The 135070-nt window shown below is 44.7% G+C and overlaps 6 protein-coding genes and 1 long non-coding RNA gene across 10 annotated transcripts; 3 read left to right on the top strand and 4 right to left on the bottom strand.

The window, feature by feature from the left end:
- Positions 1-6988: 6988 nt before the first annotated feature.
- On the bottom strand, positions 6989-20581 carry OVGP1 (oviductal glycoprotein 1). The gene is given in 13 exon segments (XM_032360753.1): positions 6989-7249; positions 7252-7296; positions 7299-7826; positions 8819-8954; positions 12574-12690; positions 14268-14453; positions 14549-14657; positions 16352-16476; positions 16979-17144; positions 17366-17422; positions 18348-18552; positions 18952-18981; positions 19584-20581. Coding segments are annotated over 13 exon segments (1833 nt in total). The 5' UTR covers positions 19609-20581; the 3' UTR covers positions 6989-7145.
- A 4545-nt stretch (positions 20582-25126) lies between these two features.
- On the bottom strand, positions 25127-32921 carry WDR77 (WD repeat domain 77). 2 transcript variants are annotated; one of them, XM_032360757.1, is made up of 11 exons: positions 32613-32921; positions 32175-32360; positions 31016-31157; positions 30675-30724; positions 28275-28345; positions 28078-28132; positions 27528-27599; positions 26865-26973; positions 26262-26330; positions 25529-25604; positions 25127-25473 (listed from the first exon to the last, which is right to left on the bottom strand). In XM_032360757.1, exons 1-11 carry the CDS (start codon positions 32725-32727, stop codon positions 25321-25323), a joined length of 1098 nt encoding a protein of 365 aa, XP_032216648.1. In that variant the 5' UTR covers positions 32728-32921; the 3' UTR covers positions 25127-25320. The 2 variants fall into 2 exon arrangements, with proteins under 2 accessions (XP_032216648.1, XP_032216647.1); XM_032360756.1 differs by having other exon boundaries at positions 25127-25604; positions 32613-32914.
- Positions 32922-32963: 42 nt separating this feature from the next.
- On the top strand, positions 32964-46663 carry ATP5PB (ATP synthase peripheral stalk-membrane subunit b). The gene is made up of 7 exons (XM_032360759.1): positions 32964-33129; positions 33409-33445; positions 36974-37119; positions 39049-39212; positions 39612-39737; positions 45115-45294; positions 46343-46663. Exons 1-7 carry the CDS (start codon positions 33090-33092, stop codon positions 46418-46420), a joined length of 771 nt encoding a protein of 256 aa, XP_032216650.1. The 5' UTR covers positions 32964-33089; the 3' UTR covers positions 46421-46663.
- Positions 46664-60321: 13658 nt separating this feature from the next.
- C10H1orf162 (chromosome 10 C1orf162 homolog) lies at positions 60322-65173 on the top strand. Its single transcript, XM_032360764.1, has 7 exons — positions 60322-60430; positions 62389-62464; positions 63259-63325; positions 63812-63906; positions 64180-64247; positions 64654-64758; positions 64867-65173. The coding sequence occupies exons 2-7, from the start codon at positions 62428-62430 to the stop codon at positions 64927-64929; spliced, it is 435 nt and encodes a 144-aa protein (XP_032216655.1). The 5' UTR covers positions 60322-60430; positions 62389-62427; the 3' UTR covers positions 64930-65173.
- A 4113-nt stretch (positions 65174-69286) lies between these two features.
- TMIGD3 (transmembrane and immunoglobulin domain containing 3) lies at positions 69287-134809 on the bottom strand. Of its 3 annotated transcripts, none has more exons than XM_032360763.1 (7): positions 134757-134809; positions 75464-75618; positions 73591-73938; positions 72023-72089; positions 71400-71500; positions 70828-70889; positions 69287-69415 (listed from the first exon to the last, which is right to left on the bottom strand). In XM_032360763.1, the coding sequence occupies exons 2-7, from the start codon at positions 75501-75503 to the stop codon at positions 69404-69406; spliced, it is 630 nt and encodes a 209-aa protein (XP_032216654.1). In that variant the 5' UTR covers positions 75504-75618; positions 134757-134809; the 3' UTR covers positions 69287-69403. The 3 variants fall into 3 exon arrangements, with proteins under 3 accessions (XP_032216654.1, XP_032216653.1, XP_032216651.1); XM_032360762.1 differs by lacking the exon at positions 134757-134809 and adding an exon at positions 125384-125466; XM_032360760.1 differs by lacking the exons at positions 75464-75618; positions 134757-134809 and adding an exon at positions 75075-75165.
- On the bottom strand, positions 81048-84389 carry ADORA3 (adenosine A3 receptor). Its single transcript, XM_032360758.1, has 2 exons — positions 83674-84389; positions 81048-82163 (listed from the first exon to the last, which is right to left on the bottom strand). The coding sequence occupies exons 1-2, from the start codon at positions 84021-84023 to the stop codon at positions 81557-81559; spliced, it is 957 nt and encodes a 318-aa protein (XP_032216649.1). The 5' UTR covers positions 84024-84389; the 3' UTR covers positions 81048-81556.
- On the top strand, positions 81209-91177 carry LOC116600632. Its single transcript, XR_004289735.1, has 2 exons — positions 81209-81298; positions 87451-91177. It is a non-coding gene; the product is annotated as an uncharacterized LOC116600632 (long non-coding RNA).
- Positions 134810-135070: the final 261 nt, after the last annotated feature.

The following is a 135070-nucleotide window of genomic DNA, read 5'->3' as shown; positions in this document are numbered from 1 at the left end:
GATTACCCATATACTCTGAAGAGTTTTAATCAGGAAAGGATGCTGTATTTTGTCAAATGTTTTTCCTGCATCAACTGAGAGGACCATATGGTTCTTCTCTTTTCTCTTAATAATTTGTTCTATCAGATTGATTGATTTGCAAATGTTGAACCACCCTCACATTCCAGGGATAAATTCTACCTTGTTGTGTTGGATAATCTTTTTAATGTACTGTTGGATTCTATTAGCTAGTATCTTATTGAGAATCTTGGCATCCATATTCATCAGGGATATTGATCTGAAGTTCTCCTCTTTGATGGGGTCTTTGCCCGGTTTTGGGATCAAGGTAATGCTGGCCTCATAGAAAGAGTCTGGAAGTTTTCCTTCTCCTTCTATTTTTTAAATTTAATTTAATTTAATTATTTGACAGATAGAGATCACAAGTATGCACAGAGACAGACAGAGAAAGAGAGGAGGAAGCAGGCTCCCTGCTGAGCAGAGAGCCCGATGTGGGGCTCCATCCCAGGACCATGAGATCACAACCTGAGCCAAAGGCAGAGGCTTAACCCACTGAGCCACCCAGGCACCCCTCCTTCTATTTTTTGAAACAGCTTCAGAAGAATAAATATTATTTCTTCTTTGAATGTTTGATAGAATTTCCCAGCGAATCCATCAGGTCCTAGACTCTTGTTTTTTGATCACTGCTTCAATCTCGTTACTAGTTATTGGTCTAGTTAGGTTGTCAATTTCTTCTTGTTTAAGTCTTAGAAGTTTATAGTTTTCAAGAATTCATCCATTTCTTCTAGGTTGCTTAACTTATTTGCATATAGCTGTTGACCATAATTTCTGATGATTATTTCTATTTCCTTGGTGTTAGTCATGATCTCTCCCCCTTTCATTCATAATTTTATTACTTTGGGTCCTTTCTCTTTTCTTTTGGAAAAATCTAGCCAGTGTTTATTGATCTTATTAATTCTTTCAGAGAGCCAGCTTCTAGTTTCATTGATGTGTTCTACTCTATTTCTGGTTTCTAATTCATTGATCTCTGCTCTAATCTTAATTATTTCCCTTCTTGTGCATGGGTTAGGCTTAATTTATTGTTGATTCCCTAGTTCTTCAAGGTGTAAAGAGAGTTTGTGTATTCAGAATTGTTCTTTTCTTTTTCTTTTTCTTTTTCTTTTTTTTTTTTTTTTTTTGAGTGAGTGAGTGAGTCTTGGATGGCTATGTATTTCCCCCTTAAAATCACCTTTGCTATATCCCGTAGGTTTTTGGACTGATGTGTTTTTGTTCTTATTGGTTTTCATGAATTGTTTAAGATCTTCTTTGATTTCCTGGTTGACCCAAACACTCTTGAGCAGGATGGTCTTCAGTTTCCCAGAGTCTGAGTTTCTTCCAAACTTTTTCTTGTAATTGAGTTGCAGTTTTAAAGTACTGTGGTCTGAGAATATGTGGGGAATTATCTCAGGCTTTTGGTATTGGTTGAGACCCAATTTGTGACCCAGCATGTGGTCTATTCTGGAGAAAGTTCCATGTGCCCTTGAGAAGAATGAGCCTTCTGTTGTTCTAGGGTAGAATGTTCTGTATATATCTATGAGGTCCATGTGGTCCAGTGTGTCATTCAAAGCTCTTGATTCATTGTTGATTTTCTGATTAGATGATCTGCCTATTGCTGAGAGTGGAGTGTTAACTTCCCCTACAATTAACGTATTATTATCAGTATGTCACTTTATTTTGATAACTGTTGGCTTATGAAGTTGTCTGCTCCCATGTTGGGGGCATAGATACTTGGAATTGTTAGATCTTCTTGTTGGATATATCCTTTAAGAATGATATGGTGTGGGACGCCTGGGTGGCTCAGTTGGTTAAGCGGCTGCCTTCGGCTCAGGTCATGATCCCAGCGTCCTGGGATCAAGTCCCACATCGGGCTCCTTGCTCGGCAGGGAGCCTGCTTCTCCCTCTGCCTCTGCCTGCCTCTCTGTCTGCCTGTGCTTGCTCGCTCTCTCTCCCTCTATCACTGGCAAATAAATAAATAAATAATCTTTAAAAAAAAATGAATGATATGGTGCCCTTCTGTATCTCTGACTACAGCCTTTAGCTTAAAATCTATTTTTTCTCATATGAAAATTGCTACCCCAGCCTTCTTTTGCAGTCCATTGGCATGAAAGACGGTTCTTCATCCCTTCACTTTCAGCCTATCTTTCAGTTCAAAATGAGTTTCTTATAGACAGCATATGGACGGGTTCTGTCTTTTTATCCAATCTGCAGCCCTGTGCTATTTTGTGGGAGTATTTAGGTCATTCACATTGAGAGTGATTTTATAAAAGATATGCTGCCTGTGAGGTCCTTGTTTCTATAGATTGTCTCTGTATATTTCTTTTTCTATATCACTCTGGGTCTTTCTCATTTTATAGAACCCCCCCTTAATATTTCTTAGTGGTGACATTTTCTTTCAGCTTTTGCTGGTCTTGGAAGCCCTTTATTCTTGGCTGCATGTTCTTCTCATTTAGTACTCTGAATATGTCTTGCCAGCCCTTTCTGGCTTGCCAGGTTTCTGTGGACAGGTCTGATGTTATTCTGTTCCTCCCTCTGTACATAAGGAACCTCTTCCCCCAGTTGCCCGTAAGATATTTTCCCTGGCTTTAAGATTCACGAGTTTCATTATTACATGCCTGGGGGTCTGTCTGCTCTTTTTGATCTTGGAGGTATTCTCTCTGCCTCTAGAACATAAATACTTGTTTCATCCCCCAGATTAGGGAAGTTCTCAGCTAGGATTTGCTTAAATATATCTCTGGTCCTCTCTCTCTCTCTCTCTCTCTCTGTACCCCCTCAGGGATTCCAGTAATTCTGACATTGGAACATTTCATGGCATCATTTATGTCTCTAATTCTGTTTTCATGGACTCTAAGCTGTTTGTTCCAGGCCTACTCCCAATCCTTATTTTCTATCAATTTGTCTTCTAGATCACTAATTCATTCTTCTGTCTCTTACTCTAGCTGTCAGAGTATCTAGATTTGATTGGATCTCATTGATTTTAAGTTCTGCCAGATCAGCTCTCACTTCTGCCCTTAAAGAATCTATGTTGCCATTAATGGTTTTCTTCAACCTAACTACTGTCTGCATAACCGTTACCCTGAAGTCTATTTCTGACTTCTTGCTTATATCCATATCCATTAGATATCCATTCCTCTTCTGTGGAAGAGGTCACAGTCTCTGAAGTTTTCCTGTGTTGGGGGTTCCTCCTCCTAGTCATTCTGGTGAGATGTGGTTGAGGGAATGTACAGATTCCAAACTATTGACCACAACCCAAGCAAGATGCACCTGTTTTATAGGGACCTTAGGGTTGTCAACCTCTTGTTCTGACTTCTAGGGGAGGGGCCTGTCATGCTGTTACTCAGGCAACCTTATTTGGTCAGAGTTGCCTTGCCCCCTGCGGGGCAGGGCGGGGGGGGGGGGGGTGGACTCAGTGAAAACTGGTTTGGGGGGCTTTGGTTCTCTGGTGGCTTTCCCTGGTGGCTCTCTGTGTCTTTTTAGAGAGTCAGAGCAGAAGTGACTGTATCCAGCCTCTGTCTCAGAACAGAGAGATCACAGTCTGTTCTCCAGAAAGTCCTCCAGACCACACTGACTCCACTTTTGTCTGTACTGCTGAAAACCACAGCCTCCTGGGTTGTGCACCCCATAGCAGCACTCTTAGCCCTCACTTCCAGGTCCAGGCACGTCTCTGCCCTTTATGCTTCTAAAACTGCCAGCAACCCCCAGTTCACATGCATGCCCCCATAGCTCTAGGTTTCAGTTTGGGGGGCTTCCCTTAAGACCTTTCCCCATGGCTATCAGTCTGCAAGTCTGTGCCTGAGGTGCAGCGTGGGATGCTTTTGAGCTCCTGTGTTATCTCACCTTCCTGATATCTGATATCTTCTGATATCTGTCTGCAGAATCTGCTCCCCACTTCATACCTCAAAACCAGCCACCGGAGGTATTCTGTTGGTATAGAACCTGATATATCTTCTTACATCTCAGGCTGATTTCATGGGTACTCAGAATGGTCTGGTAGCTATCCAGCCCAATTCAGGGGACTGGTTGAAATAGGGTCCCCTATTCTCCACTATCTTGGCTCCCTCCCCCCGACCCACATCTTATAAATTTTTCCACAGTATTTAACTTTTGTTCCATCAAACTATTTATTATTAAGCCTCATACTGATGGAGCACACCATGAAGCATCTGGATCAAACTCTTAGAGCACAGTAGTAGGTGGCTACACTGACATGACTTGATGGTGAGGTGGACCTCGTATGCCATGTTAAGTAACATGGACTTTATTCCTTAAGCAATAAGGAGCCATTAATTTGTTTTAATCAAGGAAATAAAACACTTAATGCTTTTTATATATCCTTTACTAATTTCTAGATTGTAGCCTTCTAGAAGCATGTGGTGAAAGAAGCCAGTTTACAAAATGACTCCCTACATAAAGTTGTAGCGGGCACGAGAGAAGTTACTGGAACTTTGTCATGAATCTACCTTGAAGCCTTTGAGCTATGCACAAACCCAAAGAGTTTCCAATTTCACATGCATGCTCTAATATTTCTTTATAGAAAGAAATTATTAGAGGGAAACTAGAAGATCTACAGAAGATATGCTTATATCCACAACTCCCACATATCCACCTTGGACCAGACACATATTTCATTTAACCATTGTAACAACCCAAGAAGCTGATTTAACTTCCCCGTGATCACATAGTGAACCAAAGGCAGATCTGGGACTTCAAGTCCCATTTGCCTCAACTCAACCCGTATCTCAGCATAGCCTCCTCCTCTAAGCCTGGGGTCCTCGTGTTCTCTCTGCCTCAATGTGCACAAAAATATCAGCTTTAACGATAATGACAGAGATTTACATGCGACTTAGTTTTCTGTAGAAAGGGATTCTAACATGTTCTTCCACTCCTAGTTGTCCACTGCCTGCCTAGACAATGTAACCCTGCATGCTGCTGCCTCCTGGTGGCAACATTCCTAACTTCACAGAAGCAGAAACAGAAACCTTTCATGGCACTCTTCAAAAGTCTAATGAAAAAGTGACGAAAGCTCCTAACATCAAGTCCACAGCTCACTTTCCTGTGTGGAGATGACTGGTACCTGATCATTAGCTGCGCCCACTGAGCCTGTGTCCTGCCCCCTTGTCCACCCACCTACAATCTGCCAACCATTCCTGGGACTTGTCCAGCACACATCTGCGTCTCTGACCTCTTATCAATCCCTTAACACCGCAGGCTCTCTTACTGCACTTACCAAGTCTTCTCTGCAGCAAGACATTAGTACATAAGCTCTCTGAGTCGGCTTCCTCAGCACGAGATGCCATGCCTGTGAAGCATAGAGTAACCACTCCTTTCTATCAGAAACAAATCGTGGACTACTTGTCTTCTCTGGGTTTAAAGTCTTATAGAAGCCTGGGTTCTGAAATATCACCCACTGCTGAGAAGAGTGCCTTCCACCCAAAATCATCACTCAAAATTATCTACCAGGAGAGGGAAGAGGGTAGCAAGATACACAGTCTTCCATCCCCACTTATTCAAGGGGTGCTCAGGGACCTTCTCTTCAAGGTAGTTGGTGTATTAGGATGTCATTGCTCTAGCCCTTTCCATTGGTGAAAGCAGGAAATACATTTTTGTATACACATATTTCCTTATCAATCTCTATATGAACTAATCCATAAATATTTTAAAATCATGATTTCCTGCTGATATATCTGAATCCAACACCCCAGGGTTCATTCTTACCTTTCCTTTTTTCCTATCTGTAACTATTTCTCTGACTGTGAGAAACATGGCTCTTCTTACCCACAGTATGTTTCCTTCTGTGTTTAATTCTGGAATACACATAAGGCAGTTTCAGAACTGCTAACTTATATACCTATAAACAGCAAATCTTCCAGAGTACTGTATTTGTTCATAGTTCCTTTTGTCTTTAGCTTTTCAGTAGAGGCAAATGCTATTTTCCAAAGTTACTAAGGTTAGTTCTTTCCTTCCTTAATTCCTTCAATGTGATTATGTTGTTCTTGTGTTTTTAATACAGTTAAATACATTTGTTACTCTTTGTATTTCAATTTGGGGTTGATTTTATTTACTTTTGTGGATCATGTGAAGCATTTTCGTGGTTCTAAATTCAGAATTACACAAATACGAGTACTCAGGTAAGTATCAATCCACCCTTCCCCGGTAACCTGTCCCTAGTCTCCCATTCTTTCCACTCTATCTCCACTCAACTCCTACAGGTACCAAACTCATTGTTTCCCGTTTATCCTTTCTGTATTACTTGGGCACAAATGAGCAGACACATGTATTTTCTGTCCCCTTTTTTCTTACATGAAAGGTAGGATACTGTAGATGTTCTTTTGTGCTTTTGTTCTCTTGACAATGTTATAGCTGCTGTTTAAGTGATGTGCTTAGATGACAACACCAGAAGTGTGATTGTAAATATAGAAGAAAAGAGAGCCAGAGAAGAGACTTGGTACTCCCCAGCATTAAGCAATCCGGGATGAGAGGAGAAATCAGCAAAGAACACTGTGAAGAAATGACCAGTCAGGTAAAAACAAAAGCTGGAAGTACAGTGAAGAAAGTATCAAGGAGGACAAAGTGACCAAGTGTGTCAATGCTGCTGCTGTCTCAAGGAAAGTCGGAACAGAGATTTGGTCACTGCAATGAGCAGCATGTGTATCACCAGGGACATTGGCAAGAGTAGTTCTAATATATTCATGGGAGCAGATGTTATACTGGAGTCAAAAAGAGGATTATGGGAAACTGTGCTGGGAGAGATCCTGTCTCTGACCACCCATGAGGGGAGTAGTTGTGCAAGGCAGAGAGGGAAACACATAATCCACATTGAAAAAAACTGGCACTGACTAGACACAAATTTCCTCTTTCCAAAAAAAAAGCTGTAGGGGAAAGTGAACTTGAAAGGCAGAAGCTGACAATTGCATTGTACAGGTCATTTCAAGAAAAGAACTCCAGAAAACTCAGATGGATTCTTGTGTTTCCAGTTTATTCAACAGAAAAGAGATGATCTCACTGATATTGGGGTCTGCCCATACCCATGAAGGGTTTATGAATGTCTGGGTAAAAGCAGCTCCCTACAAGAAAAGACAAGGGCTTTTCCCAGCTTCTGCCTTCAACAGAGCCTAGGCTCCTTGACCCACAGCAGAATTTTCTGGGTTTTCTTTTTTTAGAGAGGGATCACTTGTTGGAAGGGTCATAAGATTGACAGAGGAATTGTTTCCGTAATGGGAATACAGGGATTGTCAAAAGCAAGAGGAATGTGTCCTGGGGCTAGATGACAGGACCAGAGGATGACCTCCTGTTTTCAGCTTCCATGTGAGGAACAACATAATCCAACAGGGGATCAGTGTCCACCTCAGAAATCAAACTCTCTTCTCTAAGGGTCTTGGTCTGCCTATCAGGAATGACTGTCATCTTTCCAGAGGGGATAGTCATCATCTCAGAGTCTATAGCCCTCTTTCCACGGGGCATGGTTCTTCCAGAGGTCCAAAAATAATTAGGAATCATAGTCGTCTCTCCATTGGTCATGGTTTCTTCAAAGGTCTCAATCTTCCCTTCCAGAGTTACAGTGAAATTTCCAAAGGACTCAGTTTCCCTTGTAGGGGTCACAGTCCCACCTCTGTTTCTTGTAGTCATATTTTGAAACTTTCCATGGTTATTAGCGGCCAGAGACTTTCCTCCTGGGAATGAAATCCTCATATCAGCGGTCCAAGCTTTGGTTATAGCTGGCCTTTCAGGGCCAGTTCTTGGAGAAGTCATAGCAGTTGAGAACCAAAATTTTGGTGAAGGAGTTGAGCTGGACTCTAGAGAAAATCATCAGAACAGGATGAGACTCCTACTGCTTCCTTCCCATCCTATTAAGTACTGGCAGGACTACAACAGAAGTACATGCTCCCAAAATCCAGAGTTGAAGGATTTTATAATATACCCACTTGAGGGCATAGATAAAATCCCACCATATGGAATACCTGCTCCTTGACTTCATCACGTTAACGTGACCCCAGACACACATGGGGACTCAGCACATTTACTAGATTTCTGGTGAATGACCCTAGGGAGCCTGCCAGTCTTCTATGCTTAAGGCCTCACCTCACTCTGACCTCTCTGATTGTGAATTCAACAAGACCTTGCTGCCCCAAGTCCTAATAACAGAAACCTCTTGTGTCCCCCATTGTAGGAGGCACCAGGAACAATGTCAAGGGGCAAGGAGCCACTCTAGGCAGCATTTTGTAAAGAACTGGGTTGGAGTCCTATCTTTGGCCCTGACTAGCAGGGCCACTAGTTAGCCTGACTAGTTAGCTTTCTGAGCCCCAGTTTCTTGGTGTATAAAATGATGGGTATAAACCAACTCAAAGAATGTTTCAGCTCTAGCATGCCAGGTTCCATCTCCTAAACACTGGGGCAGTCTCTACTATCAATGAGATGTCAAAAGAAATCTGACTTTCTTTTCTGGCCCTTGTCCCATGAAAACAGGAGGAGGCAAGAGAGAAATAAACTAGCATATGTTGAACACTAACTATGAGCCCGTAGTTTTCATTCTTCATTTCTTTTCATTCTTGTAATAATGTCGTGAGTATAAGGATCATTCCTGTTTTACAGATAGGGAAACCAAAGCTCAGAGGGGTCACTTGGAGCACACCTCTAAACCAAGAAAATGGACTGGCCTGACATCAGAACTTATTCTCTTCCTTTGAAGTCATGCTGCCTCACCAAAGCCTTCAGATCTAACAGAAGGGACCCAACCAGAGCCTAGTTACACAACTTCTAACCCCAGTTCCAGGCAATAGCTACTCACCATTCTGCACCAGGAGACTATTCAACTTGCTGACAAGGGGGAAAGGGCCAGTGCCACAGAAAGCACCCTTGGTGTCATCCAGGTCCAACGTCCACACCATAGCTCCCCCAAAATTCTCTTTCTTTATGAACATTGCCTGAAAAAGTAGTAGTCAATCAACCTGCTATGCTGGGCAACCACCCGACTGGGTACAATGGCTAAACATTGAAGACAGACCCTCAGGAAACACCACAGGAGCAAGAGAGTCAGTGTTTGAATCCAGCCTCTAACCACTTCCTAGCTGAGGGATCTTGAAAAGGTCACACAAACCTTAGTGCCTTTGGGCACCAGGGTGGCTCAGTCGGTTAAGCGACTGCCTACAGCTCAGGTCATAATCCCAGGGTCCTGGGATCAAGCCCCACATCAGGCTCCCTGCTCAGAGGGGAGTCTGTTTCTCCCTCTCCCTCCATCCCTCCCCTCTGCTTATGCACTCTCTCTGTCTCTCTCTCATACTCTCTCTCTCTCTCTCTCAAATAAATAAATATTTAAAAACAGCAACAACAACAACAAAAAACCTTATGTGTCTCAGTTGACTCATTTGTGAAAAAGGATAGTAAAATTTCCAACATGTTTAGGGGCCAAAGAATTCCTACAAGTACACACTATAGCAAGGATGGAGCTCAAAGACATTATACTGAGTGAAAGAAGCCATCACGAAAGAACAACTACTGTATGACTCCACTCACAGAGGGTCCTCGGAGTTGTCACTTGCATATAAACAGAAAGCAGAGTAGGGATTACCAGCGGCTGAAAAGATGAGAAAGTTCTGGAGATGTTAGGTGGTGATAGTTACACAATAATCTGAATGCGCTTAGTGGTACTGAACTGGATGCCTAAAAATGGGTTAAATGGCAAATTTTATGTCATGCATATTTTGCCACAATTTTAAAAATAGATTTTAAAAAAAGAGTTCCTACCTGTAAAATATTTGGAGCAATACCTTGCACCAAGTAAATGTTCATAAATATTTAAAACTGTTTCTCCAAGATCCCATGGCTAATCAACATTATCATCATTCTAAATAGATGTTGCTATATTATTTTAGAATCACTTCCATGTAGCTTATCTCACAATGATGCTATAAAGAAGAGAGAAACTACCTTCACAGATAAGAAAATAAAGGCTTTTGTCCATGATTTCTAAAACCTCAGCTATAACTAGAGGGCAGGGTTTAGACTCCAATCCGGGTCCTATTACTTCTTTGCTTGTGTTCTCTATCAGGGTTGATGGAAAAGACAGACTCCATCACCTCTGCATAGCTGCATGACTTGGCCAAATCACTTTGGCCTCCTTTCTGGGATTTGCTTTCCCCAAATGTAGAATAAGAAGGAGGAGGGACCCAATTAGAGCTCAGCTGAAACTGTGAAGACTCCGAGTTTTTATCCTGCTTACAAATGAACAAATTAGCCTGCCAGCTTTATGTGTACATGTGCACGCACAGGATCTCTGGATCAGAGAACAGACCAGTGATGCTCGCTGCAACAGAACAGTTGGAAGAGCACCTAGACCTTGGTCCTCGTGCACCAGTTGCCCAGAGAATAACATGGCAAAGGCCAGATAGTCACGTCCACATGCAGGAAGGTGTCAGCACAGGCTCCTGAACTCATGAGCTCATCGAGGACAGCCAGCAAATCAGACTGTCATCCGGAGAGAGGGAGAGCCTCACTGGAACGTAGACAAGCCCTCTCTGAGGAGGGGACCTCTACATCTGGGACCGTAGCAAAGGCTCTGAGGGAGAGGGAGAGGCAGCTTCCTATTTTCATTAGAGCTCGTCTGCTTCCTTTGCTCAGAGGGCCCAGACCGTGCAGGAACACTGAGAAATCCAGGGATAATTCTCTCCCGATGATGATCTCTCAGGTTTCTTTCAGCTCTGGGATCCTGGGATGAAATCCCTTAATCAGCCTCACACAGGGTTCTGCCCCCCTCTAGTTTTGCAAGGCATGGTAACAGCCCCTCAAAGCAAGGACACCATCCTGGCTGGCCTGGGTCCTCCCCCAGCATACATAGTTCAATTCCTTCTCCCGTGTCCTGCGGATCATATTCTTGTTTCCATCCAACTGGGTAATTCCACTGAGTCATTGAATTTTTCTGTGTGTGTCTTCTGGTCCCAAACCAGAGTAAGATCCTGGAGGCTGAAAGCCATGCTCTCTACCTCTCTCCCTGTAGCAGGCTTCACCCAGTGATAGGCACAGGGGAGCTTATGGTGGATCTTCATGAATGCTGCCCTTCTCTGATGCTTTCTACCCCAAACTTCCCCCAAAGAACAGCTGACACCAGTTACTTCTACATCACCCATAATAGAGGAGACTAGAACTTCTTTTTTTTTTTAAATTTCTTTTCAGCATAACAGTATTCATTGTTTTTGCACCACACCCAATGCTCCATGCAATCCGTGCCCTCTCCAATACCCACCACCTGGTTCCCCCAACCTCCCACACCCCGCCCCTTCAAGACCCTCAGGTTGTTTTTCAGAGTCCATAGTCTCTCATGGTTCACCTCCCCTTCCAATTTCCCTCAACTCCCTTCTCTCCATCTCCCCATGTCCTCCATGTTATTTGTTATGCTCCACAAATAAGTGAAACCATATGATAACTGACTCTCTCTGCTTGACTTATTTCACTCAGCATAATCTCTTCCAGAGACTGGAACGTCTAATAAACCCTGATATCCAGGCAGTTGCCAAGTCCTGATCATTTCTTATTCAAAAATTACCTCCTCTTCCAACCACCTGGTCCACGCCCTCACTATCTTCCCTGCACACCTCTGCATTCCCCAGTGCTTTCAGAATGCCAGAATCCCATGGGGATATACTAAGAACAGTTTCCAAATTCTTTTTAAGACCTGCTAAATACTCAGGGATGGAACCAAGAATTTCTATATTTGTCAAGTCTCAGATGATTCCAAAGCACGGGCAGGTTTGGAAATCACCAAAGGCATGTCATCTCTGTTGTAATTCACTATGGAAACCCACCGGGCTCACTTCCATTCAACATCCCTTGCATGGGGCGAGGGGGTGATCAGAGTTAGGTTCTAAAGGCTTCAAACTTACAGGTCATATGCCTGGTCAGAAACCTGATTTCGTCTTAAAATACCTGCAAGAAGTGGGCCAAACACCTTCACCAGGATTCAAGTCCCTCTATAAACGGGCCTGCACTTCACCACCTTCTCTTACACTTAACAAAAATTCTCTGCCCCCCCCAAATTCTTTGAACCTACTTTGAATGAGCTTTCAGTACCCACTGAACCTCTCCCCATCTCCTTATTTCCCCCTGCTGCTCACCTGTCAGGAGGCCCTCCCAGACTCTTCTACCCCACATATCAGTGCTACTCATGCAACGCTTAGCATGGTCTACCTTGTGTTGCTGTTTGTCTGTTATGAAATTATCTGGTCCAAACAGAAAAGAAGAAACTGTTGCCAAAAATCTGTGTAAACCGAAAGAAGTCATTTCTCCCCTCAAAACCAAAATTCTTTCTCTTCAAAAGGAGAGGGTTGAATAGACGGGATTAGGAAACCCCAGGTTGGTCAGGTACCTGAGACTCACCTGATCCAGCCACCCTCACCTTTTTATCCTCCAACCAGTACATGCACACACGCATGCGTGTACATGTGTGCACATGAGCGCGCGCACACACACACACACACATTGTACAGATAAGAGTCTCATGGGAGCCAGAAGAAAACTATATGCCGGAACAAGAAAGGACCAAGGTCTTACCTTGTGACTGAAGCTGATGGCATCATCATAGCCAACCCACTCCTTCCCCTTGTAGGCGTAGGGGACATGCTGAAAATCAATCCAGTGCTTTGTCGCTCTCTGGAGAAAGGAGCAAACCTGCCCAGAGGATCACCAGGTTAGTTCTGGGAAGAGCCATGGGGAGAAATGCCAGCAGGCATGCTGCTCTTTTCCCAGTGGTGAAGAAACCACGGGCCCCTCCCCAGGGAGTATGAAGAGGCGGACCAAAGAGGTAGCAGGAAGCCACTCACAGAGGACCTTATCTTTCCCAAACAAATTCCTACTAGAACATGTTCCTTTCTCTAATGTCCATGATGGAAAGAGAGACAGAACCAAGGAATGGCTAACATCCTTAGAAACCAAATCAGGTCTTGGCTAAATAACGTCAATACTAATACAAACAGTAACCTATCCCACCTGACCAAACCCGGATCTCTTCCAAAGAGTTACCATAAACAATTTCTCTTCATTTATCATAAACAATTTCTCTTCATTAGAAATCAGCCTGAAGGGCCCAGTCTCGGTAGTTATCACACTAGCTTGTGAACCTCCAATAAATTTAAAGTTCTCAAAGGTAGGGAGAACTGGGTAATTACAATCACTCGACCATCCGAGTGACTACTAGGTGCCCGGGCTTGTACTGGAAACCCTACGCCACAAATAAGTCGAAGTGTTCCAGTCCGTTGTAGAAGCTCATGTCCCAGGTTTTTTTTCTTTCCTTTCTTCCTCTCTTTGTTTCTTTAAAGGTTCCGTCAACATCTTTTTGGCTGTAATGTTGTTCAAGAATATTATTTCCACTATGCTATCACTTGTAGGAAAACCTTCACTGGCTTAGCAGGAAAACCTCTCCAGCCAGCCAGCAGAGAGCAAAGACTGGGGAGACCCTGTGCCTTCACTCCTACCTAAGGCACCCACATACACCATGTGCCCCAGCACCTGCTGTCCTCTGCCTGGGAGGCCCTTTCCTCTTGTCATTCCTGCCCATCAGGATTCTTCCTGTGCTCCAAAGCTCTGCTCCATGAGACCTTTCCAGATCCCTAAGCCACACCCCCTGTTTCTCTTATTATCCTCCCTCATATTCATATCCCCTTGGGTCCATGTCTCTTCCTTCCACTCAGTAGAAAGCTTTGTTGAGACAGAGAATAAGGGAATGGAACTGGGGGAAGAAGAAAGAATCTGTAGGAAGGAAAGTCTTGAATTGCTTCTAAAGAATCCAGTAGTGGGAGGGAAGGGAATCAGGGAGTGAAGATGAAACAAGATTGGCCAGGAGAGCTTAGTGATTGAAGCTGGGGAGGGGTAGGTGGGAGTTGGGGGGGGGGGGGGTTACACTATTCTTTTACTTTTGCAAATGTTTGAAATTATATATATTTCAGATATTATTTTTATTTAGGCCAGATAGTCATAAGTCAGGATTGACTTGCGTAACAGTTAAGATTCTTTCAAGGGCCACCCCCTGCACTTGGACTTGACTGAGCCCCCTTATCCCCTACAAGGGACTCAAATACCTTCCCCTGAAGAAAAAAGAAGTATCTCTGATAGTGGATTTCTCCTGCACTGGTAAACCACTTGTTTGTCCTGTCTCCAGTCCTCACCCTTGCCTCTGCCCTGCTGACCTTGCTCTTGTCCTGTTAGAGGTTGGAGAAGCCCTAACAGATAGACGTCCCTATTTCTGTCACCTCATAATAAGCCAGGAAGCCAGATTGCTTGGTGTACTTTCCTGGAGACGCAGGTCCCACGGCTTCAGCCTGCAGTCCATTCTTAGAGGCTTTAAGGAGGCAAAAGGTACGCCCATAGGTGGGGAAGCCCATGAGGAGCTTTTCTGGGGGTGCCCCCAGCTTTCGCCAGTAATTCATGGCATACGCCTGCAGGTAGATAGAACACAAACCCCTCAGTGTTACTGAGGGCCGATGCCCCGGGCTCAGGGCAGGCATCTGGGCCCCTTGAGGTCTTTCCTTACCGAAGAGCTGGGGTCTCCAGACAGAGAGTACAGGGGGCTGTTGTGCCCTGTGAGCTTTTCCCAGCCTCCATGAAAGTCATAAGACAAGACATTGATGAAATCCAGGAGTCTGTGGAGGCCGAGAGGAGGAGATAAGCAGATTGGGCTAATGAGATTTTCAAGTCAGATCAGCCATGGGACTAGCCAGCTAACTGTGCCCTGGCCACCCAAGCTGCCCTCCCATCTCAGCCCAGGCTGCCCGCCCTTCTGTGTCATCTACTTGAGATGAGCTGCTGCGGCAAACTGCTGGTCAGGGACAGCCATGCCTCAGAACCTGGGCCATCCCGAGGGCTTCCAGGGAAGTAGGCAGGAGTCGGACATGAAAACACATTTGTGGGGCGCCTGGGTGGTTCAGTTGGTTAAGCATCTGCCTTCGGCTCAGGTCATGATCCCACGGTCCTGGGATCGAGTCCTGTGTTGGGCTCCCCACTCAGGGGGTAGACTGTTTCCACTCCCTCTGCCCCTCCTCCCATGCTCATGCTCACACTCGCTCACTCTCTCAAATAAAAAAATAAAATCTTTTTAAAATTTTTCAGAAGGAAACACACTCGTGCCTGACGCAAGTACTAACAGGTTGTGTAAATGTCATGAGGAAGGCAGTACTGCCCACAGCAGCTAAAGAGCATCTGTCCTTCCACCATTCGAGGCGCCAAGGAAACCAAGACTTCCAGAACACTTTCAGAATGAACAAGTGTCAGTAAGCACTTACCAGGTCACAGGGGTAAAGGTGTACAAGGATTCCATCATTTAATTTTAACCTGGTCAATGGCCTCAGTGTCACAGTGGTCTCCATTTAGAGATGGTGAGACTCTGACAGGCTCACTAACTTGCTGCGGTCACCCAGCTGCCTGAGGGTCATTCTCCCTCAATCCTGCCGGCTACCCACACCACTGCTGACAAACTCTATGCCGCACGGGGTCTCTCCCCCTGGCCCCCACACTGAAACCCAGCTCTCTGGTGTCATCACATACAGAAACACCCCATCCTCTCTTTCCTTCTGCACGGGCCTCAGCTCCTCCTCTGTAAATCCTCCATTCTTAAGGTTTGAGAAATTAGCCCAGAGCTGGCATGTCCAGAAAGAGTGAGTTCTGAGTGACGCCTGGTGGTTCATGGGTTAAGTTACTGCCTTCCACTTGGGTCATGATCCCAGGGTCCAGGGATTAAACCCAGGGTCAGGCTCCCTGCTCAGCGGGGAGTTTGCTTCTCTCTCTCTGCCTGCCACTCCCCCTGCTGCTCTCTAGCTCTCCTGACAAATAAGTAAAATCTTTAAAAAAGAAAAAAGTCAGTTATGAGCTATTCTTTGCTCTGCTTTGTAACTTGCACAAAGACGGGTGCTAGGAAAGCTGGGCCTGGCTGGGCTTTCCTATTTTTGTATTTGTGGCGGTGGGTGATTTTTCATTTGCCTCTGATGCCAGCCATGGGCGGCAGAGCGTATGTCTACAGCTGTCCCCTGAGACGGCAGAGGCCGGGCCCATGGGAGGCTTGCCTGTGAGACCCAGGAAAAGGCTTTGCGGAACGCACTACCCAAGAGGACGTGATGGTTGGGACTGATTCTACACCCCACCTCTGATCTCCTAAAGAAAGCCCGGGCCATGTGGAGCTGAGCTAACCTTTGTCCCCACCCATGTCCCTCAGCTGGATGCCCCCTCCCCCACCAGCACCTGTGCGAGAACTCAGGGGCAGTGCGGGGGCGGTGCGGCGGTTGTGAGCGTGAGCTGCCTCCTTGCCTCCCACGTCCTGCCCCGCCAGGCAGCACGCACTCACCCTCCTAGAGCGCGCACGTCATAAGCCGTCCGGATGGTCTGTGGGTCCCCAGAGACGGCGGCAGAGAGCAGCAGCCTGGGACGCGCCGTGAGTATCGCCTCCTGCCGGAAGGCAGACAGGAGCTCCTACCAAGAAAGACGCGGACGCGGCGTCCGCACCGTCAGGAAAAGAAAGTATCAGCCAGGAAAACTATTTACAGAGCCCCTCAGAGCCAGGCTCTGAGGACACAGAGGGGGAGCCAGACACGGGCCCTTCCCCCAGGCTCGCGAGGGAGGTGGCCTCGAGCCACCATGATAGCTGACTTAATAGAGGGAGGGGTAGAAGCGTGGCCGGCAGGGTCAGGAGCACGGGCTGCAGACTGTCTGCCTGAGGGAGACCCGGCCGCTGCCGAAAGGAGGCGTCTCTTGGGCTGGCCTGCTGCAGTAGGACCTGGCTGTGACCAAGAGGAAGAGCCACAAGACTCCTGCTCCTTCGCCTGACACTTATAAGATGATGGTAGTAAAAGAACGTTCTATCACCATTCTCCTGCCCTTGCCCCTGGCCTTGTGCTCCTCCTGCGCCATGAGCCCAGATATGATAAAAATAGAATCACTGCTGGATCCTGGAGCCCGCCGGACTTGGCCTTACTTCAATTAAGAGGAGGAAAGTCCACCGGTCACTCTTGGGGCTGCCTCTCAGTCCAGGGTACAGGAAGAAGAGGTCCAGACCGTCAAACTTATGTCTCCTCAGGAGGGATATAACCGAACCAATAAACCTTCCCCGGTTGGATAATGTGGACAGCATAGTGGTGAACCTGCAGGAGACCCGTGGTGAGGCGGGGAAGGAGGGCTTTCTGCAGAACCGCAACCTCCACAAAGCCCTTTGGTTCTTGCCCCGCGGAGGGCACACAGCTGTGGCTGGAGGAAAGGAAGGCGGGTCCACCCTTCTTAGAAGCCCCTCCCAGCACGGGGCGGGGCGGGGCTAAATACCTGCGTTGGAGGAATTCAAACAGCAGGGAGGGGGCTGCAGTCTCACCTGGTAGTGCCGAAATTCCACCCACCAATGGATAGCAGTGTTCTCAGCTCCCCGTTCCTGTGATGGGGGATAAATGGAGGTAACCTGGGACCCCACTGCAGTGGGTCCCTGGGGAACAGTGCAAAGTAGAGGGGGAGGGTGGAGAAGTGAAAGAGGAAGGCAGGTGGAGGGAGGAAGAGGAGAGCAGAGCAAAGCACAGGGAAGAAAAGGAAGGAAAAGAGGGGAGAACAATCAAACCAGGGGTCATCACAACCCAGGTTCCCCCCAGGCTTGTCCAAAGTCCACAAAACTCCCCCTCATCCCCAGGATGCTCCCACATAAAGAAGAAGAAAGAAGTAATCTGAAATGTTTCTTTTCCATTTTCTTAGGTGACAAGTACTTATTGAGCAATTACTATGCGCGGTTGAAGGCTTTAGGTGCTTGACTGAGATACGACAGAGAGTGAGACAGACAAGCTCCCTGCTCTCAGGGAGCCTGTGATCAAGTGACAAGGATTTTTACCTTGGCTGTCTATAATCATTCACACAGAGACAGACCTCCTCTTGGACAGGGAGAGAACCCAGGAGTTGTGGGGAGGAATAGTTAAGCAAGCACTTAATGAGCACCAGCTGTGTCCAAGGCACTCCCCCAGCCACTGGTATACAAACATATTGGAGACCCTGCTCCTTGCCTTGGGGGGATGGGGCTTATTGGCTGGGGGGTGCAGGTGACAAATGGTAATAAAGACCCTAGCATTTGTGATGGGCAGGCTCTCCTTGAAGCACTCCAGCAGCATGAGTACATGAACTCCGCCCCACTGGCTTGAAGGGTGAGTTGGGGGTTACCAGGCAGAGGCAACAAAGGCCTCACAAGGGCAAGGAGGAAAGAATGAGCTTGGGGTGTTATTCAACAGGGAGTTCTCAGGCGGGGATGCTCCCAAGGCCCACTTGAGAGGAGGCTAGGACCTCCTGAAAAAATGATCCCCACATGCCAATGAACACACCTCTGCTTGAGTTTGTTGAACTCTGCATACGTAGTTTTCTCATCCTGGGGATCCTTAGCAACAATCTGATTGTTGTTCATTGAGGCAAAGGCAAATATCAGGTGCGTGCAGAGAAAGGGGTCCAGGTCCTGGGGCAAGACGGAGGCAGGGCTGGCGCGACCCTGTGCCCAGCTAGTGAAATAACACACCAGTTTGTAGGCAGCGCCTGGCAAGGGAGGACATGTGTTAGCTGGCAGAGACCAAGGGAGGGTATGGAGCTTGGCTTCCGCTGACCGCTGTGACCACAGCCCGGGAGGCCTGGCCACCAGAATACCCCGACCCCCATGCAAACACAGCCCAAAGCAACCCTGAGGTCTGCCCCCACCCCCACCCCTACTGCTGAGGCCCCAGGGGGAAAAGAGTGCTTTATGCAGTCCTGATCAGAATGGATCCTCATCCTGGCACACAGAGCAACACAAATGGCCAGGACTGAAAATCCTCCACTGAACTGTAGCAGATCAATGATCTGGGACACAGGAACCAGGACAGGGAGGGTCTGCAGGGGACACTCCACACAGAGAACTTCTCAGCCGGAGAAGCTCTGGAGATGACGCAATGTCCTTACCATCGTGCTGTTTCAGCACAAGAACCAGGCCTGCAGGAAACAAAGGATGGAATCACACTCAAATTCCCATGCTCTCCCCAAGTGACATGCCCCAGCCCCACTCCGGTCCTCCAGGGCACCCACGGACTGGGGCCCATAGCCAGACACTGATACACACATGGAGACACGCTGCGTTCACTGGCTTCCTCTTCTCTAAGTTGAGCCTTTGTTGCCAGATCTATCGAAGCTCCTATTCACCCCAACAAACACCACATCGATTCACACATGCTGATTAGCATGGGGACAACGATGACTTAGAAGTCCCAGCAAAAGCTCTAGGCCAGTGATTCTCCCCCTGGCTGTAAGTATAAAATGTAGTAATGTTCTGGCTCCTCCTCTAGAGATTCTGGTATCACTGGTCCAACGTGGAACGGGGCGTAAAGATACTTAATGGGTAGCTGGATTGGAGAACCACTGCTCCGATCACTCCTGCCTGGGCCCTTCCAGCCCTTCACTGTGTCCCATCCCACCTCCATCTAACCCAACCCCGAGCCCCTGGCTGCTCCTCAGGCACTCGAGAGGTGACAAACGTAGGAAGCCTGGTATCTCCTGGACTGAGTAATATTGTGGGGGCTGGGACCTGCCACACTCACCAATCCACAGCAACAGTCTGCCCATCTCAGAGGTCTGAGAGCTGTGAGCTTAGGGCTCGAGCCCCTTTATAAGAGCTCTGGGACAGTGCTGGCATAGCCCAGCTGCACACACACACAAAGCCAGGGGCAGTGATTAATGGGCTGCTGCCCGAGACACAGTGACCCCGCACCTCCCATCCTCCCTCTCCAGTGGAGCTGTAGCTCTCAGAGCTTGCAAAGTGATAGCTCGGTCTGACACTGGCATGCAGTGGGTGTCTGCCAAGGGCCATGGCGAGGTCAGGGCAGTGCTCAGCCCTGTTCCTGGGATTTTCCCCCCAGGGATTGAGTATGAGGAGGAGTAAACACTGTATGGAGGCAGTAATCCCAGTGTTATCAGGTTATTGGTTAGGGTAGCAATGTAATGAAAAGTTGAAAAGTCCCAGCTTTGGACCCAGGCAGGCCAAGGTTTAAATCTCAGTGTTATCAGTTAGAAGTTTATAATCGTGGGTGTTATTTCCATCTTTGGGCTTCAGCTTCCACGCTTGTAAGATGGAAGAAATAGTCCATACTCACCTCATAAGGTTTTATAGGAATTAAAAAGATAATGTATGAAAAACTGTTAGCTCAGGACTTTGCATGTAATAAGGGCTCAGTGAATGGTAGATGTCACTAAGGATGCTGAAAGAGTTGCGCCCACACCCCCACAGAGTGAGGTTCTCAAACTCACACTGACACCCGCCAGGCAGGTGACACAAATGCCTGGGTGAAGTGGACACAATATAATAGCCCTCTCCACTTTATTATAACAACAAGAGTTCAAGCCCAATGATACACACGAAATAACATGAAACCCCTTGGTCAGGAGACAACAGAGATTGGTATCAACAGGGACAGCACTCCAAGTAGCCACTAATGGTGGCCATGTAATGAAATAGATCCCATGTTGGAAGATCCCTCAATTTCTTTCCTCCTTCCTTCCTTCTGTTGTCAGAGAGAGAGAGAGAGAGAGCACACAAGCAGGGAGAATGGCAGGCAGAGGGAGAAGGAGGCTCCCCGCTGACTGAGGAGCCCAATGTGGGACTTGATCCCAGGACTCTGGGATCATGACCTGAGCCCAAGGCAGACGTTCTACTGAGTTACCCAGGCATCCTAACCTCTCAATTCCTTAAGAAAAGACAAAAATCTGAATCTTTGTGTGAGTGAACAATGTTTGATCCAGTATATAAGCCAATGCTGAGAACTTAAGGAACATAAGGAATATAATTCTGGATACCTGAGAATCAATGTTTAAAAATACAACAACAATATGAGAGATAAACAATATAGATCTGTAGCCAGATGCTTTTATGATATATCGGTCTTCTCTTCCTGCTACAGAGATCCTCTGTCAGGGTCTAAAGCTCAATCGTGGAAGACTAGATTAGATACCCATCTTCTCAGAAACCGATAGTTCACCTGGTCCACATGTCACTGAGGTACTAACCAGATGTCAATATAATAAATGACACAGGGGCCTGCTTCCCTTCCTCTCTCTGCCTGCCTCTCTGTCTACTTGTAATCTCTGTCAAATAAATAAATAAAATCTTTTTTAAAAATGACACAGGGTAACACAAGTATTAGTCGTTGAATTTGAATCCCATCCAGTATGAAGAAATCAGAATCTTAAACCTTGAGTCAGAAGATTGCTTGGGTATCATGGAACAAAAACCTTAAATGGTATAGAATGTTTAGGCAAAGGGTATTTCTGTAAAACTCCAGGCAAGCCTGATGGAATAACACACCTTAAAGAGACTGTGTCTCCATTTGTTCATCCATCCTTGTCTTCCTTTAAATATTCAGCAAATATTCATTGAACATGCACCAGGCCCTGCTAGGCACTTTGGGTACAATGGTGAGCCTGACACCGTTTCTGCTCTCACGGAGCTTCTAGTCTAGTAAACAGACTGATCACACCCCCAAAAGTTAGTGTTAGATCTCCATCTTAAAGAATTATTTGTCTCTCCCATCTCTCTTGGATAGGGGGAAAGGGGAAAACACGAGTTTTGTTGCTAAACACACTTGAGATCCAGTTCTTACCCTGCACCATCACTGGGGCCACTTGCATGCTCAATGCCATACTCCATTCCTTGGCCTGAGTGACCTGAATCAGGAGATAATTAAGCTTCCTGAGAGCAACACTGGATCAGGCCAGGCAACAACTTGAACCACTGGTTACGTTACCACTGGTGTGGTTTCTAATGCTGATGACCATGTTCTTCTTTCCCAATTCCTAGCCTGAGTCACCTAATTCTTGTTAAGAGGTCTGTGTATTCATTTCTCTTCCTATTCTGTAAACTATAGACACTACAGTTGTTCCTCAGGCCTGGATGCTGACTCAGTCTTGCCACCTGGGGCCCTTGCTGGTTATCTTTCAAGTCCCCCCTTGAAGTGAATGCCTGCCTGTCTCTACTTCTAAGCCTCTCCTCAGGCCCCTTCTGTCCCCCAGATTCCATATCACTTAGATTTCCCACGAGATTTGTGCCCTTCCATCCTGACTTCTGCCAGAAGCACTAGTTCTGAAAGCTGTCTCCTGGACAGAGCTAAATTTGCCTGCCAGTCTGGATCATCTTCATCTGTACTTGGGTCAGTACTCCGGGATCCTATTCTGCTGCAGTGGGTAAGGCTGGATCTCAGACCTAACTGTCCCATGCCTTATGATGACTGAGGATGAAAAGAACACTGCAGTGAAACAATGGACACCCATGAGTGACCTCTGCTTCGTTCAGCAATGACCATGCCAAGGATGGCAACTGTAACCCTCATGTGTATAGCAGCAGATGATGAATAGTAAATACTGAATGAGGGCTATGTTCAAAGTCACTGCACCATGTCACTCTGTCTGTTCTCAAAAAATACCACCATTGTTATATATTTTACACACCCACCCGGATACTTGAAAATACTCCTCCCTAGTGCTTAGCCTGTTCTCATGAGGGAGAAGACATTGATTAATGTCTTCTAGTTGGCTAATGGAAAAAACACCTACAGCAGTGCATCGCCTCCTGTATTTTACACTCAACTAGATGAAAGCAAGATGGTGGAGCCGAAACACCTTGCTTTTAAGAGAGCATTTGGCCAAATCTTTGGTGATACACATGTGGATAAACTGGACAAATATGACTTGAATAAAATCAGTTAGTTGAATCTAAGGGCCCAAAGAGTGTTGACTAGATTGGTGCAAACTTGAAAGATCTTTACCATTTTACATCTTTAAAATAGTACAGGGTTGCCTGGCTAGCTCAGTTGGTAGAGTGCAACTCTTGACCTCAGGGTTGTGAATCTGAGCCCCTTTTGTGGTAGGTTTACTTAAAAAAAAAAAAAAAAAAAAAAAAGTGAGCTAGAGCAGTGTTTTATGTTTTATGTGATATGAGATTTTTGGTTCTGTGTAGGGATTTTTAACATATTAACATGTATTTAAAAAGTGTGTATTTCCCCCACATCCCTGATTTCATGGACGCTGTTTAAAAACTGAGGCAATTCAGAGTATTGTAATAAATTAATAACGATAGTACTATTGGGATGATTTTGCTGCTCTAACGTGATGGAGAATCAGCAAGTAATGTTCATATGGCTATTAAAGAACTGGCCTCCTGCTGTCCTGTGGAGCAGGAGACACCGTGGGAATCAGAGCAGTGTCTGGTGCCACCTGAAAGCACATGGAGCTTCCCTCAGCATTTCGCTCCGGGTGCCACCTGAAAGGTGAGCCTGTAACTGCAATGACTGAAGGTCAGCAGTGGACAATTGTGGGTCAGGACGATGGGTTTCACAATAAAAACAATGAAGATGGGGAAATGGATTGACTCCAGCATTAGACCTCTGAACCAGTGAAATTAAATGCAATATAAATCCCTGTAGGTTTAAGCCAAGTAAAATGAGCCCATTCCCAACCGTCACTGGTCGAGTCCATGCTCACACTACTGAAACTCTCCCCTTGTCCAGGACTTACTGAACCACATGGGCTATCGCATTTCTCATTGGGGAGTCACTTTCTATTTTAAACCACCTTTTTTGCTCACTGTACACAGATATTCAACCCAAACTGGGACAGTCATTCCTACCTGGGCTGGTGATTTTGATCAGATTTGCAAATGTCTTGGTGGCAATCATTAATAGATGTGATTACTCTCATCCACACAGACATGAATCCAAACCAACTTTTTTTTTTTTACAGTAAGATAATGTGGTTTTTCAAAAACTAGGGTTTCCTTCTTTGCTGTCATTTTAACCACCTTGAAACAGACATTTCCTTGGGTTCTCATCTCCACTGCTTTCCTTTCCACCATTCCTGAGTTCAGGAGGAAAAGAGCTAGGCAAACTTAGTTCCTACCACCTTACCCCTCCTTTCTCTAAGCCATCACAACTTTTTGTGAAGTTTATCTCTGGGAAGAACTTAAGTGTTTCCACACACCCACCCACCCTATTACCTTCCAAGAAGTTATGGTCAGGAGCAGTGAAGGCTTTCTTCCCATCTTACCCCAAACCCAGTAATCACATAACTACAAATTCCAGTATTTTTACTCAGGGTTATTGTGATGACAGACCTCACATTTGGCAAGGGTGAAGCATGGAAGGTTTACTTACAAATATTTTGTCCATATTCCCCTTCAAACTGGCCCAGTTTCAGGTGATTTTTAGCTGAGCTAAACTCGCAAAGCACCAAAGCACATAATGGATTGTTATTTAGTTTCATCATCAGTAATTGGCCATGATTTCTGGGGTTAACTAGTCCACCAACCCAAGCAACCCAATATTCAAGTCCCAAGTAGCTACTCTAAGGAGCTAGGGAAGGACACATACAAATACTGGGCTCTGACTGATACCCAGATGACTCCCATAAGTGAGATATGTCTAACTACACATAATACACGCACCAAAAGATAGGCCAACAAAGCCTCAGCTTTTTATTTCACCAACTAGTATTTCTGATTCTCTGATGCTGTATTTTAAAATCTTCAGAGTCCCTAGAGACAGCATTCAGACTTCCTATATCCAGAGAAAAGGGTCTAGAAGCCAGGAGAGGTCAGGCCCCAAGCTGTTTTCCAGTGAGAAACAGGGTAGACCTTTCTCTGCACAAGTCTATGTCAGTTTTTAATTTAACTGAAATGCCTTTATGCTCTCCACCATCCCCCAACCTTTTTCCACGGGATCTATGACAGGAAAACACTCATCTTTCACATATATAATTCCATGGGGTGGTGGGGGCGGGAATGTTATACAGGCACCAGCCAAAATTTTATTCAGCCAGAAAATGGACTTTTGACTCAGTTTAATGGCAAAGAGATGTGCAAAACCACATGAGTCTCCTGGCTTTTCCTTAAGGTGAGCTGGATGGGATTTTTGTGAATGGAAGCATTGCCGTTAAGAAAGGCAGATTAAGTTCTATAAAAAATAAAGTTGCTCCTATCTCCATGAGTAGTATATAAGCTGCTTCCAAGAATCCAGGGATGTTCACATCCCACACCTCATCCAGTCATGGCCAATTCTTCATGCACAGCTACATAGGAAGCATAAAACCCTTTTGGACCTTTTTTTTTGGTGGGGGGAGGGCTTGGGAAAGATGTAAGATGGGGTTTTTTTTTAATTCCCTCCCACCACCAAAAACTATGTATCTACACACACACTCAGACACACATACATATCCAATTTTAAGAAAGTTTTTCTTCCCTATGACTGCAAGATCCCAGCATCCAGCTTCCCTCAGGGTGAGAGACAAAGCCTATTAATTGCCCAGATCTGCTGTACCAACATACTGTATAAGGCTCCTGTGTGGTATCACAGACAGAAAGGGCAGGGGCAGATGGAGTGGATACTCAGGGGGATTTGCTTTTTGTCTTAAATCCACTCTACTCGGCAACACCCTTAGGTCCAAGGGCTGGGAGAGGCTCTGTAGGCAGGATGTGGTGGAGGACCTGATGGTCCCAGCCCACTGTGGTAAGAAGGGAGTGATTGAGCGGGGACCAAGTAGCATCTCTCACAAAGTCTCTGTGGGCTCGGCTTCTAAACCTAGAAGAGAAAAAAGGAAAGTCTGGGCATGATGAGAGACAAGAGGAAAAAGCAGAGTTGGAGAAGAGAGAATCCAACACAACCAGGGCACCTTTCTGGATGTGTGACACAAACTTCACCATATGTGTGGCCTTGTCCTTAGGACAGCAATGTAGTTATCCACAGAGAACTTCATCAATCATTCAATCCGGTGCCCTCATTCCATAAAGAAATGGTGGCTAAAGCAAGGGGAGAAATATGGGCCAGGATTAGAGAGCAAATCATGGCTCTCTTGGTGAGAAGGAAGTATTAATTCCAGTACTGGGTTTGCTGCCTTTCACCCCACAGCACGTTGCATATACGTATGTGTTCTTTATGTGAAAAGGGTAGTCCCTTTCTGCACCTGATCTTAGCCAAAAGGCTGAGAAGCGATGGGTAGTCCCTTTCTGGAGATGGCTAGATCACCAGACTTGGAAATCCCACCTACCACCACACCCCTCCTTACCAGGGACAGAGCTGGCTGTGAGTCAGCCCCAGGAACAGGGAGATAGTGTCTCCCCACTCCCACCACCAGGTCCCCTTGAGGGAGACCATGCACTTTGATGAAGACAGAAAGGACCCAGCCACCCACAGCTCTTCTCCCCGATTCTTGACAACAGGATCCCACTTCACACTTACACCTCAGAAAGGCCTGAGTCCAGCACGGCGAGTGAGCAGTCTTCACTGACAGAGGCCAGGAAGGGGGTGCTAGGAGAGCAAGGGGAGGGTTATGACTGGCAAAGCTAGTGTCCCAAGATGAATCCTGCCTGGTCTAGCCCCCACCTCCCACCCAAAAGTGACCTGGAAGAGGTGGCCCGATCCCCACCCTGGGTTAAGGTCTGGCTACCTCTCGAGTCCACATTATAAGTTCCAGGGAAAGAGGAGGGAAATGGAATAAGCCAGGGTGGATAATCATCCTGGCGGCCAACTACCCCATCTGGTCCTCCCTTCAGCTTTAGCAAGAACCCAGAAACTTTCCCAACCACACAGTCTCAGAAGCACACAATATTAATCATTCTGGGTGTTGAGCAGGAAGAGTATCTTATTTTAGCCCTGTGCAGGCAGAAACCAAACTACCCAAAAAAGGACTATGGTCTTCAGAGATCATCCTCTCCTGAAACCTCAGCTAGAGCACCATCTGCTTTAAGGAATGACCTAATCAGCTGATGCTCTGCAAACATAAGCATGACCCAGCACTGTCCCATTCATACCCATCAGGCTGCTGGGGACAAAGGACAGTACCTGTGTGGGGAGAATACCAGCCCAGTGACACACTGGGAGTGCACAGCTGAGCTGAGGGCACACCTTGCACTCTTGGAGTCTACAAGGGAGACGGTCCCACTCTCATCACCTAGAAAAAAGAGGAAGCCCATCACAGTAGATAAGAACATGGGCCCTGGAGTCAGCCATAGCTGGATCTGAACGCTAGCTCCTCAACCTTACAGGAGCTAACCACTCTGAGCATCAGTTTCTTCTTTTGTCAAATAGGGTAATTAGTCACTGGTGATTGTGAAAATTAATGAACAAGGTAGTTATCATTTTAACCACTAACTATGTCATCACATGTACAGCCTGGCAGCTATGAGAGCATGGGAGTTATTCCTACTCTCCAACAGAATGCCCTATTTGGCAATCCACTTGTTTTGTGGTCCACTGACTTCTGGCCATGCCCAGAATACAGGAGCTGGAGGACACAATCAGGAATCAAATCTAAAAAGTCATCATGTTTTCCCAAGCCAAACTAAACCCACTCTTGGATCATCCCACCCTTCCCACTGGTATAATTCACATAATGCCCAAGCATGTTGCTGAGACTGAGCAGCTAGGGCCTCATGCATTACGGGGTCAGCGTGCTCTCATCCTCCCCCGTCCCAGAGTCAAATGCTATGGGACAGGCTGCCTTACCAAAGACAAAGACTTCACTCTGCTGAGGATGCCAAGCCAGGGAGGTAGGAAGGTAGCCAGAGGCAGTACAGCCTGCAATGAGAGAAGAGGGATCTGAAACGAGACTCAGAGCCCAGCTCTGTGAAGAAGCTTCTCCTACAAAGTCACTCCAAATCCAAGAAACACCATTATTTACCTTCCCAAACTCTGCTAAGGCAGTTGTGTCCCTGCCCTTGACCCTCACACCCTCATTTATCCTTTGGACCCCAGCCCTTTCTGGACATGAGTCACACGCAGGTTTCAGGCCTAAAGCATGATGGCATCAATTCCGGCCCCTTTACCCACCCATCCCAGAAACGTAAAGTCAATTGGTCACCCACAAACCAACCCTTCCTCTTGGTACGCACTGCACAAAATGCAATCAACAGAGCCTCAGTGGGGAAAGAAGTGATTATGTCCCGTATGTCACACTGACTGAGCATCTGGTGACTTTGCCTCTGTCTCTGGGCAAGGAAGACTCTTCCAGGTGGGTTCCTAGGACCACCCTCCCACCACTGGCTCTCAGACTCACCCATCTGTGATGCTGGCTTAGGACAGCGGGTATCCCAGAGTAAAATTCTGTTGTCCTAGAAGGAAGAACAGAAAAGAACAAAAAAAGAGCTTCATAAAAAAAAAAGCAGCTGCTGGCCAAGTCTCCACACTAGACTTGTGGCCAGAGGGTTCAAGTGTGGTCAGGAAGTAGGGAGGGAAGGAAAGGCTGTATCTCACCTCACTGCATGAAAGGAACATGGAATCCTTGTGGGGGGAGGCTGCGACACAGGTGACCTGCCCGGAGTGAGCTGTGAAGGAGAGAGGTAGTGAGGTATGACAGAGCAGAAGCTGGAGGCATTACTACTGCACAGCCCAGATACTACCCAGGGAGGTGTGAGAAAAGGGCCTTATCTCATGATGCAATTTAAATAAATTTTTGTGAGAGATTCTGGATTAGACAGAACCTAAAAGAAGATGTTGATGGAGTTCTAAAACCTACAAAGGCTTGGGGAAGAAAATGAATTAGTAAAGAAAAGGAAAGAAAAATTAGGGGCTACACAAGAAGAGTGAAGGAATTTACATCCCAGAATAGCAATTCCAATACAATAGTAACCACACACCTCCAGATAACATACAGACACTTTCAAAGAAGGTCTGCACACTGAAACATTTGCTGAAATTGACTGAGAAGCTGCCAGGGTCTGCCAGTGCCCCTTTCCTGCCTCCATTTTTACATCCCCCTTCTCCCAGTTGAAGGGACGCACACCTCTCACCCACCCCACATCGTACCCTGGTACAATGCCCAGGTGTCAAAAACCTAAGATATTAAACCAAAGAGGCTTTTCCCTAAGAGTCAAAGAGCAAAAAAAAGCATCTGGGTAAAATTCACTGCAGGGGCTGGCCTTGCTTCATCCTACCACAAACGCTAGAGTGATTCTGGGACTTATCTCTGTTTCTGTCTAACAATGAAAATTTTGAAAACCACGGCAGATGGTTGTCATAAGGACACATCTGACAGGCTGAACTGAACTTAAAAATGAAGTGAGACTTTTTCTAATAGAAAGTTAGGCCTAACTCGGCCAGCTAGCCTAACAATGCAGGCAATGCAGGTTGGTTTTTAGCCAGTTAGGTTACTTGGTAGACATTTTGCAGAGATTGAAGGGGCTTAATCTGCTAATCCAGTGCACAATAATGATATGGCCAGAAAGTACCTCCCTTGCAACTACTTAAACTTAAATTAGATGCCAAATTAAAAAATAGGTGAGAGGGTAGTTTTCTGAAAAATTTTCAGGAGGCCTACATGGTAAAAAACTTTGAAGATCACTGTTATTTGTTATTACAGGCTGTGGAAACCACATACAATTTAGCCAGACTACCTGAGATAGTCTGAATATGGCTCTACCCGACAGGAGATGTAATCAAACTACCTCTCACAGTTCTTTCCTAGCCCTAGCATCCACGGAAAGCCAAACAATGAAAAGGAATTGATTGCTCACTTGAAAGCAAAGCTCAGAGATAAGCACCAAGGTTGGGGGGGGGGGAGATACAAAAGATAGAATAAGTGGTTCCTCTGCCCTCAAGGGATGCGCAATTTGGTGGAGGGAGTAAGACAGAACTACAAAGAATTAATGAAAAAGGATGAACGGAGGAAGTGCTGAAAGAGTTAGGGCAGAGCAGGAAAAAATCCCTCACAGGCCTAAGAAACAAAAGGCATGTGTATTAGATGCTAGGTTGGCAATTTAACATTGTTTGACCATTTACAAGTCTCGGACCCTGAAGGAGTTTGTGATTTTTGCTGTGGCACATATGTGAACCATACACTTTGTGGTTAGAATTGGCAGGGAATGGCGCTTAGACATTGAGGGAACCAGGTGTTCATCCAACATCTACATCTCTTGGCCACACACACATTAATGCTCCAGGTATTATCTTCATGAAGAGTGGATCCCCGAATAAAGTCAGCAGCTACCACTATTAATGAAATTGAGTAAAAGAAAAATAAAAAAGTAACATTAATAGAAAGTAATAGCTCTCGCCAGAAAAATAGAAATTTTATGGAGGTGAATATTCAGAAGTTCAAGATTCACAAGTCTCAGGGTTTATTCTTGGAGAATGTCAAGGACCTCCCGTGATCCGGTTCAATTAGAGCAGTATGTCTGAAGGGGGAGTCACAGAAGGGCTTGAATGCCCTGAGAAGAAAATGGAATATTAACCCACAAGCCACAAGAACCACAAAAGATGAGGGACTGCAGATGGAGAGAGGAGGTAAGTGCCACCATCTGTGCGAAGTAAAACCTGAAAGCAAAAGAGATAATCAGAAATGGAAAGGGAAATCACTGGCCAAGTGGAAAAAGACTCCGAAGAACTCGGGGACCCACTGATCATGAGGAAGCAGCAAGGGCAGAAAAGGACTGAGAGCTGGAGTCTCATGTAGCCAAGAAGATGGTAAAGCCATTACCAGAAATAAGGAATTTGAAAAAGCAATGGATAGATATTGTGCCTGACTCTAGTTTTAGAAGAAAACTATCAGGCAGAAGCACAAGGAACTGTTTTCCCTGATATCTGAAGTTCAAAGAGCCCAAGGGGAGAATAAAAACAAAACAGCTAAGGCCAGGACTAAAAAGAATGTGCACTTACCCCGGTATGAATTCAGTACCATCTGCTGAGCAAGGTCCCAAACCTTGATGCTAAGAAGCAAAAGGAAAGAGATTCTTAATTTTGACCTGGAGTATCCACATAAAAACACGTGTTCAAACAAGAACTTCCTTTAACTGACATGACCTATGTCATTGACTACTGGGCTTCTGCTAAGCCCTATTCACAATGGATTGTTATATCTCTAGAAATGTTGTAGATATGTCATAATTAATAACCGTGTTCTTACAGCACACCCAAAACATTACTCAATGAGGCTAACAGGAGAATAAAGACACCCAAAAGAGGTCTAAGATGCAGAAGCAATGAGCATAAGCACCCACCAGAAGTCTTTGCTACCGCTGACAGCTTGTGTGCCAGAGCTCAGGACACTGACTGTAGACACAATGTCATCATGCTCATACTTGCAGAACTTGCTGACAATGAGTGTCTCGTTCTCATCCAGCTCCCACAATTCAACAGCACCTGTTGGGAGTGTGGAGAAGGTTGAGGAAAATGAGTGTGGATTACAGTAATACAGTAAGTCACTTCTAGGTTTCAAGTAAGTCCACTGTCACTAAACTAACAAAGTAAACTATTACTATAAAAGCAAAGTCCATTATTACTAGAGGATTTAGCTTATTTCCAAGCCATCTGGCTTTATGCTGGCATTACTGTTTCTTAATAACAGTCCAGACAATTAAGCAGGGAAAGCTTCTAGGAAGACAGGGAAAGATGGAATGGCTGGCAAAATCCATTATCTTGCTTCTTTGAGAAAACACTGGAAAATAAGTCCCAATAGACAAGGACAAAGTCTCAACAATCTATGTAGCATACAGTCTGGTGTGATTAAATCTTTCCAATTGCTTGGACATTAGTATTTGTTGAACAATTTGAATAAATACCCTGTAGCTTCTTTAGAAATGTTGTGAATAACTGAATGTCTTGCACAGTGACAGGTTAAGCACAGAGAGCCCTCCAAAAGTTGTCTTAAGTAGGTAGTGCTCAAGCTCAACTGTCAGAGAGGTTCAGTCTTTAAAGTCCCACTTATCCTTCCATGCAATGCCTGCCGATATCCAAACACTGATTTTTTTTTTTTAACTCCAAAGACTCCATTGCTGAACCTGACTTTCAGAACAAACAAAGCAGAAGGAAGACATTTAAAAAGAAGAAAATGGGAGGAAATGGAAAGAGACAGCACAGGCTGACCTAAGCATCATCTTTAAGATCAAGATCATCCTTGGTCTGGGTCGAGGGGGGTGATATTGGGAAGGTTATAGGGAAGAAAAATGGCTCCAATTCACTTCCTAATTTTGTTAGAAATTCCCATGAGGCAAATTGGAATCTCGGAAACGTTATTTTGCCGCTACACAAGAGCTCTCCTTCGGGCCAACACCCTCAAGCTCCCCCAAGCACTGAGTATGGGAAATTAAAGATTGAACCTGGTTTGATCTGTACTCCATCGTCCATTCCACCTGTGGGGCTGTGGAGAAAGTGACTCACCTGAATCGGAAGCCACTAGGATACCTCTGTCCCCAACCCAAGTGAGGTCAGCCACTCCGGCCTCCGTCTGGACTCCAGCGGAGCAGAAGCCTTCGTTGGGGGCGGCACAAGGGTCCTTGAACAGCCAGAGGGAGCCAGCCCAGCAGCGGCCACTCAAGCTGGAGGCCCCGAGCAGAAGCGCCCCATCTAAAGGAAGTACAAGCTGTCAGCGCGGGAGGAGTGAAAGAGCTCGTCTCCATGGTGACCGCACAGACCAGCACGCGGGCCGAGTCTGGATCTGTGCTCAGGAACCCGGGGCAAGGGTGGGGACTGAATGAAGAGACGCGAGGCAGGGGTCGGGAAGGCATGCGGGGCGGGGGCAGGCTGGAAAGGCCAGTCCCGGGAAAGGGCAACCCGAGCCAGGGTGAGGGAGCCCCCAGGCCCGGGATCTCCGCTCACCGGACCGATACCGCGCAGCCTCCAACTGCCGTTCCATACAAGCGGGCGCATTAGGGGGAAGGTTCCACTCGCGGACCGCCGGGGGCACTAAGGGGGGCGGGGTTTCCTTCCGCATCTCCACGGTTCCAGCTCCAACCTAGACCCAAACTGGACGGCAGCCCAAGATACGGCACCCGCAGCCCCACGTGGTGCCCCTCTGGGCCTCCGCCCCTCTCCACAGGCTCCAGCCACTCTACATCTCGCGAGAATTGCTTCTACGGTTCCATTCCGTGGTCGGCAGCGGCCCTCTGGCAAAAAGTTCTCCGCCTTCCGCGCGTCTTATCGCGAGAAAAACAATACGAGGCAAAGTTAGTGGACAGAGGGCACAATGATCTCTTCTCGCGAGATTTGTGAGCGACCATCTTGCTCCCGCCCCTGACAGAGTGTCTTGTTGGGGGTCACTGGGACGCAGAGCGTACTGCGCGGACCCTTTTGACCATGCTGTCCCGGGTGGTTTTTTCTGCGGCCGCTGCAGCGGGTGAGATATCTAGACCCTGGTCGGGGCCATCAGAGTGACTGCAAAGGAGTGTGTCTAGGGTAACTGGAGGAAGTGGGAGGAAAGGAGGTGTAGAAAGGCGCGGCAAGACTTGGGCCTGGGTGGGGAATTAATTACGCCGCTCGCAAGGGGCGCGCGTGGGGGTCTCGGAGTACTGGAGAGGGAGGTGCATGGCCTTAGTGGGCGGGCTCCGCGGGGACAAGGGAGGGACAGACCGGATTTCACCTTGACCTTGCTGACCTGCGCCTTGTTTATGTGCAGCCCCCTGTCTGAAGAACGCAGCCCTTCTCGGTCCAGGGTAAGTAAGAGGGGTGTAATACCCCCCTTCGTCCTTGTTTTATCACTTTATTTCACTTCTGTGTAACCCCGTCTTAGCTTTAGGCCTGAAATTACCCTTCTTTAGGTAATTTTGAAAGGCTTAAAGCTTCATTGAAACTGCCCGGAACGGTGTCTGGTCATCTTCTGGCAAAGACTAAGAGGGTATGTGAAGTGTTCTAACTAAACTGGAAGCTGGTTTTGGTGTCTTCTAAGCTCCGCCCCTTTCCCTTGTGACCTTCGTCTGGACTTAGCCGCGGGAATCGGAATTTCTAGATTGCATACCCAGAAGCAAGCTTTAGTAAATAAAATATTGAAGCATGTTGTTTTTAGTCTCTCTCCCATATTCCGATTTTTACTGCCGGATCGTAAGAGTCAGAGAAATTCATTAATTCAGTCAGTCTTACATGCCACTTACTTAACAAAAGATAGAAAAATGAATAAGGCTAACCTGCCTTCCCTGGAGCTCAGTCTCCGAGAGGAGCAGCTATAGATAGTAGTGGTTTAGAGCAAAGACTGTAAAGCTAGAGTTACACCTGGTTCCTTCACGTGCCGGCTGTTTCCTCCTCTGCAAAATGGAGATAATAGTACATTATAGTTAGAACCAAGAGACTTAATTCCTGCAAAACTCGAAAAGCAGCACTGGATATAGAGTATGTGCTCAGTGTTGACGTCTGTTACTAATGTTTCATAAATCATAAATCATGTTAGTTTCCTTTGGACTTTGTCTTTTTGCTTCCAGACTTAGACCTAAATCTTGACAACATTTGACAACTATTTTTGCCTTGAAAAAAAATGGCTTTTAATTCATTTGTAATTAGTTTTTCTGTGTGCAGTAGAGTGAGATTACAGTCGCTTCCAACTTAGCAGAGAAAAAAGATTCCATACATACAGGTAAACAATTTTAATAGAAGTCATAAACAAAATAATTACATAGGTAAGAGGAACATACTCGATTTCTCTTGTTTCACATTCCCTATCTAATATATCAGCAAGGCTCTTTCTCCAAATTATATATGGACTTGTAACCACTCTTCCAATACCAGTGCTACTGAAGTATGAACCACGGTCAACTTTCTCCTGGTCTGTTTCAGCAGCCTCTTAACTAGTCTCCTAGCATCTCTGTTCTTGTCCCATTATAGCCCATTCTCCTAGTAGCTGTAGGGATTACATGAGCTCCCAACACCAACAAAACCCTCCAGAGCTCCTTGTCTCAGTGAAATAAAATCCAAAGTTAACATAATCCCGAAGGCCCAACATGAATTGATCTCCTCCTACCTCTTAATTTATCTCCTTATATTCTCTTTTTGGCTTCACTCTCTAGCCATGCAGGCTTCCTTGCTGTTGCTGTGAAAAGCTTATTGTTGCTCAGAATCTTTGTACTTGCTCTCCTCTTTTTCCCCCAGGTCACTGACTTAGATGTCATCTGACCTCACATCAAAAAAGACTTTTACCATTCATTGCTTCTTAGCACCTACCTTACCCCATTTTTCTCCGTAGACTTTCAGCTGCCTGAAGTTGTGTATAGACATACATGCTAACACTATCTACAACCCACTAGAATGTGAAGGCTGGGGCTTGTCTGCTCATTGCTGTGCCCTCAGCACCTGCCATAAGGGTGAATGAATGTAAGACTGGGGAGACCTTTATTTAAAAGGATATATGCTTGAGATGCTTTGAAGGCTGGTTGGGCTTAGCAGCCATTTAGTGAAAGTCATTTCAGGCAGAAGGAGCAGCATGAGGCATGTGTTTGGGTTTTTTTGTTTGTTTATTCTTGAGAGCTCTAAGTAGTTCATATGGCTAGAGGATAGGAGAATGAAGAAAGAGGAGGATTTAGAATCTGACAGTTGTCATGTATACTTTGTTAAGTTTCTTTCCTATAGGCAGGAGAGCCTGAAGAGCTTTAAAGTCAACTTTGCATTTTAAAAACATTGGCACTAGTGTAGAGGGGCTAGGTTTAAAGAGGGTATTTGTTGAGAAGCGGGAATACCAGGTTTTGGATTAAGTAGTTTAGGCAAGAGATGATCAGGGCTTGAACTATGACAGCCAGTTCCGGAGAGGATTTGAGTTGGCCTAAAGTAAGTTCTCTAGTTCTGTGATTTAAATCAGTGGTTCTTGGAGCACCTGGGTAGCTCAGTTGGTTGAGCATCCAATTCTTGATCTCAGCTCATTTCAACTCAGGGTCTTGAGTTCAAGCCCCATGTTGGGCTCCACATTGGGCATGGAACCTACTTAAAAATAAAAAAGGGGTGCCTGGGTGGTTCAGTGGGTTAAGTGTCTGCCTTTGTCGCTAGTCATGATCCCGGGGTCCTAGGATCCAGCCCTTCATCAGGCTCCCTCCTCAGCAGGGAGCCTGCTCCTCCTTCTCCCTCTGCCTGCCACTCCCCCTGTTTGTGTTCTCTCTTTCTCTATCAAATAAATTTAAATCTTTATAAAAAGAATTGAGCATCTGCCTTTGGCTCAGGTCATGATCCTGGGGCACTGGGATCAAGCCCCATATTGGGCTCCCTGCTAGAGGGGAGGCCTGCTTTTTCCTCTCCTGCTCATCCATCTTGTGTTCCCTCTCTCCCTGTCTTCTCTGCCAAATAAATAAAAATCTTTAAAAAATGAAAAAAAAATTGTATAAATCAGTGGTTCTCATTCCAGAACAGTATTGCCCTCCAGGGGACATTTGGCAATGTCTGAAGACATTTTTGGTTGTCACCACTGGGGTGGGGTGGGGGGATGCTGACTGGCATTTAGTGGCATAAAGGCCATGGAGATACTGCTGATCACTACAGTGTACACGACAGCTTTCCATTATAACAAAAATTGTCTATAGTGATGAGGTTGAGAAACCCTGATTTAAATGAAAGAATCTTGAGCATGATTCCTAAATTACAAAACTTGGTGGGCTAGCTAATATATTAGGAGGCAGAAATAATCTTCAGAAGCTAAAAGAAACCAAAATGAATGAAATAATATAAATTCTTAACACTTTGAAGGGATAGAGGTAGAGTGGGGCTGTGTGGGACAAAAACATACTGAGAATTTGAAGGAGGCTGAGCTTGACAGCATATGTAAAAAAGACTAGAGGGTTTTATTTCATCAGAATCTTAATGAACTGTCACTGCTGTAACTACTAAAAATGCAGTTTTGGGCTATCAGATTATACTCATAAAGGTCGGAGTTCTGGGCATCAGGGTGCTCACAACACATTGGATACGTAATAGCTAATTGCTTACATAGAACTTTATTGTATGCTTAGCACCATTCAAAGCATTTTACCTAAAATCCTCCCAGCAACCCTATAAAATCATATTCTTTATTCCCATTTTACCTAGAGAAAGCTGCAATTACAGAAGCTTCATCTACTTGCTCAAGTGACTGGTGTAGGATTTGAACCCAGATAATCTGTCTGCAAAGTCTACATTCTTACATATTGTAATTCTAATAATAAACATATAAAGTGCTAGACAGATGACCTAGACCTGCAGAATAGCCTTTAATTTTGTCTAATTGCTACCCGTAGGGTATTGCAGGCAACAAGGATCTTCCACACAGGGCAGCCAAGTCTTGCCCCTGTACCACCTCTTCCTGAGCATGGAGGAAAAGTTCGTTTGGGCCTGATTCCTGAAGAATTCTTTCAGTTCCTTTATCCCAAAACTGGCGTAACAGGTAAGCATTTGCCCCGTGTTTGATAGTATGTTTAGGTGGTATAGCTTATGTGTACGTAGGATTTTAGTGGTCTCTTACCTCTTCCACTTACACAGAAAAATGAAGTCAGCAGTAAATTGTGGAAGTAATTCAGTGGAACAGTTGTGACTTGGTTGCCCTAACTTGTCTATGAAGTAAAGTGTTTGGGATCTTAACTTGATTTTATAACATTGTCTCCATTTGTTGGTACACACATCCACTGAATGCCTGCTCTGTGCCAGGTACTCTTCTGGGCGTACAGTGGTGAGCTGTGGTGGCTGCCATCACAGAACACATGTTCTGTCATAGAATAGACAGTAAAGAAATGAATAACTGTATGATACATTGTCAGGTAGTGGAAAGAGCTGTGGGCTAAAATAAAGCTAGGTAAGATAGTAGAGGTTATTATATTGTATATATAAGTGGAAAACAGAAATTGAGCCATATTTACCAGTTTTTTTCCTTTTAAGAAAGCATACACTATTCTGAGATCTTACATTTTTTATAATGCAATCTGCCTTCACTTACAGTATTTAATCCTCACAGCAGTCCTGTAAGAGATTTTTATTACCAAGAGTAACTAGAAAATAAAGAATTTGCTGAGATTTAGTCTCTCTTTGGTGACTGGGTTGGACTTAAATCCAGGTTCTCCAATTCAATATTCTTTTATGGTATCCATTGCCTTTCTTGCTCCAGCTACGCTGTGACTAGGAAACACTGGAAACCAAGGTGATTGTTGTCTGTTTTTTTTACCCCTCCAGGGAGTGGCCAAAAAGAACATTTCTGTAACTGAAATTGCAAGAAACATTAGGGTCCTCAGATCCCCAAAGAAGATTTAAAAGAAAAAAAGTTACCTATGATAGGCTTTTTTTTTGCAAGTTCACAGTTAAAATTTTTAATTTATGTTCAAATTTAAAGTTTATGTAATGGAGGCAAATTTTAAAAAGAGCTGTTGAAACTTTTTATGGAAAACTGGATAAAATACGTTTGAAACTGTTAATGCTTTTTATTCCTGTAATACATCGTAACATCCTTTGGTACTTGTGTTGCCCAGAAACACTTGTAAAGTGCTGCCCTTTAGGGAGCAGTTTTGTCTGTTTCTCATATCTTCTGAGGCATAATATCATGGTGTCCTTTCAGAGCTCACAGCCTGGTTAAAGAAGATAGTTATATTTGAAGCATTGTAATTAGGCATTGTAGGAATTGAGAATTCTAATATTGAATTCATCCTTTTACATATATACTATTTTCTGTTAGGGTTTTTTTGTTTGTTTTCTTGCTTGCTTATTTCCAGTGTCAGGTAGGCAGGAATGGATAAATTTTATCCTGACCAGTGTTCCCATTATAGTATATTTAGTTGCACAAATTACTTAATCTGTCACGCCACGCACTCTGCATACCTTATTTCTCAGTTTCTTCCATCCTGTGAAGAAAGTACTGTTTGCATTTTACAGGAGGAAACTAAACCTCAGATACTTGCTTAGTTTCTTCTGTGTTGCAGAGCCAGATTTCCTGGAGTCCAGATCCTTGTTTTTTTCCACCCTACCATGCTGCTCCTCAGTGCAGGGTTATTTATAAATCCAGCTACTCTGAATCATTACATAACACCTTCAACAATCAAATGTAGGACTTTCTTCCTTCCTTCCTTTCTTTCTTTTTTTTTTTTTTTTTTTAAGATTTTATTTATTTGACAGAGATCACAAGTAGGCAGAGATAGAGGAAGGGAAACAGGCTCCCCGCTGAGCAGAAAGCCCAACATGGGGCTTGATCCCAGGACCCTGGGATCATGACTTGAGCCGAAGGCAGAGGCTTTAACCCACTGAGCCACCCAGGCACCCCAAAATGTAGAACTTTCTGTCTCTCCTTTCAGATATAGTATATCTATCATAAAGTAACTTTTCCTTTTTTCAGGACCGTATGTGCTTGGAACTGGACTTATCCTGTATTTTCTGTCCAAAGAAATATATGTGATTACTGCAGAGACCTTCTCTGCCATATCAACAATAGGGTTGCTTATCTATGTAGCTAAAAAATACGGTGCCTCTATTGGAGAATTTGCTGATAAACTCAATGAGGTAAGCACTGCAAACCTGATTTCTCATTTTAGATGGTATTAAAAGCATCAGTACCATCAAGTGATGTTTCTGATGTTAATGTAAGGGACAGGCATATAGAAATGAATCTGATTACAATGATTAAAATTATAGAGTGTTAATGTTGGTTACTAATTTGAGACTTTTTTAAATCTATAAAACTTTGTCCAGTTTTTCCATAGTTATGTTCATTCAACAAGATATTGCATAGCTATTACGAGCAATTATTTTTTAAGGATTTGTGCATTTCTGCCTGTATGTGTATACGCTTCTTCATGAGTGTTTTCACAAATGAGGAATATAACTTTGAGAAAGCATAGAATGAAGCTGTTTTTATTGCCCCTAATGCTTTTGCTGATCTTTTTTGTAAAATAATTGCAGCAAAAAATTGCCCAGCTAGAAGAGGCGAAACAGGCTTCCATCAAACAGATCCAGGATGCGATTGATATGGAGAAGTCACAGCAGGCACTGGTTGACAAGCGCCATTACCTTTTTGATGTCCAGAGGGTAGGTTTCAGAACCTTCTAAGGAAAATAAAGTTACTCATTTTTGTGCATTTAAGACAAAAATTAGAATTTTATGAGGAATGGTTGAATATCTTGAGCATAGTTTATTTAGAAATGAGATTCAGGTGGGGCTTGGCAATTACAGCTATTTAGGTGTTTAATATCTACCAAGTAGATAAATAGTTACTCTAAAATTAGAATAAAAGCTATAAAAGAACATATTTTGGATCCACACAAAAGGAAAGTAGCCATTAAATTATAGCTGACTAAAAAATGATACTATCTAGGGCCATAGGTGAAATACTCAGGTATGCTTGCTATGAGGAAGTCTGAGACCTTACATTCCAGTTCACAAAGCAAATTCAGATAGCTGTGAAGCTTTTTACCATGGTCAGGGCATCATTAGATTCTAAAATGCTTCATTTCTGAAACATTTTTAGGAATATGCTCAAGTATTTTTGTTTAACATCACATTGTTACTTACTTTGAGCCCCTGGTTTATCCTGATATTTACAGTGAGATGCCCTTATATTGAAATTTTATGTTACAGAAGTGCATATGAAATGAAAAGTGAGATGCTAAAGTAAAGAGTATCTGAAATAGTAAAGATCTAGGCTAGTATTACTTAGTGTGGTCTTAGTATCACATGTATCAGTCCTCTTTGGTGCAGGTTAATGGACCCAGGCCAAGACTTGTGTGCTCAGAAACACTGTTAGATATTTTTAAAACTGATCCCTAAAGATTCTTAAGCACATAAATGTTTGAAAACCTCAGGAAACTTTAGAACCTCTCCATATATATTTAGGTTTCAACCAGAGAATGCTTTCTGTCTCATACATGATACATACACAAAAAATCTGACTTTTCAGGATGTATCTCTTTAGTAAGAACCATATGGTAGTCTTTACCTTTTTAATTACTTATGAAATATTTAATGACTCGATTGAGCTTTTCCTGTATAGAGACTCTGGTCAAAGGCAGGTGTTTGGGAATAAAAGAAAAGTCTGCTTTCATGGAGTCTGCCTTCTAGCCAGGGGCTGAGAGGATAGAAAATAATTGAGCAGATAGGAATGTCAGTGATAATGAGTGCTGTGTAGAACAACAAACTAGGAAAGGAAGAGAGATCTTAGAAGAAGGGAGTCACTTATAATGGGCAGTCTAGAAAGGCCACTAATTTGTTACTTGAACAGATTTCTGAAGAAGTATTGGTGAAAGCTCTGTGGACTGGTGGGGAAACAGTATTGTAGCAGAGTGAGGAAAAATTTTAAGGGCCCTAAACCTGGAAATTTATTTGGTATAGTCAAGGAGTAGTAAGGAGACCAGTGTAGTTGAAGCAGAATGGGTGAGGAGGAGAAAGGAAATTAGAGAGTGGTCAGGGAGGGGCTAGAGTGGGTCAAGTCTTATAGCCTTCTCTGTGGACTGTGATCTTTCCTCTGAGTAAGAAAGACATTGAAGCTTTAAGCAGAGGAGTAACACGATCTCACTTGCCTTGATGCAAATAGCCTTTGGTCTTGTAGCATTGGCTTGAAATGCCTACAAGTTAGTGAAGTAGAGTTGTTAGGTGTAGACCATTGGATATAGGAGTTTGGAATTTATGAGGAGAAGTCCAGAATTCCAGGCTGGAGATTTGGGAGTCATAAGCTGACAGATTGTACTTAAAGTTTTAAGACATGATGGGGAAGTACCAGTGAAAACAAGGACAGTTCCAATGAGTAGTCATCCTAGTTATGGTCAGGAAATAAAGGGCTTACAAATTTGCCATGGATTTAGCAACATGGAAGTTCTTGGTAATCTTGGTAAGGGCTGTTTTAGGAAGTAATGGGAGTTGGTTGAAGAAAACATGGAAGGGAAGAAATTGGAGTCAGTATATACAACTGTCAAAATTGTCAAAGTTTTACTGTAATGGTAGGAAAAGGAATTAGTTGCTAGGAGGGGAGGATATAGGAATCAAGAGCTTTTTTTAAAGGATAGAAAGTATTGTTACATGTTAGTGTGATAAAAGGAGAGAACAATTGATGCAGAAAAAAGGGAGAGAAATTTGCTGGAGTAATGCCCTTCAGTAGGCCAGAGGACTTGCAGTAAACGTGCGGGTGACGGGGCTGGCATTGACAGCTCAGCTGCAGTTACAGAAGGAAGGCAAAGTACACAAGTATGGGTTCAGACTGGTTTACATGGTGTGAGAAGTTTGTAGAAGCTCTTTTACTGCTCCCCTTTTCTTGGTGAACTAGGATGAAGGTCATGTGCTGAGAGTGAAAGTAATCGAGATACCAGAGATGTAGGAGAAAAAAGACCAGGAGGAGGAATAGACTAAAGAAATGTACTTAGAGGTATTAAGGGCCTCCTTGAGATTAAAACAGGCAAACCTGTAAAGATTCTCATTACAGACTAGAAGATAACAACATCCCTGTCACTGTTGTTAAATCGATATTTTCCTGGAGATAGTAGCTGGATTCAAGAGTATCGACATAATTATTAAAATAATAACCAAATTCAGTCGGGTGTCTAGGTACACCATTAATATCTGATAAGCAAAATCTGTACCCTTCCATATACAAATAGCAGTCAGTTAGGCAGTACACTGGAAGAAGATAAACTGAAAAGATGCCTTGAGTAAACTTCACTAGAAACGTGCAGAGTTTTTCCTTCAAAAAACATAACGATGCTTGTGAGGTATAAGGTTCTAAGAGCCTTGTTCTTAGATTGGAAGGCTCAGTGTCACAAAGACATCAGTTCTCCCTACTTTAATCTTTACACTTAACACATTCCTAGAAGGAAAATAACTAATAGCCTGGAGGGAGGGGATGTTGGGACTTGGACACATTGATTATTAGTTAAAAAAATAAAGAAAGACTATCCAGGAATATTTTGAAAAAGAGAAGTAATAAACAGTCTTGCCAAATATGAAAATCCGTTATAAGATTATAAGGAGTTGTAAATAGTGTGGTGCAGTGCATGAATGGAAAGTCAGTGTGGCACAGTAGAGGAGAAGATCTAGAGATCCATTTAAATGCTAAGAACGCTAATGCAGTGTAGATGTCTCAGTTCCGTTGTAGAGGGGAGAGAATTGGCACCTGTGTAGACACAGCTTTGGTTTCCTACCTTTCACTTTCTACTAAAATAAATTCCAAATGAATTAAAGATCTTTGTAAGAAATGAAGTCATAAGATAGAAAAAGAGAACACGCACACACAAAAAAATACCTTTGGAGTTGACAAAGCCTTTTTTTTTTTTAAGATTTTATTTATTTATTTGACAGAGATCACAAGTAGACAGAGAGGCAGGCAGAGAAAGAGGGGAGGAAGCAGGCTCCCTGGCAAGCAGAGAGCCCGATGTGGGACTCGATCCCAGGACCCTGAGATCATGACCTGAGCTGAAGGCAGAGGCTTAACCCACTGAGCCACCCACGCGCCCCTGACAAAGCCTTTCTAATAAAGATTAAAAAATCCACAAACTTAATGGTGACAGATGTTAACTAGGCTTACTGTGGTGGTCGTCTCACAGTATATTTGAAATACTGAATCTATGTTAAACACCTGAAATTATACCTCAGTTCATAAAACCTTTAAATTACACCTCAATTTTTATGAAGTCCATGGATCAAGATGTGTGTACACACACACACACACACACAACCAATAGAGTATTGCTGAGCCCTCAGAAGGAATGAAACCTTGCCATTTACAACAATATGGATGGAGCTAGAGAGTATTATGCTAAGTGAAATAAATCAGAAAAAGAAAAATACCATATGATTTCACTCATGGAATTTAAGAAACAAAATAAATGAGCAGGGGGAAAAAAGAGAGGCAAACCAAGAAACAGACTCTTAACTGTAGATAACAAACTGATGGTCACAGAGGGGTGGTGGGTAGGGGTTGGATGAAATGGTTGATGGGAATGAAGGAATGCACCTGCTACAATGAGCGTTGGGTGTTGTATGGAAGTGTTGAATCACTGTATTCTACACTGAAACTAATATTACACTGTATGTTAACAAACTGGAATTTAAATAAAACTTGAGAGAGAGAAAAAATAAAAATTTTAAAAACCCGGAAACTATAAGAGGAAAAGTTGTTAAATGGATCTCATGAACGTTTTACATGTAAAAATAATCATACACTAAGTTAAACGACAAACTGGGAAGAATAAGTTTTTTCCATCTGACACCAAAGGGTATTACCTTAGGAGAGACCAACATCCCAGTAGAAAACTAGGCATAGGACATAGACCATTCATAAATAAATAAATGTAAGTGGCTTCTGAATATGTAAATGTTCTTAGATATATGACATTAAAATTCCTATTTTTTCCGCTTATGAGGATAGAGAGTAAAAGGTTTAATTATCATTGGTTAGGGTTTGAAGTAATAGGCATTTGTGTTACTGGTAGGAGAATGAAGTGTAGTTCAGCTTTATGTAGAATGTGACAGTATTAATCACAGTTTAAGAGCATGGGTTTTATAGCCTGGCTCCTTGTATTCAGATTTTGGCTTCACAATGTATTACCTCTGTGACTTTTGATGAGTTCCTTAGCTTCTGCTTCAGTTTCTTTGCTGTAAAATGGATATAATAATAGCAACTATCCAGTAGTATGATTATAAGACTTAGCTGAATTGACACAGTTTTTAGAATATAGTAGGTACTATATTGAGTACATGTTATTATTACAGCAAGTATTTTTTTTGTTAACTTTGTTTTTTTACTTATTTTAAAAAGAGAGAGAGTGCACGAGCGGGATGGGGAGGGGAGAGGGAGAAGCAGACTCCCCACTGAGCAGGGAGCCCAGCAGGGGACTGGATCCCAGCATGACCTGTGCTGAAGGCAGAGGCTTAACCAACTTAGCCACCCAGCCACTCCATTTATAGCAAGTATTTACATATAAGTGCAAAGACATACAGAACAGTTGCAGCATTATTTCTGGTAGAAAAAATTGGAAGCAGTTTAATATATTAATAGAGTTTAGCTAAATGAACTCTGGATTATGGGACACCAGTGTAATAGAATTCAGGGTAACTTAAAATTGTGGTGAGTCTAGATGTCACAATTAGTAAAAGTGATGTGTGTGCATGGGTATGTGTACATGCCTGCCTATACCTGTATTTTGTTTACTGAATATATTTGGGAGAGAATACAAGAAATACAGGAAGATGGTGCCCTGTGGGTGGATGAGAGGAAACTCACTGTATGTACTTGTAAGTATATTTTTGCCATATGCTATTAGAATTTATTTACCACATTCATCTCTTATCTGTTCATGTTAAATAAAATATTATCATAAAATACAAGAAAGTGGTGAGGTATTCTAATCGCAGAATCCACAGAGTGGAAGTGATCCTTCAGTGATGCCAAGTATTTCATCGGTTCTGAATTTTGCTTCAGAATAACATTGCTATGGCACTGGAACTTACTTACCGGGAGCGGCTGCACAAGGTATACAGGGAGGTGAAGAATCGCCTGGACTATCACATCTCTGTGCAGAACATGATGCGTCGAAAGGAACAAGAGCACATGATAAACTGGGTGGAGAAGCATGTGGTGCAGAGCATCTCTGCACAGCAGGTATTTGGCGTTCGGAAGCTTCTGAAGTTGTACTGGTTTCTCTTAATGGGCCCCTGCTGTTGCTCTCTTAGGATAGGAGTAGCTGTCAAGGAGTCTTTAGCCTAGAGATGCTGGGGTTGCCCTGGTTCATTGTGGGTAGTGGTAACGTGGAAGACACTGCACAGCTACGTTGGTGGCTTTCCCCTTCCTCACAATGTGGTCTCCACAGGGTCCCTCACAGTCTGAGACAGTGGCAGATAATTGAGAACACTGATGGTGGCACACTTGTACTCAGGTTCCATCACGTGGGAAACATTAACCTACATAGTTCATTTCTCTGTACAGCAGACTGGATAAAACTTTCTGAGTCCCTTCTATTCCCTAATTCCATGATCTCTACTCGGTTTCCTCTTCCCAGCTGCTTACATTGTTGCTCTTGAACAGAAAAGAAATTTTTTTTTATTACTTGCCTTAATTTGTTTTTCTTTTTAAAGGTTATATTCCTTTTTTCATTAGGACTTGATTTCTTCTTTCCCAAATATATGGAATATATAGGCATTTCTGATAATTTTCTATATAGCCATCAGGGACTAGAAGAACAGGGTCTACCAACATTTAGTGATTTTTTTTTTTTTTTTTTTTTTTTTTTTGGTCTTACCTAAAAAAAACATAATTAAGAAATGGGGAAAACCCTAAAGAAAAAAGATAAAATTTTTATTCTTAACATTTCTGTGTTAATGTTTGTTAGGTTGCTGTTTCTCATGCAGCTTTTAGCTATACAGGCTAACAAGTGGCACGTGGTTATAGGAGTGCCTGGCTTCAAATTCTACTTAGATTTCACTCATAAAAACTGTGAGCCAGGAGATTTTAACTAATTCCCTGGATTTGCTTAGAGTAAATTGCATCCCCCCTTGATACGTAAAAAATGTGTAGTAGTCTGTCATGTCATCTTGAGAGTCTGTAGGAACCTCAAGATCTTGTAACAGGAACTGTCATTTAGAATTACAGTATTTATACGTACTTCTGTCATTTGGAGAGGTCTAACTAGAGTTCTCTTTCCTTATCATAGGAAAAGGAGACAATCGCCAAGTGCATTGCAGATCTAAAGCTGCTTGCAAAGAAGGCTCAAGCACAGCCAGTTCTGTAAATGCATCTGTCCCAGTGGAGACAGCTAGAAGCAATTGACTGAAGAAATTAGTCCATGTGACACAATCTTTCTGTATTGTTGTCTACTGAAGTTACACTTCACCTTCCCTAAAAATGAAAAGTTTGTTTCTTATAGTGAGAGAATTAAAACAGTCTGTTGGTGAAAGAGATGTTTTTCATCCTTCCATGATCACTTTTGAATGAGCAGTTGCTTTTAATAAAACTTGTTGGTGGCTAACGATTACCAAGCTATACTTTAAATCTGTAGTTAATTTTACCATCTTGTACTGTATAAGTGATAGTTGAAACTAGGTTTTTCAGGTTGTATAATATTCTGAAATATTTTAACATCATATAGCTAAAAATTGAACGCATCATTGAACTGATGTTTTAGTGGTAAGCTGTTTCTGGCTACTGACAAGTTACAGGAAATTTAAAGCTTTTTATTATTAAAATAACTAAAGGAAGTGTGTATCCAATCACATTGGTTTTATTATTTTAGTATGTCTATAGGATATATTATGGACCCAATGTGTTATAAAATTAACCTAAAGAGTCTAGCAGATACGTCAAAAAATTCTGCCCTTCCATAGGCTTGTTTTGGTTTTTTTTTGTTGTTTTGTTTTGTTTTTTATATTTTATTTATTTATTTATTTGACACAGAGAGATCACAAGGAGGCAGAGAGGCAGGCAGAGGGGGAGAAAGGAGGAAGTAGGCTCCTGCTGAGCAGAGAGCCCGATGTGGGACTCCATCCCAGGACTCTGAGATCATGACCTGAGCCAAAGGCAGAGGCTGAACCCACTGAGCCACCTACATTCCCCCATAGGCTTGTTTGTATTTAATTCTCCCATACTTATTTTAGGATGTACTTATAAACAAAGGGCAACTTACATAATAGGAAATATTTGAAAATGTGTACCATTTGGGTAACTGCTATTTTCTCTCACTTCCTAGGATTTTAATTTATGTAACAGCCAATGTAGGGTCAGTATTTATTGGTAGCTAATATATTCATCTGCTACAGAAATCAGATTGACATCTTTATTGTTATTAAAGAGATTTTGCTATGGTTGGCAGAGGTGCTCCAAATTCTTTGTTTAACAAAGGATTTGTAAATACCTAATTTGTGCTAAGCACCATTCTTCACTGGTCATACAGAGATAAAATTGCCTCTCAGAAAGTTAAAAATCTAGAAAAGGCAGTAAGAGTATGTGAACAATAGATACTTTAGCACCGGTGCTTTGAGAATATAATGGCAAGTACCACTTCAGGTGGTTTCACTAGCCTCATTTTCCTTTTATAGAACTATCAGTAAGCGTTCAGTCGGAGAAGCAGAACTACTAGGACAGAGGTTTGTACGGAATTTGACTTGGCACTGTTGTGGGAGCTGCTTAAGCATGGCTCTCTGAGGCTGTTAACCTTTGTTTCTGATGTAGGAGCTCGAAGTCCAAGAGTAGGCAGGGAAGAGGGGAAGATGGCTGTAAAGTGGGAGACACAGGAACAAGTAGAAATCGCAACCACAGACCAAAACCCTTATCATTTTTATTACCTCGGACTTTGATGGTATGACTTCCAGAAAAGCCTGGGTCCTTTTTCACACATACGGTGGCCAAAGGTTAGAAAAGCTGAAGAGTGCTCCAGGGAAAGACGGGGAAGTTGTCGGCCAGTTAACAACTGGGAGCCACAGATCACCAACAACACATATGAGCTCCTAAATAGTTGCTTCACATCTGCTCTGTAAACTTGCTCAGGGACTGATTGCTCACTCTAACAGAAATATTCAGGGAAGAGAATTCTGGAAAGTAATTTCGTGTAACCCACTCAACACATTACAAACCACCACAATAACTAGCCTATTAATAAATGTTAGCCTGGATGAATAATAAAGCAAAAATCTAATCCCAAGAAGTCCGTGAACATCCAGTGAAGTGGAGAGAGCAGAAAGGTGACAGGTAAGAAAGGGAAGGCTGAGCTGGTGTTTGAAAGAGAAAGCCAAAAGAGTCAGGGGTTGGGTCCAGAAAGAAGGAGCAGTATTCATGATTGTGGGGAAGCTAATGTAAAAGAGGAACATTTTTAAATCTAAGTTACTCAAGTGAAATACAAATAGGAGTTATATTAGGGTCCTTAAATGTTCTGCTTAGCAGTTAGATTTTGTTCTGAGGACCGGGGAGCCAGTAAAACGTTTTAAGCAGAGGAATGACAACTAGATTTTTGTTTCAGAAAAGGTACTGTCAACAGAAGACGACAGTTTGGGGAGAGGCAGAGCTTGCTCAGCGGCAGGATCATTCTAGCCAAAAGACATTGAAGACCTCAACTGAAGGCCTTGTCAGTGTGGTTGGAAAGGAGGTAATTGAGAAACACTAAAGGCAACATTAATGGGACTTGAGTGTGCATATAATGGAAGGAAGGAACAATCAATGTGAGCTACAGCTTTCTTGAAGGAGAAGTTATAGCCTGAAAGAGAAGAGAATGGGAGGCACTGTTATTCGCCGTGACTCAGGAAAGAATGTAAGTAAGTATAGAGCCATGAAAGAATATCCGTGTTTTTGAAATGGTAGAGGATTACACAAAAAAGGAATAGCCAGTTATTGGAGGAAAACCAGGAGAGAGCAGTGTCAAAAAATCAAGACCGTGGAGAGTTCTGTGTCAGAAGAGCCACTTTTTCAGGGAGATTAAGAGGACTCAAAGTGCGCATTAGAGTTAATAGCAGAAAGTCTCTGGTGGCCCATATTAGAGTAGGTTTGGTTGAATAGCAGGGCGAAAGATAGATTACGGTTGTGGTAAAGGATTGAGAAGCAGTGAGGAAATAGACCTATATAGAATAATTTCCAGAACATTACTCACCCTCACTTGTATTGTCTACACCCCTGTTGGATTCCTTAAAGACATCTCAAATGTAAGTTAAAAATAGATCTCTTAGTCTCCACTCCTACCCTGCTCTTCCTAAGTCTTCTCTGTCCCATAATGGCACCAAGTTTCACCCAAGTTGGCCAGCCCTAAAAACTAGGAGTCTACCTTAGTCCTTTTCACTGTTTTTTTTTTTTTTTTTTTTAAGATTTTACTTATGAGAGCCAGCAGTCGCAAGCAGGGGACAGGGGGAGGTGGAGGAAAGCAGACGAAGCCAACTCCCTGTTGAGCAGGGAGCCTGACGATGATGTGGGGCTCAATTCCAGGATCCTGGGATCAGGACCTGAGCCAAAGGCAGATGCTTAGTCAATTGAGTCACCCAGGAGCCCCAGGCTTTCACTTTACCCAGTCCATCAGCAAGTCTTGTTTACTTCTACTCAAAAATTATCACAAATATGTCCACTCCTACCACTGCCTAATCCAAGCTGCCATGTTTCACTTGGACTACTACAATTCTCTGTCGTACACTTGCATCCTTTTAACAATTCTCAGCAGCCAAAGTGAGCTTTATAAAATGTAAGTTGAATCCTATCACTACCCTGCCTAAAACTTTGCAATGCTCTATCACATTTAGAATAAAATCTGATCCTTATCTTATTTACAAGGTACTGTATGATCTGGTCCCTAGCAATCTCTCTGACCTCATGACCACCACTCTCCCTATTGATTCCACTTTGGCCACCCTTTCTTTGCTGTTTCTCACACATCTGAACTGTTCCAGTTTGAACGCTTTGCACAAACTCCAAGCTTCCCAGACAGGTTGCCACAGATGGCTAATATGCCGGAGATACTACTTAATATGTGGGGCAGGGGGGCTGACCCTCAGGCCAACGATTTCAGGCTGAGAACAGCTTCATCTGGGGCTTCTCATCAGGCCACTTGGTCTGAGCAGAGTCTAAGAACAGGCCCCACAGTGCCCAGAACCAGAGAACCGGATGACCGACGTCCTGCATTCAGCAACACTGACACATTGCCAAGAGAGGGTTTTCCCACCTGGACATAAGCAATGGTGCCCAGTTGTAGAGCACGTGCTGCTTCTCTTGGGCCAGGGGCCGTGGATGTGCTGGAGGAATTTGTTTACCTGTGCCCAAGCAGTATGATGTCAACCCAAAGAGGAGGTGATAAGCCAAGCAGGGGTCCTAGAGGCAAAACTCCAGACCCCGGCTCCAAATCTCTACCTCCAAATTATCAGAAATGTATTTCTATGCCGTAGATGTGGTTTGGGACCTACCAACCGGCTGCATGGTGACTGGCTGGCTGGGCAATCTGCAGATGAGAGTATCATGATTATTTCTTAAGTACGTGATATGAAAAAGTCCAGTTGAATTTGAAGTATTTTTGTATTAGCAAAAGAAATCAATTACATTGTCAGTGAAAAAAGGGAAATGTTAGATTCTTTTGTTGTAAGTTTTATACTGAGCAAAACAAATTATTATCAATGATAAATAATAATCTGAAGACCATTCTAGTCAAGTCAGTCACCCTAATTCGGTGGTTATTCTTAACATCCCTCATGGTAAGATAACCCAGAAATGTTTCCTGATGTGATTAAATATAAAGTAGACAATGTCACCTATGATGTAATCTAGCCAAAAATAATGAACTTGAATCTGTCAAGGCTTAAGATGTAAATTCCAGGGCGCCTGGGTGGCTCAGTGGGTTAAGCCGCTGCCTTCGGCTCAGGTCATGATCTCGGGGTCCTGGGATCGAGTCCCGCATCAGGCTCTCTGCTCAGCAGGAGCCTGCTTCCTCCTCTCTCTCTCTCTGCCTGCCTCTCTGCCTACTCGTGATCTCTCTCTGTCAAATAAATAAATAAAATCTTTAAAAAAAAAAAAAAAAAAAAAAAAAGATGTAAATTCCAGTTTCCAGGAACTACAGGAGATAGAGGAACAAGATAAATTACACTAAAGGAAGTAATTAAATTAAGGATTATGTTTCTCCATGTATTAGGTCTTAAGTGTTTTCCATTAAAGTTTTTTGATGTTCTCTGTTAAGGTCTGGTACCTCTTTTATAACATTTATTCTAAAAACTCTCTATTCTTTATTAGTATTATAAAATATACCTTGCTTATATTTTCTATTTGTTGTTGAAGAAATAAAATTAAGATGTGGATTCCTGGAACTTTGTTGGTTGGGGTTAAAATGCAATTGAAATGCAAAATCTTGTAACATTTGCTTCCGGTAATGGTAGATTAGGTAACTCAGACTGTCCAACTGAAGAAATTTTTTAACATCTGAGTGAGATATAAGACATATCTTAAGAATATTAAAGCACTGGGGCGCCTGGGTGGCTCAGTGGGTTAAAGCCTCTGCCTTCGGCTCAGGTCGTGATCCCAGGATCCTGGGATCGAACCCCGCATTGGGCTCTCTGCTCAGCAGGGAGCCTGCTTCCTCCTCTCTCTCTCTGCCTGCTTCTCTGCCTACTTGTAATCTCCATCTGTCAAATAAATAAATTAAATTAAATTTTAAAAGTTAAAAAAAAAAGAATTTTAAAGCACCAAGAGTTAATGAGATATCATCAGGCCAAGGACCGAAAGACAGTGGAAGTTCAGGGAGGTGAGTTTAGCACTCGGGCCCACATATGCCCTGGAAGCATTTGCCAATCTGAGAGAGATGGCCAGAAGACTAAACTATTCTTTCGGTGACTTCACAGAATAGTGGCTATTCTCAGAGAAATGAAGGATGGAGTCAAGGACCCACTGAGGAGGGAAACCGAGTAAACATCACCACTTCCCACCACCACCAACACACACACAGTCAGCTGTACTTGGAAATAAAGGTGAAGACCAAAAAACCAGCCCTTCCATGGCCAGTACCCTGCTGTGAGTGGATAACTCCATGAACACTCAGCCTTGAACTTGGATTAAGGTGATCCCAGATTGCTGGTGGCGCCAGGTTCCTGGCAAAAGCAATACAAGAAACCTGGTTTAGAGGAATAAAACATGACCCTACTCTTATATTTCTACAAATGATTTTTCAAACCCAATTTTACAGTAAAATATAATCAGATGATTAGAAGATAAGATACTGTAAGCAAAAACTAAATATTAAGCCATAAACTAAATATGCTTATTGTATTAAAGCAGATAAAAGTCAAGTTTGAAAATGTTGACAGAACTGAGCATACATTTAAAGAAACAGAAAATTTGAAGAATATAAATTCTAGAACTGAAAAAAATATATAGAAAAATTAGCTCAGTTGGCTCTTGTCAATAGCATATTAGACCATGGTGAAAGGAACAATTATGAACTGGAAATAACTTAGAATATCTAGAAGGAAGGAGAGAGAGACCAAAACAAAAAAAAACGAGAAATACCAAATAGAGAGTAGGAAAGAAGATACAACAAGGTCTAATATGCAGTTGGAATCCCCAAAGAAAATGAAGCAGAGGCAATACTTAAAAGAGCTCACAGCCAGAAAATCATGACACGAAATGGTCGATATATGGGGAGGAAATAACCAACCAGGATTCTATGGCATTAAAATATCTTTTAAGAATGGAAGAGAAATAAAGATTTTGAAAGAACTAAATGAGTTAACAACCAGCAGCACTTCACTGAAACACTAAAAGGTATCCTTAAGACAAGGAAAATGATCCCATAGAAAATGCCAGAAACGGGAAAAGGAAGAAAAACAGCTGTTAAATACGTGAGTAGAGAGGTGCCTGGGTGGCTCAGTGGGTGAAGCCTCTGCCTTCGGCTCAGGTCATGATCTCAAGGTCCTGGGATCGAATCCCGCATCGGGATCTCTGCTCAGCGGGGAGCCTGCTTCCTCCTCTCTCTCTCTCTGCCTGCCTCTCTGCCTACTTGTGATCTTATTCTGTCAAATAAATAAATAAAATCTTAAAAAAAAATACGTGAGTAGACCTAAGATAAGTGTAAAGATAAGCACTTGGGAGATTAAAATATTTTTATGTAGAAGTAGACAAATTCATAATCACATCCATGACTAAAAAATTAGTAAGCAGTTAGGATATAGAATTTGGACAGAACAACAAACTGTACTTAATAGAGACATACAGAATGCTACTGCCAATAACCACAGGCTACACATTCTTCTCAAGTACATATGAAATAGCATTCAAAGGGCCCCTGGGTGGCTCAGAGTTACTTTAAGCCTCTGACTCTTGGTTTCGGCTCAGGTCGTGATCTAAGGGTTGTGAGACCGAGCCCTGTGTAGGGCTCCACTGAGTGCAGAGTCTGCTTGAGACTATCTTTCCCCCTCCCTCTTTCCCTCCTTGTCAAGCTCTCTCTCTCTCACTCAAATAGATAAACAAATCTGGTGGAAAAATAAGGTAGTATATAAAAATTGACCATGTAATATTGTATAATGCATGCTTCAACAGATTTTGAAGGATTGAAATCATGCATAATATTTTTTGTTGATCACAGAGCAGTTGTGCTTAAAAATTAACCAAATGATAAGGAAATCAATGTGTATTTTGAAATTAGGAAATACATTTCTAAGCAATCCATGCATCAAAGAAGAAATTAGAAACTATTGTGAAATGAATGACAAAAAACAGAAGATACAGAGTTGCAAGTTGTACGAAATCTGGCCCCAAACTTCCTGAAGTCGGGTTTGTGATTAGAGAATCCTCAAAAGTTGTTTTGTTTTTCTCTTTCTCCTCTGCCCAGAGCCAAGACTGGAATAAACCAGCGTGACAGGCAGAGTTCTGCAGTGCCCCCCAGTGTCTTCCCTGGTGTTACCCCTGTAAAATCCCTTCCCCTGAGCACTGATGGACTCTGACTTGCATCTAATGATACAATATACCAAAGGTGATATGTTGCCACTCCCTCCATTGGGTTATTTTATGTGGCACAGGTGATGAGAAGTCACTCCCACTGCTACATTACACTGTAGACCACTATCCTGGCAGCCTGGCAAGACTCTCCTGCTGGCCTCAAAGAAGCAGACTGGCATGTTGTGAACTACCTATGAACAGGGCCACAGGTGGGGAATGACAGGCAGCTTCTAGGACCCGAGGGCTAACCCCAGCACACAGGCAGTAAGAAGCTAGGGCCCCTCAGTCACACAGCCGAAAGGAGAAGAATTTGTGCAAAAAATGGAGTTTGGAAGTAGATCTTCTCCTAGTCAAGCCTCTGATGAAACCAAGGCCCCAGCCAGTGCCCTCACTGCACTCTGATAAGACCCTAAGCAGAGAACCCTGGTAAGCAGTACCAAAGCCTCTAACTCACAGACACTGAGAGATAATAAATGTGTACTCTTTTAGGCTTCAGAATGTGTGATCATTTCTTATGCTGCTGTTGAAAGCTAGTACAAGATCCTTAACATGTCCATCTGTGGCTTTTTTCCTAATCCACCCACTGTGGTTCTCCTTTCAGAGGGTCTGATGCAATCCACCCCCCGACTCCCGCCTTGGTACAGGCTTTAGATTCGGTTTCCTGATCTCATGCACATGGCCTTTCGACCCTAGCTCTGAGTCAACAAAAATTAGCAGCTGTTCCCAGAGCAAACCCCAGCTCCAACTCTCACTCAATATGCTTCCTTTGTACCTTTGAGGATTCCCAGCATCCAGTTCAGCCACGCATTTCTCAATTCTGGTGTTTAAAATGTTTCATCAGCATTAGTTGGTGTTCTTTGACAAGAGGATCTCTTTAAAGATCCAGTCTGTTCTATGTCCTGGGATTCGTGTTCACCGTTCAACCCACTGAAGTCTTATTCTCTGCCACTGCCACACCCTAAGCTGTGTTCACAGAAAAGGGTCATCATGATCCCTTCATTTCCAGATCCAGTCCACTCTTTCCAGTCCTCATGTTACTGGGTCTCCCTCTTGGCAGCATCTGGTGCTATTGGCCACAGCTTTCCTTCCTTCCTTTTCTTCCTGGCTTCTAATAGCTTGTGTTCGCTGTCACTGCTTCCTCTCAGTTTCCTTAGCTGACAGCTGTCTGCCTCCCTCTAAATATTGGTGTTTCTCAGGGTTCTGGCCTATGAATTTTTATTCCCACTCTACAGGCTACGTGGACAGACTTAGCCATTCCCATGGCTTTTACTATCACTTGTATGCAGCTGACTTCCTCACTTCTAACTCAAATCGTGTTAGGCAGGATGGGTTAGGTTAAGGGAGATCAGAAACTATCCCCAAATCTTTGTGTAATGTGGAAATGCTTATTTCTTGCTCATAAAGAATCCACCACAGGTCCAGGTGGCCCTCCGGAGAAACTATCCTCTATATGATGACGCAGTGATCCAGCTTCAGAGCCTGCAACCTTACCTTCTCACCACAAATCTCCATGACCACCCTGCAGAAGGGGTCAGAAGAGGTCTTACTTCAGTGATTAAATGCTTCAACTCAAAGGGAATACCTCACTTTCATTCATAGTCTTTTGGCCACAACAAGTCACATAGCACCCCCCCCCCCAACCACAGGCGAGGCTCTGGGCCAGAAGAAGAGAATTGGTTGTGGGCAAGAACTAGGACTGTCTATCACACAAATCTAGAGCTCTTTTATGAGCGCTAGATCTGTGTGTCCTGTTACCCTTGCCACATTTCTGCCTGAATGTTGCACAAACACCCTGAAGTCAATGTGTCAAAGAGTAAACACATTATTTGTCCAATTCTACATCACTTCTATATTGGCACTACTAGTCAGTGATAACGATGCAGAAATCTGGGAGCTACCCTGAGCTCCTCTCTCCCATACCCTCCTCTTACAAGTAGTAAATGACTAGATTCATCACCTCTCTTCCCCATCTCTTCTTCGTCATGGCCACTGCCTCTGGTCAGACCTCTGCAAGGGTAAAGGATTTGCTACCCGTGCCTGGCCCCTCCCCAGGCCCTCCTATGTTCTGTTGCCTAAACCCAATGTGACCATGTCACTCTTGAGCCATCTCTCCATTCCCCCTAAGGTAAGATTTGTTTAGAGTCCTCCATTACCTGGTCTTTTCCTTCCTCCAGCCTTTTCTCTTCCATTCCCCATCCCCACCTGACCTTCATTCCCCACTGCACCAGCCATGGAAAAATACTTGCATTTCTTGGACGGTAACTAACATGACAAAGCATGTTTTACTCATGCAATCCCTCTGCCTGGAATCCGCTTCCTTCCTCTGCCTGTCTAGAAAATGTGATTCATCTTTCAAGACACAACTCATACATCATCTCCTCTATGGTGCTTCTCAGGACACTCAGTCTCCCTCCTTATTGTGTAAGCTCAGCCCTTTCTCCATTGGGTCCCACTCTTCTGGTGCAGATATCAGCATTTCATCTACAATATTTCATTATGCTGTTTACTTCATTACTTGGCAATGCATGTGGGTCATAGAAGGTTCTCAGTAAATGTTGAATTAATTAATTAATTGTCACTCTAAGTCTTGAGCTACTACTGTTTCCCTCTCTGGCTCTTCCTCATCTTTCAGCCCTTTGGTAACATCTTCGATCTTTTGCCCTTCCTTGTTTTTGCTTCCACTCCTCGATATCTCTCAAATTCACTTACATCTCGGCACAAAAACAGGCACATAGATCAATGGAGAATAGAGAACCCAAAAATGGACCCTCAACTCTAAGGTCTACTAATCTCCAACAAAGCAGGAAAGAATGTCCAATGGAAAAAAGACAATGTCTTCGGTAAATGGTGGGAAAATTGGACAGCCACATGCAGAATAATGAAACTGGACCACTTTCTTATACCATACATAAAAATAGACTCAAAAAGAATGAAAGACCTAATTGTGAGACAGGAATCCATCAAAATCCTAGAAGAGAGCACAGGCAGCAACCACTGTAACCTCAGCTGCAACAACTTCTTGCTAGACACATCTCCAAAGCAAGGGAAACCAAGGCAAGAAATGAACCACTGGGACTTCAAGACAAGAAGGTTCTGCACAGCAAAGGAAACAGTCAACAAAACCAAAAGACATAGTGAAATAAGTCAATCGGAGAAAGACAACTATCATATGATCTCCTTGATATGAGGAAGTGGAGATGCAACATGGGGGGTTAAGGGGGTAAGAGAAGAATAAGTGAAACAAGATGGGATTGGGAGGGAGACAAACCATAAGTGACTCTTAATCTCACAAAACAAACTGAGGGTTGCTGCAGCGAGGGGGGTGGGGGGGGTTATGGACATTGGGAAGGGTATGTGCTATGGTGAGTGCTGTCAAATGTGTAAACCTGGCGATTCACAGACCTGTACCCCTGGGGATAAAAATATATTTTATGTTTATAAAAAATAAAAAAATTTTAAAAAAAGACAACAGACAGAATGGGAGAAGATAATTGCAAATGACATATCAGATAAAAGGCTAGTACCCTTTATCTTTACAGATTATAAAGAACTATAAAGAACTTATCAAACTCAACACCCAAAGAACAAATAATCCTATCAAGAGATGGGCAGAAGACATGAACAGACATCCAAATGGCTAACAGACACATGAAAAAGTGCTCAACATCACTTGGTAGCCGGGAAATACAAATCAAAACCACATTGAGATACCACCTTACACCAGTCAGAATGGCTAAAATTAACAAGTCAGGAAATGACAGGTGTTGTTGTAGATACGGAGAAAGTATAAACCCTCTTATGCTTTTGGTAGGAATTCAATCTGGCACAGCCACTCTGGAAAATAGTATGGAGGTTTCTCAAAAAGTTGAAAGTAGAGCTACCCTATGACCCAGAAGTTGCACTGCTAGGGATTTACCCCAAAGATACAAATCTAGTGATCTGAAGGGGCACCTGCATGCCTTTGTTTATAGCAGCAATGTCCACAATAGTCAAACTATGGGAAGAGCCCAGATGTCCATTGCCAGATGAAGAGATAAAGAAGATGTGGTATATATACACAAGAGGCTACTACTTAGCCTTCACAAAAATGAAATCTTGCCATTTGCAATGATGTAGATGGAAATACAGGGTATTATGCTAAGCAAAGTAGGTCAATCAGAGAAAGAATTATACAGTCTCACCGATATGTGGAATTTAAGAAACAAAATAGGATCATACGGGAAGGGAGGGAAAAATAAGACAAATTAGGGGGACAAGCCATAAGAGACTCTTAATCATACAAAAAAAACTGAGGGTCGTTGGAAGGGAGGAGGATGGGGGATGGGGTGACTGGGTGATGGACAGTAAGGAGGACATGTGATAAATGAGCACTGAGTTATTATGTAAGACTGATGAATCACTGAACTCTATCTCTGAAACTAATAATACACTAAATGTTAAACAATTGAATTTAATACATTTTAAAAATGCTCCACTCTTGAACCATGCTGATCTCTGAGAAAACATCTCCTGAGACCCAGCAATCAGTCCCCGGTCTGGGGTACCCTATGTGGTTCCTTTCTGCTCCCTCTGTCCAAAACCCATCCATGCTCTAGAGCCCCAGCTATGGGTCCACCAGCATGCAGCCTTGCCTGATTTCACTAGCTCTACAAGCTCTGCCAGCTCTTCCTTTTCCCTTGCCTGTTGAGTTGCTCTGCCCTCTGCCTGAAACTGTCTTTCTGGGGCTCTCTGCCTGCCCAGCTTTTTCCCATCCTCTGGTTCTCAGTGTCTGCTCCTTGGACAGACCATCCCTGCTCCTCCATCTATCTAAAGACCTCCCACCATTTAATCTGCTTCTGTCCCTCATGGCCCTTAACACAATCTGTAATGTCTGTTGTTTTCTTGTTTTTGATTTCTCTTCTCAATTAGACAATAGGCCCCATGAGAAAATTTTCTGCTTTGTTCTCTGAAATATCCATAGCACCTAATTCACACACAGTTTATTTAGCAAGTGTATGTATTAATATTTTAAATCTTTTTTTCAAATTTTAGAATGTTTCTTGTTTTCAAATACCACATAAAAAAATAACATGCCTTTCTTGATTAAGAGATCCAGAGGGAGTAATTCCAAGTTAAAGGTGTTTTTACTCTATTTCAATAGTTTCTTTTAGTTGCTGAGAGGAAAATCTAATGAGGATTATCCAATCTGTTCCTCTGATAATTTTGGCGTCATAAGAATTCTTGCCTTATTTTCCATTAACTACATAAATTACAAATTCTTTTGTAAAAAGAATAATAATTTCAGGGATTATTTTCTTTTGTCAAACTTCTTGAATCCTTAAATGTCAGATTTTCACTCTCAAGGTTTTCTTACAGAGCTAAACACAAAACACAGTGGAGTGACCAGAACTTCTATGGTGTTCTTAGAAATTACTGTGTGCCAGATTTCTTAAATATCTGTGAATATGTATTAGTGAATCTTTCATAAATTCTCTTTTGGATAATATTTCTAAATCCATATGTTTATTTTTCTAAATTCTAAATCCATCCTCCCTTTACTTTTTACTACTTCTTTTAAGATGCAGAGTACTTTATTAACATTATTTTATGGATAAATATTTGCAAAGAAATGACTCACCATCACCCTAAAGGGATTGCCCATAACTTTTTTTTTTTTTTTAAGATTTTATTTATTTATCTTGAGAGAGAGCACCAGAGCATGAGCTGGGAGGAGGGTCAGAGGGAGAGGGAGAGAGAATCTCCAGCAGACTCCTTGCTGAGCACAGAGCCCCACACGGGCTCAATCTCATGACCCTGAGAACATGACCTGAGTCAAAATCAAGAGTCAGATGCTTAACTGACTGAGCCACTCAGGCACCCTCAGTGATCTCCATAACTCCTAGCACGGTTCATGTCTGGCCAGCTAGTACCTTATGCTTGACTCTGCTTGACCCTGCTCTTTGTCCCTCCTTATCAACCTCATCTCTCTGGTTAGAACAAGTGATATTTGAAGGTGCTTGATGACAATGATAATGCCATATTGCTGGGAACTCCACCTTATCTTGCATGGTAGTTAAGTGCTTAATTAGAAATATACTTGTCTTAACCCTCATGTTCTAGTGTTCATGTGTCAAAAGATATGTTCATGGGATTAAAAAATATATGGTGTTATAAAAATAATTAAAGCATATATAATGTTGGGCTCAAAGGGGAAGTCTGACCTCAAGTTTAGACAAGATCTTTGCAACACACAGCTTGATGGGGTAGTAGCAGTAAATCATGATTTCGTCATCTCTGAAAAGTAGGAGTAGTCACGGAAGCAAGTGAAAAGTTCAGTCTTAGACAACGGGCATCTTATGACCGGACTTTTTCTTAGAAGGTAAATGCATTTACCCCATGCTTTTAATCTAGATGAAATAATTATTCATGCAAGGGAAATGTCATCTAATTTCTAGTGGTTTCTATCTCTTTTTTTCCTCTTTAACTTTATTTGGTGGGGAAAGGGTTGTATTTGAGTGGCTGCACGTAGCTAGTGGATTTTGTGGCAACTGTTAAGAGTCTCCCAGTACTGGACAAAATGTGCAAAAGTATAGATAGTGCTGTTTCTATTTTAATTTATGCTCTGTCAAATGTTTGGGGCGTTGTTTTCAAATAGAAATGTGTTTCCTGCTTTTCTTGGCCTGGATCTGTAAGTATTTATTTTCCTGCTGCTCTGTGTGATGGTTTTGTCTTTCAATATGAGGTGGCCCCAAAATTTTAAAGGTGGCTGTGGTGGCATTTCTTTGGGATGGTTGTAAACTCAGAGCCACTTATTTGAAGGTTAAGACTTTACAGAAACCTACAATCGTCTCATCTCCTACGTCCCCAGTGGTGAAGTTTAATATAAATTCATAGCATAAGATCATGCTCTTTTTAGGGCAAACACATATTTCAGTATTTTAAAAAATAGTCTCTATTTTATGGTGCTCTACAAAGAGCATTGTTGACTTTTAAATTAGAAAAGGAGCAAAAATGCTAGAAAAATTGTTACCACTGATGATTCTGCTGCAGATGATGGGCTTCCTAGTCTTGTGTCTCAGAATTCTCACCAGATTTCCCTGTTGGCACTTTACCTTATATTATATTATTTGGTCGAGTCTATCGCACTTATTATTATTGCTGTTGTAAGTGGTAAATGGCGATTAGTTATCCTTCTCCCGACCCTCCCCATGTCCAAGGACTTGGAAATTGATTCACTTTTGAAAGCTGAATAAATAAACACAAAAAATAGATGACATTTATTATCTAAATAAATTACCTTAAAATACAGCAGGTATAGACAGAGCCAAAAATTCTTATCATGGGTGTGCCTAAATATGAAGTCAAACTGTGGTTTCCTAAAATGTCTTTGTCCTGTTATTTAAATAAAAGTGGAGACCATTTTTATCAGCAAAGAAACTGCTTAAGCGAGCTATAGTATATAGCTATAACTGAAACACTTATGGTCGCTAAAAATGCTTATAGAAAGTTTTGAATGTCATAGGAGGGATGTTTATGATAAAGAAAAAACTTAAAAACAACAACAGAAAAGGACATATGAAGTCTCAACTAGCTTTTAGGAAACGCATGGAAGATGAACTAAAAAGAAATACTCCAAAATTATTAATATAATAATCAATAGTAGGATTTCAGGTGATTTTACTCTGCTTCTCTTAGGTACTTTACACTTTTTAGTACAAATAAATAAAAGGGAAAATACAGAAAACTTAACGTAAAAAGTAGAACCGTAGCCTAGATAAGGACACTGACACTCTTGAAAAGATAATACTTGAACAGAATAAAAATTCTGAAACAGCCTAGAGAAAGGGCCTTCACAAGAAAAGGGTCAAAGCTTACCCAGCTGCCAAGGAGGAGTGAAGGAAATACATTAGACCTCTATGACATTCAGTATTAAAATCATCCATTCATCTTCTCCCATACTCAGTTCAATTCAATGTTTGCCAAGCAAAACTGTGGTTTTAAATGGCTCTCCCATGTGTTCTGATAGAATGCACTGGTGACACCAACATGTTCCTTATGTCATTTCAGTTTATACATCAGTCTCCTGGGAGTTAGTTGGTATGAGTCAGTTCTGGACCCATCAGTCATTCTGGTTGAATTTTAGCCCTGCTAAAATCAGATTTCTAGACCTGCAAAGCTGAGGACTGTTGGCTGAGGTATAATAACCACACCATGTAAAGTCCATGACCACTGTCCTCACTAGAACACCCACCATGATTAGCCTCTCTCTCATGGATACTGCTCTGGTAACAAAATCACAGCCTCAGAGTTCAGCCCTCTGCTACCTTTCCTTTCTAGCTTTCAAAGAGGAACATTTTTTATTCTCGGGAAGACAGCATGGGAGGATGGAGTTCCAAACCTGAACCCAAAAATGGTAAGTCCAGGGCAGAAACCATTACCTGCCTCACTACTGAGTTAACATGGACTGGATTAACCAGTAATGATACTGAAGAGCTGAATGGGACAACCTTTCTGAGGTTGGAAGAATCAAATTTTACCCAATGCCAAGAAGAGTGTCAAGGGGAACCAGGGAGAACAGGCTACCCTCCCAAGTTGAGTAAAGGGTGTCTGTGTGCTCAGTATAAGACCAGCTGGGTAGCTTAGGGCAAGGCAGTTCACTTCCCTCTACTGGCCCCCTATTTATGACACTGGCCTTGTGAGAACTCACTGTGGCTGCCTTTGACTAGACACTGTTAAAAGCCACCCGCAAACAAAGGAACCACTAAAAAAAGGCAGTAGTTTCCAAGGTCAAGTTCCCCAAAACTTTGGGAAATGCTAGTTTTGGGTTTTGCTTTTGGTTCTCTACTCCCTGGCCTTGACATTGTCTGCTTATGTCCGAGGAAGCACATTTCCCTGGGGTCCACTAAATCTTGGAGGGAGGGACAGGAGATGTGTTTATTTGTCAAAGGGGCACACGGGGCTGCAGAAACGTGAGGCTCCTCTTTCATGGGTGTAGCTGTTTGTTTTTTAAGTTTTTACGTGAAAGCTCTACTTGTGTTAAAGGATCCAGGACATGAAACACCGTTCTCTCCTTTTACAGAGTGGGACTCTCCATTGTTTATGTCCCCTGGGGGCTTGGATAGGGTGGGGCACCTGGGGACTTAATTTAAGCTGGAAAGATTCACGAGATGTGGCAGATGCACTAAGTCTCTTCGCATTCTCTCACAGACAAACCAAGTGTCAGCACCACAGCTCCGACAATTGCCTCCACACCCTGCTCCCCGGAGCCCACCAAGTAAGCGAGCCATTCTCCGGCCCATCTCATCTTGCACTACATGGCATTGGATTTTGTGCTGACGGCCCTGCCTGATGGGACTTGGGAGGGAGGGCTGGGGAAAAGGGACCAGAAACAGTTGAAAAAAAAAAAAAAAAAAAAGAATCGGTTTTTTATATTTAGAGTGTGGTTCTTAACCTGGAGTGCCCCAGGGAGGGAGATCCCTCAGGAGATCCATGAATCCCCTCAGCTCGTCGACAAACTGTGTGTACGGGCGGGCTTGTGAAGATTTTTGAGGGGGACAAGAGCTCATGATTTGCCCTGAGGTTTCAGAGAGTTCTGGAACCCCAAAGTAGAAAGTTGAAAAGCAGTGGGTAAAAGTCACCTAGCCAGCATGAAAGCTATTTTAGGGATCGACCCGCAGGCAGGAACGGTGACCCTCTGGCCTTTCGCAGAGGCCTTCAGAAAGCCCAGCTGGTCATCTGCTCCCTTTCTTTGCCAAAACAGCATACAGCATTTGGTCTTGGCCTTTTTTGTGGGGGTCCTGCTAACACTGCTGCTGCTGGTCCTTGTCTTCTTCATCGTGAAGAGCTACAGGAAATGTAAGCGGTCTCCGAGAGATGGGACAGCTCTTCTGGCTCTGACATTGAGAATTAGTCTCGGTGTTAGCTCTGAGGGGGAGTAAAACCTTGGTAGCTCACCCTCTCCACAGACTGGGGAACTGATACCCTTGGCTTCTGTCCCTGCCCTCCCTACCCCTCCACTTTTGCTACCTCCAACACCCACCTCGCCCCCCAGCCTGCAGAGAGGGGCTTCCCATTCCTCCACGCCCCACTGGTGAGACTTGTTCCTCTCTTTCCTGGCCCCTGTGGCAGGCCACTCCAGTCCCTGGGCCCGGGATCCTCCCTTGGACAGTCACTCCAGCTGTGATCCTCCGGCCAAGGTAAGACGATCACACTGTTTAGGGGACCCTGGGCACGTGCATCTTCTGATCTCTTTGATCCTTTATGACCACAGCCTCCAAGTGGCTTCTACAGAGACCATGGCTTTTATTTTTTTATTATTATTTTTTTAAGAACTGTTTCCTTTTTTTTTTTTTTAAAGATTTTATTTATTTGACAGAGATCACAAGTAGGCAGAGAGGCAGGTAGAGAGAGAGGGGGAAGCAAGCTCCCTGCAGAGCAGAGAGCCCATGTGGGGGCTCGATCCCAGGACCCTGAGATCATGACCTGAGCTGAAGGCAGAGGCTTTAACCCACTGAGCCACCCAGGCGCCCGAGACCCTGGCTTTTAAAGAGACACTGCCCTCCAAACTGAACTCAGTTTTTCCTCCTCCTTCTTCCTCTGCAGCTTTCATCCCCGGAGGAAGCACTTACCTATGCTAGCGTAGCTTTCAAAATCTTGGAAGAGAAGAGTGAACACCTGACGGAGAAACATTCTGCACCCTCGGACAAGGTTGTCTATGCTCCAGTCAGAATGACAGACTCCCCCTACCTTTCCAGTGAGGCTTGATGCCTGTCCCGTTTACTCTCGGCTCTGTCTTTATTCATCACTTTCCCTTAGGACAAATTCTGGACCAAAGCATGGTGTGGTTGGAGCTGTTTGGGTGGGATCTGGAAATGTTAGCCGGCAGTTTTGAAGACCGAGGGGGAGTGTTGGCCTGAGAAGACACTGCCAGCCCTCCTGCTTGGATGGACAGCCTCTTAGCCCTTTGAGGGCTGAGACGGCCTCCCTGGTCCTCTTCCAGAGTGTGTGGTACAGAGCTCAGTGCACAAAGGGTGCTCACTTGGTGCCACTGGCCAGCTTGGGAGAAGCCAGCCAAATGGGCAAGTGAGCCGGAGTTCCAAATAAAACCAGCCAGTCTGCAGTGCTGGCTCCTCCAGTATCATTTATTTGTCTGGTCCTGTCACATCCAGAGATCCAGAACTCCTCCATAGCTAGAAGCCAAACTGAGAGGATGGTACCCCAGAACAAGCTCAGGACTGATCAGGGCTCTGGCCTCAACCTCGGCCCCAACTAGCTGCATTCTTTTGGTAAGTGTAGTTGCTTCCTCGTGAAAACAGAACTAATAACGTTTACCTGTTAGTTCGAGAATAAGGAAGATGTACCATCTTCTATGGTACTTTGTACATCCCAAGAGTTTTACACAAATATAAGTTCCACATGTACAAAGCAATGTTCACATGTGGATGTCCACCTCTTTGCTATAGCATAAAAGATATGCAAAGTGATGTTATACGGGAACAAAAAATTTAAATGTGAACCCCCCCAAATCCTAATGGATGATTCCACAGACAGTCCCAGTAAAAATACCAATAGGATTTTCTTTTCTTTTCTTTTTTTTTTTTTTTAAAGATTTTATTTATTTGAGAGAGAGAGAGAGAAAGCACGAACAGGGGGTAGGGACACTGGGAGAAGCAAGCTACCCTGCTGAGCAGAGAGCCCGATGTGGGGCTCGGTCCCAAGACCTCAAGATCATGACCTGAGCCAATGGCAGAGGCTTAACCCACTGAGCCACCCAGGCGCCCCCCAACCCCAGTAAGATTATTTTTCATTCAGTGAGCTTACTCTAAAGTCCCTATGTAGACAATAAACCAGAAAGCAAATCCAGGAAAATTTATCAAAAGAAGCAAATAAAAGAATATAGGAAGGCTACCTCTAACCAATAACTAAACGTGTTTTTTTAAAATCAAGCATGAGTCATTAAAATGTGTTCATGGTTCGCAAATAAACAAATGGGATAGAGTAAGAAGACTAGAAATAGATATACATGAAGAAATTGAGAGTAAGATGGCATATCCGATCATTTGGGGGAAATTAGTTTATCTGTAAAAAGTGTTTTGACAGGTAGGCAACCATGTGGAAGAAAATAAGATCAGATCCACATCTCCCTCCTTAAATCAAATTCTAGACGCATCAAAAATTTAACTGTAAAAAAAAAAAGTGTAAAAGTACTAGGAGAGTATATAGAACTTTAAGAATGAGTGGTCCCTGCCTTGAATATGTGACCCCCAAGCCAATAAACCAGAAAAAGTTGATTAACTGGACTTACAAAATACTGTTCAAAATGCCAAGCCTGGAAAATATTTGCAAAGCATCTCATAGCCACAGGGCTGATTTTCTTAATATACTCAGAGCTTCTGTCAGTCAGTCAGGAAAAAAAAAGAATCAGCAACTCAGTAGGAAAATCAAAGTGAAACAAAAAAGCACAAAGGATGAGTCTGGGTTAGTCACAGAAAGGGAAATGTAAGTAGCTTTTCAATAGATGAAGAGATACTCAAGTTTACTCATAATAAAAGAAATAGTAATTAAAACTACAGTTAGGTGTTCTACATCCATGAGATGAGAAACATTCACAAAGTCTGCTAACAAACCCCTGGGGCAGGACTGTGGGGAACAAAGACACACATTCAAATGATATGGTTGGCAATTTGGCAAAAGCTAACCAGGTTTTAAATCCTATAGCTGCAAATACATCCTGTGGAAGGTTTAAATTGTGCATAGTTTAAATTGTCTTGTTCACCAAACTGCCTAAAACTCGGTGAGGCTCCTCATACTCTAAGTACACTCCTAGTGCCCAACATGTGTGTTCATGGAAGCCTCACAAAAACACTAGGAGGTTACAATGGTCATTATTCGCATTTTAGAAGAGAAAGGAAGACCCAGAGGGGCCGAGTAATGTGCTGAGTTCTCACCGCTAGCAAGCGGTGGCTCTGGGGCTCACACCCAGGTGGGCTGGCTCCAGAGTGTGCCCGTTTTCCCACTATGCTCAACTCTGCAACAGTGGAAGATCAAGGAAACCCCCAGTGTCTGTTGAGAGGGGACTAGCCAATGGAGTACAATGTAGCCATTCAAAAGAGGGAAGACGCTCTGTGTTCTAGGACAAAAAAGATCTCCGAGTTATATCAAACATCAGCTGTTAAACAGAATTCTGCCTGCTCTGCTCGTGTCCAGGAGAGAATGTGTGTGTGTGCGCACGTGCGTATATGTGCACCTATATTTGTCCATATCTAGTCTCTGAAAGAAAATACCTTTAACTGGTCTCCGTGACTGCCCCTGGCCAAGGGAGCTTGATAACCGAGGGACTGAGGGGCAGGGAGGGGGAGGAGGTATTGTCCCTTAAAAGCCCTTTTGTAACTTTTGAAGTTATCCACTTCCCTTGTTGAGGATCTTCAGGGGACCCGGTACCTGGTGCGCCCATCCCCACCTGGATTCTGAACCAACTGAGAAGTACCGTCTTCATCACACATCTGGCACTGGAGAACATAGCATGTACGTGGCTGCAGAAAAGGGGACAATTCCCTTCCCTCCCCATCTCTGAACAGTGGCTCAGCTGAGCCCGGGAGTCACAAAAGAGGTCATGTGTACTTTGAAAGCTGCACGCAGAAGGTTAAAAAGGGAAGAGGAAGGGCAGAGCAGGTTCACCCAGATTCTGACCCATGGACTCCCATCAGACGGGTCACTCCTCCGATGGGACATCCCTGAGGAGTGTTACCTTACTGGGGCTCAGTCTATAGCCAAGGAAGCGGCAGTGGGAGAAAAGCAGCCTCCCCAAATCTCTCTGAGATAGCACATCAGGCAGTATGTTTAAAGACTGAGGTTGGGAAATTCAAGTTCAAAGAGATCAATAATGTAGCCAGTCTCTCCCATTGAGGAGGTGGCAGAGCCATACTTGTATCCAGTCCTCTGACTTGCAGTCCCCTGCATCTTGCCTCCAGGCCATGCTGCCCCACCCAGAGCAGGCAGAGTGGCAGAGAAACTAGCAAGGGCAAGTCCTGTGACCCGATCCAGAAAAGCTCCTGACAGCTGGTTTTTGAGAAGATAGCGGAAGGGTGGGTCCAGTGTGGGAGTGAATGGACCAAGGAGAAAGACAATTTGGGGATATGGTCTTGTGAAGAGGCCACAGCACAGCAGAGTGGCCGCCCGAGGAGGGCAGCAGAGGCTCTTCTGTCGGTGGTTGGGGAAGTGCCTCTCTAGCTTTCACCTGACAGCAAACAACACTACCGACCTTGAAGCTAGAAGTCCGGTCAGCTTTCCAGTTGAGAGCCAGGGCTTGTCCCACAGTTCCCAGAGAAGGACGCATTGTCCTAGGACCATCTACTTGGACATGACGTATCATGTTAATTACCCTCCCTCTGTTTTCTAGAAGCTTCCTATTTTTAACAGCAGAACCCTACTCTTAAAAAGTTTTAGGTTTTGTCTCCCTCCCATGAAAACTGGTGTGCCCCTAGTCCTGCTGGAGGGTGAAATGAGTAGTTAAATTATTGACCATAGATTTAAAAGGTCTTTGCCAGGGAAGGGAAGAAGAAAAGTCTCTGGAACCCTCATTCGTGGAATTAGAACAAACCTGTAGGATTGTGAGGGGCAGCAGAGGCAGTGATGGGGAGCTCCTGAAACTCCCTGAAATAGCAGGGAAAACTTCACATGGGGAGAGAAGGTGCAGACATGCAGGTGGCTCTGGCATTTCGGACAGAACAGCCTCCCTTGTACCCACAGCTCCCAATGCCTCCCTCCGTCTTGATTTGTGCTTCCTGATGTGACTGAATATTTCACTCACCACACCTTGGTTTCTCACTGATCCAGAGCGGCCTCCATTCAGTCTGCAGACAATGTCCCAGAGGGGACAATCTTTCCCCCAAGAAAACCTGACACCTGCTGGTTTGGCCGATACCTCTTCTTCTGATAGCAGGTAATACCAATGCAGAAATAAGTATCGCAATATTATGCTTGAAACTTTTCTGGAAACACACTTCCAGGGATATCCCAGGAGAAGTTAGTCATACCTGAGAGTCCATTCAACACCAGTCAGGAGTTTATTGGTGAACCAAGAAAACACAAGTGATCTCCTGGCCCTCTGAGCCAGGTTTTGCCCCTTTTCTTCACCTGCGCCTGCTGTTCTCAGCTAGCAGCAAGCGATCACTGGCAAGTCAGAGGGTCCTGCAGTACACCTGAGAGATCACAATCGGTTCCCACAAGGTGGGGGTCGGTTGTCATGACAACTTTATTGTAGCATCACTTAAGTCATAAACTAAATAAATCTTCAGTCACATCTGTTCAGCATGAGCCATTTTCTATGGAGTCAGGACACAGGAGGAGGGCTTCAGTGACTTGTCTATTTTGTGGGGAAGAGAAAAAGGAAATCGAGTTCAGATCTGTTGCCTTCCTCTGCTGCATGTTTCTGCCATAGAAGTTGCAAACTCTCTCGTGGTGGCTTTATGGGGACTGAACACCGTAGTTTGTTCTCAGGGCAAAAATCAGCTGTCATTACTTGAAAGCCCTTCGGTCAGTCACCTCTCACCAAGCTTTGGTGATTTAATGCCACTGGACCCCTGCAGAGCCCAGGGACATCAAAGCCAGACGGGTGTTTGATTCCAGCTGCCATGTTCCAATTGCCTGAGTGTGAGGAAGCAGGACACGGCTAATACAGGTCACACAACTCTTTGCTCAAACGGAGTAGGTTTGGATTCCCTTGCCTCAATTTCCACCACTCTGTGTGCCTTTCCTGTCGAGTATTTATGCTGACAGTTTTCATCTGCGTGATGGTTTGTCTCCTTCCCACTTTGCATTATAAGTTCTATGAGGCCAGATGCCATTTCTTTTTCTTGCCTTTGTATCCCCAACACCTAGCATGGTCCCCATGCATTGAAAGAAGAGTGAATGTATGTCTAAAAACTCCTGGGGAATATGAGAATGGGGTCCTCAATCTATAGCAGAAAATGGGCCCAGAGAAGTGAAAAGTTACCCAAGATCATGCCTTGAAGAAGTGACACTGGTTTTTGCAAAAACCTACAGTATAATTGTGTCCTGAAGGGAGGGGTCTTGGGCACAACTACCTTCCCCATCTCCACCAGTTCCCAAAGCCCTTAGAGGACAAAAGGGAGCCAGGCCTTTGATTTCTTAGGGCTCCTGCTCTGCCATGGGGCCAAATTATCACAGGGAGAGTATGAGACCTCTCAGACTTAGCTTTGAATTCCAGATTCCTCCAGTTCTACCCCGTGTTTCTGTAGCAGGTGCTTCCAGTTGTGTGTGTGTGTGTGTGTGTGTGTGTGTGTGTGTACGCACGTGTGTGTGTGTGTGTGTGTGTGTGTGTGCACGTTTACTCTCATTCTCTGAAGCACTGTTTCCTGCACTTCCAGACCCAGAGGAGGGGGGAGCCTGCTCGTAACTATGTATACAGTCCCTCTGTGGCCCGACGTACTTCTGTGACTTCTGAGCATAAAAAAAGAAAAAAAAAAGTCCTACTAGCCAAACAGTGACACTTATATGTGGTGTTCTTCCTATCCTGTGTCTCCTTGAGAGGTTAGAAGAACCACCACATGGTGGTCTTGAGGATTTTGGTTTCTCTGATGCTGCCCCAAAGGAAAGGTGAACAAAAATAAAAAGAGAGAGAGAGAAAGGGAAGGTGGGCAGATCCACAGAGTCCCTGCTGAACAAAATTCCTATCCTCTGGTTAGGAAAGGGGATCCCTAAAGATCAGGTAACTGTGAGGCCCAGGGCTCAGGATGAGCCACGGAGGGAACTTACCAGAGGTGTGGGGATCACAAAAGAAGCTTGACTGGTTTTCTGGCTTCTAGTGAGGATTCTACCTGTAATACCCAAGGGCAAAAGGAGGCACAAAGCTTAAGGGCCCTTCCTCTGGTGACTAAAGACCAGAACTGAGGCCTGTGGGCCTGTCGTCTCCATTCCTGAACCTTCTCAAGGAGACTTTTCTATGTCTACTTACCCACAGGCCCCAGAGGTCTTTTGACAGTCCCCCCAGGTGAACAAAAGTTTCAAGCAAAGAGTAAGTCTACCTCTGGAAGGTTGTGTGCTGGGGAGGCAGGTGACCTTCCACACACTGGAACTTACAGTGTGGTCGTCTCAAGGCCTCCCTCCTCCCGAGTCTAAGTGGTCCCACTTACCACGGCCGCCATACCCTCTCTGTCACCTCTCATGGGGCCTTAGTCACCATGAAGCAGAATCTCCCCCAGCCCATGGCTGGCTGCATTGACCTCCATGGGTCCAGGGAACAGGAAGAGGGTCACACTCACTCATTTGAAAACTACTCCTTGGCCCCTTTCATTTTGCTTAATCCCCACCCCCCAGTGACTACTTACCCCTTCTACTCCTTTGGCTTCTCCTTCTTTTGGACAAATGACTGATTATAAAGATGGACCCCAAGCCCGTGATCAGTATGCAGACGATGAGAATGGACATCCTGGAAGGAGTCACAGACCGACGGAATTCATGTCGCTCGAATTTGGTTCTCTGCCCAGGATCCACTTTCCTGGGATCTGCTCTATCCCCCGCCCCTACCCAGTTCCAGGAGCTCTGCCACCGTGTCCCTTCAGAGTGCTCCTGTCCCCCAGCCCAAGCCTGATCGGACCTGGACTGGTGGGCAGACCGAGTGGGTCTGGCCCCTCCCTCAGAGACTAACAGACTTGGAGTAGGCAGAGCCAAGACTGGCTGGTCTCTTGAGCAGGGGAGACATAAGCTCAGGAGCTAGAAATGGCCAAAATGAAACAGAAAAGGGCAGTGCAGAGAGAGAGGTGGCAAGTACACGTGAGAGCAGCAGATCAGAGACTGAGAAAAAGTCCCAAAGACGCTCCGGACCACTCCTGAGGGCGCCATGTCCCTCCCTTCACATGTGAGACACTGCTCTCTCCTTAGGACAGATCTTTCTCCACGCTGTGTCACCCTTGCCTGCCTCCCGGCACCTCCATAGCCCATTTGTCCTCACCTGGAGCGATCAGCCTTGCGGACCACTCTGGATGCCTTGCAGCTTCTGGTCTTGTTGCCTGACAGGCCTGCATCAGAAAAAATGTGCTGAGGGTCTAGTGAGCCAGTCCCCAGACCTGCCCTTGCCTTCTGCATCTCTGCGTCTCTGGCTGTCATTCCCTCAACCCTCAGAGACTGTGTTCCGAACAGATGCTGGCCCAAGCTGAGGCACCCTAAGTGTGCCCTGCATGGGGCAGAGAGTAGAGGGAACAAGTAGGGGCTGACAGCCAGCCCACACTCTGCTCACCAAGCCATATACCACCGCTCACTGGGTTCCTTGCACCTGGAGATGGGACCCTCTTTGCAGATTTGCACAAAAGCCCTGTGTGGACTAGAAGTGGCCCATGGTTAGAGAGTCCCAGGCTGAAGCCTATGGGAGGGGACACCAGAGGCACAAGAGGGCCAGTCCAATCCTTAAGGAAGGAGCCAATAGATGACATCATTGCCACACTGTGCTCCTGACAGCCACCAAAACCCAATGGGAAAAGCTCTGCCATGGCCACCCACATTGCCTTCTCTGGCAAATCTAGTTGGGGAGGTTGTGGGGGCTTAAACTAAGGAGACATTTAGGTGAGCCTCTTTCATCCCGAGCCTAACTATACAGTAGAAACACACTAGGTGTGAGGATGTCACCCATTGAATAAGATACTTGTTAGACAAAGGAGTAGTTGCTCACATATGAGCAAGACCCTCTCTCCAGCACCAGAAGGCTTCCTACAGCTTTTCTTAAGTTCTTGGTTTGTTTTCCTACCGGCATCGTGCTCTGGGCTATGATAGAAAGACCTCCCTCCTAGAAACGGAAAGGACTGAGAAGACACAGAGGGAAAAAAGAGAAAGGCTAGTGCTGTCCTTAAGCTCTTTGCCAAGACAGAGGCTTTCTCACGTAGAAAAGAGACTTTGAACAACTGACAGAAGAATTTTGGTGAGCATCTGGAGAACTCAGCTCTGGCCCAAAAGACTGGTTGACTGGCCTGGACAGACCTTCCCCTACGTGCCCCAGTCCAACCTTCACCCACCCAGCAGCCTCCATGTAAACTGTACTCCTGACGCGTTTGGCCGTGATCTTCATCCCCGTTTCTGAGGGGGCTCATCCGGGTACCTGGGTCATCTTTCATAGCCTCACTTGCCTCTCGAGAAATGGAGTTTCAAGATTCTAGACCTACAAGGCTGGCTATGAAGCACAGATGTGTAATATCAACCTTTGAGCCTTCCCTGGCCAGCAGCACAAAGCCCTTCCAATTATTAGCTGCCATGAGCCTCTCCCAAATCCCATGAGCCAGATCGCTGTCAAGAAAGGGAGCTTCCAAGAGGACCCCAGAGCCCACACACCCTACTCTTCCTGGAATTCCAAGCTAATCCCCAACAATCAGCAACCACCCAACTTCGGAAGGAAGGAGAAACAAGGTTACTCCCAAAGAAACTAGGGAGAGCCTGACTTGGTTCTCCCCGGCTTCAGCGAGTAGTTACCACATGTAATGCACACGCACGACTGTGGGTTACCCCTGACTGGACTCCTGACAGGCTCCATACCTTTCCCAGACCAGAGATCACGGGCCAGGCCTCCCGTGCTGTCAGTCACCACCAGCTCGGTAGAATCCATGTCGTCCCTGGCAAAGGCCCGCTGGATGCCGCACCAATACCAGCCCGCGTCCTCCTTGGTCAGGCAGGACACAGTGATGATGAGCTGGCTTCCCGTGTCCCTCAGGGCCACGCGGTCTGTACTGTTGGGCGTGAAGGCGATGATGGTGCAGTAGTCCCGGAAGTAGCCTCGGCACCAATATTTGGGGTGGTCCTTATAGTGGGCATTGTAGCTGCAGGTGGCAGAAGTTGTGTCCAGCGCAAAGCTCTCCTTGACCTTTTCATCCATGACCATAGCATCTGTGAAAACACACATGGGCAAGCGTGTGCCCGTGCATGCACACGCACACACACGTATCATTGTTCCTTTAAACATGTTGCAGCCCCTGCTGTCCCCCAGAAAAATCAGTTAAAGCACAAAAGCTGATTTTTTTTTTCTGCCTGTTTTGGGTTCGTGAATATGAGGGGCCGAATAGGGTCCCCCTAAAATTTGTATGTTGAGGTGTTAGCCTCCCGTACCTCAGAATATGACTGTATTTGGGGATTGAGCCTTTTAAGAGGTAATTGAGTTACAGTGGGGTCATTAGAAAGGGCCTAAGGCCACCTGCCTGGTGTCCTTATGAGAAAGGAGCTTAGGATACACACAACAGGCCGAGGGACAGTCATGTGGGACACAACAAGAAAGCCAAGGAGAGCGGCCTCAGAAGAAACCAGACCTGCCTTCACCTTGATCTCGGACTTCCAGCCTCCGGAAATGGGAAGAAATCAATCTCTGTCGTTCAAGTCAGCCAGTCTGAGGTGCTGGCTCCGGCAAGCCTGACGGCTACTACCACAACCCTAGGCAAGTCTTGTGGCCTGGCCCGAGGGGTCCCCCTCTGCATGGATATGGGCAGACTCTCACCACTGCCTGGCAGGGGGCTTGAAGAACCCGAGGCTCACTGTGAGCACATCCTGTGCCCCTAGCCCCCTCCTCAGCTGAGGCCCCCTCAAAACCTGAGAAGGTTTGGAGGCTTTTGCCGGCCGCACAGTGCTGAGAGCAGATGGAGTCAGGTTCTGGTCTTAGGAGCTCAAAACTTTCCATTTCCTCTGTGCAAGGCCTACAGGGGCAGCACCATCATCTCAGGATGTTGTGTAGTGAGGAAGTCATGCACACCACATCCCCCTTGACCATGGCTGGGGAAGTATCTGAACAAGGAGCAGAGATGGGCAGCAGGGCCCCCTGTCTCTCAGCCTTCCAGAGATGGGCTAGGTCCCCACAAGCAATGCCTGGGACCTGCCTGCATGGCAGGTTCACGTCCCCCATATGAATTGATATTTTATTCTCCTATCCACCCCACAAAGTAGATGGGGTGATGCTCACTCTACAGGCCTGGGTGGGGACCCAAGAAGAGGCACAGCAGCTGTCAAGGTCACCAGGTCAGTACCCGGGGTCTCACCTCTAGGCTCGGGCACAGGCAGACAGCAGAAAGTCCCGGCCTTATCCATCTGCACAAACACTCTTTGGCGAAGGGGAAGGGACAGGGAAAGGGAACTTAACACTGAGAGAATACGGAGCCCACATTTTAGCTGAGGTTTTCAAATTTCTTGCAACCCTCCTTTTAAAAAAATTTTTCCCTCCCCTCATTACCCTCCTATCAGAGCTAAGAACAAGGAAGAATTTGAACAGGATCTCTCTTCTCCTCCTGTTATTTTCCTATCCCATTCCTGCCGGGGTTCGAGCTACTGAGCCAGCACTCCAGGTAGGAGAGGAGAAGGAAAGGCAAGGAAATGCAAGGTGTTTGGGAAGTTTGGAGGCTAGAGATGTTCCTTCCTTCCCCTGTCTTACCTGAAAAGACAGTCAAGATGAGCAGAATGAAGAACCCCATGACTGGAAGGAAGTGAACAGCCTTCAACTAGAATGATAAACCATTCCCAGGGGTCTCAGGAATCCTGGATCTGATTAAGGGAAATTGAGATCTTTGAGCTTCAAGTGGTTTTATCCTGTTTGAAGAGACCAGGCCAAAGGAAACAACCAGTCAATCCAAGCAGTGCTGCAATGTATAGCTATCCAAGTTGTGCACTGCACAAGCATACCTCATCAGAGGGAAGCCTTTTGTGGAAATAAACTTATTTATATAATAATATAGGCAACGGAAAAAATTGTCGGCCTGGCACTCCCAAAATAGCAGTGGAGATTCCCCTTCTGGATAAATGCACCCTGGTGCAACAAAGCCTTGTACCCATTTGGAAGAGCACAAGCACACTCATCAGCATTTACACACATGCAGGTGTGCAACTGTGCCTGTCCTGCCAATGGATCAGGTGAGAATGCTAACTTCCCTGACTCCCAGGTGAACACTGAAGCCTCCCTCGTGGAGTGTGGTTGGGGGTGAAGTGTGAAGCTGTTAGGAACAGATGCATCTGGTATCTGGAGCATGGAGCCATGTACACGTGGGTGTTTGGGTGTCGGCAGCCACAGCTGCTGCGTCCAGACCTCTTGAGAGCTTCCTGGGGCAGAGCTGGGACAAATCAAGGAGATCTGTCTCTGCAGCGAGAGAAGCTTCTCTTGGTTCCTGCTGGGGCTCAAAGCCTGACCACTGATTGTGAAAGTCTGAATTACAGAACCACCCCTCCAGTGAATTTAGGCTGAACACTACTTATCACCTCCCCACCCCAAAGATAGCCCTCCCCATCAAAGGCTGGGCATGGATGTGTGTCCAGGTTGTTCAGCAACGCATGTGGTCCAGCGGCAGGCCTGTTTTCCGTGCCTGTTTTACCTGCACCTCGTTGACTCCTCGTCAAACCTCTGTGAGTTCAACAAATAAACTGCAAGGTGGGGAAAAGGGGCGGGTGGAGGAGAAGGGAGGAAGAAGGAATCTGCCAATTACAAGGGGCTTAGGAAAAGAACGACATATTGCAGTATATGGAACATATTTGAATCCTGACCAAAGGTCTAGACAGTGGCTAGTTGATGATATTAAGAGATTATTGTTAAGTTCTTTTCAGATGTGATAATGACATCATCAAGAGCCAGTTTCTGAGGAGTGCCTGGTAGCTCAATCAGCTGAGTATCTGACTCTTGGTCCCAGCTCAGGTCGTGATCTCAGAGTTTTGAGGTCGAGCCCCGCATTGGACTCCACACTCAGTACAGAGTCTGCTTGAGATTCTTTCTCCCTCCCTCTCCCCACCCCCTACTCGCTCTCTCTCAAATAAATAAACAAGTAAAATCTTTTTTAGAAGGCTGGTGGAACTATGAGTTCCTTTAAAAAATAAATAAATAAAATAAATAAATAAAAAATAACCAACCTCGAAGATGGCTCCTGGCACTCATGCTATTATTCAGTCCCCTCCTAAACTGAATCAGGGCTGGCCTGTGTGATCAAGAAAATCAATAAAAACTGGGGTGTCTGGGTGGCTCAGTCAGTTAGGCACCTGGTTCTTAATTTTGGCTCGGGTCATGGTCTCAGGGTGCTGGGATTGAGCCCTGTGTCGGGCTCCATGTTCCGTGCAAAGTCTACATGTTCCTCTCCCTCCCCTCTCTTGCTTTCTTTCTCTCAAATAAATAAGTAAACAAAATCTTAAAAAAAAAAAAAAAAGAAAGAAAGAAAGAAAGAAAGAAAGAAAGAAAAGAAAAATCAGGGTTGCCTGAGTGGCTCAGTGGGTTAAGACTCTGCCTTCAGCTCAGGTCATGATCTCAGGGTCCTGGAATCGAGCCCCGCATTGGGCTCCCTGCTCAGCGGGGAGCCTGCTTCCCCCTTTCCCTCTGCCTACTTGTGATCTCTGTCAAATAAATAAATAAAATCTTTAAAAACATTTTTTAAAAAGAAAAATCAATAAAAAACATACAGCAACTGATCATTCATACAGACACTGTGGTTGTATTTTTAAAAATCACTTCTTATCTCTGAGAAAGCCACATCCAAACAGACGCTGGGAAAGGCTTGGAGATAGCACCATGAAACCGAAGAAAGTAGCAACCCAAGGAGAAATGGATTGGGCACCGGTATCAGTAAAGTGCCCAACTCATGAAAAGGTAACATTGTCAAGCAAATGAGAGGCCCAGAGTTACGGAGAACAAGTCATGTGCTAGCATTCTGAGTATTCCTTGGTGCTCTTTGTTCTATTGCTGCTTCATCAGGGTAGAATTAAGTTTCACTCCTTAGATGTATAACTTAAGATGATGAGTGGATAATAAGAATAAGCCAAGTGATCATTTAAAAAATACCTTTCATAAATAAAAGCTGAAATGTTTGCAGATGAAATGATTTGATGTCCAAAATGTCAAGATAATCAGGGTGCGGCAGGTGGGGAGGGACACAAGTGGATCAATGTGGGCTGTAAGTTGATCGCTACTGAAGCAGGATAATAGATATCTGAGGGGCCATTATTCTGGCCTCTTCACTTTTGTGTGCCTGAACTTTTCCATCATAAAAAGGGAAAAAAAACCAAACCAAACAACACTTAGGTATGACAAGGTTCAGTCCTAGGAACTTGCCTGGGTTCACATGGCTCGTACAACAGGCTGACCTGGTGCTAAGTCTTCCACAATAGTAACGACCCGGCAAAGTACAGAGACGTCAGACTTCACAAGGGGATGGGGCATATACCATGTAATCTGAGCAGTCGGGGCAATGCACAGCTGTCTTCCCATTTGCACCATACCCAGCATGGCCTCTAAGCACAGAATGTCTCTAGAAAATGTACATGTGGTTGTAAAAAACTGAATGTACCCATGGACAATGGCCAGACCATCTATAAAAATAGAGCTCTGTGCAGAATTTCTGGCCCAGGAAACCAGCATCTTATCTACAGTAACTGGCTGGGGCAGCCAGTCTGCCAGAAGTCAGATTTGTAGGAAATCAGACCACAATCTCCAGCAAAAGTCCAGAACACCGAATGGTAATCCCTGTGACAATCAACCCCAAGTAGCTAGTAATAATGGAGAGCTTGCCAAATTTTTGTCCTGCTTCCACCTTGGGACCAACCAGAGAAAGCCAGATATGCTCTCCTAACCCATCCCACAGGCTGCCCCCCTTCCACGAGCCCTCCCGAAGCTTCCCTAGCCACCAGCCTCCAGCCAGGCCCAGCGGAGCCTCCCTGCGACCCCCAGAAAGATGCCCCCACTCCGCTGCCTGCCTTCGAGTCCCTGCCAAAATGCAAGTGGCCGTCGCCCGCTTTCTTTCCATCGCAAGCTTGGCAGTAGCCTTTGCTCGTTCTGACTTGGTCTTCATTTACCCACAGTAGACTTGATAAAAAAAAAAAAAATTAAGTCTATAAACTCAACATCTGCTTTTGTTCCAGTGAATTCATACAGAGGACGAGGAAGCCAACTTCAGTTTTGTCTGGGTATAATCTTTTCCCCTTCTTCCTGGAGCTCCCAAATCCTGCAGCCACCCTCAGCGGCCCTGTGGAAGGGAGCTAGCCAGGAGATGGGCTCCGGGAGGCTGCAAGGACGCTAAACTCTGAGCCTGAAGTTCTGGAGTGGAGCTCGGCCACTTCTACCGGAGCTCCTCACCGGGGAGTCTTGGTTCATCTTTCCTGAGTCCACTCCAAAAGGCGTTCTTGCGTTAAGGCTTTCTTCTGGGCTGGTGGAACCTCTTAGCTCAGGATGTTCTCATTTGACCAAAACAAAATTAAAAAAAAATAAAATAAAATAAAATACAACTCCCTGCAAACCCCCCGTGGGTTTGCTAAGCAGTGGCCTTCAGAAAGAGAGAGAGAGAGACGGGGGAGGATGAGGACAAAAGGAGAAGAGAGGGGAAAACAGGGTTTTTTCTGAGACTCAGAGACTACGGCTCATCTTATGACACCGAATGACACAGGACAGACCGCTGTTTCATTTTGAGGGAAGTGGTCCCTTTTATGGTGGTTTCCCTAAAGAGCAGGTGCTAAGTATTGCTATAGCAACCAGCAGAGATTGCTTGTAAACTATGAAGTGCTTCTGTTTGGGACGAAAAAAAACGAAACAGCACTTCCCTCAAGGATCCAACTGGGCAAAGATGCCTTCTGGGCTGAAGCACACACCAGGGTCACCAGAAGCCTCACGGTAAACCCAGGGCATCATCCAAAAGGGGCATTTTAACTAAGCACAACCATGAATTCGGGGTTTGGGGGAGAAGCCTTAACGCAAACAACAGGATGCCATTAAGGAAAAAAATTGTGGTTTGGGGTCCGCGCTTGGATTTTTAGAGAAGAAAGATCCCCAAATGTTGAAGGGGAGACTGACGAGATGAAGGTGGCCTGCCATACCTCCAGGGACAATGGAGACCGGTCCTGGTCGCTCAACTTTAAGATACGATTGTGAGCAGTGCAGGGAAGTGGGCAGGTCGGCAAGCAACTCAGCTTAGTAGGAAAGTAGGACGTAAGTCTTCAAACTTCCCAGATAGTGTTCATTCTTCCTGGGGTGACAGGGCGGGGGGTGGGGGGAGCAGTGAGGAACTTCACTGAAATGAAATGTAATGTTAACTAGATAAATATGACTAATGGGCTATGGCCTAAGCTTGCCGTCAGGATAAACTTTCAGAAGTGGCTAAGAATTACTTTAAAAAAAATCTGAAGTACATTTACCCTCTTTGAAGTGGTTTAATTGAAATCCCCATCTTGTTGCTCTCATTAGGCTCAAACATTCATTGTTTGGGGAGAGTCCACAGTTGCAAATTTGGATGTAAATTATGTACACTATGAAGTGCTTCTGATGTCCCCTTGAATCTATGGAGCCACATTCGGTGCTGAAAGTATGTGACTGGGACTCTGTCCCTGCCTGGTGTCTGGATTAATGAGACATCCGTGACAGTACCTAGGGCAACCTCCCCCCCAAGATCCAGGAGTCCTTGAGCACACAAATCATTGTTGGATCCATGCATCTGGTAATTGTCCATTAGGTGAACTCGAGAGTTTGGCCTTTGGAGAAGTGACAAGTCCTTCCTCGTGCCTGAGAATAGGTGGTGAGGAGTTTGGGTTCTCCCGAAATGTAAGGCTGAGTTTAAATCTCGGCTTTACACATTACTTGTTAACTGTGTGACTATAGACAAGTTACTTAACCTCCCTGTGCCTCCATTTTCCTTCTGCAAAATGGATAGGACAATAATGGTGGCACCGACCTCAGAGATGGTCAGGATCAGAAGAGCTCATGTCTGGAAAGTGCTTAGCACATAGACAGCACTCCAGAAATAGTAGCTATCCTGTGTCTCTTTTCTGCCTCTTTTGATCCTTCTCTTAACAATAGACAAACGACTCATGAAGTTGGCAAATGCTCCTATGAGCCCAGGAAGAAGGAGCAGGGTGTTCTAGGGCAAGGGGTGAGAGGCCCAGAGTTCAAACAGGTGAACATGGCGTGGTTCCCAGTGGTAAGCAGCTTGAGTGCCAAGAGCAGCCAGCTGGGTCTGCGAACCCCAAATGACCTTGACCCTCAGCAAAGAGTTACAGGACAGTTAGCGGTCATCTTTTATTCACTCAAACACAATTACAGGTGAACTCAGCAGTTTCAGTGCCCCTTTGTGACATTCTGTCCCTGCCATCTCCCCAGCCTCTGCTGTTGTGGTTTCTCTGCCTGGTGCCATGAAGAGTGGAACTGAGTCACCACCACACCCATGTCCAGTGGGACCGGGAACTTTCATCACTAAGTCCACATGGCATCCTTCAGATTCCACGACTTCTCCTGTTTGGAGAGGAGGAACCACAGGTAGTAGTAACCATAGAACATTCTCCTCAAGTCAGGCATCCAGAACATTGAATTAGAGAAGAAAGACAGGAAAAACAATTGGATTATAGGAAGGGATGTTAGGGGAGGTACAATTGGAGGCAGTCAGTCAAAGGCTTCCCACCTCAGTAGAAGGAATTAAGGACATGAAAGGCTGTGGCTCAGGTGGATAGGTCCTCAAGTGTTTACTGACGCTGAATCCGAAGATCAATGGAGAGAAGAGTCATCTTTGCCGGATAACTACTCAGAAGTCTGATCAGTGCTTGGGTCCAAGGAATCCGAGGACTGGCAGATCATACAGGTTTTGAGGATCAAAAGATAGGTCTCCTTGAACTTCTTTATTTTATAAGCATAGACAATAGGGTTCATCATGGAGTTAGCATGGGAGAGCAGAATGCCCAAGTACAGAAAGATTTGCGGCACCTCACCATGAAAGTAGGTGATACAGTTGATAATGGACAAAGGCAGCCAGGACAAAGCAAATAGGAAGAGAACCAGAAACAAAGACTTGGCCGTCTTGAACTCCCGTCCGTAAAATGCACCTGTCTCTTTGGAGCTCGAAAAGTTCTGATTGAGTTTATTCCGGATGACATAGAATATGTCAAGGTAGATGGCACACATGACAATCAGGGGGATTAAAATCCAAGTGAAGAAGCTGAAGTAGACCATGTAGTCCATCCTCATGACAGAACGGAACTGGCAGGAAAGGAAGGTGACATTTCGGTCATACTCTGAGGTCAGTTTCATGTTCCAGCCAAACATGGGCGTCAGTCCCACCAGGAAAGACACCAGCCAACAAAGGCCCAGGGCCAACCATATTCTTCTTTGGGTGGTGACCCTCCTGTATCTGTTTGAATGGAAGAGAATGGGTGAGTTCTCAGCAGGAATTGCTTACAAAGGGAGCGGGGTGATCAGGGTGGAGAAAGCTGGTGTTCCAGCAAACTTCTCTGGGGGACTTTTTAAAGGAAATATGTCAAATGGCTTAGACATATGTTGCCACACTCACGGCACCCTTCCAGCCTGAGAATTCTTCAGTTCATGGAAGGTAAGAGTTTTCTAAGTCTCTTGGGATCACCTACCCAAGATGCTCTCAGAGCACGTTTCCAGCCATGTGCTGTCTTGTTTCTGTTGGGCTGCTGGGCTGCAGGCCATGAGTTCAACTCTTGCCTTTCCCGTGCTGCCCTCCACCTGTGCCTGCCCCTGCTTCTCTATTTGCTCCAGCACCCCACTTATTGCTCGATATATGGGGGTCTGTGGAGGTGTGGAGTTGAGGCTGAAGTGTTTCCAGGACCTCAAATGACTCCTCCAAAGAGAGGCACCATTCCTCCTCCTGCCAACCTTCCCGGCAACATCCCTCACAGACTACAAGAAGGAAGCTGATTTTGTTACGAACTGACAGTGTACTCAGACTTTATCTCACTCACATTTCACAACAAACCGAAGCTAGTTTTACGACAATCCCCATGTCCTTGCTGGCGACTGGCTGAGGATAACAGTAGTGACAGCTACCCTAGAGTGAGCACAGACTGAGCGCAGCCATTTTTCTAAAAGCCTTATACGTGTGAACTGTGGGATTTTATGAAGAAGGGGCAATTATTGTCCCTACTTTATAGGTGAAAAAAAGAAACAGGCAGGTGACCCTGACACGCTTAAAGCGGCAGAGGTAAAATGGAAATGAGGTTAAGTCTGAGTTTAGAGTATCCTAACTGCTGTGGAAAGACAAGGAACCAAATCCACAAAAGTCACTTGCCCCAGCTCAGACCTCAAGATCTGGGCTTTGAGCCCGGGCTTTTTAGTATCAAAAGCTTGTCTGTAGCTTCCTCTCCACATCTCTTCCCCAAGACGAGAGAGGCGGCTTATAAGCCAACTGCCGCTCAGGACACCTGGGGACTGAGATGTCTCCATTTGGCGGTCTGTTCTGTTCACATCATCCTAGGAACGGTTGCTACTACTTTCGGCAATGGAGAACTTTTCTTGGTCCCCTCCTCAACTTGGAAGAGGAAGCAAAGTTAAAATAACTTTAAAATAACCTACATCTGCAAAGAGCAGAACCATCTTTAAATCTCCTGTTCTTCTCTGTTTGCTCCTTATTTTAGCTAGTAAGTTTCTTTCATTTCTAAAACTCAAGAATATTTTACTAATTAAAGATGCATCAAGCTAGAGACGCTAAGAAAAAAAAAAAATAAAGATGCATCATGCTTTCCTCATCTTTAGCTGTTCTCCAGTCCCAGCTCACACACCAAATGGTGCAAAGAAGCTTAGTGCCCTCTTTCAAGCTCAGAGGCCAGACTGGATTTGCTTTCACTGAAGCAGCTCCATGTCCCAGCCCCCACCGCCCCACGCTGCCCCCCTCCTACCTGACTGTGAGCTTGACCCGCAGGTATCGATCCACAGCAATGGCTAGCAGGGACATGATGGAAGCGTGCGTGAAGATCAGCAGCAGGCAGGTCATGAAAAGGCAGTTATAAAAGTGGATGGTGATGCCCAGGCTGATGACAATGGCCAAAGGCATGACCAGCACCCCAACAGCGATGTCAGCCAGGGCCAGGGAGACAATGAAATAGAAGGTGGTGGTCTGCAGGCTGGGGTTCAGTTTGACCACCCAGATGACCAGCACGTTGCCAACGATGGCACAGAGCCCGATGAGAATCTCCACGGTTATGTAGGTGACGTTGGCCATCAACAGGGCAGTGCTGTTGACAGCCATCTTGCCCTCCCCAAGGCGACTCCCAAGCAACAGGCGTGTGGACGGGATCCGTGTGGCCCGGTGAGCCTAGCTGTCACCAGACATCTTGCTAGAGGTCCAGGGGCAGCTGCGACAGTCTGAACATCACGACTCACTCATTCCTTCTCTTCTCTGGTGGAACGCTTCCTGGGAGACCCCTGCTTTTCTTAGAGAGAGCCCATCCAGGGACAATTACTTTCTGCCCCTTTGTGGGCCACACATCCCTGGGCTATCGGAAGCGTGGAGGACAGTTTGATGTGAGTTGAATCTGAAAGTGCCGCTTCTCTTAGTTCCCCAGACAGACACGCTTGAGGCCTCTGCCTCCTGCCCCCAGAGGGCCACTAGAGCTCCATCAAGATAAGCAACACTCTTCAGGGCTGTTTCAGGAAGTGAGATGGGCCAAGAGGAAGCATAGACCAGGAACGCTCAGCAAGAAGATGGAAAGAGCAGACCAGGGGGTGTGAGCGGCGTGGAGAAGGCTCAGAATTCATTCACTCGGGGACCAGATGGGAGTGTAGCTCTGCAGGGCAGGGCAGTAGAAGCACAGGCTCGAAAATTCTGGCTTTCTGCTAGTATCGCAGAAAGATCCTGTGACAAGGAGGCAAACAGAAGCCACAGCAAGAAATAGATTTTGGTGGCAGTCTTAGCCAGAATTTATGGTTTCTTTGCCCATGCTACAGATTGAATGATTGTGTCCCACCCCCTCACACGCACACTCCAAATTTACAGGTTGAGATCTGAGCCTCAAAGTGACGGTATTAGGAGATGGGGTCTTTGGAAGATGCCTGGGTCATGAGGATGGAGCCCTCATGCATGAGATTAGTGTCTCAGAAGAGACACCTCACAGAGCTCCTTCACCCCTTCAGCCATTCATGAACCAAGGAGCTGGCTCTCACCAGACACCAGATCTACCAGTACCTTGATCGTGGGCTTTCCAGCCTCCAGAACTGAAAATTTCTATGGCTTGTAAGCCACCCAGTCTTTGGTATTCAGTTACAGTAGCCTGGACAGAATAAAACAGTGCAAAGCAGCAAGCCCTGGGAACTGGGCAGCATGGATTGACTCTTGGTCAGGCGCAGCTGGGACCCAGCTTTTGCATCAAAGATCCTTTGACAAAGGAACAAGCTAAGATCCCCTGCTTAGAAGGGCAGAAAATTCAGCACCTCCCGGAAGCATATCTGCTGACTCTGTGTTTCCCTTGGGGGGGGGGCACCCCCACCAACATCTCACATGCCCTCACCCCAGCAACCATCCGGTGACAAACCTTTTTGAGGAACTACAGGACAAAAGGATGACCGGTCAGGCAGAAAGGAGAGAAAGGGCCACAGGCTCACATTCCCACATGGCATACCCCGCCCCCCACCCGGATCCACCCCCCCCCCCAACCACCACCACACCACCTGCTGGAAAAGAGAAAGAAACCTGCTTTCCTGGAAGTCGCTCACCTGGGCTGCAACTTCTGGAAACCAGACACTTACAAGCAATTGGGACTTAAGGTCCACGAAGTTCATGGGTGTCTCAGTCCTGCCCAAAAGGGTGATTTAGAGGAAGGGGTAGGTGGACCTGAGCCAGCACTGTGGATTGAAGGGTTTATAATATTTGCCTTAAATACCAATCTATGTAGCAGCCAAATGAAAATTCAACACATCCTCTCCAGGGCCTTGGGGAGATGCCTCTGGCTGCGGCTTCTGCATCATCCTCTGCTTCCCCACCTCATCGCTGTTGGGGATGAATCAATCCTTGTTCATCCCTGAGTCCCTGAAGCCTGAATCCCTGGTTCATGCCTCCTAGACTCGCCGCTTCTCTCTGGGCGAACCTCCCCCCACCCCCAGCCCCAGACGTGAAAGCGCAGCACACGTTATCTCTGTCACTCTGGCATTCTCCAGCGTTCACTATGCCCGCACCCTGGGAGCTTGGGAAGTTTTGCCAGCCCTCAGCGTGACTTCTCATCAAAGTTTCTACTGCAACTGCTTTCTTTATCTCGGCTTCGGAGAAGGAAGTCACAGAGAGCCATTTCTAGGAGGATGCGTGCTACCAAAAGAAGTCGCCAGAAAGCAATCGCTGAATCTTGATAATGCGCTTAAGAAAAATTAAAAAAATGCACCCTCCCCTTCAGCCCCTTGCCACCGGGTAGTACCAAACAGCCCTATGTGAGAGAGAGACTGTCTGCTGTAGGGACGACTCGAGTCGTGTTGCCCGGTAGGGGTGAAAGGGCAGGGAAGGAGTGAATTTCTGGGGGGCTTGGCCGCTCCAGGTCAGCCTCATCGCTTTGCTCCACGTTTGAGAGCTGGTCAGAGGACGGACAGTTCCTGCACTTAGAGAGGGATGGAGGCCTCTGCGGGGTTATGGGCCAGAAACTGGGCGCAGGGTAAGACGGCAGAGGCCAGGAAAGAGACTAAGCCACGGATCCAGCCACAGGAAGGGGACCCAGGCATTGGGGAAGGATTGCACAGCTGGCGCTGGAAACCTGACTGGACTGGTGTGCTTGCAGATTCTGACCCCTTTCGCCCTCCTTTAGGAGGTAGGTGAGTTCTTTCGGAAACAGCCCATCTCAGCTGGGTTAGAGACACCAAGGAGAGGGCTTTGTGACCCAGCACCAGTGATAAGAACAGGGTGATTGGTGCAGGATAGCCTGCGAGAGAATCATCCAGGAGGGAAAGGAGAGGCAGGGACATGCTTAGGGCATCTGACCTAGCCACCTCTTCCCACCTGGGAATTCTCTGGAAATTTCCTCTCCATGAGCACGGCAGGCCTGAGCCCATCCCTGCTCAGGGAGGTGACTGGAGGGATAAGAAGACAGGTTTCCACGGTTACTTAGCATTTTGGCCTAAGATTGGCCCTGAGTCAACATTTCCTTCCAGATGGAGCTCCAGAAGGCAGCCTGGAAAAGAAGACAGAGAGGCCAGGGCAGATGGCCATCTTGCTTACCCCCACCCCCACCCCCAACCAAACGCAGACATGCCACAGCTGCTCTTGGGTAACTTCCCTTATCTTTCAGGGAGAGACCACCTCAGCCCCCAGAGCCACACCCAGATGCAAGTCCCCTCAGCCTCCGTGTAGCCCTCAGATCAAGTCCGACCTCCCTGGAATGGCAGAGTCTCATATCCCACCCTTCGCGATGGGGGGGGGGGTCTCCCAGCTTCTGCAGCTCCTGGTGCCTGGAGCCCCCTGCCCCCGAAACCGCAAGCACCACTGAGCTTTCACTTCCTTTCCCCTGTGCACCCAGCTCAGAAAGCCCTTCTCCTCACGTCCATCTAGAACACAAGCACTTTCCCTTCAAGATTATTCTCAGATGGGACCCTAAAGAGAACTTCCCAGACATCCCCTCCCCATGTTGTGTTTATAAGCCCCTCTCCCCTGTGATCTTGCAAGCTCCTGAAGCGTAGTGACCTCCATTTTTCATTTCTAGCCCCACCACAGAGCCTGGCAGATGGCAGGTGCTCAAGTATATTTTTGCTGAATGAATGAATATGGACACACCTCAGTGAACCAGAGGGCATCATCTTGGCACTGGTTACAGAAGACCATTAAATCAGCTGGAACCTGTTGAGTATGTTCCTTTATACCATCTAGAGTGCTGAACATTTTGCTTTCATGGTCTTATCCAACACTCCAATGAAATAGACACTATAATCACTGCGGAGGCAACTAAGGCTCAGAAAGGTGATGTAATTGGCCCCGGGTGACGCAGCCAGGAAGTGGCAGAGCCAGCGTTCAAACTCAGGCTCAGGGCTTCAGTAAATGAATGGGCAAGTGAACAACTGTGGGAAGCTTTCACAAGCGCAAGGCAACCCCAGACTTGTTGATGCCATATTATCCATCGGACGTCCTAAACTCACGCCTGGAAATGGAAGAGGGGACCGAGACTGTGGGAAGAGAGCACAGAGTCCTTGTAGGTCTGGCACCTGCTCTGAGTTCCGAAAAGAGGGAGGATACAACGGGCCACTTGGTGGGGCTCCAAGGGGAGCTCTGGGACAGAAAGAAAATCTTTCACTGGGCCGAAATAAAAAATATTATTATTTTTTTAAATAATAAAATAAATTACAAGGGAGACGTGGCTCAGGGAATTTCCCCACCTGAAAGAAGGGGGCGTCTGTGTGTGTGTCAGTTTCACTAAAAGAACCTGGACTCCGTGGAAGAGGCAAGGACCAGGGAAGATCCGTCAAGCTAAACCACAGGAAAAGCATCTGGAGTCCTGGGGGAAAGGCCTCGCCCATCCCAAACCATGGCCTGACACACCTAGACACAGCTCAGCCACCTAGACACAGCTCAGCCACAGGGAGGCAACCTTGCCCTTGAGGTTCTGCTTAATTTCGTGACAGGCTGGCCAGAGAGTCGTTGAGCTTCTCCTTTGCAGCTTCTCAGACAAGCCTGGAGAGCCCAGCAAGCACCCAGGAGCCCGGGGGAGGGGGGGGAGACCTGTAGAGACTGAGAACTGGCCCAGGCTGCTGCTGAGACAGGATGTCTGGCAGGTGGGAGGCAGTGGCTTCTGCTTGGGGCTGGCTCACATTGCCTCCACGGCTGTCGGCAGAGTTGCCCAAAACCAGTTTGCTCGCTTCCTCTTGGCCCCATCACCACTTCCCCAAAGGCTTATATTTTTACAGAGCTTCATGCTTGCTAGGCAGCAGTGGAGGCTTAGAAAGAGCGAGATGGCCAAGAAAGCGGCCTCTCCTGGTTCCCCTCCTTATCCTGCTCCCAGCCCAGCAGCAGGAGGCTGGGCTCTCCAGAAGCCATCCTCCAGGGGCTGATCTGGAGCCGCTGTCCCCAGGGGGCTTCATACTAGGGAAGTGATCCACATGGGTTTGACCAAGAAGGAACCAGGGATTCCTGAGGCCTTATAGCCTGATTTCAGGAGGCTCACTCAGAGCCAGTGCAAGGGGGAGGGAGAGTTCAAGGTTCCTGCGCTGGGAGCAACAGGAAATCCTGCTCAGCAAAGGGGAACTCCCTGATTAAACGCCCCACCCACCAGACCCCCACTGACACCGCACGTGTCAGAGGCCTCCAGGCCCTAACAGAGAGTCCAGAGAAGAGTTCAGTTAACTCTAAATTTTGTCCAGGTTGTGGGCACCCAGCAAGCAAGAGTCTCAATGGCTAGAGGCTTCCCGGCGCCAGCTTCAAGTGTCTGACAGGCTTACTGGGGAGCGCCGGCTGGGGCGCTATGTTCAGCAATGACCACCAGGTGGCAACACATTCCCACAGCCTCTCAGGATGAGAGCCAAGCTGAGAAGCAGCTCAGAGAAAAACCAGAAGAAGGGAGCACTTAGTGGCACCCCCTTCCAGCCCCGTTTAGCCAGAGACCTCAGATGGTTCAGAACATGAAGGAATTGAGAACCGAGGGCAAGGGAAACAACAACAGATTGCCCCCTGCCCAAGTTCAAGCCGATCCCGTGGTGAATTTCTGGGCAGTACTAAATTCACTCCTCTTGCCTCAAGAAGGTTGAGAAGCTGCTTCTACTTTGAGACTTGTGAGTATTCCAGTAAAGCCAGTATCTGCGTTTTTCTTTAGTGTGTGCGAAGCTACTCACACGCTCGCTCCACTTCACTCAATGAACAAAACCACCCTGTGGGGCCACGTTACTCATCTGGGCTCACAGCAGAAGACACTGAGCCCCAGAGGTGGGGGGGGGGGGTCTGCTCAAAGCCAGAGGCGATGCAGGGACGGGAGCCCGCCGCTGGCCTCCTCACCTCAGGGCAGGTCGGAGAAGACCAGAAGAGGGCCTTCCAGGTGAGGTGGTCCCACAGGGATGCTTAGCTGCCCCCTGTCCCTGGTTCCTCCCTTAGCACCTGCCAGTCTCTGCCCAGTCCTCTCCTTTCTGTGGCCAGTCTTGCTGGTCCCGCCTCCTGCCTTTCAGAGTCTGCAACTTCTCAAAGCACCTTGAATGTCTTCAACTTAACGTCAGGCTTCTAATCACCCGCACCCGTCAGGTGTCTCCTCAAATCCCAACGTGGGGCAGGTCTCGGGCGCCAACTGTAGATCCTGGCGTTGACCCACATTGCCTTTATCTATACCCCAGAAAGTGCAGGAACGAATGAACGGATAGGACAGGACAACCGCTGATCCTAAATGTCTACAGCGGGGCCATATCCTGCCCCCCAACCCATTTTTCTTTTAAACCTTGTACCTAACCTATACGATGACACTCCGTAATGAACTGGGAACAAAGCAAGAGATACATAACCTCCCTCTTCTGCTCCGTGGGCGGTCTTCCCTCCTACTCCACAAGGCCTTTCGTATCTATGATCGTGACAGTGTGAGAGAACACCAACACCTTGTAGGTAAGGACTGTTAGATCCATTCCACAGATGAGGAAACAGGCATGGTGACAAATGAGTGACTTGCTCTTGGCAACACCAGCAGTAAATGACAGAGCTGGGGCCCAGACCCAAGTCTACCCTTGGTTCCAAAGCCCTGGCTCTTCCCAGCGCAGTTCCACCTCAGTTATACCAAAACCCAGCTTGTCATTGGAGGCAGACATTCTTCGGTGCTCTACTGGGTAAGTCTTGTGTCACGGGTCAGGCGAGCTGGGGAGAAATGGGGTCAGTGCGTTATCTTGTCGACTGGCTGCTCCCCAGCTCAGCTGAGAAGATGGTGGTTTGGGGTCTGGGTGGGCAGCTGGCACACCTCTGCCTTCTCCGTGAGCTGCTCCTTCCTCCAGTCTGAGATTAGACAGCAGCATCTCCCTAAATGCCTTCCCAGGTAACCTGATCCTCTCTGCTTTTTATTAAGGGTAAATACAGAATGCTTTCATAGGAAGTATATCCCAGCATTTCATCACGACTGAGGAGAGCGATCTGTTGCCGTGCTCCTTAGAGAAAGTTTCCTGGCGTAAACTTCACCGAGGAGTTTAGGGCTGGCAGAGAGGTTGCTTTTCTTCCTAAACCAGCCTGTTTTGTGTCATCGCTTCGTGCGAGGCTTTGTGTAATTCAGCTTTGCCAAGGCAGCGAAGAGGCTCGGAGCCGGTGTTCTGTCTTTGTGACCACGCTTTTGGGAGACTTTCCCCTGCGTCTTTAGGCTACTTGCCATCCCTCTGCTCCCCGTGTGTGAGCGACTGTCGTGCCATATTCTCCGACTGGGAGGGACCTCCCTTCCTTTTTGGAAGTAGGCAGGGTATAATAAATACATACAATTAACGTTAGAAGGAGCCCTGACGTTTATTTCCAAGGTAGGTCTGTAAGGTGATTCTTTTTTTTTTTTTTAAAAAAGATTTTATTTATTTGACAGACAGAGATCACAAGTAGACAGAGAGGCAGGCAGAGAAAGAGGAGGAAGCAGGCTCCCTGAGGAGCAGAGAGCCCGATGCGGGGCTCGATCCCAGAACCCTGGGACCATGACCTGAGCTGAAGGCAGAGGCTTTAACCCACTGAGCCACCCAGGCGCCCCTGTAAGGTGATTCTTCCTGGTGTTGCACAAAGATTCTTGTCTTCAAGAACTTCCTGACTTCAGGGTGAAGTTCTCTTTCTCAACAAGTAGTCCACAATCTTATCTTTTTTAAAGATTTATTTATTTGAGAGAGAGAGCAAGAGAGAGAGCACGAGGGGGTAGGGAGAGGCAGAGTGAGAAGCAGACTCCCTGCTGAGCAGAGAGCCAGATGTGAGGCTAGATCCCAGGACCCAGGGATCATGACCTGAGCTGAAGGCAGACGCTTAACCGACTGAGCCACCCTGGTGCCCCCACAATGGTCTTTTAGATGATCACTCCAGGCAAAAGAAAAAAAAAAAATGAGGCGACAGAAAATGCCCCCTGGAGATAACTGAGCTCTTTGAGGAGAGCTTTTCGGTCAGCGGCTTGGAGCATCGCTATCCCGCATACTCTAGCGCATCATAAACACCCTAGGACTGGTGCCGTGTAGGGCGTGATATTATGATTTCCCTCAGGTAGACTTTATTTTGATTTATGTACACCCTGCCTACTCCACAAAGGATGGAAGTCACTAGCAGACTGAGTTAATATCTTCCTCCTCTGTACACCCACATCTGCTGACATGTTCCTCCCTTTGAGGACTTACAACACCGTTCATAGTTATTTATTTACTTGACTACTTCTCCCACGAGCTAGTAAAGTCCCAAAGCAAATTCCGTAAGAAATTATACCTGATTCATCTTTAGATCTCCCTCCCACTGCCCTTGTCCCCGGAGTACCAAGAGCCTAAAATAATACCAGGCACAAAGGGCACCCTCGGTAAATCCTCGCTGAACGCATGATGCGTTGACCTTGGGGTCTGGCTGCTCCTCCACCCCCAGGAGCGCCGACCACACTCTCAACATCCAGCAAGGAATCGGGAGGCAGCAAGGAGACCACTTGCTCAGAAAAAAATGGGGTTTTTTTTGCATCTAACGTCAACCTCGAACCAGTTCAGATGGAAAACAGCATGTGATCGGTTAGGGCCTCAGGAAAGGGGCCTTGGGAGAGACTGACTGATAGCTCCATCACATTTCGTAGTTTGGGACGGCCCATGGCATTCATCTCTGTAATATGTCTAAAGTGTGCCCTTTACACACACACTCAACACTCACTCACACACATACTGTCCATTGCCTTACTCCGCTCATTCCCACTACACAATCAGAACCAGTTTATGCACACCTACTGGTCACCGGTCTCTCTGCAGGACCTCAAACTGCCTCTGCCCCCTGGCTGGATCGGTCGGACACAGGACTCACAAAGTATGGCGACTGGGTCACCGTGCTCCATGGAGGGGGGCAGGGTGGGGGGGCCGGCGGTTGCAGGACCAGGAATTGGGGAGGGACGGCACATTGGAGGAAACTGGTGCCCAGAGTGGCTAGTTCAAGGTCAGACCTGGAGAAGCAGCCAGGTTTCTTCCCTTGCAGAAAAGGTTGGGCATCCATTCGGCTGGGAATTCATTAAAACATGCTTCCGGGTTCCTGCATTTCCTTGGGGCTGATTCTCCAAGTCCCCTGTTGGAGGGGCTCCCTCCCTGTTCTATTTTGCTGGCTCTTTGGTCCCCTGGTCTGCATCTCTCTGAACAGCCTGGGACCTCCCCCCACAGTTGGTCTTTCCTTCTTTCATTGCTGCTCCTGACCCCTGGCAGTCTGCCCGTGGATCCTCGCTCATGGGCCAACAGTGGGTTCAGCCACAGCCAGAGGCCTCTCCACGCAGCGGGAGGCCTGCTCCCGGGCGCTCTGACCCACGAGCTCCAAGGGAGAATTCACTATCAGGTCCTGCCAGGGGCTTCAAGGCAAACCCGTCTCTCTTATTTTAAATTGTTTCTACATGAAGATGTTGAACAAATTGTTTATTTTCCATGTCTTCATTGCCCCTCTGATCGATGACAAAGATACCTGAGAGGAGCCCAGGTGAAGTGACTACAGGCACAACAGGTGTTACTGGCTCACACCCCTGCACAGTGTGTGTGAGGGCCCTGGGGTAGGGAGGGGGCCAGGCTTCACCTCCAGGCTCCCTCCAGCTCCTGGCCCAGTGCTTCACTCAGGACAGGCCTCAGGCCCATAAAGATGTGCCCCAGGGGCCTGTTTTCTCCAGTGCTGCCTCTCAGTCTCTCACCCAAGGGGCTCTTTTCCGGTCCAATATCCCACAACGTGCTCCTGGCTTCAGCAATGGGACGTGTCCAAAGGAGACTTCGGGAGGCGGTAACACCTCTCTTCTTCCTGCTTGCCAGGAAGTGCTTTGTTGACCCCATTCTGAGTGGTTTGTCTACACTGGGAGCAGCACCTGCTTGCCCAGGAAAGCATCCACAGGCCTGCTCAGTGGGCTCATCCACAGAGCCACCCGTGACTCCGCTGGGGCTGGGGAAGGGCAGCCTGCCAGCTCACTAGCCCCTAAAAGCCTCCTCTCCTGCTGGGGAAGCTCTCAAAGCGAGGGTTTCCAGAGCTGGGTTATCCAGAGCAATAACCATAGTGTCTGTGTCTCATGTGCCATTCATTCTGGAAGCCCCGGCAGATCACAGGGCGCTCTCCACCTGCTATGAAGGGCAGCCCCTCCTACGCACGGTGAGAGGTGGCTGGACACACACCCGACTCCTGCAGAAACAGCTGCATGGCAAACATCCGGGGCCACGGGAGGCCCACGATTTCATTTGCTTTACATTTGTTTGTATTTGCTGTCGACCTTAAATGCTGAACATCATTTAATCTTTCATTAACGCAGCGATCTTTCCTGATTTCGAAGGAACAAAGAAACAGAATTTGTTCTTGGTCAAGGTTCAGCCTCTGGGGCCAGGCGGCAGCCACTCCCAGCCTTCGAGATAGCATCTCATTCCGTCCTTGTCCCTCCGCCATGAGTCCGCTGGCCCTCTCTGGCCCTTCCCAGAGGAAAGCTGGACCTCGCTTCAGGAACCATGACTTCGGCTGGGACAGCAGAACTCTAGGTCACTGCGAGAAAATCCAGCCTGCGCTCCTCCCCTCCCCCAGACCCCACCCTGCCCAGTGCCCATGACTAGGGCTTTTTGTGTTATCTTGCACTTGGCATGGTCTCCGTTTCCTGCCCATAATGCTGGCTGTTGTTTCTGAGCAAATGGAACAAATGACCCACGTGAACTCCGTGCCGTCTAGAAACTGGAAACATCTGTAGGGAGGCGAGGGTAGCCACCGGCCCGGGGTGGGGAGGCGGGGAGGCGGGGAGGCAGTGGGAGAGGCATTGTGGGGAAGGTGCGTGACCTTCAGGGAGGAGGGCAGTGCCACATCTGAGCAGGAAAGACAGGCGGCCGGGTCTTGGGGTCAGGCCCAAGGACGGCTGCCAGCCACACAGTTTCTCCTGATTTTCCTTGCGGGAGATCAGCTCCGCTGTGTTGCGACGAAATGGAGAGAGTGTGTGCGTGCCGTTTCACAGATATCATTTTACGTCTGGAATTCTGTCTGTAAGTGGATCGTAGAAAGCGATGGGCCCAACTCCCTGTTTCTTAAGGGACAGCAAAAGCCCTCAGACGGAATAGATAGAAGGAGTTAGAAGCCAAGTCTAGACTCGTGTCTGGCACAGAGGGGCACCTGGGTGGCTCAGTCCTTGGAGCATCTGACTCTTGGTTTGGGCTCAGGTCATGATCTCAGGGTCGTGGGTTCGAGCCCTGCGTCAGGCTGCGTACTCACTGGGGCGTCTGCTTGAGGTCCTCTCTCCTTCTGCCCCTTCTCTCTCATGCACGCGGATGCGTGTTCTCTCCCTCTCTCTCAAATAAGTAAATAAATGTTAAAATACATAAATAAATAAGTAAACTAGCACCTGGCACCACCACCTCTCGCTGTATGTGTGGAGTGTGGTAGGGTGCACACACACGCACCCGACCCTGTCACCTCCCCTCAAGTTGTTGAGGAAGGAAGGGGAAAACATAACAAGGGTCCATCGCCTACTGTGTGCAGGAAGCCAGGCTGGGGGTGTCCCGGGCAGGAGCGCAGCCATCGCCACGAGCCCTCTCGTGGGCTGCTGTGGACCTGGCGCCACGCTAAGGGCTCTGTCACACACTCTCCTTCTGTCCTGGCCGCGGCCATGCCACTGGGCCCATCGTTTCCATCACAACTGCTTGGCGCAGGTAAGGAAGCTGACATTGACATTTCGAAAGGGTAAGGAGGGAGGGGGTTGCTGCTCCTGTCTCAGCAGCCCATTCCCTCCCCCTGCAACCCTGGAGGGGGGGGGTATCACTCTCCATGGGTGACTGACAGAGGCTGAGCATCTAGAATTCTGAATTCGACAGAGAGATGCCCCCCGGGTCCATGTGTCCCCTAAAGAGGGAATCTCCAGAGTGAAGGCCTAGTTCTTGACCCAGACTCTAACCTGGAAAGGGCTTCCCGAGCATCACATGGAGACTGGCCCATGGGACGCAGCCTGGCTCTTCCCACCCGATTTCATGGGGGTTGCAGAATCAGGGGTCACCTCCTGGTAAGGACTGAGCCTGGGTTTCCCCCTGTGTGGGAGAGGAATCATCTGCTTCCCAAACCGTTCATGGCTGTCCTCAGCCCTGCTTCTTTGCTGGAAAAAGGAGTCACCGGCTGAGAGGTGTTTTCAGGTCCTGGCTTCAGGCCAGCCCAAGAGGTGGGGAGAGGACAGGAGCTGTGTCCCCAGTGGGAGCGGAGGTGCTGTCCGTCCCAGCAGATGGCAAAGGTGCTCGCTTGCACCCAAGGCAATGGGCCCCTTCTTGGGGCCGCTGCTGGGCTCCGTGGCTGCCCCTGAGCTGCCTGGCTGGGGGTCTGGGAACTGGAGGAAGCCAGGGGCAGAAACCCCAGAGCTCTGGGGCCCCTGTGAGAGGATGTGTCTCCCAGGCAGCCCCCAGAAGCCCCCGTGCCAGCAGCGAAGCTCTCCTCCTCTATGGCCGGGGGTGTTGGGGCTGGGACCATCAGTGTGATTGATCCATGACAAATTCTGAAGATGCTGGGGGTACAGCCAGCCAGATGCGCTCCCCCAGGACTCTGTAAGCCAAAGCCCACTGCAGGGGTGTTCCCCGCAGACGGCAAAGGAGTGCTGTTCTGGTCAGCACAGCACAGCACAGCCCAGGAAGCACCCCCCCCCCCATGGGATCAGCAGGGTGATGACCAGGCTCAGGGCATTTGTGCCCTTCTACGTGGCCTTGGAGAGCTTGGAACAGCAGGTTTCACATGACCCCTACTGGATGACCACTCTGGGAGCACCCCCTGCCCCCAGCACTTAGGCCTGAAGCCAAGAGTCCTGTGACAGTCCTGCCGACCCGCTGTGGCACCCCGCGCCCCCCCCCCCCAGCACTATGCACCCCTGCCCCAGGCCCTGTCCCTGCCCTGCACAGCCAGCCCTCACCTCCCAAGAACCCTGCACGCATCATTGTCACCAGTGTTCCAGTGGGCCCAGGCAGGAAACTGCTCTCAGGGTCTCTGAGAGAGGAGAGCAAGGGGGAAGGCCAAGAGGAAGTCACAAAGATCAGTTTAAAAATAACCCTCCTCCCGGTCAGCTGTGTGGAGGGGCTTGGGAAGGAGCCAGGTTCCGATGGTGGTGGCTCAGGGCAACCTCCAAAAGGCCTGAAAGCGAATTGGCAGAGGCCCATCCGGGAGCACACTCTGTGTCCTTATCAGCCTTAGCAAGCCCCCTGCCAAAACCGTGCGCTCGCGGAGACTTCCGGCCAGCCAGCATCTGTTTCCTCTCCTATAGTTAAACGACCAGGTTAGTGAACGTGGGAGAGAGTTTCTGCCCCAGGGAGAAAAACGCAGCCCCCTGCAGGACACACAGGGCAGTAGATGGGTCTGAGGCCCTGTGGCCTGTGCCGCGCCCTTCCTCGGCTTCTGCTGGGCCAGCCGCTGGGGAGGTCTGCCCAATGGCCTTCTGGGAGCAAGCAGGTGCAACGTCTGGGGTGAAGGGGACCCCCAGCAAAGCCAGAGAGCCCCGAAACAACGCCTACCTCACAGCCCTGGCCCTGAGCTTCCGTGCGTGCGACCCCTTCACGTGGCCCGTCTTGGGACACATCCAGGCCTCTTGGCTATTTTTAGGCACCATTTCCACCTCTCTTGTAAACACAGCTGCTTGTTTAGAGCAAGGGGCACAGCTTCTACCAGGAACATTCTCCTGGGTCTGCTGGCTGCTCAGTCCCAGGCTCTTGGGGTCTCATCTCGCTGCACACAAAAGCTCCCACGTGTACCCACACGCTCACGGCACTAGCCTCATGAAACATTTAGTGAGGGGAGGGGCAGCTCAGGAATCCTCTAGAAAATCTCTCCTCATGGCAGAAAGCACCAACACTGAGTAACCTAACCATCCACATCCCCTCTTAGGCTGCCGAGAGAGAGAGAGAGAGAGAGAGAGAGGGAAGCTTGGCTCTCCATTCTTCTTCCTTTCCTGAACACGGGGAACCCCCGCTGGCTGAGTGTTTTATATCCTGGAACTGGCCTTACGTTGAGCACTTCTGAACTTCAGCCCACAGCAACACAGGTTGGATCCAGACACCTAGATCCAAAACCCCAGCTCTAGCCTGAAGGCTGTGAGAGTCTGGGCAAGCTATTTGAATTGCTTAGAACCTATTTCCGTGTCTATGAAAGAAGACCAAACTAGGTTAATAGAAGCCATTTCAAAAGAGTCATCAAGGGGATTCAGTGAGATGATACAAACATCTGGCCTCTTGCCCAGCAGCAGCGTGGGTCATTAGCGGCCTGATGAACTTTCTGCCGCTGTGTCAATTACCCATCTATGTTTGGTTTGTGCTCCCCTCCGTGCTTCCTCTCCAAAAATTCCAGTCAGGGCTCCTCTTGGCATCTGCTCCATGTTTATTCCCCTCCAAACAATAGCAAGTATCGGATGAGCAGTTGCTGTGCAAGGCACACCTGTCCTTCCTGAGGCAGGTAACATTATCACACTTTTTTTTTTTTTAAAGATTTTTTTATTTATTAATTTATTTGAGAGAGAGAGAGAGAGAGATCACAAGTAGGCAGAGAGGCAGGCAGAGAGAGAGGGGGAAACAGGCTCCCTGCTGAGCAGAGAGCCCGATGCGGGGCTCGATCCCAGGACCCTGAGATCATGACCCGAGCCGAAGGCATTGGCTTAACCCACTGAGCCACCCAGGCACCCCACATTATCACACTTTATAGTCTGTGGTTAAGTGACTTGCCCAGGATGATACAAGCAGTGAACAGTAGATCCAGGATTCGGACATAGGCTGGCTGGCTCCAAAGCCACTGCTTTGAACCTCTTTGCTACACCCACAGTAGCTCTCAGTGGGCTTACTGGGGACTGTTCCTGAACCTCAGACAAGACTTGCATGATCCTTGCTTCCCTAGAATCTGGGTTTCCATCTGCCACACCGAATGAAAACTACCACCAACTCAGCATCTACCTAGTGGATGCCGGACATTTTGCATACATTACCTCTAAACGAAGATTTCTCAACCTCAGTTCTGTTGACATTTTGGACCAGACAATTCTTTGCTGTGGGGATGCTATGTGTGCACTATAGGATGTTTAGAACATCCTCGGCCTTTCCCACTAAATTCTGGTGGCACCTCTCACCGCCAAGTCATGACGTCATTGGTGTCTCCAGAGACCACCAGATGTTCCCGCGGAAGGGTGGGGGAAAGGGAGCGAAATCCCTCCCGGTTGAGAACTCCCACTCTAAACCAGAACTCTGAAGTTCAGAGAGGTTAAATGATCTATTCAAGGTCACGGGCTGGCAGGCAGCGGAGACACCCTCTGAACCAACGTCTGCTTGATACCAAGACCAAGTATTTGTCATGATATCATGCTCTCTCCTGGTTCTAAATAAGGAAGGTATCAACTTGACACTGAAATCTATTTGCCCAGAAGAAACAGTATCAATATACTCTGACTCCTCGCCCCAAAGAATGTTCAAATTCTGAACTTACAGCCTCAGGCAGCTACTTCTCTGAGCAGAATCCAGATCTTAGATTTTTGGAGCTAAATCAACTGAGACCCAGGCGGCTCTGCTAAGCCTAGGAATTCAAGCTCTCCTTTACGACCCCACGTGCCCTGAGTGGGCCACCCAGCTTGGCTTGGGATCCACTGTACCGGTTGGTAGGTCCTTCTGGAACCGTGGGAAGGCTGAGGTCCTGGGACACGTAAGGGCAGCTCTTTCTGATGCCTGTCTTTGGCTACTGTCTAGAAAAAGGCAGGGTCCAGACTCACAACTCCAAATTCTTCCTGAGTTTCAACTCCTTTTTGTTCCAAATTCTTATTAAAAATCTTTATGGACGTCAAATGCACTGAATTTGCAAATGACACCACTTCCTGAGACACAGAAAGATGTGTCATTGAAGACAGACTGCCACCTTCATCAGTACAAGGTTGCACGCAAGAACACGAATTCATGGCCGAGCTAAAACTACCCCAAGCCTAGGTTTCTTCCATCCATTCTCTTCTCTAGCTTTTCCCTCCTCTTAGCTGGACCCCGCTGGGCACAGACACACAGTTACTTACTACTGTCAGTGAGCTGTGTGTTAGGAAACAGGAGCTACTTTCCATACGGCCTCCTTCATGCATAGGCAGGAAAACAACTCAAAGTAAATTCTTCAGGGAGCTAAATAAGTCATCACAAAGGGTAGGTTTAGAGCCGGAGCCCGCTTGCTTTCCTTTATGAGGGAAATGATAGCTAGCAGCGGCTGCTACCCTTGCTAGCAACTGTAGTAACTGTGCGTCAGCGGCTGCCATCTCACTGTCCCCTGGGAGCCCCCCATAGTGTTCCTCCTGACCAGAGCCGTCACCCAAGAATTTTCAGTCTGAGGTCCTAAAATCAACCATCTCCAAACGAGGAGGTAGGAAGATGGCGGTAAAAGGGTAAGAATTGATCTCGGTCTCCAGAACAAGAATTTGAAAACGTAGGCCGTCTACTTTAAGACTCTATAATTTGTCACCACATTAACAGAAGAGGAGGACCATTGGTGATAAAGACCTAGGAACTAGGGCTCCTGGGTGGCTCAGGTGGTGGAGCAGCTGACTTCTGGTTTCAGCTGAGGTGGTGATCTCGGGTCAAGAGATGGAGCCCTGCCCTGGGCTCCTTGTGATCAGCATGGAGTCTGCTGAAGACTGTCTCTCCCTTTCCTTCTGCTCCTCCCTGCCCCCTCTCAAATACATAAATAAATCTTAAAAAAAAAAAAAAAAAAAGACATAGGAACTAACTCATGGGGGCTTGTCAGTGTCATTAAGGGACTGTTTTGGGCTCAAGCCATGTGTTTTTCAAACAGATCTTAAAAGCAGTGTTTTTCAAACTATAGGTATCAACCTAGTAGGTAATTATGAGCTCAACTTAGTAGATCGTGATCAGAGTATATTTCCAAATGAATGGAATGAAATGAAATGCATATATCAGATAACATTGTTCAGGGCAAGACTAATTGCGGTCGAATGCTCTATCACTGAGCTATACCCCCTTGGCAAGACTGTTTCAGGAGTATGTTCGGGTGTATGGCCAATAGCACGCCAAAATTAATTCCTTTTGTTTTATACCCTTTTGAAGTACATAATTAACATGCAGTAAACTTCACACATTTAAAGTATACAATTTGATGAGTTTTCACCTATGTATGCACGTGTGAAGCCATCACCACAATCATGATAACATATCCAGGGTGCATGGCTGGCTCAGTCAGTAGAGCATCTCAGGGTCATGAGTTTGAGCCCATGTTGGGCATAGATATTACTTAAAAGTAAACAAATAAATCCTCCCCCAAAAAACAATATTCTGTTTTTTAAAAAAGGTAACATATCCCTGTCCCCCCCAAATTTTCCTCATACCTCCTTGTAATCTCTTTCCGCCCACTTCTACCCACTAACTACTGATTTGCCCTCTGTCATTATAGTCTGTACTTTCTAGAAAAGTGTAGAAAGAGGGTCATGCAGTAAGGGCACTCTCTTTTTTGTCTGGCTCCTTTCTATCAGGCTGCTTAGGGTGACATTCATCCAGGTGATTTCATGTATCAGTAGTTCATTCATTGTTATTGCTGGGTAGAATCTCACTGCATGAATCTGTCACAAATTCAGTATGCAGTCCTCTATTGATGGGCATCTAGATTGTTTCCAGTCTGGGACTACTACATTCAAAAGTGCCGTAAGCATTCACATTCAAGTTTTTATGAAGGCAATATGTTTTCTTGGATAGATACTTGGTTATGGAATGACTGAGTCATATGGTCGATGTATACATAGCTTCTTCAGAAACTGCCAAAACAAAATTGTAAAATAATTGCACCACTCTACATTTCCACCAGTAATGAGTAAAAGTTCCAGGTCCTCTAAATGGACACTTGCCAATGCTTGGAATGGTGAGTTGCATTAATTTTTAAAGATTCTTTGGCTAGGTAGTCATAGTTCGTTGCTTTAATTTTCGTATTCCTAATGACCAAGGAGCTTGAGCATCTTTTCATGTTTGATGTTTGTACATCTTCTTTGGTGAAGTGACTGTTAAATCTTTTGCCCATTTTTTAATTGGGCTATTCATCTTCTTAAGGAGTTGTGGGAGTTCTTTATATATTTTGTTACAAGTCCTTTGTCAGATATATGTTCTGCAAATACCGTCTCCCAATTTGGGGCTAACCTTTTCATTGTTTTAATAGTGCCTTTTGAAGGGCAAAGGATTTAAGATTTTTTTTTTTTTTGCTTAGATAGCCAATTTACTTATTTTTGCTTGTATAGTTTGTGGGGTTTGTGTCATATTTAAAAAATCTTTGAGCCAAGCTCAAAGCCACTACGCCCTTCTGTGTTTTCTCCCGGAATTTTATAGTTTTAGCCTTATATTCAAGTTTATGAACCATTTCAAGTTATTTTTTTTTTAAGATTTTATTTATTTGACAGAGAAAGACCACAAGTAGACAGAAAGGCAGGCAGAGAGAGAGAGAAACAGGCTCCCTGCTGAGCAGAGAGTCCGATGAGGGGCTCAATTCCAGGACCCTGAGACCGTAATCTGAGTCGAAGGCAGCAGCACAACCCACTAAACCACCCAGGCGCCCCTCAAGTTAATTTTTATATATGGCATGAGGTAAGGATTGAAGTTCATATTCTTTCATATAGCTAGCTATCTAATTGTTCTAGCACCATTTGTTAAAAAGGATGTCCTTTCCCCATTCAGTTGCCTGGGCATCTTTCTTGAAATCAATTGACCCTATACATGTGGGTCTATTCCTGGACTCTATATTCTGTTTCATCAATCTGTTCACTTTCTCTTTATACCATTGTTGTGTGTGTGTGTGTGTGTTTAAGATTTTATATATTTACTTGAGAGAGAGAGACACACACAAAGGGAAAGAGAGAGCACAAGCAGGGGGAACAGCAGAGGGAGGCGGCGGCTCCCCGCTGAGCAGGAAGCCGGAACCCGGGATTGATACCAAGACCCTGGGAGCATGACCTGAACAAGAGACACATACTTAACCTTAACTAACCTGAGCCATCCAGATGCCCCGGATTGTTGTGGCTTTATAGTCAGTCTTGAAATCAAGTAATATCAGAACTCCAACTTTGTTGTTTTGGCTATGTTAGGCTTGTTGGATTTTCATATACATTTTAAAATCAGCTTTCCAATTTCTTCAAAAAAGCCTTCTGGAAATCTGAGTGGTATTGTGTTCTTCATAGGTCAGTTTGACCTATGAATTTTCATCTCAACAACACAGAATCTTAACAATCTATGAAAACAATCTATCTCTCCATTTTATTGGTCCTTTTAATATTTCATCCAGGAAGGTTTTGTAGTTTTCAGTGTTCAGGGTTTATGTATGGTTTTGCCGATTGATATAATGATATGGTTTTTATGTTTTGTAGTCTGTTAATATATGAATTATAGGTTGGGTTCTGAATGGTAAACCAAGTTCCTATTTCTAGGATAAATCCCACTTGGACATGTATGTTATCCTTTTTATGTCTTGTTAGATTTAATTTCCTAAGAATTCTAAGGATGTTTTTCATGAAGGATATTGGTCCACAGTTTCCTTTTCCTGTGGTGTCTGTCTGTCTGATTTCAGTATGAAAGCAATACTGGTTCCACAGACTGAATCAGGAAGTCTTTTCATGTGCTGGAAGAGTTTGGGTGGCACTTGATATTTCATCCTTAAATGTTGGATACAATTCACTAGTAAAGCCATCTAGCCCCAGAGTTTTCTTCATAGGAAGATTTTTTTTTTCATAACAAGAAATTCAATTCAATTAGCTTTGATAGTTTGTGTCTTACAAAATATTTCTGTGTCTTCTAAATTATTGAATTTATCAGCAAAGTTATAAATAATATCCACTTATTATCAATTTAGTCTGTATGGAGCTGCTGTAATGTCCCCCCTTCAGTGACTTTGTCTTCTCTTTTGTCAAAGTTTGTCAATTTTATTGATATTTTCGAAGAACCAGCATTTGTTTCATGGATTTTCTCTATCATTTTTCCGGTTTTTATTTCATTGCTTTCTGCTGTTATCTTTATTATTTTCTCTCTTATGCTTGCTTTGGGCTTAGTTTACTTTTCTTTTTCTACTTTTTAAAGTAGAAGTCGAGGCCATTGTTTTGATCTTTCTAGTAGAAATGTTTAGTGCTAAAAATTTCCCTCTAACCACTGCTTTAGCTATGTCCACAAGTTTTGATGTTATATTTTTATTCTTATTTATTTCAAAATATTTTCTAATTTACCTTCTGTTTTCTTTGACTTACAGATTATTTAGAAGTGCGTTAATTTCTAAATATTTGGGAATTTTCCTAATATCTTTGTATTATTTATTTCTAATTTAATTCCATGTGGCTAGAGAACCACTTGTATAATTTAAATCCTTTTGGCTTTATTGGAGCTTATTTCATGGTTTATTGGTAAATGTTCTATGTGTACTCGAAAAGAATACGTATTCTCTTGCGGCATGGGTAGTTCTATGAATAGCAATTAGGCCCAGTTAATTGATGGTTGTTACTCAGTTTTTCCATAGACTTGCTGACTTCTGTCTACTTGTTTTAATAACTATTGAGTGAAGGGTGTTAAATTCCAACTATAATTGTAGATTTGTCTGTTTCTTCTTAGAGTTCTATGAGTTTTCGCTTCCTTTATTTTGAAGCTCTATTATTATACTCTATTAAACTCCAAATGTTTAAAGTTGTTCTGTCCTCTTGATTGACACTTTTATCACTATGAAATAACCCTTTTTATCCTTAATAATATTCTTTGCCCTGTAATTGACTTTGATATTAATAGAGCCTCTCCAGATTTCTTTTGGTTAGTGGTACCATGGTGTATTATGGTGTTACTTTTAACCTCTTTATGTGTTTATATATAAAGTGGATTTCTTTGGAAACAACATATAGTTGATTCTTGCTTCTTTATATAATGTGACCATTTCTATGGTCACATTATATATATATATATATATACACACACACATATATACACATATATATATATTCTGCCTTTTAATTAGCATTTAAGGTAAGTATCGCTATAGTTGGATTTAAATCTACTTTCTTGCTGTTTGGTCTTTATTTGTTCCATTTGTTTTGGGTTTCCTTTCTCCACTTTTATGCCTTTTGGATGATTTGTTAGAATTTTTTAAAAATGGATTTTATTTCTTAGGGCAATTTTAAGTTCGCAGCAAAATTGAGCGGCAAGTACTGAACGTTTCCATCTATCCTCTGCCCCATCTATATAACCTCCACCACTATCAACAACCTGCACAGAGTGGTATACTTGTTATAACCAAAGAATCTACAGTGACACATCATCATCACCAAAGTCCCTACTTTACATAAGGGTTCACTCCTGGTGTTGTGCATTCTATGGGTTTTGACAAATGTGTACTGACCTGTATCTACCATTATAGTATCACCCAAAATAATTTCATGGTCCTAAAAATTCTCTGTGCTCTACCTATTAATCCCACCCCCTCCACTTCAACTTCTGGCAACCAATGGGTTTTTTGTTTTGTTTTATTTGCTTTTTCCGGTTTTGCCCTTTTCAGATTGGCTTCTTTCCCTTAGTAATATGCATTTTAGGCTCCTTCCTGTCTTTTCGTGGCTTCATAGTTCATTTATCTTCAGTGCTGAATAACATTCCATAGTCTGGATGGGCCCCGGTTTATCATCCATTCAGCCTACTTGAAGTCATCTTGGTTGCTTCTGAGTTTGGGCAATTGTGAAAAAAGTCCCTATAAAAATCCATGTGCAGGTTTTTGTATAGAGATGAGTTGGTTTTGTTTTGTTTTGTTTTTTAACTCATCTGGGTAACTACCAATGAGTGTGATTTCTGGATCACATGGTAAGATTGTTTTATTTCATCAGGAACTACCAACTCTCTTCCAAAGTGGTTATACCATTTTGCATTCCACCAGCAACACAGGAGAGTTCCTGCTGCTCTACATCCTTGCCAGCATTTGTTGTTGTCAGTGTTTGGGAACTGGGCCATTCTACTAGGTGTGTAGTAGTGTCTCGTTTTTACTTGCATTTCCCTGATGACATGAGGAAGAACATCTTTTCCTATGCTTATGTGAAAATCTGCACATTTTCTTTGGGGAGGTATCTTATTCAAGTCTTTTGCCTATTTTTTAAATCTAGTTTTTCATTTTCTTACAGTTGAGTTTTAAGTGTTCCTTGTATATTTTGAATGACAGTCCTTTATCAGATATGTCTTTTGCAAATATTTTCTTCCAGTTTGTGGCTTGTCTTCTCATTCTTTTGACAGTGCCCTTTGCAGAAAAGAAAATTTTCAACCTAATGAGGTCCAGCATATGAATTATTTCTTTCATGGATTGTTCCTTTGATGTTGTATCTAAAAAGTCATTTGCCATAATCAAAGTCACTTAGATTCCCTTCTTTGTCATTTTCTAGTTGTTTTATAATTTTGCACTTTACATTGAGATATATGGTCTATTTAAATTAATTTTTGTGAATGGTATACAATTTATATCTAAATGTACTTTTGTATGTGCCTGTCCAGTTCTTTTGGCTCCATTTGTTGAAAAGACTAGCTTTTCTCCATTGTATTGTCTTCGCTCCTTTGTTAAAATTCAGTTGACTGAATCTACGTGGGTCTCTTTTGGAGCTTTCTATGCTGTTCCATTGATCTGTTTGTCTGCTCTTTTGTCAATACTGTGTTGTCTTGATTATTGTAGCTTTACAATAAGTTGGGTAGTGTCAGTCCTCCAACTTTGTTCTTCTTCTTCAATATTATGTTGGCTATTCTGGGTCTTTTGCCTCTTCATATATATCCATACAATAAATGAATGATATCCATACAATAAAACTGGGGTTTTGACTGGGATTATGTTTAATCTATAGCTCTAGACAGAAAGAACTGATATCTTGACAATATTGAGTCTTCCTATATGTGAGCATGGAATATTTCTCCATGCATTGAGTTCTTCTTTGATTTCTCTCATTGAAGTTTTGCAGTTTTCCTCTCACAGATATTTAATCAGATTCATATCCAAGCATTTCATATTTATGTAATGTTAATATAAATTATATTGTGCTTTTAATTTCAAATTCCAACTTTTCATTGCTTGTATATAAAATATTTACCTTTTCAAATTAACATATAATGTATTATTTTCCCCAGGGGTACAGGTCTGAGAATCATCAGGCTTACACACTTCACAGGACACACCCTCCCCAATGTCCATAACCCTACCACCCTAATCCTACGCACCTATACCCCAGCAACTATCATTTTGTTTGGTGAGATTAAGAGTCTCTTATGGGGGGGGCCTGGGTGGCTCAGTGGTTAAAGCCTCTGCCTTTGGCTCAGGTCATGATCCCAGGGTCCTGGGATCGGGCCCCGCATCGGGCTCTCTGCTCGGCAGGGAGCCTGCCTCCTCCTCCTCTCTCTCTCTTTCTCTCTCTCTCTCTGCCTGCCTCTCTGCCTACTTGTGATGTGTCAAATAAACAAATAAAAATCTTTAAAAAAAAAAAAAAAGAGTCTCTTATGGTATGTCTCCTTTCTGATCCCCCACAAGCACCCTGCCCTGCCTCTCAAATTCCCCATATCAAGATAGCATAATTGTCTTTCTCCAGTTGACTTATTTCGCTCAACATAATACCCTCTAGTTCTATCCATGTCTTTGCGAATGTCAAGATCTCGTTTATTTTGATGGCTGCATAGTATTCCATTGTGTATTTATACCACATCTTCTTTATCCATTCATCTGTTGATGGACATCTAGGCTCTTCCCATAGTTTGGCTATTGTGGACATTGCTGCTATAAACATTAGGGTGCACGTGCCCCTTCGGATCACTACGTTTGTATCTTTAGGGTAAATATCCAGTAGTGCGATTGCTGGGTCAAAAGGTAGCTCTATTTTCAACTTTTTGAGGAACCTCCATGCTGTTTTCTAGAGTGGCTGCACCAGCTTGCAAAGAATTTACTTTCATATATTGACCTTGTATCCTGCAAGCTTGCTATAATAGCAAATTAATCCCAGGAGCTTTTTGTTGATTCATTAGAATTTTCTACATAGACAATCAGGTCATCTTAAAAAAAATTGACAGTTTTATTTCCTCCTTCCCAATCTCTATACCTTTTATTTCTTTTTGTTTTATTGCATTAGCTAGGACTTCCAATACAATGTTGAAAAGGAAGAGTGAGAGGGGACATCCTTGCCCTGATCCTTTAATAATATTTTTAAAGATTCCATTTTATCCCCTTTTGTTGACTCAATAGCTAGAACTCTTCATTATTTTGTAACAAAAGATTTGTAGAATACAGTCCAGCTGCAGATATCCCATTTCACACAAAGCATAAGACCAAAAAGCAGTAGACACCCATTTTCCCCTTCCTGGCCTTTGTGCTATTGCCGTACATTTTACTTCTATAAATGTTATAATTATTGGTCAGATTCTGGCTTTTTTACATGACAGGCAATTTTTTTGATTGGATGCACAGCCTTGTGAATGTTACCTTGTTAGTGCTAGATATTTTTGTATTCCTATAAATGTTCTTGGGTTCTGTCCTGGAGCATGGTTAAGTTACTTAGAAACAGTTTTATCCTTTCCAGGCTTGCTTCAAACTTTGTTTGGAAGACCAGAGCTGCCTTTAGTCTAGGACTGATTTTGTTCTGCAACCAAGGCAGTATCACTACGAGATCTCTGCCGCAAGTCCCATCAAATAGGAAGTTTTCCACTCTGGCGGGGAGGTACATGGACTCTTCTGGTCCTGTCCTCTGCTCCCTTTTGGGTGGTTCTGTCCAGTTACAGCTAATTTCCTCACATGCATGTGCTGAGCCGTACTCTGCTAGACTAGGAGGAGACCCTCTGGGGGTGTCCAGTACTTTCTCTCTCTGCAGACTCTAGCCACCTCAGCTCCCCAGACTCCCATTTCTATTTGCTCCATCACAAGGCTCTGCCTGGCTTCCTCTTCTCTGCTTTGCAACCTAGAAACCCTTCCAGAAGTAATCTGGATGACTGTGGGGCTAACTTCATTTGTTTCCCTCTCTCAGAGAACACTGTCTTCACTGCCTGATAGTGTCTAAACACTGCTCATTACTCGTTTGTCCAACTTATTACTTGTTTCAGCCAGGAAAGCAAATCTGGTTCCTCTTAGTCTGTCTTGTTTGGACTTAGAAGTCTAAAATCTATTTTTTGACGGATTGTTGGGGAGGGGGAGTGTAAAAACACTGACTTTAAAGACACATTTTCATGAGTAATAAAATTCTGTCCGTTGCAGAGTAGAGTCATGCAAAGGTCAACCAGCTTTAGAAAATCACCTCTTTAACAGAACCCTCCTGAGTTGTTCTTTTATTTTATTTTAAGATTTTATTTATTTATTTGACAGAGAGAGATCCCAAGTAGGCAGAGAGGCAGGCATAGAGGGAGGGGGAAGCAGGCTCCCCGCTGAGCAGAGAGCCCGATGTGGGACTCGATTCCAGGACCCCAAGATCATGACCTGAGTGGAAGGCAGAGGCTTAACCCACTGAGCCACCCAGGTGCCCCTTGAGTTGTCTTTTTAAAAAGGAGTTCGAAATTTGTATAAAGATTGAGAACTTGAACTCAAGTAGCATAAATCATTAAGATCACATCCAAGAGATACTGGGAAATTGGGGCTAGCCTTAACAAACCACACAGAACAGCCTCACGGTGAGGACAGACCTCCAGCAGAGAAGCAATTCTTAGATACCAATCAGCCCTGACTGCTAATCAATGATTCTTCCTCAGACACGTAGCCAGAAACACTGAAACAGTCTTCTCCTGCCTCCCCTGCAGGCAATGAGCTCGGAGAGCCTGTCCTTGGCCTTGCAATGGGAGAGAAGTGGATTAGTTTAGCTCATTCTACAGGCCTCTGAACACAATTAGAGCAAATTCTTCTTAGGGCTTAAGTTAAATCCTCCGCGTAAATGAGGAACTTTGGGGATACAGCAAGCCACTTCTAGGACCTCATGGTATGGAGCAGCTGAGGAAATGTAGTTTCCAAATCTTCTATATGCAAATGCCTTTCATACCTGGTAAGGTAGAGGAGAATCTGAGACCTTACATCTTGACAAGGTACTCTGAGTTATGCGGGGCTCTGGCTGCCTATTTATTAGAGAGCTACTTGAATAGAAAATAGTTCCTAGAGCGCCTGGATGGCTCAGTCCGTTATGTGTCTGCCTTCGGCTCAGGTCATGATCCCAGGGCTCTGGGATCAAGCCCCACACTGAGCTCCCTGCTCAGAAGGGAGCCTGCTTCTCCCTCTCCCTCTCCCTTTGCTGCTGTTCCCATTGCTGTGCAGGCTCTCTCTGTGTCAGATGAATAAATAAAATCTTTAAAAAACAGTTCCTCTGCTTGACTTATTTCGCAGAGGAACTGTTTTTTTAAGATTTTATTTATTCATCTGATCTCCCTGATATGAGGAAGTGGTGATGCAACATGGGGGCTTAAGTGGGTAGGAGAAGAATCAATGAAACAAGATGGGATTGGGAGGGAGACAAACCATAAGTGACTCTTAATCTTACAAAACAAACTGAGGGTTGCTGGGGGGAGGGGGGGTGGGAGAAGAGGGGTGGGGTTAGGGACATTGGGGAGGGTATGTGCTTTGGTGAGTGCTGTGAAGTGTGTAAACCTGGTGATTCACAGACCTGTACCCCTGGGGATAAAAATACATGTTTATTAAAAACAAAAACAAAAACAAAAAAACAGTTCCTATTTGCACTTAGAAGGGCAATTAGCATAATTTTTAATGCACAAATTGAATATATAAATTTACCAGCTTTGGAGTTGAACAGACCTAGGTTCAAATCCCAGCTCTGCCACAAGTGGGTGTCCCTGGATAAGGCTTATAACTTCTCTGATGATCAGTTTCATCCATTTATAAAATGGTGGCGATATTCCGCATCACAGCATGTTCTTGTGAGAAGGGTTCAGGTATGATTTCTGGCACGTAGTAGTCACTCAGTAACTCTAACTCTGATTATTATAAATTATTATAAAGGTAGCTATCTGGAGATGGAACAGTGACCACAAGAAAGACACAAGAAAGTGGTAACTCTTCATACTTGCCAAAATGAAACCATGCTGTGCTCTAAAGTGAAGTCCTTCCAAGCCTAGGAAAAACTAAGAAAATCTCATTTGTATGCCCCCAAAAGCAGAATTGTCAGAGAGGTCCCAAGTGAGGATGATTGTTGTTTGCCCCGATTGATGGCCCTTCTGAGGCTATCTTTTCCAGAGATTCGGTCTTTCCAGGGACAATGCCCCACACTTGAAGCCCTGGGAGTCACTCAATGCTGAGTATAGCCTGACCACCTTGGGCACTGGGAAGGCCCAGATGTGAATGTCAATAGCACACTCCTTCCTCTAGAGACCTTGGCTCTAGTTCAAGGCCAAAGGTGGGTGAGCTGATACCAGACCTAGCAAAGGAGCTACTGAGATCTGCTGGAATGGGGCCACCTCACCAGCAGGCCAGCAGGGTGTCCCTGCGGCTGAATCTGGTCCCTGCTCGCCCACGCTGATGTGTTTGTGGTTGGCCCTGTTTATCCATACTGCTCCACAGAAGTGAAGATCAATTTGTATTTGCATTTTTCAGAGACAGGGAGCTCACTTCTGCTTAAAAACAACAACCTTCCCTCCAAACCAAAATACTCAGTCTCAGGATGGAGACAAGTAAGCGTGTTATGATTGGAATTCTCTCCAGGACCCTCTAACTAGCTCCCGAAAGGACAGTTAATGGTTTAATTTATAAAGCGTGCAAGATAACTCTTTTCTGGAGAGCATGAGTTATGCTCTCTCTATAACATACATTTTGTTCTGGAGAACCTCAGTTTCCCCCTCACAGAGACTTTGTGTCTAAGTATAGGTCGTTAAAGCTGGACGTGTTACCAGCCAAGGTCCTCAGTACCCATTTATGACCAATTTCAACTCCTTTCCCTTCTTTGTTGCCTCTCCTGGCTCTTCTGATCTCTCCCTCCCACTTCTCTCTCCGTTTTTTTTGTTATCCTCTTCAATTTCTTTTTTATGGTAGCAACATACACTTAACATGAAATTTACCATCCTAACCTGTTTTTAAGTGCAGGCTCGGTGGTAATAGACACACTCACACTGCTGTGCAAATACCACCACCATCCACTGCGTCCCTCTTTTTTTTTTTTTAATTTAAATTCAATTAATTAACACATACTGTGTTATTTTGTTTTTCTTTTCAATGTAACAGAATTCATTGTTTATGCACCACACCCAGTGCTCCATGCAATACGTGCCCCTCCATAATATCCACCACCTGGCTCCCCCAACCTCCCACCCTCTGCCCCTTCAAAACCTTCAGATTGTTTTTCAGAGTGTGTGTTATTAGTTTTGGAGTTAGAACTTAGTGATTCCTCAGTTGTGTATAATACCCAGTGGTCTTTCCATCCCATGCCCTCCTTAATGCCCATCACCCAGTTACCCCACCCCAAACCCGCCCGCTCCACCAGCAACCCTCAGTTTGCTCCCTCTAATTAAGAGTCCCACCCCTCTCTTTTTATCTTGTAAAACTGAAACTGTACCCATGAAGCACTAACTTCAGGCTCCCCGCCCCACCCCCAGCAAGCACCGTCCCACTTCCTGTCTCCAGGCTTCTGACAGCTCCAAGTCCCTTGCTGGCATCAACCTTTTCTCCTTAAGTCAAATCTTGCTCTTACCCTTCTACTCATAGCCAACCCACGTCTCATTCTCTCCTCCTAGAAACAGACTGTCCAGATTTAATCGCTGTCTTTAGCTGCTAAAGGATTCTTCAAACTCTGAACAAATCATAGGAGAATCTGACAATAATGTCCCAAAGTACAAAGGTATGTATCATAAAAACGGATTTTCCTGCCCTGTCTCATATTCCACCACCATTTCCACTCCTCTTGGCTAACTGTGGTTAGCAGGTTGCTGTGTGTTTGTCCAGAATGATTCTATGCCTACATGGCATGTAGAGCACAGCATACTGGCTCATGACAGACGTTCTAGAGCCAGGAGGCTGGGGCTTTGAATTCTGATTTTGCCCATTCGTTGGATGATCTGGAGCAAGTGATAAACTTCTCCTTCTTTGACTTCTTCATATAAAGTTGGGATAATATTAGTATCCATTTTAAAGGGTTGTTGTGAAGATTAGTAAGTTAATAAATGCAAAGCATTTGGAACAAATACTGGTGTGTAATAAACGTTACACAGATTATTGTTGTGAATTATTATTGTTATTATGCTTGTATTTCTATCTTTGTTACACAAATGGGATCATACCAAGTATCCTATTGTGCGAGTGTGTTGCACCTAATAAACATACCATCAATATCTTTCTTCCCTTTTTTTAAGGATTTATTTACTTATTTGAGAAAGAGACAGAGAGCAAGAGTGGGGGGAGGGGCAGAGGAACAAGCTGACTCCCCATGGAGCAGGGGAACCCCCAAAACATGTTGGCTGGACCCCAGGACCCTGAGATCATGACCTGAGCCAAAGTCAGACGCTTAACCACTTAACCAACCAGCCACCTAGGGGCCCCCGCCCCACGGATATCTTTCAAAATTAATTCAACCTCATTCATTGCAATGACAGAATATTTGATTATATTGTATAGTTGTAAGAGTGGAGTTTTTTTGTTTTTTTTTAAGATTTTATTCATTTGAGAGAGAGGGAAAGAAACAGAGAGCACAAGCAGGGGGAGAGGCAGAAGGAGAGGGAGAAACAGAGGCCCTTCTGAGCAGGGAGCCCGATACGGGGCTCGATCTCCAGACCTGGAAGTCATGATCTTAGCTGAAGGCAGATGTCCAACCATCTGAGCCATGCAAGGTCCTCATGAGTTGGAGTTATTTTTAAATGCAGGGTACAAGAGACTACAGAGCACACGACAGCATATCCCACAATATATATCCCAAGATCTTAATCTTGGCATCCTGGGTTGTAGGCACAGGTGGTGGGGAGACACATCAGAATCTGTGTTTGCTTTTGTCGAAGCTGAGCTCCTAAAGGACAGGACAGATTTCCTTCTATGCTCTGAGAGCTGCTGATTGCACTGCTCCACTCACAGAGGCTTGGCCTTCACAGTTGCTGTCCTTATTGATCAATTCTTGTAAGTGACCCTGTCCAAACATGGTTTTCCGGCAGGCTCTTGGAAGGGAAGTCCTCCCCTTCCTGCCCCTTCCCATGACCTGGACTGGAAAGGGCTGGTCCCTCAGGGAAAGACTCTGTAGAAGCTGGCAGGAAAGGAGCCTGTGAGAGCACACGACTGATGTATCAAATAAACAAATGGGTCGGCTGGTGACTTTGTGTGCCCATGTGCGTGCGTGTGTGTGTCTGCGTGCGCGTGGTCTCAACGTCATGCCTTCTTCCCTTGCTTTCCACTCCTATCTACCTTCTATTACTTTCTGCTCATCTTATATCTGGGAAGCAGAGTATAAAGGCAATGAATAAGCAAGACCTGTACCCAGAACGGAAACACAACACATACAACACAATAGGCATCTCCAGAACACAACACAACATTAAGCCAAGAGGCCTGAAAGTTTGGGGAACACCCAGCTCCAGGAAATCAGTATAGTATCTGGCCCTGAGTACCACTTTGGGGAGCCCATTTCAACAACCTATCGGCTTTGTGATTTAATCTCCCTGTGTTTCATAGTTAGGGTGATAAAGATATCTATTTTATAGAGTCATTTTAAGGATTAATGAATTAATTTCATAAGGTGCCTCTACCAGTGCCTGGCACAGAGTGAGCACTGAAGAAATGTCAGCTATCACCATTACTGTATCTAAATACATCCGCATATCCCAATGTCTCAGCTTGTTTCCTTTCGGGCTCATTCCTCAAATTTCATCTGTTTATTTTTTTTTAAAGATTTTATTAATTTGTCAGAGAGGGAGAGAGAGAAAGAAAGAATATAAGCAGGGGGAGCAGCAGACTCCCTATTGAAGAAGCTCGACATGGGACTCAAACCCAGGACCCTGGGAGCATGACCTGAGCTGAAGCAGATGCTTAACCAACTGAGCCACTCAGGAGTCCCAAATTTCATCTATTTAAACAGAAATCATACACACACACACACACACACACACACACACAAACAGAGCACACAGAATTTAGCAGAAAAAACCCCACAATTTCTAATTTTAGATATTTTTCCCAAAAAGAGGGCCAGAGCCATTTCAGAGACCATCTGATTAGATCCTATAAGCAGGAGGCACAGGAATCCTTCTGGACTTTTGAAATCAGATGGGCGTTTTTCAACACATTCCTGTATGGGGTAGTTGTCAGAATTACAATAACATAGCACAAGGACCCAGCAGTCTGGAGACTTAACCTACCTAAAGGGGTGGGAATAGGCAGGACAAATCATCAAGGTGAAATTGAAGTATTTAATGCTCCCATTCTACTGAAAGCCTCTACTGCATCTACTGCTGAATGACTCACTGAGGCCAAGAGCTCATGAAGGCCTGATAACATCCATTCAAGATGCGCTTCATGTTTTCTAGACTTTAAGACAATTACTGGCCAGTATTTTATTCTCCAGATCAATGTGTCCTGTGGGGTGTTTCTCCAAAAGAAGAAAATCAAAAAGGAATCAGAAAGATGCGGGCCATGGGGCTCTAGAAATCCAGCTGCCTTCTCCCAGCTTCTAGAGACACAACAGTCCCATTGTGTGCGGAGAAAAATGAGCTGAAGTTTTCTGAAAGCATATTTGAACTTGGACGTCTAGTGCGTAGATTACCAGCCAGCTCCCAGTCAAGGCACCCCCTCCTCTCCTCTCCAGCTTTGCAAGAGAATTCAGTTCCATTTAAGTCCAGGGGACATGGCAAAAACAACACTCCAAACGCCACTTCCATTTTTGGCAATGGGAAATAGCCCTTCAGCGGAGAAGTCCTCTGCATTCTCTGTACTTCATACATCAGTTTCCTCTGCTGGCTTCAGAGGGAAGGACTAAAGCCTGAGGAGTTAAGGCTCATTTGCTAAGTTGTTTGACAGGAGGAAGAATACCAATATCAGCAGAAAGAACAAAGTCACTGATTTTTAACCCTGGAAGAGTGTTAGCTAGCCACCGATTAGCTCCTGCATTTTTCAGATGCGGAAACCAAGGCCAAAGAGGCCAAGGGCCGGGGCGGCCCTTTGCGAGGTATCCCCAGGACAGGCCACCTTAGGACCCCAGAGAGGCTAAGAGCCATGCCCTTGTTTCCCCTGTTTATTTGCATTATTAACTTCCCATTAACCCTTGGTGATAATGGCTATATACAAAGTACCATACTCAGAAGGAGGCAAAAGTCTCCCCTACAGAAATGCAGAGTGACTAGTTAATTTCTTTTTCTTTGAACACACGTCATCTCTCATACTCCTCATCCCTGTCAGTGAAATGATAAGCCATTCTTCTTGTCGTGTTGGCTCAGATTCTTAGAGTGAGTCATGTTTTACGTTCGCTCCCTTTAGATACATCCAGTGCTATTAGTTAGCCATTTAAATCTTCTCTCAACAGACATTAATTCGTCTCCCACCACGAGCCAAGCTCTGCCGCTCGCTCTCCATTCCCTCTGCTGTCATCTCATCCCCAGGCGTTACCTCCCTCCAACAGATCAACATCTGCAAGAGCTACCTGGCTGCCTCCAGGCCGACCTCTCTTGTCTCCAACAAGTCACGTCTGAGGAATGTTCCTTGAGCAGCTCAACTGGTCACACTGTCCTTCTGCGCCTCAATCCATGGTTGACGGCTTCCCATTACCCACCAATTCAGGTCCAAACTCCACCCCTTGGTTTTCACGTTTTCCCACAACCATCTTATCTATCCAAATTCCTTTCCCCATGGTTCTCCCCTAACTCTTCTTTAACTGGTAAAAAGCCCCTCCTCCTTCAAAGCATGGCATCAAGAATTCTCTTCAAGTTCCTCTTCCTCTTCCTCAACGCCAGAGTAATGGCTTCTTGGGTTACCTTGGGTGATGAGTTCTAACACAAGAGTGCTCCGATCGCTATATGCGTCCCTGTACCTCAGCCCTCTCCTCGCCTGCACGCTGAGAAGTTCAAACACAGGAGCCGTCCTTTTTGGTTTTTGTTCCAATGTCCAGCCCAGCATAGGGGCTCTGTAAATTTCCACACGGAATGAATGAATGGTTCCCAGCACAGCACTGAGTTCTCGGTGGGCTCTCAAGGAAGACTTGCTGAGCACTTGAAGGTAATCTGACGTCAGAGCTCACCTTCCAGCATTGTAGGCAGGGATGTCAATGGCGCTTGTGACACAAAAAACAAATTCCTTAAAGCATTGTTGCTTAAAGAGGAAACTTCCCTTGGTCACTGAGGCCAAAGAGGTTCCAAGTGTAAGCAGCACTTTGAAAATTGTCCCTGGGACAAGCTGTCCTAGGACACCAGAGAGTTCTCCTTCCTTTAAGAGGAACCTTCCTTTTTTGACATGAGATTTCACAGAATTAGAAAGAAGGTAGTTTGAAGTCATTTGGAAATGCTGAGGAATACAGGGACTGTTTCTGAGGGAAACAGCCTACTTTGCCAAGACCAAGGAAGACATATCTAATCTGGAATTAGTAAACTTTAAGGAAAATTAAAACAATATAATTAACAACATGAAACACACAGGGACCATGGTAACCAGGATTAAAATAGATGTCATCTTTTTTTTTTTTTTTTTAAATCAGTGCCTAAGGTGGGGCTTGAACTCACGACCCTGAAATCAAGAGTTGTGTGCTCTACCACTGAGCCAGCCAAGCACCCAAAATAGATGTGATCATTTGTTGCTGGACCATTTTAATTAATATTCATTTTTTCAAGGGGATTCCCACCCACCCCCGCCGTGTCCTTATTACAAGATGGGCTTCTAATTTTCTTTAAGCCCTGCCCCTAAATACCTAAGCATTTAGAATTAAAGCGTGCTTATTTGCTATTTGTCAGCTCATATGTCATTTTCACAATTTTTAAAAGAATGGTTGCATCACAAAATTGAGCATATCAGGATGATGTCATTGGATGATATGCCATTAAAATCCTATAACATGCAGACAACTACAGAAATTTCACTGAAAAACCACAGTGTGTTCTTCTGAATAAGATATCGACACGTGATTTCAAATAATTAGAAATCATTTATCAATTACATATTACAGACAAGATACCGTGCAGAAAACTATATTGTACCCCAGTGACTCCTTGCTCTCAAGTTTAGCAAATATAGGAGGAGGATTGGCATTGGGAAGTCCATCACCCACACCCTTCGCATGGCTACACAAACTGTGTAGTTCAAGCATTTTATCAAGTTCATTGCTTGGACACGCCATGTCTGGGTCTGACTAATGGTTCTGAGCAGGGCATGAGCAGGGAGTTCCTGATGAGCGTGTGTCTCTTGCTGTGGCCGCTGAATTGGCCCTCCTGGCATCCGGCCCCACGTAGTGGGCGCCCACTACTACCTACTGTGCCCTAAATGCATTTGGTTCATCTTTGAAGTCCCGGAAGCCAAGCACACAGACTCTCCTTTGGGTTTAGAGCCACGGTGTCTACAAAATAATTGCAACTTCTGCAATCCTTGGAATGCATTTGGGGAAACAAGTCTCAAGAATTAAAGAGCTAAGGTTGAAGAAAGCATGTTTCCATCTCAAGGCCCTGAAGAATAAAAAAGTTCCCAGGACCTCTGGCGTTCCTCCAGGAAAGGACTGCCACATCACAGAGGAATTGGATTTTTGCCTGCGAGCGTTTGGAATGACCTAAACTGTAAATACTTGTTCAAATAGATGCCCTGCATAGTGACTTGGCAAGAGGAGAATTTACCCAATCTATGATATCGAATTCATCTGATACTTATATTCCCCAGGAAAATTTTATATATTCTACATCCCAGTGAACCTGATCCCCAGGAACAATACAGGAAAATTTTTCCCACTTGGGCCTCCCTTTGCCAATAGCAGTGCTATCCCACCCTTAGCAACAAGCACTTGCCTTAGAGAAACAAAATTCCTTTTGGTTCTATTGAATTAACTTTAACAAATGTAATCTATGTGCCAAAGATTCTGTGTAGCCACTGGAAGTTAGACAGAAAAGGGAGAAGATCTGGTCTCTGATCTGGAAGAACTTATAGGCAAGTGCTATATAATATAATGTCTTCGGGCACCTGGGTGGCTCAGTTGGTTAAGCCACTGCCTTCAGCTCAGGTCATGATTCGGAGTCCTGGGATCAAGTCCCACATCGGACTCCCAGCTCCATGGGAAGTCTGCTTCTCCCTCTGACCTTCTCCCCACCCGTGCTTTCTCTCACTCTCTCTCAAATAAATAAATAAAATCTTTTAAAAAAGCATAATGTCCTTAAATAAATAAAATCTTTTAAAAAATATATAATGTCTGAACCAAGCAGCATAGACTTGGGACCACTGGAACTTAAGAAGAGAGGGTTGTTAGCCCAGCATGGGGGTTTGGGAAAAGCTTCTTGAAAAAGGTGGCATATAACCTAATTTCTAAAGGAAAAATAAGGAGGAGTCACTCCCAAAAAGTAGGAAGGGTGCTTTTGGCAGATGGAACAGTGTAAGCAAAGGTCCAGTGGCATAAGGAGATGAACGATGATAAGAAATGCAAGCAGTTAGGCAAAGAAGCGCAAGGTGGAAGGTGGGGATAAAGGTGAGACAAGGAAGGGTAAAGCTATAGAAGACAGGATGTGGAGAACCTTGAATGGCCTGCTAAGGAGTCCAGCACACGGGGAGGACCCATCGATGAGTTTTTCTTTGTTTATGCAGGGAGCTGTTTGGGTAGATAATATTTTATTAAACTTGCCTTTTAATGTTTTATTATCATGAAATTAATACTCATTTATTTTTAAGAAAACTAGGAACTACAACCCTAAATATCAAAAACAATCTTAAAAAACTGCTGGAGAAATCTTGCCATTTGCAACAACATGGATGGAACTAGAGGGTATTATGCTGAGCGAAATAAGCCAGTCAGAGAAAGACAATTATCATATGATCTCTCTGATATGTGGTATTTGAGAAACAAGGCAGAGGACCATAGGGGAAGAGAGGAAAATATGAAACTACACAAAATCAGAGAGGGAGAAAAATCATAAGAGACTCAATCTCAGGAAACAAACTGAGGGTTCCTGCAGTAGAGCGGGGGTGGGAAGCATCGGGTAGCTGTGTGATGGATACTGGGGAGGGTATGCGCTATGGTTGAGTGCTGCGAATTGTGTAAGACTGCTGAATCACAGACCTGTACCCCTGAAGCAAATAATACTTCATATGTTAATTTAAAAAAAAAGAAAAATTCCAATTAAAAAAAATGGTGGAGGTGATGAGGCTGGCTGAGGACAAAGCAAAAGCTGACATCCTCCAACTTTCCCCCACCCCAACTCCTGGGTGGGACGTATGTGACATTCTTTAGGACTCCCACCCATCTTAATGTTAATACCTTGCTAGAGGGCAAACGACCTTGGCGATGGCAAGGCCTCTGTTTCTTTGTAGGCCCTCTTTAGCATATGAAAGTTCTATTGAAATCTCCCTTTTCCTTACATCCCCCCAACTCCAGGGTACATAACCTGCCACCCCACACAACCCCCAGGGCAGCAGCTCTTCCTGCCCCACGTGTCCTGTCCCTGTGCTTTAATAAACCACCATTTTGCATGGAAGAGTCTCAAGAATTCTTTCTTGGTCATCGGCTGCAGACCTCAGCCCACCGAATCTCACCTATATTCTAGAACTTCATCAGAGGCATCACACTTCCTAATTTCAAAGCCTATTACAAAGCTACCATAATTGAAACAGTGTGTTCCTAATATAAAGACAAATATAAAAATATATATATATATAAAAAATTTTAAAAAAAAGACAAATATATAGGTAAGTGGAGTTGAATGGAGTGCCCAGAAGTAAACCACATATAGGTAAATGATTTTGGACAAGAGTTTGAAGACCATTCAATGAGGAAAGGACAGTCTTTTCAATAGAAAGTGTTGGGAAAACTGGATATTCACACATAAAGTTACACTTACCTTGTACTATACACAAAAATTGACTCAAAATGGATCTAAGATCTAAACATAAGGGCTAAAACTAGAACTCTTAGAAGAAAACACAAGAGAGAAGCTTCATGACATTGGATGTGGCAGTGATTTCTTGGGTATGACATCAAAAGCACAAGCAACAAAAGAAAAAATAGGTAACTTGGACTTGATCAAAATTTAAAACTTTAAAAAACAATTTAAAACTTTTGTGCATCAAAGGACACTATTAACAGAGTAAAAAGGCAAGCATGGAACTGGAGAAAATAATTGTGAATCATATATCTGATAGGAGGTTAATAAATTATAGATAGATAAAGAGATAGATAGAGACATATACATAGTATACCTAATCTCCTAATCCCCAACAATGGAAAAACAACCAATTTAAAAAATGGGCAAATTGAGCTGAATGGTCATTTCTCCAAAGAAGATATACAAATGGCCATTAAGCCCATAGAAAGATGCTCAACATCACTACTCCGTAGGGAATTGCAAATCAAAACCACAATGAGGTACCAGTTTGCATCCATTAAGGATGGTATTCCTGAAACAAACAGATGAATGAAAGAGGGTTGTGAGGATGTGGAGAAGGGAGAAATCCCCACGGGGGGGTGGGGGGGGTGGGGGGGTGGGGGGGTGCGGGGGGTGGGGCGGGGGGGGGTACGGAGAATAGTATGGCAGTTACTCAACAAATTAAAGATAGAATTAACCTATGATCCAAAGATGCCACTTTCAGGTATACTGGAAGGAACTGAAAGAAAAAACTCAAGAGTACAGTCACGTTCATGGCAGCATTACCCACAACAGCCAGAAGATGGAAACAATGCAGATGTCAATTGACAGAAAAATGGAGAAGCAAAATGTGGTGTAGGCATACAACAGAATGTTACTCAGCCTTTAAAAATGTCGTTTATTTATTTATGCATTTATTTATTTATATTAGAGAGCTCCAGCCAGCGGGCGGTGGGGAGGGGCAGAAGGGGAGGGGCAGAGAGAAAGAATCTCAGGCAGACTCCCAGCTGAGCAGGGAACCGGGTGTTGTGGGGGAGGGAGTGGGAGCTCTGTCTTAGGACCCTGAGATCATGGCCTTCACTAACTGAGCCACCCAGGTGCCCCCAGAATTTTATTCAGCTTTTATTATTATAATTTTTTAGGATTTTATTTATTTATTTGACAGAAAGAGACACAGCAAGAGAGGGAAAACCAGCAGGGGGAGTGGGAGAGGGAGGCGCAGGCTTCCCACCCAGCTAGGGAGCCTGCTGCTGGCTCCGGGCTGCATCCCAGGACCCTGATCATGACCCAAGCTGAAGGCAGAGGATTAACGACTGAGCCACCCAGGCACCCCATTATTCAGCTTTTAAAAGGACGGAAATTCTGACAAAGACTACACCAAGGATAAGCTCTGAGGATATTATGCTGGGTGAAGTAAGGCAGGCACAAAAATAAAACAAGAAAACAAAACCACAAATACTGCGTGATTCCACTTCTATGAAGTACCTAGGGTAGTCAATAATCAAATTCATAGACAGAAAGTAGAATGATGCTTGCCAAGAGCTGGGGAGTCTCTAATGGGTACAGAGTTTCAGCATGGGAAGATGAAAACAATTCTGGGGTTGGATGGTGGGAACAGTTTCACAACAATATAAGTATACTTCATGCTCCTGAACGACTGTACACTGGAAAATGGTTAAAATAACAAGTTTTATGTTATTTAAATGTTATCACCCCCCCCCCCCAAAAAAACCCCACCTTCGAACACAGAAAAGCAAGAAAGTTACTCAAGTTACTCGTAGCTATGCACAAGATCCCCCTGTTCCTACCAAGTAGAATACTCTGGAGTAGTAAATGGGAGAATAGAGGATGTAATTCAATTTGTGCTTGAGACAGGATAGAAAGAAGGATGAATTTCACCGGGACAAAATCAAAGTCAGGGAGACTGGCTAGGTGGTGATAACAAAAAGCCGAAAGATGAGGAAAGCCTGGGTTAGGGAAGTGCTAGGTCACTGCTGAAGAAGAACACACACATTAGAAATATATTTAGGACCTAAAACGAGCCATTTTTGGTGAGTGACTAATGGTGAGGATGGAAGAAATGAACCCAGGTACCCAGCTTTAGAAGTGTAGGGAAGAGGGTGTCATTACTTGAGACTAGATACGTTCGAGATACACAGAAAGACAGAAAATATAAATTGGAAATTTTAAGTAATTTAATCAAAATTTGGAATAATCCAATTAAAAAGTTGGGAATACTTGGGAATGTGATTATGGTGGTTTGCAATTTGTTAATTTGGTTAAAATGACTATTTCTCAGAACTCTCTGTATGTTTCTGGTTGGAAAGCAGAAGAGAAGCTGCTGCCATGTTTTCACATGTGTAAGGCTGGTGCAGAAGCAGGAGGCATGGATGGAACTCATGCTCATTGTCAATTATCTACTGGCTCATCTCCCTGGCGTGGGGCCATAGCCAGTCCTGCAGCTGCTCTACCTCCTCCTGGATCTTCTTCACCTTTTCCAACTCCTGGGACAGGTCAGTATCTAGCTCCATAGCAAAGTAGGCCAGCCCCTCCTGCAGAGGCTGGAGGTGATGAGAAACTGACACAGGTTCTAGTCCATCTTCATGGGCCTTCAGCTCAAGGCCCTGGCTTCTAGCCCATTCCTGTTCTTCCTCCCCCACTTTATCTCCTCCTTCTGTTCCTAATTCCCTGCCTTGCAAACTTCATGCTCTGCACCGGGCGCAGAGAACATGACTTCACAGAGACCATATAACCACATCTCACAATGATATGAGGTCAAATCTTGAGTGGTTTTGTTCTCTGATTGAACTCTGATGGAGAATTTAGTGCTGGACAGGGTTTCAGGGTCTAAGGCCTAAAGGATGAGTTCTCTGAATAGGCTCTGGGTTATCTGGAATGCATTCTCTGATTTTATTAGATTTAAAGCTACTACTAATGGTCCCTGTTCCAGTGGTAAAGAGGACACTAGAGTTCTATGTGGCAAAAGCAGTTACACAGATTGTCAGACTTTGTCACCTTTAATCAAATGCCTATAGAATAGGGGTTGGCAAACCTTTTCTGAAAAGAAAGTGACAGTAAAAATAATAGGCTTTGTGAGCCACAGCTGCTCAACTCTGTGGTTGTAACTCAAAAGCAGCCATTAGACAGTAAGAATATGAATGGGTGTGACTGTGTTCTGATCAAACTATTTACAAAGACAGAGCACAAGCCAGGTTTGGTCTGGGAGGCTTAGTTTGCCAACTTCTGCCATAAAAGGTAAAGCTTGGGTGAACAAGAGTCTGCTGCCGTAGGATATTTTAGTGACAATATGAGCTATAATAGGATTGATTGGTTGCTTCTAAGTGTGCTGAAGAACTTAGAGAAGGAAATGATGAGCTCAGAGCTTTCCATTCTTATTCTTAGCAAGGTCCATATAGGGGATCTGAAATTGTCTATGAGCACCCTAACAGAATCCTGATTGGTACAGTGAGGCGAGAACTGAAATCAGATAAGTTGCAGGCAAACTGAAAAAGGAGTGATAAATTTGTAGGCGAGGCAATCTGGGATTTGCCACATTTGAGGTGCCTACGGGATCTCCAAGTAGAGATGTTTCGCAGGCATCCACACATACGTGATGGCTATAGCCTCATAAATAAATGAAATAACCAGGGGGAAATCAAGAGAAAAGCAATGAGCTAAGGCAGAACTCTGAGGGACTCAACCTCCAGGGGATGGGCAGGGGAAAAGGGACCCATAAAAGAGTCTTAAAATCTAAGACCCCTAGAGGAAAAGAGCCTCACAGAAGCTACACACAGAAATGGAGAGTCTCAAGCTGCTGTGAGGGATGACAATAAAACTGGGTCTGGTTGAGGTTGAAAAATTCAGTGAGTCAAGATCGAAAGAGACAGGAAAATGGCTACTGCCTTCAAAAGAAACAACTGTAGAGGAGAAGCAAGATGTGAATTTTAATGTAAGAGGTTTATGTTCCTGCCAGTGTTCCCTTCTTCACATAGCCGTTGAACTTGGGGATGATGCGCAGAGGCCAGATAAAGGAGAAGTGGTTGTGTGGCTCCCTTCCACGTGGGCAGAAGGACTGCGTGAATGGGAGGCGGAAGCAGGAGGAAGTTGCCTGGCGGCTTCTATTCATTTAATGAAATAGCCGGCGCTGTTGAAGAGAGGAAGTGGAGGGCTGGGTAGAGAGTTTGAAGAGAGAACTGAAGTTTTGGAAGAGTCACCTAAGGGTGGGGAAATCTGATTTACAGCAGTACAGACATCATACCACACAGCCATGTGGATGCCCTTGATCTGTGACGTAGGCAGTGAAGGGAGAATTTCTCTTACTCATAGATTTACAATACCAGACGTGTTTGTCCTCAACAAGACCAGTTCTTCGACTTGAAATTTATAATGTATATTTCTTTTGGTAACCATAGAAGATGAAAGAAAAAACAAAAATTTTTCTGGATTTTAGCAGCTCTGAGAGCATCCTTGTAAATTCCTAATTCTCTAGGGAAATTCTCGGACCACTCATAAAGATGAGCTAACCAGGCATGAATAAATACAGTATTGATTCCCATAATATCTTACCAAAATATTACTTGCAGATTTCTGTTTATTTCACCATGAAACTCCTTGGGATTTATTCTTGGAGAGAACTGCAGCCAGCCTTCTGAAATGACAGGTGAGTAACTGTGTAGCTGTATTTCTATCCCTTCACAAACTCAGTTTTCTCCTGATGAAAGAAAACACAAAAACCAGGATTTGGAATGCAAGGGAAAACTGAAATCAAAAATCTATTGGTAGGTTCCCCCAAGAGGTTATAATATCTAGAAAATTTCTAAAGAAATTTTGCTAACCATACCCATAGCAGAAGTATAAGTTCTTTGGTAACCCAATTGTTAAATGTAGTTTTAGTGGGTATTTTTTATGATGAACAAGAAAGAGAGAGAGAGAGAGGAGAAAAGAAAGAAAAAGAGAAGAAGAAAGGAATTAAAGTTCTATGTGAACTTAGGTGTAATACATTATTTGGGGAAGGGGGAAGAGCTGAGGGAGAGGGAGAGGGAGAGAGAGAGAATCTTAAGCAGGCTCCATGTTCAGCATGGAGCCCGACTTGGGGCTCGATCTCACAACTCTGAGATCATGACCTGAGCTGGAATCAGGAGTTGGATGCTTAACCAATTGAGGCATCCAGACACTCTTTATCAATTTTAAAGTAGTAACTTGTACAATGTAGTAACTTTCTGTATATCCACTGTGTTGTGCAAACATCACAACCATCTAATTCCAGAACATTTCCAACTCCCTAAAAAGAAACCTCATACTTCTCAATTCCCTCCTACCCCCATTCCCTAGCAACTATTAATCTACATTCTGTTTCTATAGATTTGACCATTCTGGACATTTCTATAAACATAATAATGGAATATGTGACCTTTTGTATCTGAATTCTTTCACTTAGTATAATGTTTTTAAGATTCATCCACGTTATAGCATGTATCAGTACTTCCTTTACAAGGCTGAATAACATTCTATTATATGGCCATACCATATTTTGCAATTCACACTGTTTATAGCTATCTTCACTATCCATGTGCAGAATTATTTTCATCTTCTAAAACTGAAACACACAATTACCGAGCGTTATTCTCTTTTCCTCTGTCTGCCCAGCCCTGGCAACCACCATGCTACTTTCTGTATCCATGAATTTGATTACTGTAGGTACCTCATGTAAGTGGAATCAAAGAGAGTTGTCCTTCTGTGACTAGCTTATTTCACTCAACACAATGTCCCAAAAGTTTGACCATGTTGTAAGTTGCATCAGAATTCCCTTACTTTTTAAGACTGAAAAATAGTCCATTGCATGCCTATGCCACACCTTTTTACCCATCTGGGGATGGACACCTGAGTTGCTTCAGGTTATTGTAAACAGTGCTGCTGTGAACGTGCTTGTACCAACAACTGTTTGAGTTCCTACCTTCAGTTCTTCGGGGTAAATATCCAGAAGTGAAATTGCTGGATCAAATGGTGATTCTCTTTTTAATTTTTGAAGAGCCATGGTATGGTTTTCCATGGCCCGCACCATCTTACATTTCCACCAATGGTGCGCAAGTGTTTCAGGGGCTCCAGATCCTCACCAACACTTGTTATTTTGTGTCGTTTTCCTGGGTTTTGGCTTTCTTTTAGGTACTAGCCATACTAGTGGGTTTGAAGTGAAATGATGCCATCTTAACAGTAATCTATCCCTAAGTATTTCATTCTTTCTGATGGTATTGTAAATGGAATTTTTTTTAAATTTCAGTTTTGGATTGCTTATTGCTAGTGCACAGAAATACAACTGATTTTTATATCTTGATCCTGTATCCTTCAACTTTGCTGAACAGTTCTACATGTGTGTCTGTGTGTATCCCATCTGTAACATGGGGTTATAAAGTACCTGTTGTTATGAGGATTAAATGTGTTAATACTTGTCAAGTGGTAAGTGCTGGGCCTGGCACATAACAAATGCTAAAAAATTGTTAGAGACTAAATATTTACCAGACAGTAAATATTTATTAAAGGCCCGTTACACACTTATCTGTAGGACTTGTGCAGTGAACAAGTCTGACCACAGGTGTCTTAGTCAATGTGGACTGCTTTAACAAATTACCACAGACTGGGTGGCTAAAATAATAAACATTTATCTCTCTCAGTTCTGGTGGCTGGGAAGCCCAAGATAAAGGTGCCAGCAGATACAATGTCTGTTGAGAGCTATCTTCTTGCTTTGTACTTAGCCTCCTTCTGTATCCTCACATGGCAGAGAGATCATCATCTTCTTGGAAATTCATGAATTCCATTCAGGAGGGTTCTACCTTCACAACGTAATTACCTCCCCAAAGATCCACCTCCAAATACCAACCCACTGGGGATGAGAGCTTCAACAGATAATTTTGGGGGGAGGGGACACCATCATTCAGCCAATAGTAACAGGTAAGATCTCTGATCTTGTAGAACTTACATGAACTATCCCAAACACCTCATACTTGGATTGCTATTTTTCAGATTACTTCTGCTGGGAAACAATTTTTCCCAGGTTTCTCATGTTGCTTCCCCTCTTCCAAGCAGAGGCACAGATGGCTCTATTTTCAGACTGTCTCCCTCTAGAGCAGAGAACAGGTTTGTGTACTGTCTAGTTTAATAAAGAGAATATTTCCTTCCAAGCAAAAGTCAGGCAGAGGCTCTTGTAGACTACTACAGAAGATTTGAGTTTCTTAGGCTTGGGGTTCCTTGGCTGTGATAGCATTCCATGGAGAATAGAGCATTCACTCTGCATCACCTCTGTGGGACCCAAGGAGCAAGAAGAATGGATGTGAAACTGAAACTCATGCTGCTTTTCGTGCCACAAATAATAAAGTCCTTTGTCTCTGACTCCAGAGTCTTGTATCTTCTGCCAGCATCCCCGCAAAGGGCTAACTTTGTTGATTGCAGGTAGGGTAAAATGTCAGATCCTTCAGAGTTTTTTATAACTTCCATCCAGTATGCTGTTACAAAGGTATCTTCCTGAAACCTAATTTCTACTTAGATATCTAAATTTCTTTATCTGGCTTTTAGCCTCCTCCATACCTCTCCAACTGAATTGTCCATCTCATCCTGAGGAAGACCTTCTTCATGGGCCAGGATTTTTAAAACATATAGTATCATGCTCATTTCTACTTCTGACATTGGGTTCCTATCTCCTCCACTTTGGAATTCCTCCCTCATTCCCTTTTCTCACACTTAGTCAGTTCGAATCCACTCAAGACCTGTTTCAAGTCCCACAGAAAAAGTCCCCATTGACCATTGTTTCTGTGAACATCTATAGTAGTTAAGAACGTGCACACATAACATAGAATTTGAGTACATGTTATTGTCTAATATTGTTTTTTAGGGGTTCCATATGGGTATGCATTGCCTCCTCATTCTAATTGTAAGCAGGAAGCTGGGGACAAGGCAGAAACTGAATGTGATTGACTAAAGGGGTAAGCGCATGTGCACTGAAGCCAGAGATCCCAGATCCAAATGCCTACTACTTAATGGCTTTGTGAGCTTGGGAATATTATTCAACTTTTTTATGCCTCCATTTCTTCCCTTTAAAGTGGGAATAATGATTGAGGCTCTTGGGTGGCTCAGTTGTTGGGCGTCCACTCCTGATTTTAGCTCAGGTCCTAGTACTCTTGATTTTAGTTCAGGTCCTAGTCTCAGAGTCGTGGGATTGAGACCCACATCTGGCTCCAAGCTGGGTGTAGAGCCTGTTCGAGATTCTCTCTCTCCCTTTTCCTCTGCCCCTCCCTCCAGATACTCTCTCTCAGAAAAAAGGGGAGGGGCTAATGATCATGATAATATCTATCTTACAGACTCATTATAAGAATTAACATAACACGCATAAAACAGAAATAAAAGATCAAGTTACAAACGTCACAGAATTTAGCACTGTGGAGACTCAGGGTGGTGTATAATGTTACAGAGGATTTCTTACCTGAGAAACCTTTCTGCTATAAACCACCAGGTAAAATTTAAAAAGCGTTCTGTTTCACAAGAAAGTGAAGAAGATATTCAAGGGTCAAAGATGAAACCACAGCACAAACTCAAAAAGCAGGGTGAATGTTAAAGCGAGGGGCTATTCTAGATGGTCTGCTGATACAGGGTAATCTATAGCATTTGTTTTAGTGGCCACTTGGAGGCAGCACAGTAAGTCTGGAGTCCAAGTGAGTTCAAGAGTAATATTTGAGACCCAAACATTTCTCAAGGATTGCAAAGGATTACGCATTCAGTGAATAGTTAAAAAATGACACACACATACCTCCCAAAAGAATATAGTAAGAAATAATAATATCCGTTGAGATATTTGGTACGGGATCCAAAATCTCCTTTGTGAATTTTTAACCACATGTGAGACCCCAGATAAGTTTGGGGCCTGAATTCAGATTTCCTCCATGTTCCAAAAACAAACAAATCAGTCAAATATTTACTCCAAGTGGTCCAAGATTGGTAGTACCCAAGCATCTGGCAAAGAAACCACAAATTCTCTCCACTCAGTCCTCTAAGAACTCCCACAAAGTTCCAAAGAATGTTAGCTCACAATCAAAAATCACAAAATACATGAGGACACAAAATTCCCTGAGACACACAGAAACAACATGTAGGGGGGAAATCACCTTCTAAGACTTTAAGTATAGGTAGCAATGGTTACATAATACTAAATACATTTATATAGTATGTTTATAATTAGGAGAATTAACTAGAAGTATAAGAATAAGAAACTAAAAAATGGTCAGACCTATGTAGAAAAGAACCAAATAGACCTTTCAAAAAAGAAACAAATGTAATAATTGAATTTAAAACTCAGTGGACAGATTAAATAATAGACTGACCCAGAAGAAGAATTTTTAAACTGAAAAACAAAGCTGAAGAAAGTATACAGAATTAATATCACAAAGATAAAGACAAAGAAAGATTAAGAAACATGAAGGACAGGGCGCGTCTGATTGGCTCAGTCGTTGAGCGGCTGCCTTCGGCTCGAGTCATGATCCCAGGGTCCTGGGATCAAGCCCCATATTGGGCCTCCTGCTCCATGGAAAGCCGGCTTCTCCCTCTCCCTCTCCCCCTGCTTGTGTTCCCTCTCTTGCTGGGTCTCTGTCAAATAAATAAATCTTAAAAAAAAAAAAAAAGAAAGAAAGAAACATGAAGGACAAAACAAACAAACCAAAAAACCTCATAAAGGCCAAAGTAACAAAGCTAAATCTGTGTCTATTCAGCTTTCCAAGAGCGAGACTAGAAAAAAATGAGAAGAGGCAGTATTTCATGAAATAATGATCTTTTCAACAAATGGTGTTGGATTGCAGAAAAATGAAGTTGGACTCTTAACCTTAATCCATATACAAAAATTAACTCAGAGTGGATCAAAACTCTAAATGGATGAGCTAAAAGTGTAAAACTCTTATAAGAAAACACGGGGGGAAAATCTTCATGCCATTGGATTAAGGAGTGATATCTTGGATATGACACAAAAAACAGGCAACAAATGAAAAAAATATATCAGTTGGACTATATCAAAACTTTAAACTTTCCTGCATCAAAGGATACCATCAACAGAGTAAAAAGGCAACCCATGGAATGGGTTATCCCATTCCTAATCCTATATCTATATCCTATATCTAATAAGGAATTAATATCTAGAATAGATAAGGAAGTCCTACAACTCAGTAACAAAAAAAAAAACCCGCTATTAAAAAAATGGACAAAGAATTTGAATAGACATTTGTCTAAGGATATACAAGTGGCCAATAAGCATATGAAAAGATGGTTGATATCATTAATCATTTGGAAAATGCAAACCCAAACCATAATGTGATACCACATCATACCCATTAGGAAGGCTATTATCAAGAAAGAAAACCAAACCAACCTATCACAAGTGTTGATGAGGATGTGGAAAAATTGGATTCTTTGTTCATTGCTGGTATGAATGTAATATGGTGCCGCCACTATGGAAAATAGTATAGTGGTGCCTCAAAAAATCAAAAACAGGGATGCCTGGGTGGCTTAGTCAGTTAAGCACCTGCCTTCAGCTCAGGTCATGATCCCATGGTCCTGGGATGGAGCCCCACATGGGGCTCTCTGCTCAGCTTCTCCCTCTCCCTCTGTCCTTCTCTTCTTCTCTCTCAAATAAATAAATAAAGATCTTTTTAAAAAATCAAAAACAGAATTATCTGATCCAGCAATTCCATTTCTGGGTCTATAGTCAAAAGAATTGAAAGCAGGGACTCAAATAGATGTTTGTACACTCGTGTTCACAGAGGCATTCTTCACAATAACCCAAAGACAGGAATACAATCCAAGTACCCATCAATGGATGGATAGAAAAACAAAATGTGGTATGTACAAACAATAGAATATTGTATTACTCAGCTTTACAAGTGAGGGAAATTTTGACACCTGCTACAATATGAAGGAATCTTGAGGATATTATGCTAGGTGAAATAAAGCAGTCCTGAAAGAACAAATACTGTATGATTCCAGTTTTATGAGGTACCTAGCATAGTCTCATTTGAAGGGACAGAAAATAGCATTGTGATTGTCAGGGTCTTGGGGGGAGGGAGAGTTAGGGTTTAATGAGTACGGAATTTTAGAAAATAAAAAATGTTCTGGACCTGGATGGTGGTTATGGTCATACAATGATGGGAATACACTTAGTGCTGCTGAATTACACACATAAAAATGGTTAAAACGGTAAATTTTGTTAGGTATCTTTTACCACAAATTTTTTAAACTTGAAAAAATGATAAGGGTAGATCATTTTCTAGAACTGATAAAGACACAAATGTTCAACTTAGGCAATCACAATGAATCCCTTGTAAAAGAAATACAAATCTAGACACATTGAGGTAAAACCACGGGTGAACAGAGAGAAAATGGTAAAACTAGTCAAAGCGAAAAGGTATCAGCTACAGAGGAAGGATATTTACACTGATGACCGATTTCTCAATACCAAGATTAAAGGCAAAATAGACAAGTATAATGTCTTCCAAAGACTGAGAGGAAATCTAATTCTGCCTGACAATGTATGTCTTATTTAAAAAGTCTTACAAAGATAGGAAAAATATTCCCCATGTCACTCTGAACTAAAAATAACACATTCAGCATTTCAGTATAGGTGATTATGTGTTTGACTCCCATACCAGAATATAAGATAAAGAAGTATGTCTTAGGGCGCCTGGGATGCTCAGTTGGTTAAGTATCTGACTCTTCATTTTGGCTCAGGTCATGAGCTCAGGGTTGTCAGATTGAGCCCCAGGTCAATCTCTGTGCTCAGCAAGGAGTCAGCTGAAGATTCTCCCCATCTCCCTCTGCACCTCTCTATCCCATCCCCCACACTTGTAGGCTCTCTCTCTCTGAAAAAAGAAACCGGGTCTCATCTTTGATTTGTACAATGTAGCAAAGAATTAGGTAGTTTAAGAACTGTTGCTTGTGTGCATAAATAAAGCAAATAACAAATAAATAAAATGCTAACCATTTTTGGTGATGTATAATAAGACATCTATCTTCATGTCCATTAAATTTTTTGAACAAAATCAAGACACACAGTGTGAAAATGGGGCAGGGGCTTTGAAATTGGGAAATAGCCTCAAAACTATGCTGCCTCAGGGCACCTGGGTGGCTTAGCCAGTTAAACGGCCGGCTTAGGTCACTTGGTTTAGGCTCAGATCATGACCTTGAGGTCCGAGGGTTGAGCCCCACGACAGGCTCCACGTTAACTGGGATTCGGCTTCAGGATTTGCTCTCTCCCTCTGCCCCTCCCTCTAGGTGTGCTCTATTTGTCTCTCAAGTAAATAAATCTAAAAAATATATTAAAAATAAAACTAAAAAAACTATGCTGCCTCACGCTCATGTCCCACAACCATCCCACCAACCAAACCTGTCAGGACTAATATCACCAATCCCCCCGTCCTCTACCCAAACCCACTGCCATATTTCTTTTTTTTTTTTTTTTTTTTAAAGATTTTTTATTTATTTACCTGACAGAGAGAAATCACAAGTAGTCGGAGAGGCAGGCAGAGAGAGAGAGAGAAGCAGGCTCCCTGCCGAGCAGAGAGCCCGATGCGGGACTCGATCCCAGGACCCTGAGATCATGACCTGAGCCAAAGGCAGCAGCTCAACCCACTGAGCCACCCAGGCGCCCCCCACTGCCATATTTCAAGTGAAATTTATCACTTATCAACCCAAGAAAATAAATCGCTTTTATATTACCATGTAAGTTTCTGCCTGGGTCAGGAAACCATACCCTTTTGGTTCCTATTGATAAGCTGGGAATTTACAGCCAAAAATGGCCTTGAGTTACTAATTGCTTCTTTTGCTTTACTTCCAGTTCTCAATGCAGCATTTTGGCAAAATCCGTTCCAATACCTAGTGTTGTGCTAGCAGCTATGTTTCAGAAGGTACCATTGATTGGGCTCTTACCATGTACTAGGTACTGGTTAGGAACTTCAGATGCATTATCTCTTAATTCTCACTACACTTTACAAATGACATCACAATGTCAATATCATGGATGAGAAGATTAAAGAGATTAAATCTCTTAAAGGGATTGCATAAAAGCCCTACACTTCAAGGAAGTATGGAAGCCAAGATTTAAACCCAGAACTGAAGGACTCTGAAGTCTGTGCTCTTTTTTTTTTTTTTTTAAGATTTTATTTATTTGTCAGAAAGAGGGAGAGAGAGCGAGCACAGGCAGACAGAATGGCAGGCAGAGGCAGAGGGAGAAGCAGGCTCCCTGCCAAGCAAGGAGCCTGATGTGGGACTCAATCCCAGGATGCTGGGATCATGACCTGAGCCGAAGGTAGCTGCTTAACCAACTGAGCCACCCAGGCATCCCTGAAGTCTGTGCTCTTAACAACAAGCAGCTTACAGTGTATCTGGGGAGCTAAGAAATTCACACATGAAATCATTGAAAAACAGTATTTGTTGAAAGGCCAAATACAGCTCCGTAAGTCACAGATTAGATCAGATTTAGTTTTCTGGACCCTGAGGGACAGTCAAGAGGAAAGGCTCTGAGTTTTATAACAAAATAAAAGTTTACAAGACCCCTGAGTTGTACACAATCAGTAAACGCAATAATTGGCTGTGGAGGGTGGGCAGACGAGAGAACCCATGGGAAAGTGCCCATGGTGCTAATCACTCGCATCTTTCAGAGATGTAACCGCTTACAGAGCACTTCTGCAGATCTTCACAACAACCCTGGGAGATACAAATTACCTCCATTTCACAAATGAGGACAAAGCGCCGAGTGAATGGCCTGTCCCACGTCACTGTGTCATGCTCCAGAGTGGTCCATATGCAGACCGAGACCTAGATCTTTTCCTCCAGCCCTTTCACTTTCTGCTCGCTGTCACTCAGGACAGGGAAGCCCGACATCCAGTGTGACTGCTTTTCCCAGAAGCTTCCCTACCTGACGTTTTTCTATTCTGTGCATCCTGCTGGACCTCTTCCATCAGTCCAACTGGTGTCTCCTTTACCAACTGCCGTGGAAGCTTCCAACAACCACATTCCAACCATCAAACCCCTCTGCTTTTGGAGGATCAGGTGTCCTTTGGTCCTGTGGTCAGAGAATCAGACATCCTCATGAAGCCTCAACCTCCTGAAATGGATAATTATCCTTTTCATCCTACTGCAACTTTTACACCAAAAACCAAGGAAAAGCTGGTTGTTGGGTAACTTTCCACCGGACGTTTTGAAACTTGAAGTGGGAGAACTATTGAAATT

This window comes from Mustela erminea, chromosome 10, assembly GCF_009829155.1.
Source record: "Mustela erminea isolate mMusErm1 chromosome 10, mMusErm1.Pri, whole genome shotgun sequence".
In the NCBI taxonomy this organism is placed as follows: domain Eukaryota; kingdom Metazoa; phylum Chordata; class Mammalia; order Carnivora; family Mustelidae; genus Mustela; species Mustela erminea.
Note: the sequence above shows the minus strand (reverse complement) of the source record. Positions and strands in the feature narration are given on the sequence as shown.

What these genes read in the sequence shown, in the direction of transcription:
- WDR77 (XM_032360757.1), bottom strand. Translation starts at nt 32,727, where the DNA reads ATGCGGAAGGAAACCCCGCCCCCCTTAGTGCCCCCGGCGGTCCGCGAG. An exon ending in GACTCAGGCCTTTCTGAGGT is followed by an intron (nt 25,605 to 26,261) that starts GTAAGTGTGAAG and finishes TTTCTCTTCTAG; the next exon opens with GTTTAGAAGCCGAGCCCACA. An exon ending in ATCACTCCCTTCTTACCACA is followed by an intron (nt 25,474 to 25,528) that starts GTGGGCTGGGAC and finishes AGCCTCTCCCAG; the next exon opens with CCCTTGGACCTAAGGGTGTT.
- ATP5PB (XM_032360759.1), top strand. Translation starts at nt 33,090, where the DNA reads ATGCTGTCCCGGGTGGTTTTTTCTGCGGCCGCTGCAGCGG. An exon ending in GCAGCCCTTCTCGGTCCAGG is followed by an intron (nt 33,446 to 36,973) that starts GTAAGTAAGAGG and finishes TGCTACCCGTAG; the next exon opens with GGTATTGCAGGCAACAAGGA. An exon ending in ACCTTTTTGATGTCCAGAGG is followed by an intron (nt 39,738 to 45,114) that starts GTAGGTTTCAGA and finishes ATTTTGCTTCAG; the next exon opens with AATAACATTGCTATGGCACT.
- C10H1orf162 (XM_032360764.1), top strand. Translation starts at nt 62,428, where the DNA reads ATGGGAGGATGGAGTTCCAAACCTGAACCCAAAAATG. An exon ending in TGCTCCCCGGAGCCCACCAA is followed by an intron (nt 63,326 to 63,811) that starts GTAAGCGAGCCA and finishes TTGCCAAAACAG; the next exon opens with CATACAGCATTTGGTCTTGG. An exon ending in CGTGAAGAGCTACAGGAAAT is followed by an intron (nt 63,907 to 64,179) that starts GTAAGCGGTCTC and finishes CCCCTGTGGCAG; the next exon opens with GCCACTCCAGTCCCTGGGCC.
- TMIGD3 (XM_032360760.1), bottom strand. Translation starts at nt 75,123, where the DNA reads ATGGATAAGGCCGGGACTTTCTGCTGTCTGCCTGTGCCCGAGCCTAGA. An exon ending in GCCTGTGCCCGAGCCTAGAG is followed by an intron (nt 73,939 to 75,074) that starts GTGAGACCCCGG and finishes GTGTTTTCACAG; the next exon opens with ATGCTATGGTCATGGATGAA. An exon ending in TGATCTCTGGTCTGGGAAAG is followed by an intron (nt 72,090 to 73,590) that starts GTATGGAGCCTG and finishes TTTCTGATGCAG; the next exon opens with GCCTGTCAGGCAACAAGACC.
- ADORA3 (XM_032360758.1), bottom strand. Translation starts at nt 84,023, where the DNA reads ATGGCTGTCAACAGCACTGCCCTGTTGATGGCCAACGTCACCTACATA. An exon ending in CGGGTCAAGCTCACAGTCAG is followed by an intron (nt 82,164 to 83,673) that starts GTAGGAGGGGGG and finishes CCATTCAAACAG; the next exon opens with ATACAGGAGGGTCACCACCC.